The 144179-nt window shown below is 39.9% G+C and overlaps 1 long non-coding RNA gene across 2 annotated transcripts; it reads right to left on the reverse strand.

Moving 5' to 3' along the window:
• Window positions 1–37152: 37152 nt before the first annotated feature.
• On the reverse strand, window positions 37153–118045 carry LOC309622570. Of its 2 annotated transcripts, XR_014240986.1 has the most exons (3): window positions 108013–118045; window positions 47667–52695; window positions 37153–47310 (listed from the first exon to the last, which is right to left on the reverse strand). It is a non-coding gene; the product is annotated as an uncharacterized lncRNA (long non-coding RNA). The 2 variants fall into 2 exon arrangements; XR_014240987.1 differs by lacking the exon at window positions 108013–118045 and having other exon boundaries at window positions 47667–59388.
• Window positions 118046–144179: the final 26134 nt, after the last annotated feature.

Genomic DNA, 144179 nt, shown 5'->3' on the forward strand with positions numbered 1-144179 from the left:
TCTCCGTAGGTGAGGACAAGGTGATAACATCACTCTAGTATCATATTTGGCCCTCTAAAAGCTTATATTAGAGCAAGACTTCAGAAATTTGAGACATCTGACCTGATTTTAGGTAGCTGCATTTGGAAGAGCTATTTCCCCAAACATGTTTCAAGGTAGATAGACCAGCCATTGGAATTTTGCTGCACATTTTAGACAGACACTATTGATGGTAACCTCTGGAGAAGATTTAAATTTCTTTTCACTTTGCACAAATATTCTGACCCAACTCTAAATGTTCCTCTCTCAGTAAGCAGCGTGTCACATTTAGACTCCCTGTGAGCATGTTATTAAAGGGGAAGAACAGAGCTGCTGCAAGATTTCTCTAATCACCCAGCCTGATTACAAAGAGGAGTAAATCACTAAACACTGCACCTTAAACATAACAAAGAGAATAATTTAGCAAACCAACAGGAAGCTTCATCCTCAGCAGGATAATATATCAGTTTAGGTCCAGGAAACGCACCTCAGTGCTTACTATCATCATTATGATGACCATTATTTATTATTTATAGGTCACGTTAAGCACTTTTCGAGAGTTTCACAGGACACACACACTGTTGAGTTGCCCGTGCGGGTCCTACACACAGGTATTACTGGCCAAAGAATCACAGGACTTAAGAAAAATGTCGATCGTATTCAGTTGAGCCAGGTACATTTGTCACTCTCAAGATAGGATGTTGCTCAGAACCCAACAATCTTTTCAAACTGACTGACTTCTCCCTTCAGAAATTCAAGGGTAAAGTTCTTGTTACTTCAGATTCCATGTTACGTCCCAGTGAAGTCCTGCTATTTACACAACACTGATGGGTGACTCAGCCTGCCCCTGAGCCCAGCCCCCTTCCTGAGCCCTCCCCTCCCCAGTTATAACAGAGCTATGCACATTGTCTCTGCCTCTTCAGAGCTACAGCAGTTGTCACAACTACCCCTACCAAGTGGAGACTTTGGCTCAACTGCTGAAAGCCTGAGGTTAATGAGGCCAAGGCCAAAGTACTGTTTGAACCCATTACTTGTGCTATATGTCATGCTGACTGACTGCTTTCAGCTCTAGCCACCTGCCCAGCAAACCCATGAAAATGATCACGGGAGGGGTGGGGAGAAGGGGTGAGGTGCCCTGCGAGCCAATCAGATTTTCCTCTTCATCTAAGACAGTGTGAAAAGGGTAAAAGATGGTCATTCCAAAGAGGAAAACTTTCTCTGTTTTGTAACAGAGTTGTACCAAACTGAGCACCTGCCAACGATATTTAAGGGAGCCACGTTATCCCCCAAACTCAGCCTCTATCTTCTCTAAGTCCTTTAGCGGCATCTCTTGAAGTATCCATCCTTCAGATTCAGGCAGCCTCAGTCCCTGATCCAATCACCAGAGAGTTGGGACCAGCCAAGAGGGGTTTGAACTGTGACTAGAAGCCCCATCAAGAAAGCTGGGCTTTCGTTTGGCCCGCCAAGTAGACCCCCAGCCCAGGCAAACAGGGCCAAGCCCAGGCTTTCATGTGGCCCCTAAGCCAGCTCTGTTAGCCCTTGGATCCTGACAGGCCACAGGGACTGTTCCTCCTTTGTACAGCCTGCTGCCCTGTGTAATGCCCAAGCCCAACCCAGGACACAGTCCATTTGGCTGGGTCCGGACACCTGGCCTCTATACTGTCTTCCGGAACCTTCTCGTAAGATGAGCTGCCACCCTCCAAGCTGAAGGCAGGTTGCTCCTGTTGCCTGGGAACAGCAGCCACAGCCTGCCTGGTCCCTTGGTTTGCAACCATCCCTGCATCCCCTGCACCCCCCTCTGCTAGGCCCACTCCCCATTGTGTGTCTAGGGCTAAAGGCTTCCGGACTCTGTGACTGGGTCCACCCTCCCCTTCCTCCTCCTCCTCCACACACCCTCACACCCTGAGTTGCCAAGGACCCAGCAGGCCTCACACCTGAGCTACGACATAAGGGCTAATACTACCAACTTAACTTTGCCAAATTGCAGAATTGGAGAGCAGCTGAATAAGCACATGTCTTAAAATGGTAATGAGGGGATGTTCGAAAGAAAAGTATATGGGAACAGTTGGCAGAATATTCCTTTCCATGAGGGTAAACTGTTGTCATCCTGATGCCTGATTTTACTTTCTAATCCACCCCACTTTTCTGTACTGTGTGTTCTGGGCCTAATGATTTCTTTTCAAGTTGTCTTAAAGCAAATGGCGCTGTGAACCATTTAATTTAGAGATGATAAAACACAGACCCATGAGAAACCTTTCTCCAAGGATATGGGGTGAAAAGCAGTCCTGACAGCTCTTGTGTCTGTTCAGTGTAGGTCAGAATCAATGAAATGATATTCTCCCACCCTGTGCTCGGGTCATGCCATGGCCCCACGGCTGGCTGGACCTTACCTCTTGCCATAGATTCTCCATGACCTTCCTGACATTCCTCCAGCCTGGACCCCTCTCTCCTCAAGACCACCAGGCAGGGCAGCAAATGCTCCATCGCCCACTTCCCATTCTGGATGGAGGCAAGAACGACCACCAAACACCTCTCTGTTTCACAGCCCTCTTCAGTAAGCCCCGAATTTGCTTAATTCCTACCCCTTGGGAAAGCTTATGAAGGGCTCTTTTTATTTCCAAAGACCAGCTTTTGGTCTTGCGATGCTTTGTTTATAGCAGGCCCTAAGTTAGTCCAGACCACTTTAAGGGAAAGATTCAAGAGATGATCAATAGATAATTTTTCACAGGCAAAGGGGGAAAATGTCTTTATTCATTCTCAAATGATACCACTCCACTTTTACATAGCATTTTATCACCATAAGAGCATGGGGGCAGGTATTGTTGGGTCACTTTGTTTTCAGTGGCCTCAACCTCATAACAAGGTCAGTCAATATGGCGCCATCTACTCAAAAGATGAAACTGAGACCCAGGGGAGTCAAATGACTTGATCATGTTCACACAGCTGATGAATGAGAGTCAGGTCTACGAACAGGTCTCCACTCAAGGGGTAAGAGATGAAAGTCTCAGAAACAAACCATGTGACAGGCATCAAAGGGTGAAAGGTGACAGCCACACAAACATTTAAGGATGAACTTAGGCAGGCCTATTCGGAGATTTAGTGAGGCCTGGGCCACCACTTCTATATCTGTATTTTAATGATTCGGTTGATTATATACATATACATATATACATATACAAACCCATACTATACACATATACATACATATACATATATACACACATATACATATGTAATATATACATATATGCATACATATATGCATACATATACACACATATTTACATATATACATATGCAGACTTACAAATATGTATATAGATGCATACATATATACATACATATGCATGCATATACATATATATTATATACATACATATGTATAATTTTAATACACTCACATGAAATACAGCTGAACATTGAGGCTCATTTGGTTATATATTTGAGGTGTGCATGAAAGCTACACAAGAAAGTTGTTCCCCCTCCGCCCATCACCATGCCTCTCACCTCTTGAGCAGCCCTGACCCTGAGATTTTCCTACTGTCATTTTCATTAAGAACTAAACACTAGTTCTCTGTCCACCTCCACTTTTAAAACGTGGCCATCAGTGAAGGAGGGAAGGCATTGCTTCATTTTAACCGTTTGTTTTTCTGCTCAAGGAACACAAAACCAAGAGAGCAGACGTGTGGGGATTACAGAGCCTCGTGGAGCCTCTGAAGCTCCAGCAGGACCATCCATCACAGAGCTGCCTGGCCAGGATGCGCCCTCGCTAGGCCACGTGACTCGAGCGCAGCTGGACCCTCGCAGCCGGCCAGGCACTGCTGGGCCTGGGCCGGGAGATGCCCAGCCACCTGCGGGCTCCTGGCCGGGCCCTCGCAACTGTTTCATTTACCGTTTGGGACAATTCTCCACAGGGCTCAGGAAAGCACATGCTGCTGCCACACTCGGCTCCACTTCCCCTTCCAAGCCCTAATGAGGTGAGATAATGGATGCAGGAAAGTGTGCACATGCAAATCAATATGGAACATATGCTCCCACTCCCTCTCTTCCCTCCAAGCCAGGCTCGGGGAGCAGAGGAAATGCTTTAGAAATAGCTCTAGACCTGGACTCCTTACTCTCCCTTCAAGAGGACAAAAACTGTAAGGTTACAGCTCCCTGGTCCCGTGCAGCCCTGACCCAGGGAGCAAAGTGCCAATTTTGATTGTTTCTCAGGAATGCCTTTACTACCCAGTTGGCTTTGTCTCACACCACAAAATAAAACCGGCAAGATAGAACGAGGAGAAATGCGGCACCAGTTCCCCCATTTTGCAAATGTCCCATGCAACCCTCTGAGTCCGGGGAGGCAGACCCTGGGCTGAAGAGAAAGAACAGCAGCAGGCCCTGGACCTCCCCAGCCAGGCCTCCCGGCTCCTGCATTTTGGCTCAAGCAGCCCAGGCAAAGGGCCAGGCAGAGCTGGGCCTTCTGCCCGAGCCACTGCGTCAGCGGGCTCAGCAGGCCACACTGCTGGCCAGGGAGGTCTCCGCTTTCCGGAGTCCAGGGGACGAATACGCTGGCATGACACCCTCCCCACTAGCCAGATCCCCAGTATAGGGAGCTTTCTACAGGCCCTTTCAGAGCTCGTGTGAGGCTCTGAATGAAGAAAGGGGAAGGAAACCAGCACGCATATGGGCTGCCTGCTCTACGCCCTGCCCTCACCTCCACCCACACGGTCAGTACCACCATCCCTATTCTACTCAGGAGGAAACAATGAGACTCCAAGCGGATCAAGTAAACAATGAAGGTAGAACCCAAACTCAGGTCTGCCACCCTCCAAAACCTGGGCCCTTTCACTGTACAGTGAGGCATTCCACTCCATAGGTCCTGGTTCTCATCAAGCCATATGTCAACTGAGCACTCAGGCACCAGTCTCCGAAGTCATGAGGCAGCAAGGGCCATCATCTCCCTCCAATGCCCATCTTTCCTCCTCGCAGATCGCAAGTGCTTTGCAAAGCTATCACAGGGCCTCCTCCAGACCTTCTGTAGGCCTTTATCCTACAGTCATTAGGGAGAATGGAAATGACACAGTGACCAGATATCAACTATTGTCAGTCTTTCAATATGCAGCAGAGTCCTGTGGATCCAGAACTCTCAGAAAAGGGGTGGGGGAGCTCCACAGTCCAGCTGATTTAGCAGACAGGGCTCAAGCTCCAACACCTTTTACCAGCTATGCAACCTTAGCCAACTTACTTACCCAGGGAAGCTGGAGAAACTAGAGGGCTTAGCATCATGGTCTCTGTGAAATGGCTGATAATAATGTCTGCCCTAAGAGAGTTAAATACATTAGAACTGGACTCTGGAAGCAGGCTGCCCCAGGGCACGCCCCTAATCCACCACCTACTAGTTTACAACCTTGGGCACTTTACCTAACCGCTCTGTGCCTCAGTTTCCTCAACTATAAAATGAAGTTAACATTGTGCTTACCATATAAGGTTGTTATCAGGATTGTATGAATTGATATTTTAAAATGCTTAGGTCAGTGCGGGCTCAGAGTCAGGTTATGTGAATTTAAATTAAAATAAGTAAACAATGACGATGAAGCGCTTAGTGGCACAGAGGTAGCTCTCCACAATGGCAACTATATTTATGACTGACTTGCAAAGATTTCGAATGTCCTATCTTTACCTCCCCACAGTAGCCGCAGTTTGGATTGTGAATTGAGCCATCTGCCTTGAAGACGGTGAGTCAACAGGCATTTCTCCAATGTATGGTGTGCACCCAGGCGTTGTCATGATTGAGGAGCTCTGGTTCCATGCATCACTCCTCTGGGTCTGATAGTCTCTGAATTAACAGGCTTGGCTTCCCTACAAGCTGTAGATATGGCAGTGGCCCTGCCCTGGGGCTGCCATATCTCTGGACTAATGTATGGGAAGATTCCAGCAACAACGCAGACAAACACTCTGGATATTCCCAAAAGGATGACCACCCTGTGTCCACCAGCTCAAAACATGGGCACTGGCCCAGTTGAGTCACACTAAGGGAGGGGTTTAGTGACCCCATAATAACTTTAATGACTTGTAAAATTCTTCGATATAATGCCTAGACACAAACACGTTTATTTTGCTAAGAACTCACAATGTGAGTTAAGTTTCTAGATAAGAAATGACTAAAGACAGAGACCATGGCTCACCAGGAATATTCCAGTGTTAAAGGTCAGCCAGCATGTCTACAAAGAGTTTTGGACAAACCTGCCCCTAATATCCATGTGTCCTCAGACAAGAGAACAAATGGAGTCCCAGTATTTAAAAAATATATATGTTCTGTCTTCTAACCCTGACAACAATGAGGTGATGAACTAGAGAAGGTCAGGTTCGAACTTAGCATCCTTAGATTCCTCAGAGTCTGGTGTAGGGATAATGTCACATGAGGACAGCCACCCAGGGCTCCCGACTCTGTCGGCACCACAAGGAACCTCATGTCTTTGAGCATGGACACCACAGACCAGGTGTCCAAGCTCCATTCACACTGCCTTCAAATAGCCAACCCTTTAGCCACCCCTCAGACTTAGGGTCACACATTGGTGCCTGGTCTACCCTCAAGATAGGCTCAGCCTGGATACAGGCTGGGGTTGTTTGTGCAGAGAATTCCAGGAGGCTTGAACCCAGAATGTGGCCAACAAATGAATAGCATGGGCTGAGTGTGTGAAAGTCCCCTTGGCCCTGCAGATTCTGGCCCTGTATGCGGGGAGCTACATGGCTAGAGCAGGCTAGCTTGCGGACCTCTAAGACACAGGGCTCCTCTTACCCAGGTCTATGTTCTGAGACCTTGATCTCTGTTGTTTCAAATGCTAGTAGCTCTGGGTGAAGAGTCACCCTCTTCTCTGCCACCTCCCCGGAACACTTCTGCTTCTATTCCCCAGCAGCCCCCAACAATTCTGCATGACTTGAAGCTTACTACCACTGGTCCTTGAAAGTTTTTGATTGGCTGAGCCTTCTTGTGTCTCTGACAAGGACGTGGCCTGCAGGAAACATGTTTTAAAGCATCCTGTGCTCCTCAATCACATCTGTCTCAGAACATGGTTGCAGAAGGTCTCGTTTCTGTAGTCACCTGGGCTGACAACCAGGACCTCGGACTTCTGGCTGCAGGGTAACCACTCACCAGCTCTAATTACCATCATCTGCCCATTTTTCTATGGCTATTACTCCTTCTTTGTTGCTGTTGTTTTCTTTTGTACTTTTCTAAAAAGACAAGGGACTGAGATGCACACTGAAGGTTTTTAAATTTAGAATAATAACGTAAATCTCTTGTTTCTGGTAGGTTGCACCATGTCATACATTATTCAAGCTTAGAATCTCCACTGATGACAACTGCACAGCCAGGTCATAAAAAGACTCAACCGAAACACTTCTACCAAAGAATTGTTTGTGTGTTTGTTTTCTGTCTGAAAGCGCTTTCTTCTGCAAAAGAAGCACTATTGTCTATATTTTGGCAACTTACTCTAGTGATGTTTAATGCCCCATCTTTTAATGTAGTTCTTACTTCAGTTTCCCCATGAGAACAATGAGGCGATGGGCTGGAGCAGCGGTCCTCAGCCTTTTTTGGTCTTAGGATCCTTTTCACTCTTAAGAATTATTGAGGAGCCCCAAAATCTTTCATTTAGGTAGACTACATCCATCAATATTTAATATATTAGGAATTAAAACTGGAAAGTGTTTTAAATCAGTAGCAGTAAACCCATTACATGTTAACCTACAAAACATATTTTTGAAAAGTAACTATTTTTCAAAACAAAAAATGAGAAGAATAGGATTGTTTTGCAATTTTGCAAATCTATTCAATATCTGGCTTGAGAGGAGACAATTAGATTCTCACGTCTGCTTCTGTATTCAATCAGTTGTGAAATGTGGTTTAGGTTGAAGTATATGAAGTAGATCCAGCCTCACACAAAAATATAGTTGGAAAAAAGGAGGGGTATTTTAATAGCCTTTCCAGATAATTGTCATTCGTCGTCCATGATTCGATACTGAACTTCATAAGTTATAGTTTCTTAGATCATTTGCAAAGCAAAAGGCATATCAGTAAACTTTTTGTATTCTGTTACATCCATGGGCTCATCTTGCACTTTGAATGTATCTTTTACTGATACATGATTTTGTAAAAGCATGCATTGGTCACTTGGAAATATTGGTTCACTGCCTTATTTCAGATCTTTCAAATACTGACTCATTACTTTGTATGACATTTAAAAATCATATTCATTAACATTACCACAATCTCATAGGAAAATATTTCAGTATTAGGAAGGTATTAAATATTGTAGTAGATTGAGCAGTGTTGGACTGGATTGATACTTGCATCCCTACCAAGTCTAACATTTTATGATGTGCTTATTCATGCTTCTAATGATGTTGTGGATCTCAGTCTTCTCTCCTGTACCCTCTTCCACTTCAAACCTAACTTGCCAGAAGCCTTCTTGCTTTACGTGCTTTGAGTCAACTGGTTCCTCATTTCTCTTCACTCCTATTTCTCCTGTCTGGAAGAACTACTCTGTACAGGTGTTTCCATAATCTCCTTGTGATAAATTCATTCACTCATTCCTTCATCAATAATATTTAATAAAAGCCCACTATGTGACTGCCACTCTTCCAGTCAATGGGACACAATAATAGGACACAGAGCTTGTCTTCCCAAGAAGGTTCCTTTTTCTCCTTGCAGAAATGTACATGTAAGTAGAGGATTGCAGTGGAGAGATTTTAAGACTGTGTGTACAAGCGTGGCCCAGAAAGAAATCAGTCCCATTAAAATGGTGTTCTATAAAGGCAACTGGGAGGTGAGAGGTTGTATACCTGAATACCACACTACACACCAGAATCTTAACTAATAACCAGAGAATGTTTATCCTGCCTGGTATCTGTACATGACAAAGGAAGCAATATCTAGAGGGGTTTTTCAGCTCAGTACTTTAGGAATATGAGAAAAGATGTCCCTAAAAATTACTGAACCCACAACTAATAACAGTAGTTCTCAACCCCAGAAACATTAGAATTACATGTTGTGCTCTGTTTAAATACCCTGTTTAAATGCCCCAAACTCCTCTCAGTGGTTCAGATTTAATTGTCCTGGGCCAGGTTCAGTCTTTTTTGAAAGTTTCCATGGTGTTTGTAACATGCAGCCAGGGTTGAGAATCACTTTATAATGAGATTCATATAAAATTTCATTTGTCAAGGAGTTGCTAGCTGATGTTACAAACAAACCCAAAATCTCAGTAACAAAATAGAAGATGCTCCCAGGCAGCCAGGAACTATCCTCCAAGTGCTGATTCAGCAATGCAGGCTCTTTGCATCCCGTGGCTCCACCATCTTTAATGCATGGCTTCCTTTTCACTAGGGAAGAAGAAAGAGCATGGAGAGGGCACATGGCAAGTCTTTATGGGCCAAGAATTGGTGGCTCCCATCCCTTCCACTCACGTTTCATTGGCCAAAACTCAGTCATCTGGTCACATCTAACTGCAAAAAAAGGGTGGGAACATTGGTTTAGCTGTGTGCTTTGAAGGAAAAGGAAGTAGGATTGGTGAATACCTAGCCAGTCTCTGCAACACAGAGTTGTTTGTTACATCCAAACAACTTATATATAATAATATAGTTGTCTCCCACAAATTCATTGTAAGGAATAAACAAAAAAAGAGAGTGAAGGGGTCCTGTAGAATTTAAAAGACCAAAAGATACATAAGCCAATCACAATGAGTACACTTTATTTAGATCCTGGCTTAAACAAAAAATTATAACAATTATGAGATACTTAGAAGTTTGAATGCTGATTATGTATGTGTATTGAAATATTCACAGATAAATTAATCCACTGTCTGGGTTATGCTTCAAAAATAATATGGGAGCAAAAAGGATACAGTTGAAGCAAAATTGGCCATGAGCTGATCATTGTTGAAGTTGAATTATGGGTATGCTAGTCTATTTTTATAGATGATTGAAATTTTATATTATATATAAAATTATATATAAAAATTATATATAAAATTTTATAATATACATGTATGAAAGAATACACCTGTAATTCTAGTTACAGTGCTCAGCCCCTCCTCCCTGTGGAACGGCTGCCAGGCCTGCGCTCAACCTAAGCAAACAGTTCCTGTGCTGTTCTATCTCCATATTTTCTGAAAAGTTCAATTTCTCCAGGGTAATTCCTTACTGTTTCAAAGCCTTTGTAACTAAATCCTGGTCTTTGCTTATATTTGCCCAGCATATAGAAGAGTGACTGATTTCTGCTGGAGGCTTTGTTTACTCAACACTGTCGAGGTGCCAGCCATGCCGGGGATGCTGCAGCTCCCTGCCTCTCTCCTCTGAGTCCTCTGTGTGAGCATAGATAGGCAAGCATCCTTCAGGGAGGGATGTTTACCAGAAGTCCCTTTTGGTAAAAAGAATCATTTCCTGATAGAAAAATAGAAACAAGAAACTGAATTCATACCAGTATTTTCTTTGTGTTATGTGTAAACACGTCCCCAGAAGCACAGCTTGAAGATATAACTGTGTATCACTTTACAGGTAATGTTGGAGAGTAGAGGATAGGCTTTAAATCTGCAGTGATAAAATTTAAGAACTGTTTATCCTTATTCATACTTCTCTCCTTCTTACTAAAAATCACATCAGTAGTCAATACATTCTCCTGGACCAGGCCCCCTCAGTTCTCCTGATTCCAGGATGCACCATTAACAACTCTTCCTGGGGGATTTTTCCCAAAAAATCTCCCACTGCCAAGGGACATTTGTCTCTACTTATCTGCTATCTCCTCCTCTCTATTTACACAAAGACTCAAAACTAGAAGCCAAGCTTAGTTCTTCACATCCATTTACTCTGCATAGCCAGATTCTCACCAAATCCCAGCTTTCTTCTTCATCCCCAAGACTTTCCCTTCTTCCTCATCTTAACAGCCATATCCTTTGGGTCCCAGCCATTTCTTGCCTCTCTTGAAGGAAGCTTCCACTTAGCCTCCTATCTTCTTCTTGCCCTTTTTAACTTTCATGTTTAGGGCTTGAAATGAATTTGCTATACTGCTTTTTAGTTCCCCATGTGCCCCACACTTTGAACATGATCCCTCTGGATCCCTTCAACCTAAACCTATCTTCCCATATACTCCCCAGAGGGATACATTCTACCACCTCAATTTCTCTAATTTAGCAGCTCCCAGGTTCTGGAGCCCTCTGTCTAGCTGCCGTAACTGGAAAAGAACTAGGGTAGATTGGCTCTGTGGGCTGCAGACACTTTTAGTTATTCTTCTACCTTTGAAAATTTAAGTACAGTCTTCAGCCTTAACTCCACTGTGCTACGGGGTATTACAAGGAAAGTATGGTGCTTGCTCACAATAGTGTTAACGGGGAAACAGTGCCACCTAGAGGTAGTGGCAGAAATAATTAACTGAAGATCTTTAGCAGGATGACTAATCTCAGGACATAAATTAGGGTTTCTCCAAATCTCTCTGCAATCTTAATTGCTAACTCTGGAGGGTCTGTGATTACTTTTAAGTGAATGACTGTCTACAGTTATTACTTTTTCTCCAAACTTCTCACACAGAATTATCATAAAAGGAGCATCTTTGGAGGCAGATGGAGGTGACATAGCATATATAAGAGAGAAAGAGAAAAATACAGGTGGTCTAGGAATTGAGAAATTCAGTTCCAGTGCTGCTTCTGCTACCAACACGTTGTGTGGAGTCACCTAACCCTCGGAAGCTGTTTCCTGAAAAAAGATGATCTCTGAGCTCCCTTACGATACCCAGATTCCATAGTTTTAGATGCCCATGTGAGTGATCATGTGTGTTTGTGTTTGTCATATGGATATACACAGCCACCCAGACATACAAAAAACACACCACAAAAAAAATAGGATACCTTCCTAATTTGTTTCCCATATTTCTCCCTCTGGGGAATATGCATAACAGCATCCATCAATATCAGACCCTAGAGAAACAGATTAACTTGTGCTTAAAAGCCAAGAAATTCAGCATGCTTTTATTAAAGCTCAACATTCAACATGAGAAAACAATCCTAATTCTTATGGTATTTTCTTCTGTTCTGTGTAATCTAGTGATTGAAAGCATCTATTCTGAAAGCAGACTTTCAGGGTTCAAATCTTAACTTTTACTTTTACCATCTATGTGACATATAAAAATAGGACAGATATTTAGCCTCCTAGTACCTCGGTTTCCCTATTTGTAAAATAGAAAGAGTAAGAGAACCTACTTAACATGGTTACAGAGATGATTAAATGAGGAAATATTTGTAAAGTTCTTCAAACAGTGACTGGCACATCGTGATAGCTATGTCAACGTTCACTGTGATTCTTATCACTACAATTGAAGAGAAAATGTCAGGGATGAGAAAAGTTTATAACATACCTCCTTCTCTTTGTCATGACTTTCTGCCATGCCTGAATGGAATCACATCTTGCTAAAGGAGATGGAAATCTTTGAGAACCTAACCCAGGTATTCAATCAGGACAGCTTTGTGGAAGATGACACACATATAAGTAACCAACATATTTCTTCCTACTTGTTGGGAGAAACCTATAAATCAGATTTCTCAAATTGGTGGTCCAGGAATTTCCCCTTTCCCCGTAATACATATAGGCCCAAACCTTTCCGCACCCAGCAGACCCCATTCCTGTCCTTCCTGATCACAAATGATCCTAAATGGCAGCACCCATTTGCTTAAGGCAGGACCCAGAAGTCACGCTTGAGTCTTTCCTTGCCCTCATCCTCCACATCCAATCATCCAGCAACTGCAGTCATTACAATGTCTGGAATATATCTGGACTCTGTCCACCTCTCTCCACCTCCACAGTGTGATTTAAGCTGCCATCATCACTGGGAACACTCCAACAGCTTCTGCCTGCACTCTCAACCTCTCTTGCTCTCCAGCAATTCAATCAATCTGGTAGTCACAGACCCTCAGAAAACGCAATCAGATCACCAGGTGCTTTATACTTGTCATCCTCTATAATTCTCACAAGAGTGTAGAGCACCTGGTATTTGCCCAATATTAATTTCTTGCCCGTCCCTGCTCTGACCCTATTTCTGATGAGGCTACCATTTTCCACATGTGCAGATCTTGATGTCCTATATATTTCTCCAACTCTTTTCTTTGATCCAGGATTTTATCAGCCCTGTGTGCTGAAGCAGTGGGGTGAGGTAGCGTGTTGTATTAGCCAAAGTTAGCTTGTTAGAAAGAGTTTGCCACTTTTTGAAAGAGTATTTGACAGACATTAGAGAATTAGCAGCAGGCGACCCATGAAAGCATAGCTGCTTTTTCTTCCCTAAACAATCTTGAATCAATTCTTAGAAGGTACCTGGAATTGCAGTTTTTCAATAACCTTGGGTTGGATTCATGCATGAACTAATGAATGATTGAACAAACCTACCTGCTGGCTGCCCTACCTAAAGGCAGAGAACTAGACTGTCCAACTCTAAGTCTATGGGTCCTCACAGGCATTAGCCATAAAAAACACACTGGAGATACTGAATGTCCCCAAGCAGAGCAGAAGCCATGTAGCAGGTTCAAGTCTTCCAAGAATGTCACCAGTGACAAATATCTCCTCCAAACTATTCAGAGCCCAGAAAGCTATCATGAAAGCTCACCATGACTGTGTGTCCTGTCACTACACCTAAGTCTCAAAATAAGAAGCAGCCTGTTTAAAAACAAACAAGACAAAAACCCACTTCTCCTGGAGAACTGGAATCATCAGAGAAGAGAAGCACAGTAATAATAACTTATTTCATACAGAGTAATTAATAGTCGCAAAGCGTTATACACATGGCAAAATGCCCATCTCAAAGGGAGAGGAGCATATGGTATCACTAAACACATTCATAACAAAGAATCAAAGAAGAGTTAAACAGAAGGCTTCGGTTCCTAAAGCCTGTATATATGGACCGTTCGCCACGGTAGTCTAATTTTAAACCAGGACAGGTTTTTTAAGATGGGCCCATATTTGAGCAAGGTCAAGCACTGCCAATGACTATTGTTAGAACACGAGCTCTCCCTTCTTCCCAGGGCCCCTTCCTTTTCTTCCTCTCTTCCTTCCACTCTCCCTCCCTCCCATCCTGCCCATGGCTGGGATGTGTCCAGCAAACTCAGTATTCACTGAACTAATATTTACCAATATATAGTGACATTTTTTAAATGATAGATACAAATGGCAAATAAATATATTACAAAATGTATTATGATACTAGTTATGAAAGACATGAAAATGGAAAAATAATAGGCATCATTTTCTATCTACTAAGATCACAAAGCAAATTTAAATAATAGTAACACCAAATTCCAGCATCATCATGGTGAAACTGTTGTTACATGTTGGAATATATCTGACAAACTGTTTCAAGAGCTATAAAAATAATAATGTCCTTCAATCTAATAATCTCACTCTTGGGAATGTCTTCTGATTAAATAGAACAGAGAGTAGAAAAGCGTCAGGTACACAAGAAAAATTTTAAAATATTCATCACTGAGGAATGGTTAAAAGGAGTGTAATACATTAGCTCAATGGATTTTGTCATAGCCATTAAAATTTGAAAGTCTTTTTATATAACTGTCAGTAAGAAAGAAGACGAAATAGTGAATTGCCAAAAGAAAACCTAGTTGTTTAAGAACGATTTATGTTCAGGTATCATAAGGCTAGGACACTTAACTATAATTAGAGGGCTTAGGATCAAGGCAGTAAGGGAGGAATCCGTCAGAAGCAGAGAAAATATTCTTTCTCAACAGGACTAGCAGCTATAGTTCTCTAATATGAGAGAAGTGGATTAAGGACAATTGGGACATTTGGGTAACAAACCCACACAGTGACACTGACACCTATTTTTGGTTTTGTTCTGAGAAAGGGCATTGCAAAGAAATGACCAAAATTAGGTAGAGAGCAAACATTTGCACGGAAAAACAACTTAAATAAAATAAGTTTCAAAGACAGCCTCAAATACCTCCCAAAATAGCAGACTACAAAAGAAGCAGCATTCATTTCCCGATTTTTTCCTTCTTGGGGTGAGAAAAGCACAACTGGAAACTGAGTGACATAATTCAAGAAAACAGGAGGAAGGAGTTGAGGGTAGGCATAGGCACAGGAGGCTGAGCGGTGGACAGAGTCGCAAGCACAGCCCTACTCAACTTTCTGCAAGTTTCTCAACTTTCCCACGCAAAGCACCATGTCATTTTCTGCATGAAAATCAGATCTTTTCAGTTCTCAAAGAAGCCTGCTCTTTTACGGTAAATTTTGCAAGTAAATGTCCTAAGATTTCCCAAACTGTTTATCAAATTTAATCACGCAAGCTGTTAAGAGGTCTTTTTATGCGGCTTCATTTTATTCCAGTAATTAGAAAATATTTGTTTGGGATTCTCCTTTTCTGTTTCCCTGAATGCATTCCTCCTCTCTAAGTTTTCAATGAAAGCAATAAATCACAAATCAGCATGGACAATTATCTCTGGAGGTGTAGGGAAAACAACATACTGCTTCCTTCCCCTCAACGGTTTTTTTTACGCTGTAAATGTTTGGCGGGGCTCCTGCAAATTAAGTCAAGGAGAAGTTGCAGTTTAAAAGGTGATTTCCTCACTTCAGCCTTTGGTTCCTTTGATCAATTAGTCATTCTTTCACGGTATGTTTCTTAGTTATGCTGCCAGGATCTCACACCTTCTCATCAGCAAATGGCCACTGAAAAGGGGAATGAATCCATGTAAACAGAGTTCTGCCTGTGACTTTTAGTCTTCCTTGAACTAAGGGAATGGGAGATCCGAGAGGCTGGGGCCATTAGTAAGGAGCCAAGTTTACAAACGAACCTGGTATGAAGGACACGGAAGACTACAAGAAACAACAGAAGTGCTATAGACACTCGAGTTGGGATAAAAACCAGCACCATCCACTGTGTAGAATAATGACGCTATTGTTTAAGTATTACACTTTTGTGCAGTTGTCATATTTCAGAAGACTGGATTTCACCCATTATATAACCAAATTTATGCATCATAACAAATTGTAGAATCGACATTTGTTTACAGGGGAAAATAAATTGGCAACAGATGGACGAACTGGTAGACATCCTTAGTTCTTTCTTTATAAATTATGTTTTGCTGAAAACTAAATACCTTAAAAAAGCACGGCCACGTTCAAATATTCGGGTTTGTTGTGTCCTGAACCTGCTGGCACGTGGAGGCCCAGCTGGCTTTAGGTAAGTGCATGAACGCAGCAGCGCTCCTGGGGTGTGGCCGGCCTCAGGCCTTACTGCCTGAGCCTCACCCAGAGCCCAGTGAGAAATGAGAATTCTCGGGCCGCACCCAGACTGCCTGAATCAGAATCTCTGGGTTCAGGGCCCAGGCATTTGAGTATTTACAGGCCCTCTGGATTCACATGTGAGCTAGTTTGAGGATCACCGGCAAACAAAGCATTATTCACAAACAAAATTCCACTCACACAAGATTGGAATCATATCCAGTTTTGCAAAACGTCTCATAACCCTGCTTCTGCTGCCTGATATTCCTCCTCTTTAGAGTATACGCAGCCCCAGCTTTTAGAGTCCTCCCAGCTCTGCACCCTGTCTGGGGAATAGCCACGTTTTCCTAGATTGTGGAGGCAAATTCCTAAGCACCAGAAGAGTTCTTACAGAGAGAGACAACTCTCCATCACTTACTCCCCTGCCTTCCTTAGAGGGACGGGGAGCTCCAGGCACCAGTGTACCCAGCACAATTCAGCACACAGAGGTGAGTTCTGACTGGGGAGCTGTCCAGGGGAGCAGAGGGGAGACTGTTTGAACTGGAACACTGGAGCCACTGATGGGGCGGGAGAGGGAGGGGGAGAGAGGGTAGGGGGAAAGTGGGGAGAGAGAGAGGGAGGGAGGAGGGAGAGGGAGAAGGGGGAGAGAGAGGGGAGAATACTGGCTTCCCAGCCTCAGTCAGCGGGCCTTAAGCTCAACCCAGCTTCTCCAAACCTCGATTGCATCACTCAGAAAATGAGCAAGTTGAGCTTCATAACCTCCGATCCCCTTTCCAGATCTCACATCCTGTCACTGAGCCTTGGCCAAGTCACCTGTTGAATCTCGTGTTCTCCCCCCATGAGAAAAGAGCAGCTGCTTTCCAGGGTGGTGAGAGTGTGGCCATCCACACCAAGCCTATCTGGTTCACCTCATCCCTATGCCACCTATGATCTGTGATGACTTGGAAAAAGTCATTTCATTTCTCTGAGCATTGGGAACTTACCTACAAATAGGGGTGAAGTACCTCCCTCATAGGGTTGTTCGGCAGATGCAGTGAAATCATCTTTGTCGTCTTCCCAGATCAGGTCTGATAGCTGGTGGCTAAAGAATAGATATTAGTGTCAATCCTTTCTACCTTTCTGTGATGTAACAATCACAGGAGATGTACACAAAGCATTATATAAATGTGGCGTGAAGGCCCTGCAATAGGACAACGAGCTAATTGACCTCTGAGGTTTCCTCCATCCTCTAATTCTACCGCCACAGACACACAACAGCTTTTTGACATGATGCTCTAATTGCAAACTGTGTTAGCACTTGCGTTTACATCCGCATGCATTGTAATTAAATAGATTGCAATTAGCAGCCAGCTAAATTACCTTCACATGGTTTAAAAGAAAAAACTGAGAAACTGATTGATCTCTGTAAGCTGCTGGGTTGGTTCTAATTCCCAGGGGATATTACTTAAAATAATATTGTTAATTTTTGATATAATGACAAAAGAACCAAAAATCCCCTTTGGGGGTGGGAGCTTTTTCAAGGAAAGGGTGTGGAAATGGTGAAGAATCTTTCTACTCTGTTAGGAAGAAGAGAGTTCAGGTTTGCCTTAGAGAGGCCAAGGTCTGCATAGGGTCCTATTAGACACTTAGTAAATATTTGCTGAGGTTGCTGAGGTCTTAGCGCTTTGCCATGACTTCTGACTGATGCCCAGGTGAGAAGGACTGCCTCTTTTGCGTGGTGTGCCAAGTACAGTGGTTCTCCTTGGATATGGAAAAATGAAGAAATTCAGATTTATTTATTCTATGCTAAATTCAGTGTAAATAGAAAGGAGCAATCCTAATCTGAGTCTAAGCTACATACACTGATCAGGTTCAAAGATGGCTAAGTGCTCAGGCCTCTGAGGAACCCCTCAGAAAGGGATGCAGGCTAAGGGAGCTGTGAGGATGGTCCGCTGTCCCAGTTCACCGGGGACTGCCCCGGTCTTAGCAGTGTGGGTCCTCAGTCTAGGAAACGCCTCCATCCCAGGAGACCAGGAAAGCAGGTCATCTGTGGAGCACAGCATGCTTGACCCAAGAACAAAGCCTCAGCCTGGATCTGAGTATATGGAGGTGTTTCTCATTCGGCTTAGCCTCCCCACCTCTTTCCCAACATACAGAGTTGGATTCCTATTTGGGAACAAGAAGCAATAAGGAAAAATCCAGAGTACTGTCTCGCTGTCCAGAACCAACAGCCCCATATAGGAACCTCTGGAGGTATGCAGTACCACAAAGGATTCTGCCTCACTTTGTCTAAAAGCAAAGGCAGGGTGGCATTGGGACCAGGGGCTGGGGCACCTCCTGACACAGCAATACCATCTAAGTGATAGCAGTGACCGCTAGACAGTGAAGGTGGGCAGCTGCCCAGCTGCAGGGTGATGGAGCAGGAAAAGGGCAATCACCAAGACTCCTACAGGCAGCTGCCTGGGAGACCTCGGAGGCTGCTGGAAGCCTGCCTTTGTAGGTGCAAGCAAGAGCCAGGAAAATGTTTATTTTTTAAAAATTATTTTAACTGACTTCTAATTATAAATACCATGCAATGCTATAAAGAACCAGAAGGAGAGGGGGAGAAATCACCTTTTTAAGTACAAAGGTATATTATCATTTTTCAGCTCAGAATGATGAAAACACGGTTCCAACCAATTACTTTGTTCATCGTTGTGTTACAGAGTGCCTCAGGCTTTTTCGCAGTTTTGGCAATGTCTGTCCAAGTTTACTTTTCCGTTATAAAATCAAAACTTAGAACATGGAGCCCAGAGGGGCCTCAAAGATCCAGTCTCCCTGCCTTGAGGCAGATTCTACGTTATTATTATTGATATTGATATTGATAGTCAACAAACCATTATTTCATGAGTAACTCAGGCCCTAAGATGTTTGTGAAGTCATTTGCTGCACGCTACCCAGCTAGCATTTGGAGCAAAGCCTGGAATGTTGTTTGGGTGGTGGTCGCAATGGTTACTCTTTCCTACTGCCTTCACGAATTAAACTCCAGCTATTAAACACCTCGCCTCGCTGACATCCCTCTTTCTTACAGAAGCAAACATCCCCAGCACTTGCTTAGGTTCCCCAAGCCTGATTCTTCCCCATCTCCCAGAGCGAAGAGCCGCAGTACAGCTCTCATGGTCCATCCCTCTCTTGCCTCTTCCTTGTTGTGTTCTGAGATAAAAGTACAATCTGATTGTCTGTACTTATGTTTTGGAGGACTTCTTATTACTTCTTACAAGAAGAATCATGAGGACAAAGCAAGAGAGAAATTATGGAACACAGTAGAGAGGTCCAACCCTAAAGATGCATTCAGAGTTTTAGCCACTAACTGTGCAGCCTTGAGAAGATCACTTAACCCTTCTGATCCTCCATTTCCCTACTGTAAAATAATGGGCCCTAAGAAACAGAGAAATAAAATAAAGGTAAAGATGGATGCTTGAGGAAAATGAAGAAAAGGAGGAGAGAGGGATGAGGAGGAGAAGAGGAAAGGAGTGAGGAAGGGAGAAAGGAAAGCAGGGTGGGAGGGAGGGAGGAAGGAGGGAAGGAAGGAAAAAATAAGCTTGAAAATTTCGAAGTCCAGTTAAATCCATGTCAACCAACACAGAGAATGGTCGGCTCTGAGGAATGGGAGGGAGTACAGAGTTCCTTTAAATCTGAAGCTCTTGTGTCACAGGTAGGAAGGCCCAGGCCCAGGGTGGAGTGACTGTCCCAGGTTTGCACAGTGGTTCTCCCCACAAGGAGAGTAAGGTACAGGCCTGCCTCATGTCTCCCAGCCCAGGGTGCCCTCTACCACACGGCACCTCTTTTGTTCCACCGGAAACTTGGTCTTGGAACTGATTTCAAGCAATATCCAACACAAATAACATTTCCTCAAAATGTGGTCCTTCTGCTGGGCTAGAACATCATACCCAGGGAGATTGTTGCCATAACAAAATTTGACCTATAATATGTAAACTTTAAAAAAAGACAATTAGTGTTTCTTCCTACTTCAAAAAAAAAAAGGGAAGGAAGAAAGGGAGGGAGGGAAGGGTAGAAGGGAGGGAAGGAAGGAAGGGAGATGAAAGCCTTAATACCTAAATAATTTCATCCAGCACCTTTACATCTGCAGAGAATGAGCCAGAGGGCAAGACCTTGCAGGATCCAGATACATACTTACAGAATGTAGATGCTTACTGCTCTCTTTAGTGATTAAAGAAAGAGTCTCACTTCAGCTTAGAGCTTGAGAGGCAAGAGGAGAAACACATAGGACCAGAGCCAAATACCAGAGTCTGAAGATTCTTAGGCAAGGAGAAAACCCCATCCTTTAAGGTAAAAAGAGGATAGATGGAACTTTGTGCCTGGGATGAGTTTGAGGCAAAGACAATATTCCAGTAGTCCAATAATAGATGAAGATGGAATATACCCGTTAAAAATAAAATGCCAGTGAACAATAGGTAAAACCTACGTAGTGCAGCAAAGTTATTTATGTCTTGGATTTTTAGAATGATCCCTTAGTGTCCTGTGTTTCTCCCAGTACTTCTCATAGGACTATTTCCTGCAGTGTTTGCTAGTGAGAAATACATTCATTGAGCATTCACTGACCTTTGCACAGAACTGGTACCCTAATTTCCCAAGAGCCTACATAAATTTTTTCTCATTCCTATATAATTCTTTTCTCATAATTTTATCCTCATTCTTCCCTTGAAAGATATGGTTTTTTCCTGAAATAATCCCACCATAGTTAATAGAAGTCATTCTGTACACAAACATTTAATCCTCAAAGTTATAGGAAAATCAGCATTCTGTCATTTCAAGAAGCGCTTTCCCCCAGCCTAACAGTACATTTCTGTTGTCATGCAAAGCAGTTTCACCAGGCTACAGCAAATATATAAGAAAATAAATCCTAGATCTCCAGAATGAATTCTTCCGTTTTATCTGGAATTAGCATATGCAACAAATACAAGTGTGGATTTCAAGTTAATATTCGCCCTGAGCAGCAGAGGAAAGAAAAAGGTCTGGAACGGCATTCATATCGAGGAAGTATTTCCAAGTTTAGCAATGCTTTCTGTCATAGAAAGATCATACGAAATCATCATCTAAAACCGTTTCTTTTTGTTCTATAGAGAAGTGTGGATTCCACCTTAAAGTTGCTAATTGACCTGGTGGGAGTTTGCCTCTACTCGGGTTCCTACTCTGCCTTCCCTTTAATATTCTCTCCAGCCCTCTGAGAGGACACAAAGAGGGAAACCACGCCCTGTGGACCAATAGTATTCTACAAAAATAGTGGAAAGCGATACTTCAGATAGTCAGTTCAAAGGACAGAAGTAGAAGCTTTTCATTTCTCATTATACATGATGTACTCCTATCAGCCACAACCTTTGACATTATTTTCCCTAACTCAGCTAAAATAAGGTCTCTCGCCACTGTCTCTCTGGCCCTGCAGCCCTGTCAGATAAAGTCTCAAGTTGGGCTGCTGCCCAAGGAGTCCTTAGTTAATTGCGTGTAATTATGCTGCATCCTACTTTCCAATGCTAGAGCTGTTTACTGTATCTTTGTAACACAATATGACTGAGCGCTCTGACTGTGTCTGAGGCTCTGTGAGTGCCCCCCGCTCGGCCTGAGCATTTTATAATCCCATAGCACTTGGCTGAGTCGTGGTGATCTTTAAATATAATGCAAGATGCCAACTAAATTAGTAATAGCTGCTGCTGACAGCGCTCGCTGGGGCCCTGGTCAGCTCTGCCAAGGGGCTACATTGCTAAGCCAGGGACACTTCTCATTCAGACATTAAAGATAAATGATCAGGTCAGTCAACTGGCAACCGTCATGTTCATCCTACCTAGTAGGAAAGCTTTTATTGCAACAGAAACATCAAAAATAAAAAATCGGAAGTCAGCTGGGGCCAGAGACTATCTTTTGGAATTTCTTGAATGGTGGTGTAATGCTTTTAGAGTGTTCTCTTGTTTTAAGAGGTATAGTTCTTTCTAGCAGGTTGGAAAGGCTCTTCAGTTAATTCAAACCTTATTAATACTGGCAATAGAATCCTTGAGCACATCTTGGTACTTACTGGTATTCATCATACCAAGCAAAGCAATCTCTAGATATTTTGAAGGATTTTGATTTGTATCTGTATTTTGGGCTGGGAAGCAAAGGGAAATCTATTTCTCTTTGAGCACTTTGAATTTTTTTAACCTAAGCAAAAAATTAATAATCCTAAATCATTCTGGCAAATGGCTTATAGAATCCTGAGGTCAGAAGAGACACGTTACATCATACTCATCGCCACAACTCACTAGCGTGCTATTGAGACATTATTACCCCTTTGCAGGTCAGGACTGACAGCCCAGTCCTCGGCTAGACATTTAGTTTCTCCTGACAACTCCCTGTTGGCCCACAATTAGAGGACACCGCCGGTAGGTAGTGGTGTTATTAGGCCCAGATGTGAGCAGTCACACAGAGCAGTTCAAGAGCCAGACAGGGCCAGGATCCCAGGGTTGAATCCTGGCTTCACACGGATGACTTGTGTGACTCTGGGCAATGGTGTACCGTGTATGAGCCTTGACTTCCTCATCCACATTGTAGAGTTAAAAACAGGGCCTACTTGATAGGATTAAATGAGACATTATCTACAAAGTCCTTAGCACTCAATGATTATAGCTCGTCTTATCATCATGCATAGCCTTTTCAACTTTTAGTTCAAAAGTCCTTTTCTGCAAGGGTCAACAGCCTATGGTCAGTTGTTCTGCTGTCATAGCCAGAACCTTTAACTCCTTTACCAAAGAAAGCTTAAGTGCCTATTACAACCGAGTCCAAGAGCAGGGGACGGCCCACTCCTTTTGTGGCTCCTCTGCTATCATGTTGCTGCTGACTACTGGTTCATCTTTTCTACTGGATGCTGACTCATGTAGGGTTGATTAAAGGAGTCAGATAAAGTACATTTCCACGTTGGTCCTGTTAGCCTCTGGGAGCACTTCTCCAGAAGCTTATGTATGATCACAGTACCGAAAAGCAAGTTGAAACGCTTTCTCATCTCTCTGCATTAACTCTATCAGCACCTCCAAAGCCACTCCAAATAAATGCAATAAAAACAAGAAACTGAGTGCATTTTATGCCAAGAGAGTTTTTAGACCTGTCCTGAAGCCCTCCCTTCCAACCAGAATGTCTTCTCCAAATCCCTCCTATGTAGACACTCCAGAGCCTCCAATTCCTGTAAGGAACCTGTGTTTGCTATTGATCAATTAGCAGAGATGCTCCCTAGCATTGGATACATTGCCCCACGTCAGTATTCTGATGTGTGAAAAAGGACACATTCATTCAGGTGTTCATCAAATAATGGAGTGCCATGGTATGCTAGGCATGGATTCAAAGATGAGTAACATACAGTGCTAGCCCTTCTAGAAACATACATTTCAGTGATGCAGAGGTATCTTAGAAATTCAGTGGAGCAAACTTTGTGACACTCTTTACAGACAGCCCAAAGCAGGAGCTTAACAAACATTACTTTCTTTACTGTTCAAAAAACACACCTCTTTCAGAAGAATCTGTTTCACTGGTATTCATACCATAGACTCATCAGGGTTTGAACAGATCTGAAATGGTTTTAACCACACTATAACAGAAATTTCAAATCTCCAAAAACATGCCACCTATTTCTAAAACTTCTGCATGAGTATTTTAAGAACCCAAACACCCAAGAAAGAGGTCAGTGACCCCCTACTAAACCTGGAGAACAAAAATCTGAGTTAGAGAAACTGAGGAAAATCGACTCCAGAGGACTTTAGTTCTAAGTGGTGTCTTAGCATCCACATATATCAGTAGTGACCACTGGCTTTGAAAAGACTCCTGAGAAATGCTCTCTGTCATTCTCATATCCTTTTAAAACCAATCTCACAGCCCCACTGGAGAAACCAGATGCTAGGAGGTGACTCATTGGCTCCAAGTCATCCAGAATAATCAAAGGCCTGGCGTGAGGGCTGGAGAGCAGATGAAGATAGAAGAACAGGGTTACTTCTCCTCTTTGCACGACTGTGTGGGCTCAGCAGCTAGACAGCTCTGCCTAGTCTAGCTGTGTGACACTGAGTAAGTTATCTAAATTTCTAATTCTCAGTTTTCTCATTTCTAAAGTGGGGATAGTAACTGTATCTTCTTCAAGGTGTTACTGGAAGGAGAGAAAGGCTGAGTATCTGCCTGCCATACACCCGCTTATTCAGAGCTCTCATAAAATCCCTATAAGCTTGTCTATCATTCTGTGTTCCCTATAGTGGTACCCTTACATCATCATCATCATCATCATCATCATCACTGCCATCATCATCTACGTGCTCCAGACTCAAGATTCACTGAACGCCTTTTGGGGAGAAAGGAGAACCAAGCATAAAGAAAAAGGGAACTAAGTCTGAGCCTTTCTGAAGCAGATTAAAAAGCGTAATAGAATAGAACTAATAAAAGTGATCATTAATTGGGTATTTATTGTGTGACAGTCACAGAGCAAAACAATTCATCCACAGGGTCTCATTCGGACCTCTCACCAACGATGGCATGAGGAAGACGCTATTATGACTCCCATTCTAGAGATGTGGAGACTGAGGCATGAAAAATGGAGTCACCTATTTAATGTCACACAGCCAGAAGTGGCAGAGTTCTGAGTGCCAGCCACAACCTCTGCAAAGGGAAGGTAACAGCATACCTCCCTCCTTCACCCAAACCAGACCCTTCATATGCAGGACAGGCTAGGGAACTTGCCAAAAGTCTGCTAAGTCAAGGAAACCTCATTTTCTGAATGTTGTTTTTTTTTTCATGTAGACTTTATAGTTCTCCTCTCTCCTTTTTCGCACAAAACATCCTCACTATTTTCTCAGAAGAACTATTTAAAAAAAAAAAAAAGTTAGATAAGTAAATGTGGCATTATTTTAATTATTTTCCTTTGCGTTTATGGGCACAATCTTGACCTGGGAATAACCCTACATAACTAAAATACCCTTGCCCGTTTTTTTTTTTTTTCATTGTATCAAAGACTGTAGATGATGATCTTTTTCAACAAAAGAAAGACACTTAGAAGGAGCCAGCTGCCTGTCTGTCAGCAGCCTGACGGAATTGCAGAAGCCCAGTTACAGACAGTGAGTGTGGTAGACCATGAAGACAATATCTCGCCTCGTTGATGTGAGGCCACAGGCAGAGGAGTTCCACGGGGGGAAAAGGTGGGGGCCAGGTTTGCCTTAGATAGACAACAAAATCTGACGAATAGCCGAAGGTGCCTAACCCTGGCAGAGGATGTGCCACAAAGAGGCCTCCGTCACAGCGTAGCTGCGCACCACACAGAAGGTTGCCTCTTTCAGAAGAGACAAGCTCATGTTGCTGGCAACTGCCAAAGGGAGAAAGGATGCTTGTCCTGAAGCTGAAATTGAAACAAATGTCCATCCTCTGCTCTGAGGTTCACTCAGGAAAGACACTGGGATCTTCTTTCCACACATGTGGAGAAGAAAGGGGAGCACAGAGACGGTAGGATGTTTGTCCCGAGCTCACACAGCAGTCAGAGTCAGGGAGACAATACAAATACAGCTGTCTCTGACTCCCAGAATACTGGAATGTTTGCAAGATAACTAGGCAGAGTTTGCCACCTATTTCATTTCTATGAGTTTAAAATAGAAAACCCCTCACCTGAAACACTGTAAATCAACTATACTTCAATAAAAACATTAAAATTGTTTAAAAATGGCCTTCCCAAGGAGAAAAAAAATCCAAATTGTGACAGGGACTCCATCCCAATAGTATAAACACCAAATCTATTTTTCATATTTAAATTAAAATTTAAATAAGTTTTAATTTAAATATTTAAATCCCCTTTATGGATTACCATGTGAAAGATAGATTTAGAGGTACTAATGCATGATATAAGTAATTGTAATAATTATCTCAATATGATACTTTCTTATTTATATTATGATTTGATCCTTCTGGTGGCTGTCTAGTCTACTATGTATCTTCAGTGTAACAGTTTTAATAAGCCATTTATTATCATATAATCATTCATAATAAATATTCACTGAACACTTAGTATGCACCAGATTCTGCAATGGATACCAATCTACTCTCACTCCGGTCTGAAATTTCTTGAAATCAAAAGTCTTCAAGGTGACTTAAATTGTATGATAGAAAAATCTAAAAATTATATGCTTCCTACAGAGGCCCAAATGGGTAGTCACTGTCCTTCAAAAATGGTGTTGTGGCTTTGAGGTGAGAAGGAATCCCATAGTTATGGCCACTAGAGTGAGTGAGAAACCTGAAGCATCCCTCAAAGGGTCTTGTTCCAGGCCCTGAATTTTGAGTTCCAATGGCTAAGAGCCATCGAACTTTCAAATGGGAGATCAAGTGGCAATGCCTTCAAAGAACAAAACACAGAAGAGGAGAATTTCAACATTTTTAACAGTTCTCTAAGAGCTAATTCAATCATAAAATAAATATATCAAAAAGGCATGTTCCTTCTTAGGCATTGAGTCTACTCAGACAGCCTGAGGTTTTAAAAATTGACTGAAAGATTGTACAAATAGAAGGTAGAGTGGTTGGTGCCACAAGTTGGGGGGAGAGAGAAATGGGGAGTTGTTTAATGGGTGTAGACTTTCAGTTTTCCAAGATGGAAAGTTCAAAGATCGGTTTGAACTTGCACAACAATGTGAATATACTTAATGCTACTGAATTATACACTTAAAAATGGTTAAGATGTGTAAAGTTTATGTTATGTGTATTTTACCACAATTTTTTTTAATGTTAAGTAAAATTTTTCTTTAGTTTTTATTGGGGTAGAGTTGATTTACAACATCGTGTTAGTTTCAGGTGTACAGCAAAGTGAATCTGTTGTACATATACATATATCCACTCTTTTTTAGATTCTTTTCCCATAAAAGCCATTACAGAGTGTTGAGTAGAGTTCCCCTTGCTATACAGTAGGTTATTTTACCACAATTTAGTTTTTAAAAACTGGCTGACAGAGAAAGAGAGAAAGTATTAATTCTAGATGAAGGTCAGAAATTACATTCGAATGCCTGTTTTTATTTTTTTTCCAAAAGGTTTAGATATTCAATTGGGTTTTTAAAGTTTAGAGTATTTTCCAGAAACTAGTCCCTTCAAGCTTCCTAGCAAATGGGATATTTGTTATCATACCTTGAATAGTAACACTACTGAGTATATTACTATTGGAATAACACAGTTTCTATTTTTCACTTAGTTCTATGGGACCAGAGCCTTCCTAAACATTGTCCTGCTGACCAAGTTCCTCTCCCTTCTATAACTTTGATGTACTCTAGAGAACAGCACCAGGGTTAGAGAGTTACCTTCATAATCCTTTGTTCTGTTATATCACTTCATCCTTTACAATGCAACTTTACATACAATTTCTTTACATCATAACACATCTGTAACAGGAAGACAGAGGGAAGGGTCACTCTTTTTAAACCTGCTGCATGCTAGCTATTGTTGTAACCACTCTACACGTCCTCTTTCATCCTCACAAGAGAACTGTGAAGTAGATATTACTACAGATGATTAAAACTAAGGCACTGGGGTTAAGAAACTTGTTAAAGTCTTAGAATTAGAAAGGTGTGGTCCCAGAATTCAAACCCAGAAGTCTGACTCACATATACTCTAACTCCTCTACATGATACCACTGCTGATGAGAGTAAATGAAAAGCTAGGTAGAAAAGAATTTCATAGACCTGGCAATTATATTAGACCAAACTTCACAGAAAATAAAACAGAAAAAAACAAGAAATGACCTCAACTTCTGGTAGTGATTAAAAATGAGGCTGATGAAGATCTCATCCTAGGTGCAGGAGTGTAAACTCTGCCTTTCTCTTGCTGTTTCCATGTGCTTGCACAGGTAACGTTGTCTCAGTCCCTGGTTTTTCACAGGAATCTTTTTAAGCCATGAGTGGCAGTTAATTTAAACTAGACAATGTAAACATAAATCCATACAACCACATGCATGTAAACCTCCATACTCTGAAACAAACACTGAAAGCAACAAAATAGACGAGAACACCATTGTCAACCACACTCTCCCATGTAGTGGAACCCTCTCCCATCCCTTGCAGTACCTCATGATTATATGACATCTGGCCATCTGACATGTGGACCTGGTAATCATTCCAGCAACAGTCTGGATACTAAATAGGAAAAAAAACCTGATTTCTTTCTAGTTGATTTAATATATAAAGGTATGCTAGATAGCGTAAAAAAGTAAAATCCCTTCGAATACAAAACTCAAAAACCAAAGAAATGCTGAATAAAATATAATTGTCCCCCATTGAAATGCAGAACTTAGCTTGAAAGAAAATAAGAAAAAGGTCAGGAGCAAAAGGGAAGAAGATGCTGGAAACTAGGTGATAAGTGGCTGCTACAGCCAATGTGTGTATCTTTGCCAATCTTGGTAACAAAGAGCCTTGCTTTTGACCACCACACAGGAGCCAGGAGGAGAAAGTGGAAGTTGGAACTGAGACCCTGACATAAAGTCCAGGTTGTATCAGGGCTATGCATTCAGTGGAGGACTGGAATAGAAAAAAATAAAAATAAAATTTGCTTGCTGACAAATAGAGATGATAAGAAAATTTCTCTGTCTTAGTCTGGACTCGGGAAGGGGGGGAGAAAAATCTCTCTAAGCACATGTAACCCCATGCTTGCCCTCACAAGGGTTTAAGATTTGAACTTGTACCACCAAAGTGGTTTAGGAAAAAAATAGGCAAAACATTAACTTAAAGTACTCCAAGGTTGGTAGCCACCTAGGGCACCAGTGAGAAGCAAACCTGAATCAACTCTGGAGAGAAATGTCATCAATCCAAGCTCAAAAGATCCCCAAAGATAAAGCACCACAGAACATGGATGCAAAAGTACATAATTATTTAAACTGTCATGAATGAGAATCAGCAGAGACAACTGTCAGCAGAATTAGAGCCCTAGGAATTATCAGATATGTACGTAACACAAAATAATGTTTAAATAAACTCAAATGGAATAAAAATATTAACAAGGAAAAATAACCATTGAAAATTTTCAGAGGAAAAAAAACTAAAAAAGAATTAAAAAGAAATTCTCTGGGTGGGTTAAACCACAGATTACGCACAGCTGAAAAGAGAATTACTAAACTAGAAGTTACAACTGAAGAAATTACCTATAATGCATAATAGAGAGACAAAGGAAGGGCAAGTATGAGAGGTTAAGAGATACAGAGTTGAACTAGGCCATACATTTCAGGGGGTGGATAAGACTGATTGTTCAGTTTTGTTCAGTTTTGTTTCAAGATTGCTTTTACATCGGTTTGCTCCTCAAGCAGTAAATAAGGAAATATAGGTGATACAGTTAAAGGGAAATGAAGTGATTGTCATTGTTGCCTCCCTCGTAAGTTTCAGAAGCACACCCAGAATGTGGTGCTCTTAATAGAACTGTGGAATGAGATGCCCAACAGTTTGCAGAAGCCTAGAACTGATCCTAAAAGATCAAACTATTGCCAAGTAACAACTTATATCCAAGAACAAAGCTCAACTGCCCTTTCAGGGGTATTTACATTTCTCAAGAGACAGGACTCATTTTTTGACCTTCAGGAATGAATCTCTTGGTGGAAATATTTCATGTCTGGATGGAGCTAGAGAGATGTACGTGGCTCCCCTCAAATTACACCATATAATCCACACCTCACCTCACCTCCTCGTGATCCCAGCCCCTTTACCCAGACCCACAAATGGATCCTGGTCCAACTTCACGAAGAGTCGTGAAGAAAGAGGACAGCACGGGTGTGGTCAGAGCTGGGTTTGATGTATGGAGGGTATCTGTGTTGTTTATTCTCCAAAATCAAAGTCAAAAATCATATTAATTACTTTAAAAAAAAAGAACAAAGCTCAAGAACATTTATAGAGATATAACATACAGAACTCTACAATGTAAAATTGAAAACGCAGCATGCACAGTGGAAAGGAAGACATAAAATTGTCTTTGTTCACAGACAATATGATTATCTGTGTAGAAAATCCCATGATAGCTATAAAATTATCTAGTAGAACTTGTGAGTTTAGCATAGTGGAAAGATACAAATTTATTAATTTTTTTTAAAGTTGCATTTTAATGTACTAGCAATGAGTAACTGAAAAGTAAAATGTTTTAAAATACCATTTACAATTGTATCAAAAAACATAAAATTCTTAGGAAGTAATCTGACAAAGTACATGCAAGACCTATACATCGAAAACTATAAAACATTGCTAAGGGAAATTAAAGGAGACATAAATAAGTGGAGAAATAGACATTTATGAATCAAAAGACTCCATAATATTAAGATGTCAATTTTCCCCAAATTAATTTACAGATTCAACACAATCCCAACAAAATCCCTGAGGGTTTTTTTGTTGACGTTAACAAGATGATTCTAAAACTCATAAGGAAATGCAAAGGACTTACAAGAGGCAGAATAACTTTAAGAAACAACAAAAATGAAGGACTTTCACCACCTTACTTTTCAACTTATTATGAAACAACAGAGATCAAGAGAGTACAATATTGGTGCCAAGACAGACAAACAGATCAATGGAACATAACAGAGATTCCAGAAATAGGACCACACATATATGGTCAAGTGATTTTAGACAAAGATGCAAAGGTAAATTCAATGGAGAAAGGATAATCTTTTCAACAAATGGTGCTTGAATGATTTGATATCCATATCCAAAAGAAGCCTGAACTTTGACACATACCTTGTACTATATACAAAAATTAACTCCAAATGTATCATAGACTTAAATATAAACAAAATAATACAACTTCTAGAAGAAAACATAGGAGAAAATCTCTGTGACATTGGTTAGGCAAAAGTTCCTCAGAAACATCTAAAGAACATTCCATTAAAAAAAATAAAAAGGTAAACTGGACTGCATCAAGTTAAGAACTTCTGCTCTTTGAAAGACATAGAGAACAAAACGATAAGCCACAGACTGGGAGAAAATACTGGAAAATCACATATCTGATAAAATCCTTGCATCCAGAGTAGATCAAGAACTCACAAAACTGAATAACAAGAAAGTAAATAACCCACTTTTTTTTATAGGCAAAAAGGATTTAAACACACGTCACCAAGGAAGATGACAAATAGCCACCTGAAAAAATGCTCACCATCATCAGCAATTAGGAAAAATGCAAATTAAAACCATAATTTGGTGGCACTGTTCACATATTAGGATTTTTAAAATTAAAAAGATTGACCATCCCAAGTGCTGAGGAAGATGTAGAGAAAGTGGAACCCTCATACACAACTAGTGGGGATGTTAAATGACAAAACCACTTTCAAAAAGGGTTTAGCAGTTTCTTAAAACTGTTTTCTTTTTAAATTTAAACATACAGCTATCCTTCAATTCCAGTCCTAGGTATGTAACTAAGAGAAATAAAAGTTTATGTCCATACAAAGACTTGTACATAAATGTTCACAGCGGTTTTTGTTTGTAATAACCAAAACGCAGAAACAACCCACAACTCCACTAACAGGTAAATGGACAAACTGTGATATAACCATACAAGGGAATGACATTCAGCTATAAGAAGGAATAACTATTATTGGTACACACAACAACATGGCTGAATCTCAAAATAATTTTGCTGATGAAAGCAGACAGACAAAAAGAGTTCAAACTGTTAGATTCCATTTACATAAAATTCTACAAAATACAAACTAAGGTATGTGACAGAAAGTAGACCAGCGATGGCCTTGTTGTGGGGAGAAGTCGGAGGGAGGAGGTACAATGGAGCGTGAGGAAACATTGAGGGTGACAGATATTATCTTTGTAAAAGGATTTTTTAAATCATGACAGCAAGACCCCAGATTCCCTTGGCTTTGACCCTTAACGCCTTTCCTTTCCCTCCCCCTCACTTTTATTTGCTACTCCTCCCTACCCCCAAACATTGACTAACAAAAGCATAAGGATTACAAAAAATAGCTCTGAGGAGAACTGTTCTGACAGTTATCTGGATGAGATTGCACTGTCCTGAGCAAGAAGCACCAAGAAGGGAATAATCTCTAATGATTCCAGCTGTGAGATTCACAACAGTTAAAAACTAAGACTTCTATCTGAGCCACAGCACAAGGACATGTATCCCTCTCTTCTGATCACTCCATAAATCCCAGCCCTGCTTTGAGCAGGACTTACTTGGCCTTCAGAGGCTCCCTGAAGCATATCAGCTGAGCCTTTAATATTTATTTCAGTCACTTAAACATCTAACATCTTGATTGTGGTGAGGCTGTATACATATGTGAAACATATTAAATGATGTAGTTTAAATATGTGTGATTTACTATATGTAATTATACCTCAATAAAGCTGGGGGTTTTTTAAGCCTTACTTTGAAAAGGGAAATCAGGCAAAAGCATCCAAATCTGAGAATGGCAAACAGACAAGCACTGGAGGCTACCAGAATATTTCACAAACACTTTCTTGTGTCCTATTCTGTAAGTGATCTTTCCTCCATTCCCTCTTGGGCAGTGTTACCCAGTGAAAACCCATATACACATGTAACATGCAAATGCAGTTTTCTCCCTTTTTGGCTTCATTAGCCTTTATTCTGTCAGCTTTGTTTGTTTAGTCCCCTCAAGGTCTATAGGAATTGGTATCTCATCACTACACTGAAAAAACAAGACTATACTATGGTTTCCCTTTAGATCAAATAAATCTTTCACCTTCTACTTTAAAAAAAAAACAAAAAACTATTTTCAGAATTTCTACATGAAATCACGTTTACTGTTTTTCAAAGAACAAATGTATCACAGACCTAGAAAAATGCAGTATGCAAAGTCATGGGCATATACTCCCAACCCTCACCTTCTCTTGATGGTTTGAGCTATGGTTCCCAATTTCACAAATACACACACCAAAGTGCACTGCTTTGCCTTTGGATAAAAGCAAAACAAACAAATCTTCAGCCTTCTGCAATCCATGAGTTCGTTATGACACTGCGACAAGAGAAAAAAGAAAAAGACAGGGGCAAGTTCTGCCTGCCATGCCTTGATTCAATGCTTTTTTGTACTTTCCCCACCATAAGCAGAGTAATTAACTTGCAGCCAGCCAAGTAACGAATAGTACATGCTAACACTGTTTCCTGTGGAATGGAGGAAGGCTCCAACGATGACGTTACAGGATACCTTGTTGAATTAATAAGAAAAAATGAACAGGAGGAGAGAGAGGTTCTGGTTTTTGTTTTAGGGTTTTTTTTTTTTTTTTTTTTTTAGATTGGCCATTTGAGGTTTTCCCAGCCTCAAGATTGGGGGTGCCTCAGTGGTCCAGTAATACCTCTGCTTACATAGAGAAATAAGTGAGTAGAAGCTAGAGGAAGAAATTACCATTTAAACGGGGCTGGTGACCACACCGAATGTGCTGGTACAATGACTCAGGTCTTGATACCTACCTAAGCAATCCAATCCACCTGTTCCTAGGATGTGCTTGCCAATTCCTGGTCGTATGAAGATGATGCAGTCATAGTATTACCCTATGGAAACTGCATTTACAGTAAGACTGAATGAAGTGCAGAGGCTTCCACGTTGCAAAAGCCAGCCTGTCATTTTATCCTCTACAAGGTCCTCTGGTTACTTCCATCCTTGAACTATGAGCCCTAAGTCTTCCCAGAAAAAAAAGGTGAAATAGAACATAACCACAAATTGATTTCACTGGTTCTTAAATAAGCTACTGCTTCCATATAATGTGAGGGGCAAATGCTAATCGCAATACAAGCTATCTGACAACTCTTGGAAGCAACATCAGGCTAATTTTAAATATGACTGGTCCCTGTGTCCTTTCACCCACAGTGGTGATTTAGACATTGACTGTGACCAGAGGAAGTTCTGGTCTGGAGGCCTAGCACACATGAGCACGCTGAAGTTTGTTTCCTTGTGGGAAATAAAATCTCTCAGACACACTATTTCCTGTTCACACCTCTTAATTTGGATATGTGATGTTAAAGTCTTAATTTGCATTTGAGATGTTAATGAAATATTCTTTACAATTGCTGAAAAAAAATTTTCATGCTCTAAGCCCCTTCTGATTTCAGAGGAATCAGAATACTAAAGTCCTATATCTGCCATTCCTGTTATTCTTTAAAAATCTCTTTACCCTCCTTTAGCAGTTAGTCTCCATTACTAGGTAAAAATTCTTCTTATTAAATTTTCCACATTTAAATTATTTGTATGGTTTGTGTCTCCTGATAGAGCACTATGTATTTCTAAGGGATATATGAATGACACTTCCAGGAGTTGTGCAGTGTGCAACCCGCCCAACTATACATGATGGACCAGCACAGCAACCCACACATTCTATTGCAGTACTCCTCACTTAACCTGTCAGTCACCTCCACTGAACTGCAGGCTACACTATTGCAGGGAGTAAGGAAGCTAGTAGAGCAGGCTGTTAAAGGCAGGGCTGCATAACCAAATTGCTGGGTTCATACTGTGGTCCCAACACTTAAAGGCAATGGTCTGAAAATGTGGGAAATTGAACTTTCCTCATAGAGCTGGCTGCGAGGATTAGTAGAGAAAAAAAAAAAAGACACCGTTAAGCACTGTGCCTGGAATAGAGTACATGGTCAGTAAAAAGTAGCTGCTTTTACTACCTTATTCAAATGTATATTCCCAGCATTTTGAACTGTGCTAGAACCTACTAGCTGCTGTGACTATTTAATAAGTGAACTCATGTCTTTTAATAAACAAACAAGCTTTGCCTCTAAGATAAAAGACAAAAATTCTTGTAGAAAGATGCTTTATTTCTCAATTGTTGGAAAGCTAGTGGCTCAGGAAATCATGGGAGAATAGAAAAAGACTAGGAAATGAAAATAAAGTATATAGGAAAGGACATGAGACAGTGGGCTATTCAGAGACAGGACACGAACCAAATATGGGAAATGAAAACCAAACCAAAAAATATTATTTTAAAAAATAAATGTAAGGAGAAGCTGAAGATGGAAAAATGAAAATTAGGGGGGAAAAGGGAATTTAACTCTATATAAACCATCTCGAGACTTTGTCATAATCCATGAGAAGAACACTCAATTGCCCACTCTTCGCATCATCTGAGCCTGCAGCTGGTTTGGCTTCATTTGCTTCTTTCTCCTATTTTTCTTCCCTCTTTATCCTGCTCGCTCGGTAGGGGCACTGGGAATTCAACTCTGCGAGAACCACTCTAGCAGGGTACCATCATCCCAAGACCTCTGTCCTCTTCCCTCGGCCACTGGCCCCTGCAGCACACTGGGAACTTCATTTCTGCTCACCTATTTTCATGGGCTTCATGTCCAATGGCCAATTCTAAGGTTTGCCTGCTTTGTTTTGTTTGTTAGAAAAATAGGGAGAAAAAAAAAATCTCTGCATTGTGAGAAGCCTGCACTAAAAGGGATTACCTCCACTGGGGAATTTCCCGGTCTCAAAATGAAACTGGGTTAATTGGGAAGGGTATGGAGAAATACTGGAGCCCAATTAACAAAATCTAAAGTCTCCCAATTAACAAGATAATTGTTAAATGGCTTTGGGGCAGCACTTAGAGCTTTAAAAAAGAAACCACTTGTTCCTGGCTTAGTCAGAGAGTGGTTTAAAATCCTTCCCATACCATAAAAGGAGCCTAAAAGTACAGAAAGAGATTTCAAGAAGTTTGCATGGATTACATGTGGGAAGCCCTGAGTGGACGCCATGCGTTCTGAAGAGCCCAGGCAGAAACATTTCTCGCTGGTTGGACTTTATGCCGAGGACATCACCAGTGTCAAAACCTCCGCCTAAGAGCAGGCCTTAAAATACAGAGAACACACCTGGCCACCCATCCTGGCTTTCTGTCTGCTGCCTTTGATCCTTATCTGTACTCCAATTATTATCCCTTTATTAATAGGCTGTTCCCTTTTGGCTCTCTGCAGTTTTGATAGCATGTGTTACCCCTCTGATGAGTTTTAAATCAAGATAACAATCTGCATGAAAGGCCAAAAAGGCGAGAGTGGGAGACAGAAGGCTTCCCGGGGCTGATCCCCTGTAGGAGGGAGGCCCGTGGCTCATCCTCTGCGTAGGAATGGAGCTGCTCTAGGAGATCAAGAAGCCCTGCGGGGGGGAAAAACCCACAACAGCTGAGAAGGCGCCGTCCCCTGGGAGCATAACCACCTCCGTCACGAAGAAGACACTTTGCTCCAACGGGGAGCTCAGTCCTTGCCATGACAGAGCCAGGCGCCATCTGCCTCCTCCCGGCGCCCGAACAGCCTGTACCCTCCCTGCGAGCGGGCAGGGCGTGGAGCCAGCTGTTCCGGCTCTGCGAAAACGGCAGACGGAACGCCTTCGGTGCGAATGCAGAGTGCCCGCGGCCACGCGGGTCCTCGGCCGCCCTGCTTTACCGCCGTGCTGTGTGCGCCCCCCGCACCAGCACCCGGACTGGGCCCCCAGCGCGCTTCTCCTTACAGGGCCTCCCGGTCCGCTACGGGGATTTTCCTTCTTGCGCGATGCTGTGTCCTTCCTGAAACAAGTCTCTGGTTTTTTCTGTTTTATTTTTTGTTCTGTGTGTTTTTTTTTTTTTTTATAAGATTTTGGTTTTTTTTTTTAATTGAAATATGCTAATTTACCAGAAGGGGAGCGAAAAACTAAGGCGTGGGTGCTGAGGCCTTCCACCAAGCAGCGCTGGGAGCTACCCCTAGCAGGGAGCATCTTCGGAGGTCTGAATTCAAAACACCACTGTGGTGTCCGAAGTCAGCCATCCAGGTACATGCTGAGTTTCTTCAACAAAGGGCTGAGAGGTGATCAGGCATGAAACCCAGCTTGTTGTTAAACTCATCTCTTTGAATTACTGGCAAAGTTTTTGGAATGCAAAGGATAATTTCTGCTATTTGGGCTGAAAAGCCTTTAACCAAATGTAAACTCTCTACTGTTAATTGTACTTCTTCTTTTTTTTTTTTTTAACTCTGCCATGTGGTCCCTGACACCCTGCAAGAAAAAGACTGAGATTTCTTCTCTCAAATGAATGGGATAATTGGTGATTAGACAAGATCATGAACCTGTCCTAACCCCAAAATGGCCTAACGCTTCCACTTGGGCCTGTTTGATGTTTGTTTTTTTATATCCTCTTCCCCAGTGTTTTACCCCTACAGGACTGGGAATTACGAACACTTGTTGAGTATTCACATATTTGCTTTCAAATCTAAAGAGTAGTACTCTAAAGTTCCCACACACTGTAGAAAAAGCTCAGAAGCTGAAACTCATCAAAATACCGGTGGCTAATTTGCTTTAAAAATCACGCCTCCCCAGAAGATGACAGCCTGGTATTTTCTATTGAAACCTATCTGAACACTTCAGTCTGTCTTTTAGGGAGGGAATTTTCTACAGATGAATCTAGCAGAGCCTAAAGTCTCATGATGATCCTTGACGGAATTTGAATTGGTGGCTTTTTCCCATGGAGTACAAAAGAAACCTGACCCAGGCTTTGGTCCTCATGTCTCCCCTATATCAATGACAGCAGCAGCAAACCGCGGCTCAGTTGCTCAAGTGCGGTGACTGGCATGGCTGTCGGAAAGTAATAGGAGAAGTGTCAGGGAAGACCGGGGGTAGCAGAGGCGAGAATGAGACGGAGTGTGATCCCCAGGCCCCACCAAGATTAAATGTGCAAGTGTCTTTCTTCTCTAATTAGACATTTATATCTTTCACTTTCCAACCTTAAGAAACAGCCAAGGAGAGTCTGAGTGTGCCAGTTTTACTACTGACCTTTCACAGCTTTGCCAAGAAAAGACCCTTCTTGGGGTAGGGGTGGAAGGGAGGGAGTATGGATTCAGCCCCCCTTCCCAAGGCAAACACAGCCAGTCAGTCCTTCCCAAGGGCCCAGTGTCACAGGCAGAGACTCTGGGAGGGAAGGATGGTCTGTTGAATGTCTGCATCTTAATTCCAAAGAATTTATCCCATATGCTACAGGCAGCCTCACATCATGGAAGCATTTCTCTCTGTGGTTTCTGAATGGAACAGCTTGTCTCTTCTTGCTGCTTTACAAGCATAAAGAAGAGGAAATAAATACTCAAGTTTGGGGATAAGTTACAGACACATGCTTAGTGCTTCACATCCTGTGACTGTAAACATTCATGCTGCCTTCTCTCCCCCTCTCTCCGACTTTTGGGAGATTCTGAGCATTTCTGAGGACACAGTGATCTTTAACAATGTGTCTGTTTTACTCAATCTATGTCTAATCCTTGCTCTCAAAAAATGCCAGTTGCTGTAATGCGATGAAACAGTAAGTAGAGAATTAGTGTGATATTGTGGAAGGAGCAGAGGTCAGACAGAGCAGAGACCTTTGTTCCAAGGCTGGTTCCACTACTCACTAGTTATTTGGCCTCAAGTAGAGCACCTCACTTCTCTGGGCTTTGATTTTCTACTATCCAAAATGAGATGGGAAGCAGGGTGTAGGCAGGCCATCCCAGCTAGCAACATAGCAAATGTAGGCTTCTATCAATTATTGATATGATTTATTCATGCCCTCCAGCCATTTATATATACCCCAAAACACACACATACACACACATGCAAATATATTTTTACAAAATTTTATATATACCCCAAAACACACCCATACACACACATGTAAATATATTTTTAAGAAATTTTAAAACTAAGAATAGTTCTTAAATAAAGGCAGGTCTAGAATCAATCATGTTAATAACAACACCACCTTAAGATGATATACAGTGGAGCCTTGAACAATATGGGGGTTTGGGGTGCCAACCTTCCTTCCAGTCAAAAATCCTCATTAACTTAGAGTCAGCCCTCCATCTCCACAGTTCCTCCATATTCACAGATTCAACCAACCTGGATACTGTATTACTGAAGTATTTATTATACTATTGAAAAAACCAGCATATAAGTGGACCTGTGCAGTTCAAACCTGTGTTGTTCAAGGATCAACCGTGATTCTTTCCCAAAAAATGCTGTCTATTCTACTCTGTTCTTTTTTTTTATATATAAATTTACTTATTTATTTGTTTTTATTTTTGGCTGTGTTGGGTCTTCGTTGCTGCACACGGGCTTTCTCTAATTGCGGCGAGCAGGGGCTACTCTTCGTTGCCGTGTGCGGGCTTCTCATTGAGGTGGCTTTTCTTATTGTGGAGCACGGGCTCCAGGCACGCGGGCTTCAGTAGTTGTGGCACTTGGGTTTGTTAGTTGTGGCTCATGGGCTCTAGAGCGCAGGCTCAGTAGTTGTGGCGCACGGGCTTAGTTGCTCCATGGCATGTGGGATCTTCCCGGACCTGGGCTCGAACCCGTGTCCCCTGCATTGACAGGCGAATTCTTAACCACTGTGCCACAAGGGAAGCCCTACTCTGTTCTTTTGATTGCTCATGCCAAAACCTGGGAACAGACTTTGACTCTTTTCTCTCCCATTCCATATTCCCTCAATCACCAAATCCTGCCTGCTTCACTGTGAAATAGACCTTGACTCAGAATGCCCCTCTTTTGGTCTCCTCAGTATTTCCCTATCTTCACCCTCCAGCGGCTCCATCCTCAGCATGATGGCCAGTGTCTCTTCTAGAACGTAAGACAGATCATATGTCACTTCTGATCCTGTGCCTCCAAAGGTTTCCTTCTCACTCAGAGTTAAGCCCACACTCCTGCATGTTTCATGACCTAACAGCCTAGGAGCTCTGACTTGGTCCCCCACCTCTCTGACTCTTCCTGCTTTCCCCTGCTATCCCTGCTGCAACTACACCAGCCTCACGCTATTCCTCCAACCCACCAGGCACACACCCACCTCAAGGCCTTTGCCCAGAATATTCTTTCGCCACCACCCCCAACCTTCACCGTTTGCCTTCCCACTCTCCTCAAGTCTCTCATCAAATGAGAGACTTCCCCTGACCCCCATCCTGCCCCAACACTCCAAAACCCCTTACTCTGTCTTATCTTTACTCTACACCTCTTGACATTTATTTAGTTGTTAATTTATTTATACTTTCTGATTTCTCCTCCAAACCAGCTCCCGTTGAATACAAGCGCCAGGAGGTCAGAGGCATTGTCTGTTTTGTTCCCTGATAATCCTCATGACTAGGGCAGTAGCTACCATGAAGTAAGAGCTCAATAAGCATCATGAAATGAACAAAAGCATTCAACACATCTCTAATGAACATCAGCCCTGGGGTGTCTAGTGGCTGAAATAGATACAATAGTGAAGCAGGCCAGCATGGGCCCTGGCTGATGCAGCTTGCATTTTAGTGGAAGAAAACTTACTAACTGTAGTATTTATTTATTTGTTAAGTTTAAATCATCTCAGACAGGGATAAGTAATCATGGAATAAAAAGAAGGGCTAAGGGCAGGTATGAAGGAACTACTTTAAGTAGGGCAGTCAGGAAAGACCTCGCAGGGGAAATAATTTGAGCTGAGACCTGACTGACAACAAAGAGGCAGCCAGGTGTAGAAAAGCATTCCGGGCAGAGGAGACAGCAATGCAAAGGCCCTGAGGCAGGAAGAAAGCTTGGTGCTTTGCAAGAACAAACCGAACATCCATGGGGCTAGAGCACGGTACGCCAGCAAGAGCAGGGAGGAGGTGAGGACTGAGAGGTAAACGGAGGCTAGACCACAGAAGGCCATAACAAAACACACACATTTCAAGTCCAAGAGGAAGCGATTGGAGGCACTGAAGCAGGAGAGTGATAGTCTGACGTTTTTAAAAGATGACTCTGACTTCTCTGTGATGAACAGACTTTCTATAAAGGAAGAGAAGAAGCAGTTGGGAGCCTATCTTGCAGATGTCCAAGGAGAGATGACTATGGCTTGAACCAAGATACAGCGGCGGAGAGAGTGATTAACTGTCAGGAAGCTAAAATGGTTGTTATTATCCCCATTTATAAAATAAGAAACAGAACCCTGCAGAAGTTGAGATGTTCTCAAGATGGCATTGCAAATGAGGGGCAGAGTAAGGACCAGAACCTGGTTCTCTGGATTCCCAGCTCAATTTTAGGAGGTTAATAAGAATCCATCTGTTGAATGAATTAGTCCCAATAACTAAAGAAAGGAACTCAGCTCTAGCCAAATGTCTCCCATAAAGTCATACCACAGACTCCCCTCCCCCTGAACCTCAGTGCTTGTCTTCTCAGGGAAATCCAAATGCAGACAGACCTGAAAGTGACAGGCAGGGGCCACTTACATGTGTCCCCCCTCTCCTGGTCATACATGCAGTTTGGAGCTGAGCAGTGTGGTATGGCTAGTTCGCCAACAACTGCTTCTGGAAAAGGGAATAAATAACAACTGGAGTTTAACTAACAAGACCCCATAGCATGTTGTCCCCTGGGTGAGCCTCCCAGAGGAGGGACGGCAGCTGAGGACGGAGCAGAGAAATCTCCACAGAGCAGAGAGGCTGAGGGAACCACAGGCACAGACATTTGGGCAGTGACAGTGTCTGCTAACTAATAGTCCACTGTCAGGACCTTGACCGTGACTGATGAGGTTGGGAGCCTCTTGAGGAGGAATGTTGCCGGGAACTTGGGAAGAGCCTCCCAGTTCAAGTCAGGAGTCCCAGATATCTAGTCTGATATCTGCTGGGCCTCTGTTGGGTGGGGCAGTGGAGGGTAGGTATGGGGGGCAGATCTGATTAGTGGTTCCATCCCTGGGGCTCCTGGGAGGATTGTGTAAAGGTGGCTTTATCACTCTCTTCTCTCTTTTGGAGAGTTAAATAGAAGCCATATATTTATCCACAATATAAAAGGCGGAAGTGTTATAAGTTTTTAGTTAAAGAAGTAGAAAAGTAATTATGTCTTAATAAAGCAAGTCAGAAGAAATCTTTTTTAAACGAATTATGGGGTAGAGATGAAGGGAAGTAACAGAAGGGATCCTTGATGGTGATTAGGTTGGAAACACAGGCCTCGCTGATCCCCCTGATTCCTACCAGCTTTAACAGTCTAGAGACTAGACTATTGACAGTCTCTGGGAGGCATTCACATGAGGTGCCTCAAAAAGATCAAATGCACATGTATCCAAGATGGGTCCCAGATACTCCTATAATCCCATCACAGGGCCATTTTCTGGGGTAAAGTCACTTTCCAAGCGGGTTAATGTAGATAAGGTATGACCGGGTTGGAAGAGCATGGGAGCAGGAATCAGGAAGCCCAGGTTCTGGGTCTGCAATGCATTTAAATAGCTGAATTCTGAGCCTCTGTTTTTTGACCTGTAAAATGGGCAGTATTAGACTAGGTGATCTTTAAGGCCCCTGCTAACTTAAGTTCTATAATTCCGGGAATTTCAATAAGGTCCTTCAGCTTTAACCTGGGTTCCCTAGAAAACAGAGGCTAAGGCAAAAGATATTGTGCTGACATTTCAGTGCAAGGGTACACCCTCAGGGGTAAAAAGAAGGATAAGGAAATGAGGTAGAGAAGTGGGGGAGAACACATACAAGGAAGGACGTCATCAAGCCAGGCACACCTTTGCAACAAATGCAGCACACTGCTCAGTCTCAGGAACCGCGTCTCAGAACAGTCCACAGGGGGAAAGAAAGGAGAGGATTTATTTAAAAGATGGTGCCTTTCCATCTCCCATCATCCATCAAAACCCTCTCGACAGAGTATTAACTCCCTTATGTCACCCAGACCCACCAGGCATCCACGGGGACAGCCAGAACCGATGGAGGGTGTGGGGCACTGCCCAGCTCCTTGTCAGTATCCCCTGGTCAGGACCCGCTGGCCAGCTGCTGGGATTGCGGCCATCTGACAGCTCTCAGCTGAGGCCCTCGGTGGGAACTGTGGTCAGAGAGACAACACCACCTCAGCCAGGGTCACACCCCCTGCCGAGGGTAGCCTGCATCCAGTGACCAGTTGATAAGGGAACACAAAGGCTCAGCCCCATTGCTTCAGTTTGGGACAACTCTGATGGACCATCCTAACAGCAGACCTTCCCATGCCTCTGCAGAGGCCTTTGTTGCAAAAGCACCACACTCCATCCCCTCCCTCTGTCCAACCTCACTCTGCTGGACAGAAGCAGCCTGAACCTAAATCTCAGGAACACATGACAGTAATTTTAAGCAAGTTAGAGGAAAAAATCCAAAGACTTATTGTTCCTCTATTCTCTACCATTGTTATGGCAAGGGACCAAATGCTTTGTGTCATTCTGCTTTAAATTCAGAATCACTGTTGAGGACAAAGAGGACCATTTGTTATTGCCTGAGAAGTTCCCGCCCAAGAAATGACTAGTTATGAATATGCATATCAAGTCAAAAAGTTAAACTTCTGAGTATTTACATGGAATAGCAATAATAGCAATACTTTGGGTTTTTTGTTTTTAATTCCTAATGCTCCTGAGTATCCCTGATTTCTCCGCAGACTTCTCTGACTCTCCCAGAATGAGGAAGGCCAAACAGCCCATAAATAATTGTCTTGTCTGCATTTAAGAAGAATCCCAGGAGAGCCTTTTGCTTCTACTATTTTTCAGACTGCCAACACAGTCCCCAAGCACACGATAATGGTTCTGAGTCTCGTCCTTTATACAAGACCAGCCCTGAGCACATGCTGTACAAAGAAACCCTTGCTTTCTGTGCCATCGAAGGCCCATTTCCCTGCTTGCCTATCAGCAGAAGCGAGAGACATCTGGTATTCTGTCTGGGCAACATGGCACTAAGGGTAGGGGAGGAATCACACCCAAACTTAAAACATTCAGTACAGAAGATCCACTTTGGAACCTGGATGATCTCTATTCACTGTTGACACTGATCAATAAACTACTATGTAATTGTCCTTTTTTTCTTTCTTTTTCTGCTTTAAGTGGCACTAATCAGAGTATAGTGCCCACAGCAGGGGTGATAAAAATCTCCTTCCTCTCTGCAGTCTGGATCATGCTATATTGAACTGGCAAAGGATTGGAGACAACTAGTAGATGGACCAAAAGAAAACATCATAATGTGGAGACGTAAAACACATGTTCTACGAAGAATCAATGAAAGCACAGGGAATCTGGACCTGGAGAAGCAAGTCGGCATTGTCTTTATGTGGAAGTGTGGACTAGGGTCAAGACAGCAGGTGTATTCTTTGTAATTTTTATCTGTTCAGATTGTTGGTGGCAAGAAGTAGAAACTAAACAGTTAATGTAAAAAAAGGAGAGGAAGAGGAGGAAGAAAAGGAGGAGAAAGAAGAGGAGAAAAAACTGAAGTGGAACTAGAAGAAAAACCATCACTTATTGAAGAGATATGAGGTAGTTCAAAGAATAGAAGAAAAACCTGAGTTCTAGACTCAGAAGCAGTGGGGAACAGGACAGGCCCAGGGACACAGGTAGGAGTTGTGGTCAACAGGATGATGGAGCTCCTACCTCTCTTGCCCTCATTTCACATTCTCAAGAATCAGCATCCCTTTGGCCCACCTTGTGTCACATGCCCACCACTTGGCTGGTAAATGGCTTGGCTGCCAGTACCAACCAGTCTGCCTGTAGTAGGAGACAAGTTAGTCCCCAAAGGAAAACCAGGTGCAGTTCCCAAAAGAAAGGAGAAGGAATCTTGAATAGTCTAAATCAGCTGTTCAAAGGTAATCCACAGACCAGCAGCAGCAGTACCTGGGAGCTTGTTAGAAATGCAGATGCTCTGGCAGAACCTCAAACCTACTGAATCAATGTCTGGGGATTGGCCCCAGGAATCTGTATTGTGACAATTTCTTAAGCAAGCCCAAACTGAGAAGTGCTGGTCTAAACAGTGAGCTCTAATCCAGGCTCCAGAGTGTATAAGTAGGACAAATAGAATGACAGTTAAAAGAATAGATTTTAGACAGAAATAAGGAAAAAATGTCCATGTGTCATAACAAATACAGACACAGGTAGCCCAAGGAACCAGGAAGCTCCCTACGGGAGGAACTGATTAGAATGTTAGAGAGGAGATTCAACATCAGATGACCTTTAAAGTCCCTTCTAGCCCTGAAGATTTTGACCATGACTCACTTTAAATATCTACTGATCTCTGATTATGACATATAATGCTTCTAGAGAGACTAATTCTCTTTGAATTGTCTATGAATAAAGTAACTCTTTCCATCCCAAAGAGAACACAGAAGAGCTTGTAGACCCATATCCCAGGGGCAGAGAGAACTTTTCTGTCCTGATGTTTGCAGCTGCCTTGGCCATAGTTAGACTTCCCCAGGGAGAGGGTGAACATTGGTTGGGCAGGCTTAGAAGAAGCCTGGACTCGGACTTTTCCAAGGAGTCACAGGGCATATCAGCTGCTAGTCCTAATAAAAGTTCTCTTTCATGGTCCAGCATCTAGTGATTCACCTCGTCCAGAGGTTGTCCAAATTGTGAGCTGGATCATAGAACCCAAAACCAAACCAAAACAAAACAGTAAATATTTATTGGACAGATAAACAAAGAAAAATCAAAAAAGAAAACAAAAATGGTCACACATGAACATCAGTATGAGTTCTTTTTTGGACTGGATTAGCATTTCTCCAAATCAAAAATTATTCTGAAGAATGTAGAAAGGAAATAAACATTTCTCTTTGATCTCTATGCTTGGCTATAAGGATGAATTGTAGAATATTTTCCAACTGCTCAGTTGGGAAATCCTTTTTCACAGAAATAACACATTTCTTCAAAATAGACTCTAAATCATTCGATGAGAGTGACCCCTTTTATAAAAAGCAAAATCAATCCTGATGTTTCTCATTCTCTCAAAATGATTGGCATTGCTTCCAAGCACTGAAATGATTTGTTTCCCCTTGCATCTACTTAAAGCCAATGATACAGAAAAGTGATAAAATGCCACTGACAAAACAGCTGTACAGCTCTCAGTTCTTATGGAAGGGGAATTTTCACTCATAAAGTAGTTTTATATTCATTTAGACCCATAAATGTACACACTGACTGTTAGGGGATGGCTGTGAATCTCCCAAGTTTGTTCATAAATGTTCTGAATGAAGAAGTGTGAAGAGTAAGTGACAGAATATAAAAGGCCTTCGCAGAAGCTTGCCTGCTGCAGCTTTTTTCCTCTTGACAGACACGTTATGTTGTAAACACCTAAGTGCTGGCTTTATCTCTCCTCTGCCAAAACCAGTTCCTGAGTCTTGACAAGTTTAAAATCTGTTTGGTAAGCATATAATCATTCAGTTTTATAAGGCACAGGTCTTATTAAAGACTATGGTGGAATGTTTAAATGAAAAAAGAACCTAACTATATAGAGAAAAATAATTTGATGGAGATTAAAAAAACACATCAACTGAAATTATTTTTTTCAGAGAGGAGCTAACACTTATTATTTTTTTGCTTTGACTGTTTTATTATCATTTACCTTTTTTTTCCATAAAAAGGGGTGGCTATATTATTTTTTAGGTGGCAACAAAAGATTTTATACATTCACCATCTGGGAACACAAACAAGGTACTTAATTGAGTCCATGTTGTATTAACTGATGCAGGCCATTCTCCTCACTGATTCCAGAATTATATCTCTAAACAATAATTGGATTAGGTCATTCCCACTGTCACTGTCCATCAAGTCCATGAGAAAATTCAAACACAGTTGTGTAGTATTCAAGGGTTTACTTTACCATCTGGCCCCATCTGGCTTTCTCGCTTCCTCCTTTGCCGTTCTCCTTCTCCCCACACACAATTTACACTCCAGTCACATTAAACGATTCTCAGTTCCCACACATGTGCATCATTTCTATAGCCTCCTGCCCTGGTTCACACCACTCACTCTGCCAGCACCGCACTTCTCCCTTCAGAACTTGTTCATATTCTGTCTCTAGAGTGAAGCCTGATTAACATTCTTTCTTGGTTCTCATATTGGATACCACAGTATAGAGGTTTCTGCAAAAATCTGTCTCCCTCAGCAAACTGTGGGCTCTAAGGACAGAGCCATTCGTTATTCTTCATTTTTCTTTGTAATTTCAATATCACCTGCCATGTAAAGGTCTCAAGAAATGTGTGTTGAATGGATGAGTGATTAAGTAAATGAATGAATCAGGTATGAGTGCATTACTAGAGGCCCAAAGAATACAGAAACACAGTAGACCAGTCTAGAAACTAGACTACTTACCAGTAAATCTCTCTTAATGCAACAGGAATACTTAGAAATCAACCTACCAATAAGTATTTCTTGGGCTTCCCTGGTGGCGCAGTGGTTGAGGGTCTGCCTGCTAATGCGGGGGACACGGGTTCGAGCCCTGGTCTGGGAGGATCCCGCATGCCGCGGAGCGACTGGGCCCGTGAGCCACAACTACTGAGCCTGCGCGTCTGGAGCCTGTGCTCCGCGGCAGGAGGGGCCGCGGCAGTGGGAGGCCCGCGCACCGCGATGAAGAGTGGCCCCCGCTCGCCGCAACTAGAGAAAGCCCTCCCACAGGAACGAAGACCCAACACAGCCATAGATAAATAAATAAAAATTAATTAAAAAAATAAAAAAACACAGTTCAAGTACTTTCTTTAAAAAAAAAAAAAAAAAAAAATAAGTATTTCTTGTAACAACCATAGTATTAATGACAAATGTCAACAAACTTTTCAAATAATGAACCATTGCTATGATAAACACAAAAGAATTAAATAACATGATCCCTGTTCTTCAAATCTCTTCAAAACATTATCTTACAAACTTTACTCTCTGAAAATAAATCTTTCAAAATTGTAATAAATGTCCACTTTCTGCCCTTAAGTTTTCCCTGGCAAATTATTAAAACTCATGTCTTCCTGAGACTCTGCAGAAAGCAATAGAAAGTAGATGAGAGCCTGAGCCAGAGAGCCTGTACCTGTCATGTCCTACTTTGTTCCTTCTTACAGAAGTAAATGTTTCACCTCAGACCTGAAGGATGAAATGAAGTTAGAGGAAGAGTTAGGACAGAAGTATATCAAGGAGAAGGAATAGCAGAATGGAGATATTAAGGTTAGAAAGGAGCTTGGTGCACTTGAGGCCCAGAGGGAAGGCATTATGACTGGAATAGAGTAAGAAAGGATCCAATGGCCTGAGATAACTAACGTCAGACACCAAACCACAGATCCAGGAAGCTCAGGGAACACCAAGCAGGTTAAATGCCAAGAAAAATACACCTAGACCTATCATATCCAAATTTCAGAAAATCAAAGATTAAGAAAAAATATTGAAATAAACCAAAGAATGAAAGCACTTTTACCTAGACAGGAGAAAAGGTAAGAATTACATCTAACTTCTCTTCGGAAATCAGGTAAGCAAGAAGAGAGTGGAGTGACATATTTAAGATAGCGAGATTTTAAAAATCCCACCAATCTAGACTTCTGTAAACAGAGAAATTATCCTTCAAAAGTTAAGGAGAAATAAAGATTTTCTCTGACCAAAAAAAAAAATTGTTATAGCAGCACCAACTGCCTAAGGACAAGAGGTTAATATCCAGATATCTAAAAACTCCTACAACTCCAACAACAACAACAAAAACCAAGTAAAAATGGGCAAAGGACCTGAATAAACATTTCTCCAAAGAAGATTTATAAATGGTCAAGAAGCATATGAAAACATACTCAACATCACTAATCATTAGGGAAATGCAAATCAAAACCACAATGAGATACCACCTCATACACATTAAGATGGCTATTATCAAGAAAAACAAAGAAGAAGAAGAAAAAGAAAAAAGAAAGAACAAGTGTTGGTTAGGATGTGGAGAAGTTAGAACCCTTGTGCACTGTTGTTGGTGCACAAAAAATTGTGCTGCCACTACGGAAAACCGTATGGCAATTTCTCAGAAAAATCAAATATATAATTCCACTTTTGTGTATATGCCCAAAAGATCCTGTGGTTCCACTTTTTTGCATATGCCCCAAAGCAGTAAAATCAGGGATTAGAGAGATATTTTTACACCCATATTCACAATTACCAAAAAGTGGAAGCAACCCAAGTGTCCATCAACAGGTAAATAGATCAGAAATGAGGTATGTACATACAATGGAATATTATTCAGCCTTAACAAGGGGAAAAATTGTGATACATACTACAACATGGGATGAACCTTAAAGACATATGCTAAGTGAATAAAATGAAAAATACTGTATGATTCCACATGTATGAAGTACCTAGAATAGTCAAACTCATAAAGATAGTAAGTAGGATGGTGGCTGACGGGAGCTGAGGGGAGAGGGGAATGGGAGTTTTTGTTTAATAGGTATAGAATTTCAGTTTCAGAAGATGAAAAGGGTTCTGTGGATGGATGATGGCAATAGTTGCACAACAATGTAAACGTATGTAATACCACTGAAGAGTACGCTTAAAAATGGTCAGTTTTATATTATGTATATTTTACAACAATACAAAATATAAAAAGTAAATGTGTAAAGATAAAAATGCATAAAGATAAAAAATTTATATATAGAATGATTTAAATTATGTAGAATGAAAAAATTAAAATCCTAGGGGACAATGCACAAAATATTAACAGCTAATCTTTTTGAGGAGTAGAGTGATGGTTACTTTTTAAAAATCCCATGTATGTACTTTCTAAATGGTTTCTAATAAATTATTATGGAACTTCCCTGGGGGCGCAATGGTTAAGAATCCACCTACCAATGCAGGGGACACGGGTTCAAGCCCTGGTCTGGGAAGATCCCACATGCCGCGGAGCAACTAAGCCCGTGTGCCACAACTACTGAGCCTGTGCTCTGGAGCCCGCAAGCCACAACTACTGAGCCCGCATGCTGAAACTACTGAAGCCCACACGCCTAGGTCCCAGGCTCTGCAACAAGACACGCCACTGCAATGAGAAGCCCATGCACTGCAACAAAGAGTAGCCCCCACCCGCCGCAACCAGAGAAAGCCCACGCGTAACAACGAAGACCCAACGCAGCCAAAAATGAATAAATAAATAAATTTAAAAATAAATAAAGTATGTTCTGTTATAAAAAAAATGTTTATTACTTTTATAGTAAAACAAACTAAAAGAAAAATTATGCAACTAAGGGAATATACAATTAGCAGAAACATATATTCGATACAAGGCAGAAACTGAGAAATCAGTAATGCTCACAGAGAGCCTAAAGGTCAGTGAGGAAAATGGTGTGGACATTAACCTGAAATTGATGAGGTAAGTAAAAATCAGTCTATGTGTTTTAGCTACTTATATATGAACATAAACATCATTCTGGTTTTAATAAGAATCTCAGGCCTATTAAAATCAGGGGCAGAGGGAATAAACCAAGGTCACTGACATCACTTGGATTGTTGTAGCTAAGAAAACTCAAGATAGCATGAAAATAGGAACATATTTTTTCTTCCTTTTACTTTAAAGGAGATCTGTACCTTTACCATCATGATGTTTCTAAGATGTCATTAAAGTTGATAGGAGTGAAACTATATAGAGCAGCCTAGGACCTCCAATGAGTCAGCAAACTCACTACTTATGAAATACAAAATAATCAACAAGAGGAAAATGATTCAATGAAGAAAAAAAGAGCCAAACCTGACCAATAGGAAGGAGAGTTGTGAGACTCAGAGACAATCTTCTCAAGGTACGTAAGGGCTACACCATTTGAAATTGGGCTCAAAAACAAAACAAATTACTTTTTTAATATCTGGGAAGAAATTTTATAACAGCTTGAGTAATAACAACTTCAGTATTCCCCTCTCTACTTATAAATTCAAGCTCTTATACCAGGCTGGAGAACTGGCCGGTTGACTCTCCTTTATACAAGTTTATCCTCAGATATCCTAGCTTAGAGCAGAGCTCTGGCAAACTGTGATGGATACATTCCTTTCTGGAGGGGAGAGAAGAGGGAAAGAAGCACCTCCAAATCTCTGATGTTCTGTCCTTAGTATCTTTGAAAATTTTAAATATGCTCAACGTTTGCCCAGGCAATTCTACTTCTAGGAATACACCCTAAAGAAATTCTTGTACAAGTATCCCAAAGTAAGTGGGCAAGTGATGTCCATGGCAAGATTTTTTAGTAAAGGCAAAAATCTGAAGTCAACCTAAATGCCCATCAGTTTGAGAATGGTTAAATAAAACATTAACTGTTCAAACTAGGAATACTATGCAGTCATTAAACAAAATCAATTATATTTGTATATTCTGACATGAAAGGATGTCCAAATTTTTAATAACATATACAATGTAATAAAATAAATAGAAAGGAAACCAAATTTTCAACAGCATATACAATGTAACGTTATATGTTTAAAAAAGTATATATGTGTGTGTACTTGAACATGTATGTGTGTATATATGTATGTGTATATATATGACTGTACAGAAAAAGGTAATAAAAATAATAGCAAACACTTATAGTCTCAGCAATGACATATTTTTAGCAATAATACTCAAGGGAGTCAGTGTGGATAATAAAGGATGGGGAGAGGCTAGCCATTTTTAATTTACAACGTTATATATTGATAAAAACTTTTTCTAATTCTAGATATTAACTAAGTTAAAAGCATTTAAACTTATTTTAAATTTGGCTCTTTTAAAATTTTCTAACAATGTTCAGAAGTAGAGCTTAGAAACCAAGCTTATTACAAAATTAAGAAGTCATTAAAAACCATATTATTCTAATATATGTAATGTATGAGAACATTTCAGGCTCTTTACTCATCATGAAAAAAAGTCTTCTGGATAACTATGGTTACTGCTTTTGTCAAGCCTCCCAAGACCTTTAAAAAGAGGCAGAATCTTTACCCAAATGGTGAGCATAAATTAAATAGCATTTCCATGTTTCTGTAGCAGAGCCATCCTATAACACAGCTCCTGGTCTGAGCTAGCTCACTATTGGTCTGAAGGAAGGGAAAAACATTACCGACATTTTCCTGGTACTGATAATAGCCACCATAAGCCACATACGATCTGTGAAGAATGCCAGGGACTTCCCTGGTGGCTCGGTGGTTAAGAATCCGCCTGCCAATGCAGGGGACACGGGTTCAAGCCCTGGTCTGGGAAGATCCCACATGCCGTGGAGCAACTAAGCCCATGCACCACAACTACTGACCCTGTGCTCTAGAGCCCACAAGCCACAACTGCTGACCCCGTGTGCCCAAACTACTGAAGCCTGTGTGCCTAGAGCCCGTGTTCCACAACAAAAGAAGCCACCGCAATGAGAAGCCTGTGCACCACAACAAAGAGTAGCCCCTGCTCACCAGAACTAGAGAAAGCCCGCGCACAGCAATGAAGACCCAACGCAGCCAAAAATAAATTAATTAATTAAAAAATAATAATAATGAGAATGGACTATGTTTAAAAAAAAAAGAATGCCACAGTTACAGGCGCTGTGCCTATAACACGATCAGCCCTAAAATATTTATCAAATGGAGAAGAGAATGAATTAATGAATGAATGAACAGATAAAGCCATCATCACAGAGGCTGCTGGCCTTCCGCATATTCAACCCTGTCATGGTTAGGTTTGACTTGTTTGTCGAACGTGACCCAATCATCAATAGCAAGGTTGGTTTCATTTATATAGTACAGTATAGAGGTCATTACAGCTTATGCAAGAAAGAAAACAAGGTTTGCAAAGCAAAGGAAACTACAAACAAGACAAAAAACAACCCTCAGAATGGGAGAAAATATTTGCAAATGAATCAACGGACAAAGGATTAATCTCCAAAATATATAAACAGCTCATGCAGCTCAATATGAAAAAAAACAAACAACCCAATCCAAAAATGGGCAGAAGACCTAAATAGACATTTCTCCAAAGAAGACATACAGATGGCCAAGAAGCACATGAAAAGCTTCTCAACATCACTAATTATTAGAGAAATGCAAATCAAAACTACAATGAGGTATCACCTCACACCTCTTAGAATGGGCATCATCAGAAAATCTACAAACAACAAATGCTGGAGAGGGTGTGGAGAAAAGGGAACCCTCTTGCACTGTTGGTGGGAATGTAAGTTGATACAGCCACTATGGAGAACAGTATGAAAGTTCCTTAAACTAATAATAGAACTACCATATGACCCAGAAATTCCACTACTGGGCATATATCCTGAGAAAACCATAATTCAAAAAGACATATGCACCCCAATGTTCATTGCAGCACTATTTATAATAGCCAGGTCATGGAAGCAACCTAAATGCCCATCAACAGACAAATGGATAAAGAAGATGTGGTACATATATACAATGGAATATTAGTCAACCATAAAAGGGAACGAAATTGGGTCATTTGTAGAGATGTAGATGGATCTAGAGACTGTCATACAGAGTGAAGTAAGTCAGAAAGAGAAAAACAAATATCATATATTAACGCATATATGTGGAACCTAGAAAAATGGTACAGATGAACCGGTTTGCAGGGCAGAAATTGAGACACAGATGTAGAGAACAAACGTATGGACACCAAGGGGGGAAAGCGGGGGGAGGGGGGTGTGATGAATTGGGAGATTGGGATTGACATATATACACTAATATGTATAAAATAGATAACTAATAAGAACCTGCTGTACAAAAAAATAAAAATAAAATTCAAAAATTTTTTTAAAAAGAAAGAAGACAAGGTTTCACAGGGTCCTACATGAACTTTTTTAGTTCATAAGACATTCAAAGACAAGAATCTGAAATTAAGAGCAAAATCAGGAAACTTAACTGTAGGAGAAAAAAACAGGTGGTACATAAGACCATTTGGTCAAAGCAGGAAAGGCCAGTGATGGTGACTGTCTAGTAGTAACCATGGCAGTCCAGCCCCAGGAAGACTGGTTTGGCTGTGTTTCAGCACCAGGAAATCTAATCATTTGGAGGCCTAGACATGAGCACAATATAATGGGGTGGAATATGTTCCTACAAAGAGATTTCCCTTATTAGTCATGGTCCCTAACATTGCCAGGAAAGCAGAAAAATGACAAAGACCACCTTGACTTGCAATAACATTGGAGATTTTATTGCCCCTATGAAGCCAATAGGCAATTCAATGGCTCAAACACATTAAATAAGAAAACTTTGACAAATTATGTATCATTTTTAAAAACATTTTCTGTTATCAACATATTACATTCCATTCCAATTTCAACCCCCTGAAGCACCATAAAAACCTCATCTCATGGAAAGCAGAGAGCTATTATTAGCAAAAAGAGGAGCAACTCCAATTCAGATATGTCTGCCTTCTTTTTGAAAGTGCTCAGCCTTATGGAACATTTTAAATTTCTCCTGCACTTATACTAATCATGGAAAGCTTTAGAACTGGAAAAATAACAACTCCAAAGGAAATGCTCTGGAGGTATACAAGTAAAATTAGAATGTATTTTAAAATAATAAATATATCAGTTAATTCATGTACTAGGTAAAATAAATCAATAACACAAGGAAAAAGTACTTCTAAATACAAAAAATGCTCTTTTTAAATGAAATCAATATTTACTGAACACCTGTAAGTGTGCTAGGTAGTACCCTTGACCATGAAATAGAGAGCAAAATATATTTGCAACAAAGATGGTAAATTGATCAGAAAAACAACAAGACCTCTATAGGTACATGAGCAAAGGATATAGACAATTCCCAAAAGAGGGCATAGCCTGAAAAAATAAATATATGAAAAACCTGATCAAGTAGTGATCAGAGATGTAAATTAAGATCATAATGAGATTGTTTTGATTATCAAATTAATAAGGATAATGAATGAAAAATATCTTCTTAATTTTACTATAATAATAGCTTTGGGCATCTGTATTTCATCTATTTAATTTGCTAAAATCCACATATTTTGAATTTAGTTAGATAAGTTAATTTTTATTGCTAATTATTTCTGATTAATTCCTATTTAATATTCTAACAAAGTTCTGAATTTACATAATCTGAAAGTAACATAATTTACTTTCCAAACCAAACAGTCTTTTTCCTGTGTTGTTTTTAATATACAGAAGATGCTTTTTTCCAAAATGCTCAAACACATCCCACTCTTTGACCCCCTAGATAAATATCTCTCAAAGGACTTTAAACAGTGCTTTCCTCGAGCTATAGCTAACTAAACTCCCTTAGATAAATAACTCAGAACTCTTCTCACCTTGAATTATCCCCATTATGGATAAAATTAAACCATTTAATCTAACTATAAATTAAAGCATATCCATATTCAAATAAGCACAGCCCATGAGAATATTCTTGGGTACTGTTTATAGATCTAGAAATAAAGTTGCAGGGGCTACATTTTCATTAATGCAATGGAATTACACTCAAAGGAATGGGAGTGCCAGATGCTGGGTGGGAGGCTGGAGAGAAGGAGATCAGATCGGAACGCATCTGTCTTTCAGGCCTTGAGCAGCTTGATATGGAGGAGCACGAGCTCACTCCAGATAAATCCATTTTGTTTTAAGTTTCGGAAGTTCCTGATTTGGCAAAATAGATCAAGTCATAGTTCTTCTAAATTCTTTCTCTTAATCTAGAGCAGTAATTCTCCAGGTGCACGTGGGTGGGATACTCCTAAGGGTGGTGGTATATGCTACAATGATGGGGTGGGGAGAAAGTGTAGCTTGAAAAAGCATAGGATATACTTTCCTGAGTAGAAAAGACAGGGGCAGAACCTTAGGGAATGACTCATAACTTGAGGTGCACTCTGTCTAAGGAGCAGCCTGGGTGCAGAGGAGCAAAAAATGTACAGGACTGCTGCTCCTGATGGTTAAGATTGTCTAATCAAGATGTTTACATAGGTAGAGATTGGAAATATGCCATCCCCCAGCAAGGCGTTCTCCTTTTTCTGAGTTATCAGCCCCACGCGATCAACCAGGCCACAGCTGACTCTGGGCACAGTTGTAAAGTATGGCTTTTGTACAATCCCATCTCTTCTAATAGGGGTCATTTCAGTCCACTGGGGGCCTTGTCTCTTCCTACTCTGAGTTGTGATTCAGCTTAAGATAGAAGATATTCTAAGATAAAACTGATTTGAAATACGATAGTTACCAAAGATGAGTACCTAGGTAAGTGAATTCTTGGGCAGATGTGTGTTGGCATGGATTATAAAATTGTAAGATGCAGTCATAATGATAATATTTAGGGGAACAAAAAGCATAAAGAATACAGGAAAAAGATATAAAGAAATTTCTTGAGCAAGAGCAGCAGAGATGATCATCTACTGCAGTTAAACCACATATTCTGTAACCCAAATGAGACCAATATTGATTTCCAGAATATTTATAACAACAATCATCCCAAGTAGCCATTTATGGCAGCATCTATTAACCTAATAGTTCACCAAGCAGTGTAGTATAATGGATATCATATCAAACTTTCTGTCTCGTCTCTTACTAGTTGTATGTCCTTCAGCAATTTTTCATCATCATTCTGTCACAGTTTCCTCATCTGTAAAATTTGACTTGACCATAACATCTGCCTCAAATATTTTTCATGATGACTAAGTACATTAGTAAAGGCAAAGAACTAAGTACTATATCTAGCATGAAGTAAGCACTCAATAATCACTAGCCATTACTATTGCCAACACTGGAAATTATCTTTAATTTTTATATCTTTACAACTCTTTGAGCTTTGTCAATTCAGTTTTATTGTTGTCTTAATTTGCATTTGCCTTATAAATATAATTGAATTGTTTCATATGTATTAACCATTTATTATTTTTATATTGGAAATTAGTCATTTCCCTTGTCCATTTTCCTCACTTGCCTTTTTTTTTTTAAACTGATTTGCAGATATTTTCCTAAGTCTGGCTTTTTAGATTTTTTAAATTATATTTTAAAGTATCATCTCATAAAAAAAAAATTTAAACAATACATTTTTCAGTCATGAAACCTATTTGAAATTTTTTCAAGACACCAAGATCTTAAGGCATTTTAAATATAAAGAAACTGAAGGCTAAGCTTATGGCTATAAAATAAAATCTGAAATATATATATACTTTATGGAAATTTTGTTAGAAAATGCTTCCAAGCCCTTTTTATAGAACTCCTATCAACAAGGGCTTGGAAGTATGTATTTCACAATTATGGGCTGTTGTAGAATGTATAACATCACACTGCCCTTGCATAACCCTGATCAGTGCAACTGGATCTTCTTCAACAAGACTCCTCTCCACATGAAATGCAACAAGGCTGTCTATTTCAGAGCAAATATACATCCTCCAAAGTGCCTGGAACACAGACAGCATCAGAACAGGCCATTACAGATTCCTTCTGGTAGTTCACAGAGCAAGAGCATCCAGAAATTTGCACGCTCTATAAATAACAGAGCAGAGGCAACGCTATTTCATAGGAGCTCTTTCTTTCTTTTTTTCTTAATTAAAAAGGAAAGGTAGAACCTCAATTTAAACAGTGCTGGATAGGAATTTATCTTAATGAATATCAATCAAGCTAATGTACCCATCAAGCTAAGTCTCAAATAAGGTTTTGACGCTTCTAGTTAATTGTCCATAAAAGCCCTGTCATTACTTTTATTGTTTCTCAATAAAATGTAAAATGTTTTGATATCACACACAAAAAAAGCAAGGGCCAGACCAAATCACTTATCTCCAACCTCTAGTATCCATCTGTCAGCATAAAGATACTTAGATGTCCTCAATACTTCCTTATAACTTCATTCAATAATAGTCATTGCTGTTGAGTCAAATAGTTAATGATTGCCTACTATGTGCTGAGACTGGAAATACATAATAGATATGTTAGTTCTCATCTATACCAGTCATGGAATTTAGGGACCAGCAGGTAAGACTGGCAATGACAACATAGTAAGAGAAGTTAGGAGGAGTTTCCAACCAGCTCCCTGGAGAAGTAACCTCCAAGCTGAGATCTTAGGAATATGAAGAAAAGTAAGCAGAGGGAGAAATAAATTCCAAGTATAGGGAAATGCAATTTCAAAGGTAAGGAAAAGAAAAAACTAAAACTTTGCCAATTATATCTCAATAAAACTGGATGAAAAAAGACAACAAAGCACTCTCCTTACTCTGAGGAGTTTACAGTCCCACTGGAAAAACAAGAGGAGCAATCAGGTTGTACCAATCAGTAAATCACACACAAGTCATGATCTATGTAAAGCTCTCCAAGAAAAGGAAGGGTTTTTATGAATGGCATATATTCCAATGCTTTTTAAATTCGCTTAACAATAATTGATTTTTGGTGAGGTGAAACTTCAAACTTTGGAATTGGACCACCTGAGTTAAAATTCCTGTTCCATGCACTCAAGGTCCAGCACCCTTAGCTCCTTTCACCGGTATATGAGGGTCTCAACAGGCCTCACTGGGGGTGGTCCTGGAATAATACACTGAACAAGATGTGCTTCCCAGGGTTCAAAGATCTTATAGTTTTGTAGTAAAGATTGATAATAAAGTCAGACATTTTCAATTTGTTTAGCTAGTCACTAATCATGAGGCAAACTGGATGCTGCTAAAGAAAAAATAACATAAAGCAAAAAAATAAAAATAATGTAAAACATAGGGACAAAAAAGCTGGTAGCATTGGTGGGAGGCAAGAGATAAGTAAGAAATTATATCAAAGGACTCAGGAAAGAGAGCTGAGCTTTAGATGCTCATTGAAGCTTCAAAACAGATTGAGATTTACAGAAGAAAATGTATTTAGTAAAAAGAGACAAGGGTCTAGGACAGTATCCAAAAAGTTCAGATTTTAAGTAATGGACAAAGGAAGAGACACCCACAAAGAAGCCTGAGAAGGATGAAAGGGAGGGGGAGAGAAAGAAGGAGTGGGGAGGGAGAGAGAGAGAGAACTAGAAGAGTATGGTGTCACAAAATCCAAGAAAAGATGGGGAGTTATTGTTTAATGGATACAGAGCTTCTGTTAGTAGTGATGAAAAATTTTGGAAATAAATAGTGGTGATGATTGAACAACATTGTGAATGTAGTTAATGTCATGGAATTGTACACTTTAAAATAGTTTAAATGGCAAATTTTATGTTATATACATTTTACTACAATAAAAAATAGCAACAAGAAATCTGAGGAAAAGAGTGTTTCAAGAAGGAGACTGGTCAAGTGATGTTGTTGCTCTTACAAGTTTTAGTAAGATAAGGGATAAAAAGTACACCTTTGAATACGCTAATGTGAGTGTCCACATTAGTAGTGTTGGTCTGTGCTTCAGAGAAGAAGTCAGGATGCAGTGGGTAGAGGAATAAATGGAGAAGTGAGGTGGACAAACACAGACAAGTCTTTAAGGAGCTTTGCCTGAAAAGAGAAGATAGACAGGATGGCAGCTCAAAAGGACCCTGCGATTGAAAGATTTTTATTTCCTTTGTAAGGTGGAAATAGCTGAGCATTTCCTTTACTGTAATGTATTCCTAGATAAAACTCTTGCCTCTATGAGTAGATTTGAGCAGAAAAGGTGAGAAAAAATTCCTTAGTGAGACAACCATCAATTCCAAAAGCACAAAGGAATTGAGTGAGACTAGTTTATCACCTGCCTTTACTCCAGATAAACTGTTGTCTTTTCCATTCCTAAAGGATCTCCAAGATTCATCAGCCCTCCCTATTAGTCTGTTCCACGGTGTAGTCATCCATAAAGACAAGAAGACCCTCCTTTATCAAACAGAACTCTCTGTGTGCAATTTCATTCCACTTTCTCTGGCTCTGGTCTGCACAGTGGTATGTTAAGGGCATTTGCTAAATGACACCTCAGTCATTGATTCCTCAGATCAAGCCCAGTGTTTCAGCTCTTACTCCCAGACTCTACCTCTAACCTATTTTTCAACTCTCCTTCCAGGTTTCCTCCAATTTCTCAACATTGTGCTTGTTGATCAATATCTGTCTTTTTATTTCTGCTTTCCTTCCTCTTTTCTCTGAAACATCTGTCAAACTCAATGTTTGATTATGTTTCAATCAATCTTTAAAGAGTTGCTGAGAGAAGCTTCCCAAACAGTTCCTTGCCTATGTAACCAATCTGTTCTTGGGGAAAATTTAAAACTGGGTTCTCACTGAATTTCTTCCCTTGGCAAATCCTGCAGCCTAATGTGTCTTTCTCATGTTCCATCTCCAGAACCCATTATGAATCCATCCATTTATTCAGAAAATATTTAGGGAGGCAATTCTATGTGCCAGAAACCATGACAGGCACTGGTTTTACAAGAAAGAGCAAAATAGACACAGATCATGCCCTTCAGTCTAATGAAGGAGCCAAACGTTAACCAAATTATCACATAAATGCATGTGAAATTGTAAGTTTGGTGAGTGGAATGAAGTAGAGTTGAAACAGTAGGAGAACTGAAAATAAGTGAATTTGACCTAGTTATTGAAGTCAAAAGGGTTTCCCTAAGGAGGTAGCAATTGAGCTGAAACCTGAAAGAGGAATAGGAAGTAACTGGGCTAAGGAATGCATAAAAGAGAGAAAGGTTTTGAAGGGAGAGGACTATGTGAAAATATACCATAACCAGACAGAGTGTAAGGCACAAAAGAGGTTGAGAGAGGCCCGTAGCTGTGAAAGAGGCTGGGAAAGAATACCATGTGAAATTAGGCTGGAGGTGCAGAAGGGTCTTGTTAAGGATTTTGTTCTTTGAAATGAGCAATCTGGTTGCAGTATTTAGGGCTGAATGGAGGGTGACTGAAACATCATTCAACACCGGTCAGGAGGGTGGGACTGAGATAATGTTATTTCAGACTAGGATGGATCCAAGAGGTAAAATTTTAGGAGGTAAAATTGACAAGACTTGATGATGGATTACATATAGTGGATATGGTGCAGGGCGGGGGTGGGGGGAGTGGGTAAGGAGGATACAGGGGTGGGTAAGGTAGAGGTAGAATGATTCCTAGGTTTCCAGCTTGAGCAGCTGGATGGAGGATGGTCCTGTTCACTGAGATAAGAGACACTGGGAGAGTTTGATGAGGATGATTGGGATTGGTGCAGCCTGAGTTTGGAGCTGAGTTTGAGGTGACTTTGCAGCACCTAGGAGATAATGGGGAGCAAATAGAGAAGTCTGGTGTGCATTCCACACAAGGTCATTTTAGGTCATACACAAATTTTATTTTTATTTTTATATGTTTAATTGTGTTGCAACAAATTATTTCAGACATGTTAAGTAGAATTTTGTGACTCCATTTAAAATCAATTTTTTAATTAAATAAAATAATGATAGTAGAGGTAATATTGGATTGGAAAATCTTGTATGGTACATAAATATTACACAAAGTTTGGAAAACTATGGCTAGGTGAAAATCAGCCCTCAATTTAATTAGCAACTTTAAAAAAACAATAATAATTCATCTAATTCATCTAAAGTTTAGACATGTTTCCAAACCATGTATACAGACACAGATAATGAGAGAAAGAATTTCAGGACATTAGAAGGGAAAGAAAGGCTTATATATCCTTCACACATTTCTAAAACTTTTCTAGTCTGAAGCATTCTCACCAAAACTGCTCTACCATCTGTAATTTCAAATTTTAAGGTAATTGCTTTTATCTTCTAAAAACAGCTGAGTAGTTCAATGGCATTTCAGTCAAAGGAAGGTGAAGAAGATTGCCCTGCCTGGACCTTACAAAATGACTGCCTTTCAGAAGATGGAGCACAGACGTTAATTCTGTGTGCTTAATGGTACATGTTCCAGTCCTATTACTGTAGCTAAATGGGGAGCTGTGTACTTTGGCTTCAAAAAAGGCTAAAGGGACACAGGCAACAAAAGCAAAAACAGACAAATGACACTACATCAAATTTTAAAACTTCTACATATCAAAGAAAACAACCAACAGAGTGAAAAGACAAACTATAAAATGTGCGAAAGTATTTATAAATCATATATCTAATACAGGGTTAATAACCAGCATACATAAAGACTCCTACAACTCAACAATAACCAAAAAAAAAGAGAAAAAAGAAAAACACAAATAACCTAATTAAAACAATAGGCAAATGATATGAATGGACATTTCTCAAAAAAAAAAAAAAAGATATACAAATTGCCAACAAGCATTTGAAAAGATCCTCCTCAATGCTAATCATCAGAGAAATGCAAATTAAAATTACAATAAGACATCACCTCCCACCCATTAAATGGCCACTATTTAAAAAAAGAAGACAGAGAAGTAAGGTCCGCATTATGGTGGCATAGGCTGTCCCTCTTTTTTTGTCTGCCCCCACAATGACAAAAATTTGAGATTCATCCACTAACAAAAGTGCTTCTGTGGGAGTTGTGGCACCATACACCAGGGGACTCTGAAGGAGTCTCACCCACCTGTGTATCAAGTAATGGGCAGAGAGAGCTCCATGGCTGTGGCCCCTGCAGTGGCCTGTGAACTAGTTCCAGCCCCTCTTGGCCACTGTACAGGAAGCAGAGAACATTGACTTGGGCAGTCACCCACAGACAAGAGAGCCTTTGTAGAAATCTAGGTTTCCAGAGTAGAAGTTCCAGCACTCCACTGAAGGAAAAAAAGGATGAGTTTGGAGTAGGTAAGAGAAACAGCTTGATCTTGCATGTATCACCCCTCCCCCAAGGCATCACAGCTTAGAGCTAAGCAAAACCTTCTTGCCCTGTGATTTCTCCAGCAAGGGAGAAAAGGAGAGCAGGTGAGTGAGCACTTGGTTTCCCCAGCTGTGCAGATTTCTGACAAAGAGACTCATTTTTCTCCTGCAGCTCAGATTCTCTATAAGTGTAGGGAGGGACAATATTGGGAAAGTGGTAGTTAAAATTCTTGGAAGGCATTAAAGGGACATGTTTCCTGCTGACTGCACTGTAGACTCCATCAGGAAGCCAGTCCACAAGCCACGGGGAAACCATCACCTACAGATTCCAACTGGTAGGTGTGCACCCCCAATGCTCCTCATGCCTTACCCACATATACCCCTCACTCTGTACCAACTCCCTGTGTACACTCCTGAGCATGACAGCAAGAGTGAGTTTTGATAAATAGCTAGGAAGCACATGCAAAAAGCAGGCCAGGGTTTGTAGGCCAGGGAGAACCCACAAACTTAAGCTACAGTGTCACCATTAAGAAAACAAAAGAGAAGATATCAGCAGCTAGACAGGTGTGTTGTAGGATCAAGATATACACATTTAAGAATTCTGCCAAAACAGGGAGCAAGAAGCATGGAGCAGATGTATCCATACAATGGCTGAGAAACCTCAAAATCTTAAGCAGGACTGATGGAAAGTATTACTCCCACAATGGCAGTTAGTAAAGATTGGAGGAGGTGACTACGATTTCAAATGTGAAGACAGCAATGCAAAACTCCAAGGAACATGAAAAATCAAAGAAACATGAGATCATCAAAGGATCACAATAATCATCCAGTAACTGAAACCAAAGATGGAGAGCTATAATTTACCTGATAAACAATTCAAACTAGTTGTTTTTTTTTAAATAAACTCAGTGAGTTACAAGAAAACACAGAAAGACAATTCAACAAAATCAAGTAAACAATACACCCACAAAAAATAAGAAATTTAATAAAGAGATAGAAATCATTAAAAAAGAAACAAACAGAAATTCTGGAGCTAAATAAGTCAACAAATAAAATGAAAGCTGCAATAGAGAGCATCAAAATCAGAGTAGACCAAAGAGAAGAATCTGTGAGTTGAAAGATAGGAAATTTGAAACTACTCAGAGGAGAACAACAACAATAAAGAATAAAAAAGAGTGAAGAAAGTATATGGAACACCATGAAAAGAACCAACATGTGTATAATTTGAGTTTCAGAAGGAGAAGAGATGGAGAAGATGGCAAAAAGCTTATTTAAAGGAATAATGATTGAAAACCTCCCAAACATGGAGAAAGATTTGGGCATCCAAGTTCATGAAGCAAATAAGTCACTCCCTAATTTCATACCAAAATGATCCTCCCCAGACACACTATAATAAAATTGTTAATAATCAAAGACAAAGAGAGAATCCTAAAAGCATCAAGAGAAAAGAAGATTGCAACCTACAAAGGAATCCCCTTAAGGCTATGAGTGAATTTCTCAGCAGAAGCCTTACAGGCCATGACAGAATGGGAATGATATATTCAAAGTGCTGAAAGAAAAAATTTGCCAGCCAAGAATACTCTATCTGGAAAAGTTATCCTTCAGAAATAAAGACTTCCCCAGACAAGCAAAAGCTGAGGGAATCCATCACCACTAGACCTGTCTTACAAAAAATGCTGAAATTAACGGACATTAATTAGTAACATGAAAACATATGAAAATATAAAACACACTGGTAAGGGTAAATATACAGTCAAATTCAGAATATTCTAATACTATAATATGGTGGTATGTTGGCCACTTAAACTATAGTGTAAGGTTAAAAGACAAGAGTAATTACAATATCTACTATATTTTATATTTTTATATTTACTATAAGTTATAGCTACTATAATTTGTTAATGAATACACAATTTAAAAAGAGGTAAATTGTGACATTAAAAACATAAAAGGGTGAATAAAAGAACAGAGTTTTTATATACAAAGTTAAGTTGTTATCAGTATAAAATAGATTGTTATATTATAAATAATTTATGTGAGCTTCATGGTAACCACAAAGCAAAAACCTTTCTCTCTTTCCAAAAAAAGAAAGAGAAGGGAATCAGAACATACCACTACAAAAGCAGTGAGAGAAGAAGAAAGGAACAAAGGAACTACCAAACAATAAGATGGCATCAGGAAGTCCTTAACCATCAATAATTACTCTAAATGTAAATGGATTTAATTCTCCAATCCAAACGCATAAAGGGGTTAGATGGATAAAGAAAAACAAGACCCAACTATATGCTGCCTAAAAAAGACTCACTTCAGCTTTAAGGACACACATAGGCTCAATGTGAAGGGATCAAAAAAATATTCTATGCAAGTGGAAGCCAAAAAAGAGTAGGGGTAGCTATACTTCTATCAGACAAAATAGACTTTAAATCAAAAATTGTAATGAGACCAAAAAAAATTATTACCTAATCATAAAGGGGTCAATTTATCAAGATATAACAATAGTAAATATACAATTAACACACCAAACAATGAAGCACCTAATTATAAGTAAATCCTAACAGATCTGAAGGGAGAAACAGAAAATAATACAATAATGATAGGAGACTTCAATATCCCACTTTCAACAATAGGACAGATCATTCAGACAGTAAATCAAAAAGGAAACAGACATAATCCATATTTTAGATGAAATGGACCTAACAGACTTATATAGCACATTCTATCCAACAGGATCAGAATACACATTATTCTCAAGGGTGCATGGAACATTCTCCAGGATCGATCATATGATAGGTCACAAAACAAGCTAAGCAAATTTAAGAAGATTGAAATCATACCAAGTATCTTCTCCCACAGTGGTATGAACCTAGAAATCAATTACAAGAGGAAAGCTGGACATTTTACAAATATATGAAAGTTAAATCACACACTCCTGAATAACCAATGGGTCAAAGAAGAAATCAAAAGGGAAATCAAAAAATATCCTGAAATAAATGAAAATGGAAACATAACATACGAAAACCTGTGTGATACAGCAAAAGCAATTTTAAGAGAGAGGTTTATAGTGATAAATGCCGATATTAAGTAAAAAGAAAGACTTCACATGGACAATCTAACTTTACACCTCAAGGAACTAGAAAAAGAAGAACAACCTAAGCCCAAAGTTAATGGAAGGAAATAAAGATCAGAGCAGAAATAAGTGAAATAAAGACCAGAAAGACAATAGAAAGATCAACAAAAATAAGAGCTGGTTTTTTGAAAAGATAAACAAAATTAACAAACCTTTAGCTAGACTAAGAAAAAAGAGAGCAGACTCAAGTAAATAAAATCTGAAATGAAAGAAAAGACATTACAACTTATATCACAGAAAAACAAAGAATCATTAAGAGACAACTATGAAAAAGTATATGCCAACAAATTGGATAACCTAGATAACTGACTTCTTAGCAGAAATTATGGAGGCCAGAAGAAAATGCAATGTCAATCTAGAATTCTGTACCCAGAGAAAATCGACATAAGAACTTCTCTGAGAAACAAAACACGAAAGAAATCATCAACATCAGACCAACTCCAAAAAGTAATACTAAAGGGAATTCTTTAAGTATAAGGCAAAAATCTCAGACAAAAACATTAAAATGCAAGAATGAGTAAACAGCAAAGAAAAGGTAACTGTAAGAGAAAATAAAAACAAATAATAATTTTACAAAACAATAAGCATGGGGTATTAAATATACATAGACTAAAATGCATAACAACAAAGCACAAAAGGCAGTCTAAAGGGAACCCCCATCCCAACCCCACATGAAGTCATACTCTATCATGTTACTTCTTGTATTATCTTAATTGCTTTTACCAATATCAGGAAACATCTTATATGTTTACTTCCCTGAGACTAAATATAAACTCTGTGAAAGCAGATACAATAACTTATCTGGTCTGCAGGAAAATAATTTGCATAATATGTTAATGAGTCCTCTTTTGTTCTTCTTTCTTATGTCAAACTCCCCTCTATCAATTCTGAGGCAAAAAATATTTGAGGAATCATTAGAATCAATATAGCAGAAATGCAATGAAAGGAAAAAATGTTCAGATTTTTTCCTCTAAAATAAGCTTCTGAGGCCAACATGACACAATAATTTTAAAAGTCAGGCTTTAGTCCTTGTAAAGAAAAGTTTTATAATTTTCAGAAGCATCCTTTTACATACCAAGAACAAAACTTAGGGATTTAACAGAATTTTACCACAAGCCGTAAACAGAGAGAATTCAGGATATGACACAAAGGAGGCTCTCAGTTGTCCATGGAAGTAATACATAGCTCTTCCTGTTGAAGGAAAGAGCCAGTATAGACCTAGGGTAAAGATGATGCTTGGGCCCCCTAACCATGGGGAGTGGGTCAAGAAGATAGAAATCTTAGATAGGTTGAGAGGGAAGCCAAAATCAGTAGGAGTCTGAACCCCAATTTCCATTGAGAATCGTGGGAAGGCAGAACAGCAGAGTAAAAAGGAAAATGGTGTCCCCAAGTCTCCCCTGTCTTCCATGTTATGTAGAAGGAACTTAAAGTTCTATTAATACTCCAAACAGAAGAGGTGGAAGAGGGCAAGGAAGATGGCTGAGGGTAGAAACTAAGAGCCTGTTAAGGTGAAGGTTGAAATGTCCACATAGCAAAGAGTGCAGGAGTCATAATCTAGAGGAGTCAAGATTTGGAGGTGTCATAATTCGACCTTACAGGTCGCACATCCCTAGTAAGAATGCAGGTGATGCCTATTCAGTAGAATGAGATATGCAAGCTCCTAAGCCACTATCATCACACATCCCCTGTGCCAAGATCATATACTACCCACTGTATACCCAGTAGATGAAGTGATGACAGAGTCAGTTCCCAGGAACTGAGTGAGACAAGCTGAGGTCAGTAGGAACCAACAGAGAAGGACACTCCCAGGATCAAACTCACTTCGCCACCTCCAGCCCCACAATTCCAGTAGGTTAAATAAACTCCACCTGTTTCCAGATGCTTCATAGCAAGAAAGAAAAGGAAGGGAGGAAAGCTCTGAAAGGCCAACCAGGTACCCAAAGGAAACTGAGTGTACCTACAAGAGACTGTTTTGAGCCAAAAGAGATAGCAACCTTTAAACTTTAGCAAGTTTACTCCTATCTTCCACCCCTGCTGGTAGAGAATAGGGTGTTTAGAGCAAGATTCATTTTAGAATCTAAAGCACTTTCTTTTAGTTTGTGTGTTTGATTGCTTGCTCGCATGTCTGGATTGGCCCTGCTATATCTGTTCTTGTTTACTGACTTTTCCCCAGCAACCAGTCAAATGCCAGATTTTTAGTAGGTGCTAAAGAGATACTTGATGAATGAATGAACAGAATGCCATTTTCTCACTTCTCAAGAGACCTCACTCCATGCATCGCCTCCTTGTGAAGGCCGCCCTAACCCTTTTATATGCTCTCCTGGCTGGAGTAAGCCCCTCCCCTCTGCATATTCATGCATGCTGTGCATACATTTAACATAGTCTGTGTCTCCCTGAACCGTAGTTGTGCTCTTGCTCTTCCAGACTGTGAACTTCTTGTCTCATTTTTCTTTGTCTCTTCTTGATGTCAGAAAAATACATCTTTGTTGAGTTAATTCATTAAATCATGAGTGAATTTCCTACACTTGAAGCAACAGGCTCAGGAGATGAACAAGCATGGCCAAAATACAAGGAGAAGGAAGGAAGAACTGATCAGTGGCCATGATTGGAGATGGGGCTTTTCATTGCATAGTCCCACCACGCCAGGCTAACCATAACCTTATCTTACTCCACCTTCAGAGCATGCTGGAGGCCTTTGGCAAGTTCTGGGGCAAGGGGAGCTTGGCAGGATCCCACCTTGGATACTCTCATTGTCCTAGACAATATGGAAAAGGGTCCAAGGGCAGTCACAGAACTCAGGAAACTAAAACACCTAAAACAACTAGAAGATTCCTACACATGTGCACATATACAAAGGGGCAAGGTGAACTCACAAAATAATTATCATTCTCTAGCTATCCCTCTCCTGGCAGCCTTCCTACCTCCTTGGCGAGGGTGGAGCAAACAGACACTGCTCTGAAAGGAAAGAGGTAGTGTCAAAAGTCTGCCTTCTCGTCTACATTTCTTGCATTTCACTCATTATTTAAAATTCTGACATTTATTATTAATCAGTTTCATCCACTTTGAGATCCACATGACTAAGCTCTTATTCAAGTCAACTTGAATTAATTTGGCAAGTATAAATTCACCAAGCATGTGCTGAACAAAATCTAAATATATCAGCCAAGAAGATAAGCAGCCATGGCTCTTTAGCTGTTAAGACATGTGACTGTGATTTAATTTGGGGGATGGGGAGACTCTCAATAAAGCCATATCCAGGTTTCTACTGCTATTTGAAGATGGATGTATTTTGGATTGCCTTTTTTTTTTCCTAAAGACTGACACTGTCATATTTTTCAAGATGAGCAGTTCTCAAAAGGTGCTTCTTACTTCCTCATAAATGTAATACGGATTTTGCTTTACCCCAGCCTGCTGCCTTCCTGAGTTTCCTTCTGCTACATACACTCTGTGATTTCTTGAAAACAGCAAGTATGATTTATGTAATTAATTACCATGCAGTATTCTGGACAAAGTGGGTGGTCATGAGTTTTCCTTACGACTTCCTTAACTCTCCCTTAATTGTTCTTGGTTTGCACCAGATTTTACAAGTCTCATGGCATTTGCACCGTGGGGATGGTGAGACTGTACATATTTGCTATGGAAAGCTCCTCCCACAGATGTCCCCTGAGAATCCACTAAATAGGAGCTTGTGTTCTCTCAGAAAACCATCTCAGATGCCAGGGAGTTACTGTGAAATATTTGTCACTGCCTCCCGAGTTCTTCCTGTTCAACTAAGAAATTCATGCACGCACAATACTTTGCATTTGCCAGGGTGTCACAAAAGCTGGAGAACAGAAGGGAAGCTCTGAAACCACATATTCCCTTGGATCATTTGCTGGGAAGGGAAACACTTGAGACAAAAACAACGGCCCTTCGTGTTTCTCACACTCCTCTGTGCAGACTGATCTTATGAATCTTTGGATTCTCCCTGCTGTCGCTTTGGATCTTATCAAACCCAACATCCTCCCTTGTGGAGGCATCTTTAATGACTCTTCAGCACTACAAGCATCCTCTCAATTTCCTTATACTCCAGTCCATTTGGAACTCACAAGAAGTTTCTCAACCCCGTAGTTTTATCCTGCCACAGGTTTTGAAAGATGGAAGGTCAAATCTTTCCTGCGGAACTTTAGATACCAGCAATTAATTCTACTCTAAAAATAGCCCCCAACCCTATAATCAATCAGCAGAACTACCAGGCACTGTGAGAAATACAAAAGGAACATAAAATATAGTTCCATCTTCTAAGAATTTATAGTTTATCTGAAGAGTTAAATGAGAAATAATAGACAAAGTATGTCATCCAGTACTTAATGATGTGAGCTAGGATTACAATGGGTGATGAAAAAGTACAGAAACCTGGGCCTGTGAGGATGCTGGATCAAGGCTGCCTTCATCATGACGAGTCTTCTTTAGCCCTTGAAGAAATATTGGGATTGGTCTAAGCAGAGAAGATAGGGGAGAACATCTGAGATTGTAAGAACTATGAGAACAGAGGCCCAGAAGCAGAGGTGAGCTTCACCCTGGGAGGACTAAGGGATCAGCTGGTCTAAACACTGTAACATTTGTGTGTATCCATCCGGTCTTCATTAGCGGGCATTCTCCTTCATTTATGAACTCATGCCTTTCTGTTCATTTTTGCCTTTTAGAGAGATTCTAACTTCTGGGTTTCAAAGTCAGAAAAACCCTGGACTCAGATCCCAGCTCCATCACTCACTAGCTGCGTGACGTTGGCCAGGTTAATTTAATCAATGACTCAATTTTCCTAACAGTTAAATGGAGATAATCATGGCATGTTTTTCAAAAGGTTATTGTGAAAATTAAATTCTTTACTTATAAATAACTTAACACAGAGCCTACCACACAGTGAGGACTCAAAAATGTTAGGTATTTTACTAATAAATTAACTTTCTCCAGTGTTTGCTGCTGGTTTTCAGATTAAGAGCCACTGTGTTAGCTCATCCAGTCTTACTGGATAAAAAGCACTATCTCCTCTATGACACTTTCACTGGTCGTCTGAGCTGAAAATAACTTCTCTTTTCTGAATTTTCACAGCATATTTACTATACCTCTGTTATTATGATGATCAGATTTTGAGCTATTCATGTCAAGATTTTATCTTTGCCACCTTCTAGCCTCCAAGTGCATTGACTGCATGACTAAAGAACAAAATCCTCTTGGCTTTTCCGGCAGCACTTAGCCCAACACCCTCCTGCTCATAGTGGGCACTCAGTATGGGACTTAAGAAACTTTGAGACCTGAATTCAATAGTGAATATGGTTGTGTCAGAAAATTGTCTTCATAGGAATTACAAAGGGCAGAAAATGACTGTGTATTTTCTCCTTCTTTCACTTTTCCTTTCAAATGAAGAGCTTTGCTGGCTTTGATGTTGCCAGGCAGCTAGAGAAGGGTGAGGTTAAAGAGTTCCTGGGGAAACTTGACACGTGTTCCCTGGATTTGAGAAGGGGGGCACAATGGAGACTGGTGCCTGGCTATGCTCATGAGAGTCTGCTGGAAAGCCTGGCTGTGTTGCCAGTGTCATTACCATAAACTAAGTGGATCCCATGGAAGGTAACTGGCTTTGAGTCATCTTGAGAGGAGATCACCCAGGAGGACCACATGCTGGAAAGTGTCCCCAGAAGAAGAAAGACTGGAAGTAGGGACAATATTTTAAATACCTGTAAGACACCAGCACCAAACAATGAGGATGGACTCCAGCAAATGGTAACCCAGTACAGATCCATATTGGCTGAATACCAGTTTGGCCAGAAGTGTACTCCAGGGAACAAGAGCTGAGCAGGTAGGGATGGGTTATAAGAGGTCAGCTACTAGGGAGAGGCTCAGTGTAGGAGTCCGCAGTGGGAAGGTGTCAAAATAGCCAACCAAGGGCCCGTAAGAGAGAGCCAACACTCGGGCAATACAAGGAAGACTGTATTTTCCCCCTACTCTGCTCTCCCTTTACACCCACCAACCACAAGTAAAAGAAAAAGTAGAGGGAGGCAAGTAAATGAACAAACTACATATGTTCTTTCCCTTGTGCTGGTTGGGAAAAGCCTGGGTGAGGGCCTGTGGTCGACAGAGGCAAGGAGCTTTTGCTTATACCAGGTGACGTTCTGATGTTCGTTTCCTATGAGACAATTCAAAGGTGGCTATATTACAGTATAGGCATCAGAGAGTGGGAGGTACAAACCACTGGGTGTAAAATAAACTCAAGGATGTATTGTACAACCTGGGGAATATAGCCAATATTTTATAATAACTGTAAATGGAAAGTAACCTTTAAAAACTGTATAAAAATAAATTTTTTTAAGTGGCTAAAAAACTCTGGCAGCCACCCAAGATATTATCTAGGAACAGAAGGGAAATGGGCTTAAAGGCAGGAATGAGAGGGGAAAAGTAAGTGATTTCTTGAGTGCATTCTTTTGTGTCCAATCTTTCCAAAAAACTGATTACAGAGCATCAAGGCTTTCAGGAGTCATCATGTAAGAATTCTGGCATTAAAAATATCAACTATTTTTCACCTCTTTTTTGATACACTGGCCAAACAGCAGTCTAAGAATATATCTCTGACATGGGCCATTTCCTACAGGACAGATGAGAGGAGTACATTTTCTAACATTGTAGAGACGAGGTTATAATGTGCACAAAGTGGGAAGAATAATTATGCTTTTTACAGTGGCTGAACCAGAGATGAATACTGACATGAGTTCTTGGGCACGATTAATTACCCTCTCTGATACCTAATTTCCACTATGTGGAAATACTCTTGGTGAGTGCCGAGGTGGAGGTAGGCGGGCAAAAACCAAACAGCATCCCAGAGTTTTAATACAAAGAATTGGCTTCCCCAAGGCAGCCATTCCTGTTCTCTGAGGGTGGAAGGAATGGATGTGATGTAGAAGAAAATGGGGAAACAGAAAGATGACAAGGTAATTTCCATTTACTTCATTGCCTTTGGCATGACCAGGGTCAAAAGACTTAAAAATTTCAAGTAAATTTTGAACCAGAGACAATGTTAACAGAATCACTAATATTGACATTTTTATTTTGAAAGATTAATGTTCAAGTGACGACAGTAAGCTCTTCAAGACATTTTCATTTCCTACAGGAATGTGACACTGTACAATCAGGACTCCAGAGTCAGAAACTTAGATTAAACCTATTTCCTCATAATGAATTTTCCCTCTTCCTGTCACTATCTATACACATAAAAGCTAATTCCAAATATCATTAGATGACAAATACTATGGAACACTTAATAAAATAAAATATAAATCACATATACTATGGCTCAAGTAGACCAAAATTTTTAGGACAACCTTTAAAATACATGTATGGAATTTGGCTGGGAGAAGTGAGTTCTCCAAAAAGTAAAAAAATGAACCACTTCTAGGGCCACAATGTCCTTATTCAACATTCCTCATAGATGAATTCTGTTGGCACACTAGGATAAATTCTGATAGACCTACAAGGGGAATTATCTAATTATTATAAAACAAAAGAAATTGTGGTAGGCATATCAATAGCCTACCCATAATAATAACTCCAAAAGATGTCCACATCTTAATTCCTGGAACCTTTGAATGTGTTATGTTACATGGCAGGGGAATTAAGTTTACAGAAGCAATTAAGTGGCTAATCAGCTGACCTTGAGAGGGGAAGATTATCCTGGATTATCCAGGTGGGCCCAATCTAACCACACAGCACTTAAAAGTAGAACACCATTCCCAGCTGTGATGAGAGTGAGATGTGAGAATGAAAGAAGGGTCAGAAAAATGCAATGTTGCGGCTTTGAAGACAGAAGAAGGGGCCACAAACCAAGGAATGTGGGTGGCCCCTAGAAGCTGGAATAGGCAAGGGAAGAGATTTTTCCTTACAGACTCCAGAAAGAAATGCAGACCTGCTAACACCTTGACTTTAGCCCAGGTGCCAAGATTTTAGCCTAAAACCTATGTTAGACTTCTGACCTTCAGAGCTATAAGATAATCAGTTTGTGTTAAGCTGTTATGGTAGCAATAGAAAATAGAGGTATAAGATGCAGGTTTTAGCCCATTTCCAGAAAACCCCCAGGTAATACTAGAGATCAAAATATAAATTGAAAGTCACATACATCTAAATCAAATAAATATATATAATAAAGAATTAAAGTACATTTGTTTTACATGTTGCATTTATCAGATTTGCCCTGTGTTTCCTATTCTGAATTATTCAAGTGGCTGATTGAACTTGCACTTCTTCCCATGCATGGAGCCCTTGATTTGTTTTCCCTGCAAGCTGATACTCCTCACACTCACGTGCTGCTTCCTAAGTGAGATCAAGACAAAGGGCAAGTGGTGTCCACCAGAGTGACCACAGGCTGCTTCTGCACAAAGCTATTTCAGTGTTACCCTGTCTGTATTTTCCAGAGAACGGAAGGTGACAAATTTATTAGGTAATTGACTTGCCTGGATACCTTTCAACTAAATGCTCTCAAAGGCAAGATAGATTGTGAGTGAAATAGGAGACCCGGAAACCCTTCCCTTCCCACCGCCAACCCCCACAAGCAGAAAGTCATGAAAGCTCAGTCAGTTGCCCATAAACTGTGTTCCCGGGTCTCAGCTACATTGCCATCATTTCAGATCAGCCCGATCAATACCAGATGGACCACCCGGATACATGCTCATTAGTCATATGTTTTAAAATGAGCCCAGCTCTCACACCCACCCGATGGTGGCAACGGAAACGATTACTCTGGGCACCATGACTGTGTGACTGTGAAAGCAACTGTTTGGTGTTAACTGATTTGCATAATGGTGGAGAACTCCCGGAGTCCTGTTTGGGGGAAGTCTTTCCTGTTTCTGCAGCTCCACATGTAGTGCTAGTTTCTAAGGGACGGGGAACCAGAGAGTGAAGCCATGGTCACCCTGCCTGTTTGAGGGAGCGGTGCCTCTCGTCACTCTAAAGTATAGTCACAGGAGACCTTAAACGCAGAAGGACTAGCTGCCCTGGAAATTTCCATGCCATGGGTAATGTATTCAGACCCCTGGACAAGATCTGAGTACCCACTCAACTCTAAGAGGAAGATGAGAATAGTGCGATTTTAAAAATGTCCCTGTGCTCTGGGTGAGACACCCTAGCTGCAGTGGACAGGGATTGCAGAGGGGCCAGATGAACAAAGAGAGACCGGTCAGGTGGCTGATGGACTCTTCCAGAAGAGGCACAATGAGGGCCTGAAGAGGGCCGTGGGCTTGAGAAGAGAAGAACAGATACAGCCGACCACATAGTGGCAGGATGGTAGGCAGAGTAATGGCACAAAGCTGTCCTTGTCCTAATCCCCAAAACCTGTGAATGTCACCTTACATGGCAAAAGGGACTTTGCAAATGAGATTCAGTTAAAGCTGCTGAGATGGGGACAGTATCCTGGCTCATCCGGGTGAGCCCAATCTAAGCACAAAGGTCCTTATGTGAGGAGGCAGGAGGGTCAGAGTCAGAGAAGATGGTCACAAAAGCAGAGGCTGGAGTGGTGAGGGGCCATGAGCCAAGGAATGAGGGCAGCCTGGAGAAGCCAGAAAAGGCAAGGAACAGATTCTCCCCTGGAACCTGCAGAAGGAATGCAGCTCTGCCCACACTGATTTTGACCCATTTCAGACTTCTGACCAGAACTATAAGACAATAGACTTGTGCTGTGTAAAACAAAAGAAAAGAAAAATGTCCCTATAGCCTCAAAATGAAAAAAAATGCAGCCTCAAAATGAAAAAAAATGCAGTCTTTTCCCCTTCCTTCTACCCTGTGGTCAAGCAGTGTTTTCTATCTTCCAGACCTAACTCTTGGAAAGAATAGAGCTATTTGTTTCAAAAGACTTCGCACATGGGAACAAACTGTTAAAATGGGGTTTTCCCCAACTTCAGGGTACAAAGGATTTTGTGAAGATATGGAGGATTGAAAGGAAAGTGGGTTCTTCCAGTGGCAGAGTTCAGTGCCCCAACCCCACTGAATGCTCCACCGAATGAGACACCAGGGCCTTCTCATAAAGCTAGGATGTGGATTCCCAGGGGCTAGACCAGGAGACACAAGCCTAGAAGTCCATGGTCAAATTTCACAGGGCAAACTGGGGCTGAAACAAATAGACCCTCATAAGCAGAATAACTGCCTGACTTCAAATTAAATACCATTTGGACCATAAGCAGTTTATCAGCAACAATTAGGACATGGAGCCCCGAAGGGCATCCCCAACTCCCTGCACAGTGTAAGAACCCTCCCATTTTTACATAACCCCAGGGAATAGAAGGGGTCCACCAAATATTCCTAAAACTTCATTTTTTATCAGATAGGCAGACAAAGACTCAGAGCCGAATACGATTTAATAGGGAAAAATAAAATAAATATTATATTTCTTGTACCCAAATACAGTGAAGCAAATTCCTGCCCCTTTAGAAAATGAACAGGATGAATCCTATCATGATTCAAATCATAGTACAACCCTCCCTGGTTACTTTTACTGAAACCTTTACACCCACACTGCTCTATCTATCCCATCTGAGCCAATCTGCCTTTGATCCCCTTTCTCCTAGAGACTTTCACTCATGTTGGTGATCAGTAAACAATCCTACACACTCATCTTCTTCTTGGAATAGCTCCTCCACTTTCTCATTTAATTGAAATCTGGTTACCTCTTGAGATCAAAGCATCCCTGGGTAGGCTCTGATACAAGCTGTTCTCATCCTAAGTTTCATGTTGTGGTGGGCGGGTTGTCCTCCCTGTTTCTCATTGCCATGTCCACCCCATTGCACCTTCACCCTCTTACAAACCCCCTATTCTGTGAGGCTATGCCATCTGGTTATACCACCTTTGCTCCTGGCTTACAACCTTCCTTTGCACCCCAATGCCTTTTGTCATTTTAATAATACCAACACACGTATAGAAGACCTCGCTGACACCCTGGGACACTCAAATTCTTGACCTCCTTATTTTGTGACACGACTGCACTTTTAGTCCCCTATTCTCATAGTCAAACCACGTTTGGACCTTGTCATCACCAAAAATTGTACAACTTTGACATCTTGAACGCAAACATTTCACTCTCTAGACAATCTCGTCTCCTGTTACCTCACTTGCTTAAATACCACCATTTTTAAATGCTTCAACCCCATCATGACTTCCAATCCACTGGCCCAGTAATTTTTTTCTCTACCCAGAGCTCATCTTCCATTCACTTCCCTCCTTGCTCAGGTTAGATGATATGCTCCATCATTACAATCATACCATAATTTGTGTTGGCAAACACCATGCACTTCCCCTCTCTCCCTGCATCATACCCACCTGGAAAAACCCCACTCTGGATACAAAGCAACCATTCACCTTTCTGTGCCTGCACTCAGAACAGCTTAATATGGCTAGAGAAATTCAAATAAACCACCAGGAAGAATGGTTTCACTTTTAGTTCATATTCTTAAGTGGCAAATAGAATCTCAACTGCCCAGCAATTCTACTCCTTTCTATAGTAAACTTGATTTCCAGTCCTCTAAGATTACTCTTTCACATGTTCACCTGTCTTCCCAAATGTCCCACCCCCTCTCAGCCTCAGATGTTGACTTTGCCTCATACTTGACAATGCTTCCTCATCATTACACCAACAGATCTACAACTTTGCCATGTGCACACATCTGCCACAAATTCCTCTTTCAATTAAGGAAGTGTCCTATTCTTCCCTAAGGTTATCCCAATGCTCTCACAGGGCTCTTGGTTACTATTGCTGTCCAGCAATATCAGTCTTTCTCCCTCTACTGATAATTTCTAGTAGAGATCCCAAAATGCTCTAATATTTCTCCTCAAGAACAAGGAAGGGGAGGAAGAAGAAGAATGAAAACTACCCTTTTGCACATACCCTGCCAGCCATTGCTTCTCTTCATATGCAAAATTCTCAAAAGAATTGCCTGCACACACAGTCTCTATAACCTTCTTCCATTCACCCCTCAATTCCCTTCAACCTGGCATCTTACACCATCTGCCTCATATGTTCTGACTGTTTATTGATCATGCATAGGAAAGCTGTGGATTTTTATACCTTCATTTTGATTTACTCTCTTAGAAACACAATTCATATGTCATGAGATTCTGTTTCAATTTTCAAGTAGACAAACACAACATCTGCATAGATATGTGACTTTTCTTCTAACATTAATGCATATTATGCATTTTGTTCTCCTTACTGCATACATTAAGATTTTTAGTACAAAGTAGAATGGCAGCAATGAAAGCAATTAGGGCAGGCAACACTGACTTATTTCTGACTGTGAAAAGAGTGGTTTTTGTGTGAATTTTTAAGTGTTTCTTTTGAAATAATTTCAGATTTTTTTAAAGTTGTAAAAAATGCATATATATTTTATACATATATATTCAATACATATATATTGAAAAACATTAACATGATTCTAAAAGTCAGAAATATAGCAAGAGGCATACTCAGAGAAGTGTCACTCTCTCCATCCCTTCTACCCCATTCCCATCACTCATACCATTCTGTTTCACTAGCCCTTCCTATGTTTTTTGTTTTTTGTTTTTTTTGGCGGGGGAGGGGGCGTTGCACAAATGAGCATAGATATTGTCTTATTTCTTCTTCTTTCTTTCATGAAAGATAGCATACTACAGATACTCTTCTGCATTTTATATTTTTCACTTAACAATATACCCCCAGAAATCATACATACTTTTATTTATAGAGATTTTCACCATTAACCCTCCATTGTGTGGCATTTATTTGGTTTACTCAATCACTCTCCTGTATATGGGTATTTGTTTCCTTAAGTTGTATTTTGAAATTTTTTAAATGCTGCCATAAATAGCCATGTGCATATACGTATTTTGAGATCTGGGGAGGTATATCTTCAAGTAAATTTCTAGAAGTGGGATTGCTGAGTCAAAAGGTAAGTGCATATATAATTTTGTTAGATTTTGCTAGATTCCATTCCAAATGGGATGTACCAGTTTGCATTTTCACCAATATTATAAGAAAGTGACTGTTTTCCCAGCCTCATCAACAGCATTTTTAGTCATACTATTTTTAATTTTCACCAATAGGATCAGTGAGAAATGGTATCACAATGTAGTTTTAACTTGCATCTCTGTAATTATGAGTGAAGTTAAAGAGCTTTTCATTAATTTAAAGGCGGTTTTTATCTTTTTTAAAAAATCAGTTTATATCATTAGTTCACTTTCCTGTCAAGTTTTTGGATTTTATTTTCTCAATTTTTAAGAGTACTATATTCAATAGAGATATTATCCTTTGACTGTAATATTTGCTGAAATATTTTCTGCCAGTTTGTCACTTGTCTTTTGACTTTGTGTATGGTGCCTTTTGACATACAAATTTTTATTTTTCTGTAATGAAATTTATCAATTTTTTCTTTTATAGCCTCTCGATTTTGAATCATAGTTAGAAAACCTTCCCTTATACCCAGAATATAGAGAAATTCACTCCTTTTTCTTCTACTACTCTGTTTTATGTTTAAAATCTGCATGCATTTGGAGTTTATTCTTGTGTGTGGTGTGAGTGAATGACCTAATTTTATCTTTTCCAAAGGGGTAAACAGTTTTTTAAGCACTATTTATTAAAAAGTGGATCTTTGACTTGGTAATTTGAGTATCACCTTTACCATATGCTTAATTTCCTTATATACTTGAGTCTTTCTCTGAACTTTTTATGTTCTTTCTCTACTCTGTTTACTCATGTACCAGAATCATGCTGCCTGAATTATAGAGGCTTTGTATTATGTTTTAATGTCTGAAAAGATTAGTCTCCTTCATGGTTTTACTTTTTTTTGCTGTTTTCCTGGATATTCATGCATATTTGTGTTTCCAAATGATATTTAGAAACAACCTGTCTAGCTCCAAAAAAAAAAAAAAAACTTATTGGTATTTTTATAAGGATTGTATTAAACTCACACATGAATTCAGCAAGTCATCCTATCCAAGAATAGGGTGTGTCTTTCCATATGTTCAAGTATAGTTTTGAGTTTTCCAAAAGTTTTAAAGTTACCTCAAAATAAGGTTTGCACATTTCTTGTTAAGTTTATTTCTAGATATTTAGTCTTCTTTGTTCCTATTGTATGTTGGGTTTTCTCTACCTATATAACCTCATTTTTTATATGTGTGTATATAAAGACTATTTCTGTATATTAATTTTATAACTATAACCTGGTACTTTACTACTTTTTTATTGTTTGAGTTAATTTTATCATTGATTCTCTATGGTTTTCCAGGTATATGATGATATCATTTGCAAACTGAAATAGTTTTACTTCTTTTTCAATTCTTATTCCCTAGCTGATTTTGCTTCTCTAATTGCATTGGTCAATACCTCCAATATAATGATGAATAGTGGTGGAAATCATGGGAATTCCCTAAGTTGCTCTATGTTTAAAATTGTTTACTGATACCTTTGCTACTTGAAGGATATCTTGGCTAGATATGAATTTTTAGTTCACACTTTCACTTTGTTGACAATTCTGCTCCATAGTTGCCTTGTTTCTTATGTTGTTTTTGAGAAATCATGCCAATCTGACACCTTGACTTTTGTTATTTGATCCTTATGCCTGGTGGCCTTGAGGATTTTTTATCTCTTAAGTCTAATTATTTTTCTCAGATATTATCTTAAAGTTAATTTTTCTGGGTTAATTTCTACATGTACCCAGTGAGCTTTTTTAATATGTAGAACTAGATCTTTTTTATTTCTAAAAAGTTTTCTTGAATTAAGGTTTTAAATGTCAGTTTTGTTTTCATATTTTGTTTCTTCTTCAAGGGCTTTAATCAAACATTTGTTATTTCTTCTTTTTCTTCCATTTCAACCACTTCCTCTCTGACCCTTTTTACTTCTATCTTTATCCCACTTTTATTCTTTTGGTTATTTTCTGTCTTTCTTGAATGCTCCTATTAAATTTCCTTTTGAGTCTATTCTCCCTTTGGCAGCTTGTAATTTAGTCTTCATTTGTGAGATGATTTGGTCTCCTTTCTTCTATTTCTTTCATGAGTTTAATCAACTCTCTTTTCATTTCTTTCTTTGATTTTGTCTATTTCTGTTTTTGGTTTTTGTATTTCTGACTCAAGATAGGCTATCATATCCCCAAATGCTCGCTGAAGTACATTTCATCAGTTTGGACAGATGCCTGACAGTTCTCTAATGCTTCTAGGTTGCTTTGCTTGTTTGTTTGGACAGGGGAACCGTCATCAGCTGAGGTAGACTAATTCTCATTTTTGGATACAGTAATTTTATATAGATGTATCCCATTTTTTTCTATTCATTTTGCAAATTTGAGGTGCTTTTCTAGATTCCTAATTCAAAGGTGCCGTCTTCTATCAGTGAGCAAAGTCCAGTTTCTTTAGTAGATGGGTTCAATGCTTTTGTCTGTATGTTCGTTTCTATATTCTTTTTATTTTGGAATAATTTTAGGTTTATAGAAAAGTTGCAAAGAGTACAGAGAACTCCTGTATACCCATCAGCCAATTTCAGTTTCCCCTAGTGTTAATTATAAAAACTAGGAAAAAACAACCTTGGTATATTACTATTAACTGTACTCTGGACCTAATTTGGATTTCACCAGTTTTTCCACTAATATGTTTTTCTGTTCCAAGATCCAATCCAAGTTAACACATGGCATATAGTTGCCATCTTTCCTCCGCTCTATGAAATCTTTTCAATCGTCCCTAATTTTTCATGACCTTGACAGTTCTTAGAAATACTAATCAGATATCTTGCAGACTGCCCCTCAATTTCGGTTTGGCTGGATTTTTTCTCAAATTAGACTAGGTTTAGAGTTGGAAAGAACCAAGACAGTGTTTGGAAAGAATACCAGAGGTGAGGTGACTTTCTCATCATACCACATCACAGGGTACAGGATATCCTCATGTTTTCATTAGTGATGTTAAATTTGATCGCTTGATAAAGGTAGCATTTGCCAGTTTTCTCCACTGTGAAGTTTCTATTTTTCCTTTTCCTCATTCTATTCTTTGGCAGCAAGTTATAGAGTCCAGCCCACAGTCAAAAGGGGAGGATCTAAGCTTTACCTCCTGGAGAGGGGAATATCAACATATATTATTGGGAATTTTTATAAAGAAAAAGTAGTCTGTTCTTCCCCATTTATGAGTTTATTTCATCATTTATTTATAGCAGTATGGACTCGTCTATATTATTTTATACTTTGGCTTATAATCCAATATTTTGTTGCTCAAAATATTCCACGTTTGCTCATTGGCAATTATTTCAGGTTGGGTCCTGTGTCCCTTTGACATGTCTCCATCCTTTTACTTTTTGAGAAACCTCTCACTTCCTAGTACTATGTTTGTGTGCTTCTGGGGGGAGGTTATTTTTTTTGGAGAAGGAATTGTGGTCCTCTGGGTTTTTTCCTTCTTTTTTGTCTCAAAGGACTCTAAAATTTACCCTTAACTTTCCCTTTACCACCCTTGTTGCCTTCTTCACCCAGAAGATACGCTTTTTAAAGACTACCACCTCATATCATGCATAATTTTAAGACCCTCTCTATGATCAGTGCTCTAATCTAACAAGACACTTTTTTTTATTATTTTTATGTTTCAAATGAACTTTCTCTTTCAGGTGGTTGCTTTCAAGCAATTCCAAGCACACCCCAGCTCTCTACTTCTCTCTTCCACCCAGTTTTTCTGCCCTTACTGCGGCTGCCCTTACTTGCCCCAAACACTTACACCAGAAGCATAGGCATTCACTCGCTGGGATTTGGTGCTTTTTCATTTTTTATTAACAGTTAATTTGAAATTCAGTATATTTTACCCTGTACTTATGCTGAAGGCATGATATGATGTGTTCTGGTTATTCTATACTGGTTTGGGGAGGATATCAAGATACAAGTATAAGCACTTGCCATAGTCCTAGTCTACCCTCAGAAATGAGGCTTGATGTTGATGCCTGTATCAACGTAAAGAAGTTTCATTTATTCCTAGTTTCTCTGGATTTTTCTTTAAAGTTGGTATTTATTCTTACCAAATGCTTTCCTACATTTAGTGAGATGATAATGAATTGATATTTCTTCATATGTTCTTTAAAATAGTGATTACATCAATCATTTTTTTAAAGTAGGCCCTTCTTCCATTATTGTAATGACCTCTATGTTGATCATAATATATTCACTGCTAAATTACATTTGTAAAGAATTCATTTCAGATTTTTGGACCCATGTAAAACAAAGTGTTAGGTTCCTCAAATAAGTTGAGTATTGTGCCATGTTTTTCTCTGTTCTAGAACATGAGGACTATCTTCTCCTTAAAGTTTTGGAGGACTTTACTCATAAAACTGCCTGAGACTTAAGAAGATATTACACATTTTAGATGTTTTCTATGGCTTTAGATTTTAGGTTTTCTAACTACTTCTTTATTCAATTTTAATCTTTCATATTTGCAAAAAAATTTTCAAATTTATTTAATGTTCAAATATATTGGTAATATTTATACATATTTATAATTTTTTAAAATTTGTTATATCTATAATTATGTCCCCTTCACATTTCTTATTATTGTTATATTAGTGTCTTCTATTTTCTAGATTTAAAGAAAAGTAATGAAAGAAAATGTTGTTATTGATCTACTCTCATGATTTTGTTTTTGCATTTGTTTTCTATTTTGTCTTTATCTACTATTTTTGTCCTTATCTTTGTTAGTCTTTCTTTATAGATTTCTCTAATTCATTTTGTTCTTTTTCTAACTTCTTACATTGAGCACTCAGTTCAGTTAATTTCTATTTTTCTCATTTGCTAATATATGGTTCTAAAGCTACACATTTTCTTCTGCCTACCACTTTGACCATATCCCATAGCACAAAATTTTATATATACTGCTTTTAGTGTTGTTCATTTTTAAATACTTTGTTGTTTTATTCTTATAATCTCAGTAAGCCAAAACTTATTTTAAAGGGTTTTGTAAAGACTTTTTGGGATAGTAACTAACTTTTGTTGAGAATGTCTACTTGGATTGTGTTGTAGACAGTAAATACAGATTGTGTGATTTTCCCTTCTTTTATGTTGGTTTGGGTTTCTTTCATGGCCTAACACACGATCTGTTTGATAATGTTTCACACGAGGATATATACACATACGCTGGTCACCAAAACTGTTTCCTCTTCTTTCTATACACACAGCTATATTACATTTCCCAGCCTCCCATCCAGGCAGATATGGCCAAAGAATGAGGGAAGAAATAAGGTGCCCAGTTCCAAGTCTTTCCCACTTTTGATCCACAGGGTTCTTTTCTCTTAAGACTTGAGCTGATGAACACAGCAACCTTAGAAGTCAGATGGTGAAAGGGACAAAGCCACAAGAAAGGAGTCAGATCCCTACATCACCTCTTGGAGGAGAGCCACCAGTTCATCATAAATACCCATTTTAAATTTTACATGAAAAAGAAATAAAATTCTGTTATGTGAAACCATTGAGAGTTTGGGGTTTATCTGTTACAGCAGCTAGTATTATCTATACAGTACACTGACTAAAAAGACCTCTTTATTATTTCTAAGGATTGAGGCTGGTATTGGCTAGAGCATATCAGTTTGATCAAATCTCCCATTTTCTTTCCCCTGTGAGTCTTTATATTTACAGCCCGTTAGTTTCCTTCTTGACATTTGGCATAATGTGTGCTATTGCATGTCAGTTTCTCCTGACGAATTATGCTTAACATTTGCTCCTCAGGAGTTCATCCCCTAAAGGTGAAGGATATTCTATATTTTATACTAATCTACATCCAATATCCAGTTCACTGCTTCATACCAAGTAGATGTTCAACAAACATTCCCTGAATGGATGAATAAAGGGAGAATGACTGCTAGACAAAGTTCTTTGTGAAATAAATCTGTGTTACTTCTCTAGTGGCTCCTAGGAAGCCCAATTTATACATTTGTGTTTAAGCGTATACAAGAAGGATCAACAGTTAGAGGCTTAGGGGATGTCTATAGTGGGAAAAGAAAGAATTCTGCCTTTGCCACATTTCTCTCCCACAGAAAAGACTGGAGACATAGACAAGAGAGCCATCTTTTCCAAACCTTAATTTTCAAAAATAGAACAGAGACTAAGCACTAGAGACCACATGCAAATATATCACCTACTCCCCAAAATTAAGTGAAGCAGGACTAGCCTTCAATTACTTAATCAACCAATCCACAGATACCAAGGGCCTCTGAAAGACAGTCTTTCCACCGTCTCTCTTCTACTCTAATGACAACTACACTGCAGGCAAAACTACACTTCATGCTTCTATCTTTCTGTCTTCATGCCTTGCTCCTGATTTTTCCTCAGTCTGGAATGTTCTCCCATTCCCACCCCATTCTACTTCTGCCTTCTGATTTCCTATCTGTCCTTCAAGGTCAAGGATGCTACCTCCTCTAGAGTTCCTTCTCCAATTCTCCTAGCTGGAAATGAGACTTTCTCCTTTACTTTCTGAGATCAGTTACTTTATTATTTGGTTCAGATATGGGGTAGTCTATGCAAAGAGGTCAGGATTTAATATGCAACAGTGTGGATGATATTAAAATGGGAGTCCTGAACTATATAGTTCAAGAACTCAAAAAATTATATTGAAGTTTTGCACCTGAATATGTACATTTAAAATATATATAGTGGTCAAAAACATGTTACACAGAAACAAAAATTGAAACCTCATCAAATTTAGAAAAGAAATTCTAACCACATGCTTGGAGAAAATTTTTGAAAAGTTGGTCGAGGATAGGGAAAGATAACAAATGGCTAATGATCAAATAAGAGGCATGTGAAAAGGGGGTTGGTGGTGGCCTTTAAGGGAGATTTCCAAGCCTAGGGTGGAGAAATAAGCAGATGGTAATACAGTTGAAAGAAGGTCTAAATTAAGAGCAGAGAACCCTGTAAGGGAAGAGTGAGAGATGGGAGCTGTCGTCAGTACTACAGAGGAGTATGAATTCTTGGGAAATAAGCCCAGGTGTAGGGAGCTGAGAGGAGTTGACTCTTGACTTCTTCCAGAATTGGAGTTTCATGTGGAGCTGCTATACAGCTGGATCCTTTAGATACACTTGGAATCAAAATTGACATATATACACCACTATATATAAAATAGATAACTAATAAGTTATCTGTATAGCACAGAGAACTCTACTCAATATGGGAAAAGAATCTAAAAAAGAGTGGGGACTTCCCTGATGGTGCAGTGGTTAAGAATTTGCCTGCCAATGCAGGGGACATGGGTTTGATCCCTGGTCCAGGAAGATCCCACATGCCACAGAGCAACTAAGCCTGTGTGCCACAACTACTGAGCCTGCGTGCCACAACTACTGAAGCCCGCATGCCTAGAGCCCATGCTCTGCAACAAGAGAAGCCACCGTAATGAGAAGCCCACACACTGCAATGAAGAGTAGCCCCCACTCGCCGCAACTAGAGAAAGCCCAGGCAGCAATGGACCCAACACAGCCAAAAATAAATCAATAAATTTATAAAAATAATAAAAACAGGGCTTCCCTGGTGGCGCAGTGGTTGAGAATCTGCCTGCCAATGCAGGGGACACGGGTTTGAGCCATGGTCTGGGAAGATCCCACATGCCACGGAGCAGCTGGGCCCGTGAGCCACAACTACTGAACCTGCGCGTCTGGAGCCTGTGCTCCCAACAAGAGAGGCCGCGATAGTGAGAGGCCCGTGCACCGCGATGAAGAGTGGCCCCCGCTCGCCACAACTAGAGAAAGCCCTTGCACAGAAACGAAGACCCAACAAAGCCAAAGATAAATTAATTAATTAATTAATAAAATTGTGCAATCTTTAAAAAAAATGCTTTAAAAAATAATAAAAACAAAAAATAAAATAAAATAAAATAGAGTGAATATATGTATATATATATATAACTGATTCACGTTGCTGTACAGCAGAAACTAACACAACATTGTAAATCAACTGTACTCCAATAAAAATTGGAATAAATGAAAAGATAGACAATAAATAGATCAGTTAAATAAAAAAAAATTTTTAAGTGAACAAAGTACTCCTGAGACACATCACTACCTCTTTTCTTACATTGTCCTCAAGGCCACAGCTGAGGCCTTGTGTTCTGGTTGTTCTATACTGCTTTTGGGAGGATAGGAAGATACAAGTATAAGATGGTCTCACCTAACCATCTGGGCAAAATCAGTCTAATTTGAATCAGGGTGATAGAACTATCTTAATTAGAGTTATTTGTGTCTCTCCTTTTCTTTCTTTGAGAAACTTTTCTTTTTCATCACTCTATCCATCACAATACATATATAGCTTTGTCACACTCAATGCATAATCAATTAATGTTGCTCTTTAAGTCTTCAGATATTTCCAACATGACTTCTGCAACCACTTCAGCAACTCTTTAAAAACTTATAAAGATATTAAATTTTAATGCTGGAAGTAACAGTATACATGTTCAAGGTCTGGGAAGGCAAAAAAGTGATTTTGTCATTGTTGCCAACTGTGATTGACTGCTCCTGACTGCTTGGAGTTCCGCTTTGAGAAGAACTCTAAAGTCATTTCCTGTGGAAAGACTGCTATAATTCATTAGGGATGCCTGCTAGGGAAAATGGTAGCTTGCATGCTGTGTACTTGCCATCACTTGTATCTAGAATCATGCCTCATTTTACAGATACAAGAACTGAGTTTTAGAGAATAAGTAATTTGCTCAAAGTCCAGGAGCTACTTAGTGTCAAAGCCAAGACAACCTAGGTCTCCTATATCAGTGCTTATTTCATTATACAATACTGGGACTAAGTTTTTTGTTTGGGGGTTCTTTTTCCCCATGGACAGTTCTATTTTCCTGTAGTACTAACTCCATTTGTTTGAACTTTCAAAAAGGTAGCTGAAGAGACAGTAACAGTAAATCCTTCAGAACCTGACTTAAATAAAGATTTGAGCATATTACTATGTCCAAATCCCTAAAAACAAAGCAACTTATTTTAAAAGACAATTATAAAAGATGTTAACCTAGAAAGTGGTGTCATTCCTCTTCCCAAAAAACCAGTATATATTAGTTATCTGTGGCTGTGTAACTAATCAACCCAAAACATAGTGGCTTAAAACAATAATCATTTATTAACTCTCATGTTTCCTTGGGTCAAAAATTTGGGAGTGGCTTGGCTGGGCAGTTCAGCTCACTCTTAAGTGAGGTTGCAGTCAAATAGTGGTTGAAACTGGGGTCATCTCAAAGCTGGGGTTATCTAAACAGAGATGTGATAGCTGGAGGCTGGAACACCAAGGCTCCTCAGGCATCTTCTCTGTCTCTATGTGGACTCTCCACATGCTCTCTCCAGCCTGGTGGCTTTAGAGTAGCCAGAACTCTTACATGCCAGCTCAGAGCTCCCACAGTACATGTACTGAGAGAAAGAGAGCTTACTGGAAGTTATCCTACCATTAATAATCCAGGCTTAGGAATCAAATAGTGTTACTTCCACCACACTCTATTGGTCAAGGCAGTTACAAAGTCCACCCAGACCCCACTTCTCAAAAGAAGAGTGTAAATGTCACATTGCCAGAAGACAATGTGGGATGGGATATATAATATAATCTGCCATGAAGGATTAGTAAGAGTCTGTTGTTGGCATTTCAGGGAAGAATTCAAAAGCAACCATTATATTATCTTGATTCCCAGAATGTAATGTTATCAATTATCCCAGATTAGAGTTACCACAGGGCATCCAGTTAAATTTGAATTTCAGATAAACAGTGAGTAATTTTTAGTGTCAACCATGCCCCATGCAATATTTAGGACATACTTAACCCCCAATTAATTAAAATTTAAGTAGACATCCTGTATTTTTATTTGCTAAATATGGCAACCCTACCCCAAATTAACTCAGATAGTCAAGGAATTGATATTTTTATCTGGTATTCAGGTTGGGAGCAGTTTGCCTGGATACAGTGACCAAAGTGCCTTATCCGAAGTTGTTTTCATCTCTAGAGTGGAACATTGACTTCCATGTTCCAAGACTAGTATGAATTTGGGATCATTGTCTTTTTAGCTCTCTGATTTCCCAGAGTTTTCTTTTTCAATATTTCAGTTATGCATAAGCTGATCTCCTGGCACTGGTTTTGTTTCCTGACAGGCAACATTAATTCATTTTCACATTCACACTAAAATCACTTCTCTCTATAACAACAACAATAATGGTGAAAGCCCATTTGGAAAACAGCTTGATGGAACAGCTGCTTCATACTCATTATGAATCTAACACTTTCTCTAATCTGGGGGACGGGATGCCCACAACTACAAGTACATTGTGGTTCAGGTACCAGTAAACACTGCACTTCTTCTTCTGATTTATTTTTCTACTCATGCAATTAATATACAAACTGTTCAATTTTTATACTATCTTAAGTGACTTACTAAAATTTTCCCCACAGATCTCCAGGCCTATCCAACCAGGATGTCTTGCAATGTTTCCCCCACTCTTCCATAAGTTCCAAAGCTGCCTCACATCTCCAATGTCATTCAAAGACTGGCTTAAATGTTCCCCTTTATACAGTATCATTAGCTCTTGTGCAATCTATTCTGGGTCCCCAAATTAAGATCTGAGACTTAAGATATTCACTAACAAACTAACAAATTTGGCATTATGTTCTTCCTCTGCTATATACAAGTTGTGAGGACTCACCTGAATTTCATGTTGCCATGGGAACTATCAGAGTGATGTACTACCACTCATAGGAAAAAGACCTTGGTAATAAGGTAATATTAAGCCCCTCCTTTGAATTCATAGGTAAATCCAGCTCTTCTCTTTCATTGCTACAACACGGTATGTATTGATAGTAGACAGTGCTGATGTCAGTCCAACATTCATTGTCTGCTTTTTCCTTAATAGCAGAACCTCAATTTTATACATCTATCCACTCCTTCCCACTATGTGCCTTAAGGGAGAGCTGGGGGACTCAGAGACCCAACACTGAGACCAGTCATGATGTATTCTCAGGCGCAAGAAACTCGGCTTCTGATTAATCTAAATCAAAAAGAGAATGGTATTTCCCTGACCACTGTTAGTGGTCTGGGGTAGGCAAGTGGACATGAAAAGGCAAGTAGGTAACTACTGAAGCACTGTAACACTGAAGGCTACCTTGAGGTAATGTCAGAACTAGTCTTGGGATCAAGCCAACACTAAAACCAGCAAAACGGAGAGACAGAAGAACCTAGGTCCTTGGTGACATTACTGAGCCACTGCTTTGTACTACACCTGAAGCAAATATAGGAGATAATAAATTTTCTTATTGATTAATCATTTTGAGTCAGGATTTTCTGATTCAGTCAAAGGCTTCCTCACTCATAGTAGATATAGAATGGGGGATCCAGCCAAAAAAAAAAACAACAAAAAACAAAGTTTTTAATCTTTCTCCCAAGCCCAATTCCCTAATTCTCTTTTTCAACAGGTACCTAATCCACTGCAGCGTAGAATGCTATGGTCGAGTTCAGTTATGGTTTACTGTTGTAGAGGAAATCCTGAGGCATCAACAGCAGACAGTAAGTTAATAACATCATGTCATGCGACTCAACAAAGTATCAACCAGTAAATTATCTGATTCTCTGGGCTTACATTTACCTATATTACCAGTCTCTATTTGGCACCACTGTATTTTCAGGATTCTGCCATTGCAAGTGTCAGAGATTCTAAGTAAAAACATTAAACATACTGACTAACATAACTGAGAAATACAGAGATTAAATCTAACTTCAGTTACAACTAAATTCAAAGTTTCTAATGATGTTGTCAGGATTTTATCCATCTTTCCATTTCTTTCCATTCAATTTTTCACTCAATTGACTTCTTTCAATCAGGCCTTACCCATGTGGTGGCAACAGTGACCCCCAGCAGATCCAATTTTATGTATCCCTATGTCTGGTGCAGAGACCACTCTTCCTCCATCAATATCTGTATAAATCCTTAAAAAGGGATCTGACTGGCTTTTTGGTCATGTTCCTGCTCCAAGCAACAGAGGTACTATGGACTATATTGTGGACCCCAAAATTCAGATGGTGAAGCCCAAACCTGCAATGTGATTGTATTTGGAGACAGGTTCTATAAGGAGATGATCAAAGTTAAATGAGACCATTTAACGGTGGAACACTTAAAAGATGAGGAAGAGAAACCAGAATGTTTCTCTCTCTAATCACACACTAAAGAAAGGCCATGTGAACACACAGTGAGATGGTGATCACCTATAAGCCAAGAGAAGAGGCTTCAGAATGAAACCTTATCAGCACCCTGATTTTGGATGTCCCAGCCTCCAGAACTATTAGAAATAAATTTTTGTTTAAGCCACCCAGCCTATTATCTTTTTTATGGCAGCTCAAGATGCTAATAGAAGTAGTGAGAAAATGAAGCAATTTTAAGAAAAAGAGTTAAAGTAAGAGTTGATATGCTATACAGACTTTTTTTCTAAAAATATAGAGACTGCATTTCTTAGCGACCATCTTAAATAGCCTGGAGTCTATTTAATTGATTTAGAGCCAATGAAATGGAAAGTGGGAGGATTCTAATGTGCTAGGCCTTAAAATCATCCCCCCAAATCCTCTAGCTCTTTTTTTCCTTCACCAGAACTTCAGAAGTCAAATATTTGAATGCCATAGCTACAAAGTGGAAGCAAACTGATTTCCTGATGTCCTGCTTGGAGTAGAGTTTCCCAATCCATATGAGACTGGGCTGTAAGCAAGAAAACACCTTTATTTTAAACAACTGAGATTTCAGGATTTATTTATCACAGTATAGCTGAGCATAGCCTAACTAATACACCAAGATGGAACTAAACCATTAGACAAGAGTAATGTCTTGAGTAAGAGTAATAAGGGGGAAAATTAATTCTAAAGCCTGTGCTTTTTTTGGGAGAACAGACTAACTATGCATGTTCAAAACAAATAGAATATGAATATAATTTTAAAGAATTAGAGCAAAAAGGGAAAATAAAGAGAACTCAACCAGTCACACTTAAATATTTAGGGTGAAATACTATGATATCTGTGAAATCTACAACAAAAAGAGAGAAAAGGATTAAACAACATATATGTGGCAAAACATTGATAATTGTCACACTTACATGAGAAGAATATGGGAGTTTATCATACTGTTTTTCTACTTTTATATATACTTGACTTTTTTTAAATAAAAAGCTTTTTCTTCAAGGCCAGAAAAAGGGTGGCATACAAAAAAGGGGGAAAAAGCACAATAAATAAAAAGTAGAAAAAGTGGGGCTTCCCCGGTGGCACAGTGGTTAAGAATTCGCCTACCAATGCAAGGGACATGGGTTTGATCCCTGGTCCGGGGAGATCTCACATGCCAAGGATCAACTAAGCCCGTGTGCCACAGCTACTGAGCCTGCACTCTGGAGCCCACAAGCCACAACTACTGAGTCCTCGTGCCACAACTACTGAAGCCCGCACACCTAGAGCCTGTGCTCCACAACAAGAGCAGCCACCACAATGTGAAGCATGTGCACCACCACAAAGAGTAGCCCCTGCTCGCTGCAACCAGAGAAAACCCGCACGCAGTAACGAAGACCTAACACAGCCTAAATAAATAAATAAATAAATAAGCAAATACATTTTTTTTAATTTAAAAAAAGAAAGTAGAAAAATCAAATGGCAGAAATAAATTCAATTATATCAATAATTCTAATAAGTGTAACTGTACTAATCATACTAACGAAAAGTAAAAGACTTTCAGACTGGGGGGAAAATGAAACAAAACCAAAATATAGTCATAGGATGTCTACACAGAGACAACTAAAATAAAATGATACAGCAATGTTAAGAGTAAAGAAATAGAAAAAGATATACCAGCAAAAACTAACCAAAAGAAAGGTGACATTGATATCTGATGAAATAGATTCTAAAGATAAAAGTGTTATTAAATATAGCAGACAGCTGTTAGCCTCCCCAATATCCATTTTTCCTTTCTTCTTTCATAATAGAACCCCGCTTTTGTTCAGTTACCCTCTCTCTACCATACAACTTAGAGAGATGTGACCTCATCCCCAACTCAGGGGTTAACATTAATTTGTGTCTGTCAATCATTGAGATCTTTTTCACTTGCCAGTGATTGAGAAGCAAACACATCACCCCCTCTCTGGCCAATGAGAAGAAGAAAAAAAAAAAAAACCTGCTGGAGGGCTTCTAGGAAAGATTTTCTCAGGATTAAAGAGATCACTGGAAAATGTGATCCCTTCCTCTTTCTGGATATTGTTGTGTCTGAATATGCTGCCTGCAGTGACCACAGTGACCATAAAGGGAGCTGGCCTGAGAGCAGAACAACACACTGAGGATGATAGAGTGAGAAATGAAGGGAATCAGGTACCTTGATGAAATCATCAAGCTTCTAATTCAATAAATAAGCAGCCCTACTGTGTTGAAACAGGTCCTCTGAAAAGGAGATACCAAGACAGGATTAAACATGCAAGGATTTTATTAAGGAAATGGGAGGAAATGGGAGGGAGGTGGGAAAGGCTGGAAGAGCCATCCAGTTGCAATGCAAGTCTGACTCCTGAGTGAAGAAAGTTTGGATGGAAGTGTCCAAGACTGTCTGGGGGTCCACAAGCCAAAGCCAGCTGTCAGAGGAGTCCTGTGTCTCCCAGGAATGGGCCTGCCTAAGCCTCAATGCCACACTCAGTCACTGGTGGGGAGCAGCCTGTGCGAACCACGGCTCCCATGAAATCACAGCAATGATTTTCAGAGAACGGCAACCAAGGTTCTTGGTTGATCATCCTCTCTGTAGTTAGAAGTCTGCAAGGCACATTCTCGTGGCTACCACTCCTTCATCCCTCTACCTCTCTTTTTTGGGGACTTCTTTCTATAAAAGGTAATAAGATTCCTAACTGCTTAAGCCAAAGGCATGCTGACTAACTATGAATAAAGAGAGTCACCATACAATGATAAAACAAGAAGGTCACAAGGAGAATATCACAATTCTATACTTGTGTTCGCCTAATAGCATAACATCTAAATATACGAAGGAATTACTGCCAGACTTATGAGGTCACATTAACAAATCCACATTGATAGTTCAATGTTTTAACACCTCTCTCAGTGATTTATAGTTTAATCAAACATAATATTAGTAAAGATACAGGAGAGTTAAACATCATAATTAACAAACTCCAAGCATTCAAAAATACTCATTTACTTCATGTGCACAGAAAAGACTTATAAAATGTAAGCATGTAGTAGCAAGAATCAATGAATAGCAAATAACTAATGTGCATTTTTGGTGCGAGTATGTAGGGGAAAAACTATTCTACTCTGTTGGTGAAGTGTAAATTGTTCAGTCTTTTCAAAGGCTATGTTGGCAAATACCAATCAAAATATAAAATACATATACTTTTTGTCAAAGCAATACATGTATATGGAAATCTACAAAATAATATGGCAGTGTTAGTGCTGAAAAGCCAAAACCCCCACCAGCCCACTCCCAATCACAGCTTTCTCTGCCTCCCATCCTGACGCAGGCAAGCTCTTAATTGTTCCTGTTTTTAGTTCCATTGCCCATATAGTTTTTACTTCCATAACTCTAGGCAATATGCTATCCCACTCTTCTTGATTTATCAACATTATTAAACTATCTATTAACTACACAATTTAGAAAATGAAATTTTTCTTATTTACTATTTTTCCTACTTTTTAAAGTAGGCTGCAAGGATATACAGATATAGATGTAGGTAGAAACAGAGATAGAAATAGAGATAGATGGACAGATAGAGATATAGACACAGAGACAGACAGATTAGGTAGGTAGGTAGGTAGGTAGGTAGATAGATAGATAGATAGATAGATAGATAGATAGATAGATAGATAGGGATTCTTTTAATAGTTATTAAGAGTTCGTTACCTTGCACATTTAAATCTTATTATTCCTTTAACTTTAGACATTAGCCCTTGAGCCTCACTTTGAACATGAAGATACTAACCTCTTTACCCATTCTCTACCTTTCCTCACCTTCAACATACCCCAGCCTCCATTAGCTGCACTTGTACCTTCATACAGTCAAAATGTTTAACTGTTACACTTTTTGAACTACAATAAAAAGCCAAGGCTTTAATGCTTTTACCATAGACATGCTCTAAAAATTAACTTCTAAAAGATAGGAAGCTGCCTCCCGAATTAGAGGGACAAGTGAGATAAGGACATAGGAAAAGCACTGGCATCACAGGACCCAGGTTCTAAAACTGCCTCTATCTGTAACTAACCATTACTTGTGGTCTTAGAGAAGTCAATTCTGCAGCCCCACTTCTTCATCTGCAAAGTGAAGGACCTGGCCTAGACTGCTTGTCTAGAATCTTTCAGCAACGTAAGGAAAAATGAAAATAGAATGGAATTACTTGATTCATGTGCCGAAAAGGAAAAGTACACCCATAGCTTAGCAAATAATTTGGGGCTAAAGTAAGGAATATGTCAACACTGACCTTTATTCATACCACTGGAGTTTGATGTGTTTCTGCTCCAGTGGTATGCAGAGATGGCATATTTATTCAATTCTTTCAGTTAGAAAAATTAAAATGCAAATATATGGAAATTATGGACATTATAAATGAGAACAAGAAAGAAAAATAAAATCCTGATTACGGGTTGGCTGAAGGGACATTATCAGAATCCTGAAATGAAACCCAAAACTCCATGCTTGGAGAACCACAGCCAAGATAAATCCCCGTTCTCGCCCCTGCATTTCTAAGTCACCACCTGGAGTCTCTACCATCAGTTAGTGCTTGGTGCTCCTGGCTGCATTAGCAACTCATGTATGTAGGAGGCACAGAATCTCAATCCACAAAACTCAACTATGCCAAAATGTAACTTTATTTTCTACATATGACCTGACTTTCTATCTCAAACTTTCCATTCCATCTTTCGGCAGAAACTTTAATCAGGCAATGCTGGGTAAAATCAATCAAGTCAGGGTTTTCTTAACCCTTATCCCTGGGGTTGCAGTTAAGTTCCAAGGACAAAGAAAGAGCAGGGACTGTGTGATACTCAGCATCAGAACATGGGAAGTGGCCTTTGGTCATGGTCTCATCTGTCTGCCCTGACATCTACTATAGCGCCCTGGATTCCTCTAGACACTGATTGGCACGCGTCCCCCACTGACTTGTGCAGAGCCATGCACAGCCTTGATGGTCCCCGGTCCGCCACACTCTCCACATCAGCCATGCTGCTGCACTTCATCCCAGCGAGAGGCTTCCCCACATCCTGGGGCCTCCTTCAGCTCTTTCTCTGGCTCTGTCAGCAGGTATGTGGGAAATGTTTAGATGTTCTCCTCTGCCATTCTCAGATTATAACAAACCTGATAGCTTTGTCAGGCCCTCTCTGTTTGTACACAGCTGTCCGCATTTCAATTCTTCTTCTCTCGCCACACAATGAGGGGTGCCAGGTACTCGATGACTTGTCTTTCCTGCTCACTCAGTGTGAAGGACAGGTCCTCCCAGCCTTTGGAGCACACATTCACTCACACCTCTACCCTTTACCAGGGAAAAGGTCCCTTCTCAGAGGTACCCAATGCCACATCCAACCCTCTTTACTCCATTCTGCTTTGCTAACATCCTTAATTTACAGGTGAAATAAGTGAGGCCCAGAGGGGTTAACACACAGCCCATGACCATGCAGCTTATTACCTCCTTTGACTGGTTTCCTCACTTACTTACCTATCTGTTCATTCATTAAATAAACACTTGTTGAATTCCAACAACTGCCATTCACTGAGAATAAGACAATAGCGCTGCTTTTGAGCAACTCACACTCTAGTGAGGGAGGCACAGTTGTAAACAGATAAGGACAATACAGCTAAATAGTTGACCAAATAAATATATGAACAAGTGACATGATGGCTATTGTGGGAGCTCTCCAGATATTTCCCTACCAGAACTGGAACTCCCACCCATCCTGACACTTTTTCTTCTGATAGGAAACAGAGAGGATTGGCAGACTGATCATTAGCTGTTATTCTCTAAGCAGTCTCTAAAATCACAACAACTTTTCCCAGAAAATGGACCACATACATTCGACAAGGGGAGGAAATAGTATTGTCTAAATATCCCTTACTTGAAGTTTTTCTCTGTTTATGAATTCCTGCATACTTTTTATGTTTCTGTAAAAGAATAAATAAGGGATTTCCCTGGTGAAGTAGTGGTTAAGAAACCGCCTGCCAACGCAGGGGACACGGGTTCGATCCCTGGTCTGGGAAGATCCCACATGCCGCAGCCCAATTAAGCCTGTGCACTACAGCAGCTGATCCTATGCTCTAGAGCCCTCAAGCCACAACTAATGAGCCTGCGTGCTACAACTACTGAAGGCCACGCACATAGAGCCCGTGTTTGGCAATAAGAGAAGCCACCACAATTAGAAGCCCGCGCACCACAACGAAGAGTAGCCCCCCGTTCACCGCAACTAGAGAAAGCCCACACACAGCAATGAAGACCCAGCACAGCCATAAATAAATAAATGTATTTCTAAAAAATAAAATACTATTAAAAAAAAAGAATAAATGGAAAACTGTCCCACAGTATCCAAAACCATGTAAGTGCAGAGTGACTGAAGATAGTCCTGGATCCACATTTCTGCCGTGAGGAAAATAATAAAAAGGTCAGGACCCCACTCCATCTTCACTGTGAAAGAATAGCCCAGTTAGGTCTGCAGACATTTCACCATTCAGCATCGCAAACTCTCTCTCCAAGGCAGTTAGCTACATCAGTTCTGGGGCCCAGAATAGTTCAGGCAGTGGGCAGAGGCAGAGTGGTGAATGCTTTGACATTACTTGGTACAGGTCCCAGTTGCTTGGAATTTCTGACTCACTGAAATCTGAAGATTTAAAGTACAGTCTATCCCACAGAAGGAAGACAGCCCCAGGGCTCTGAAGACCAGAAAACAGTGGTCCAGAAGAAGGAGAATGCTGCTCTCATCAGATAAAGGGTGAGCGAGCGAGCGGACCAGTAGGCTGGAAGTGAAATGGTAGGGGACCAGTAGGCTGGAAGTGAAATGGTAGGGGAGCACTGTCAAAGGAGAAGCTATCAGCTAAGTCACCAGCTCTGAAAAGCAGCTCTAGACGTGGAAGGCAGTGGGCGGCTGTTGTGAAGAGAAGTCATGGGGCACTCAGAGGAGAAAAATAAGGCTGCTAGCAGGAAAGCTGAGAAACTATGCCATGCACAGAGTCCCAGATCAAGCCCAGATTACGGTTAAGAGGCAGGTACACCCTGGACCACCTTTGAGAAGCAAGTAAGAATGAATAAATCAAATAACTACATCTGGTTATGAACACCTAAAAGATATAGGGACACTTCCTAGATAGTAAAAGAAAGAGTGGCAGTTAAAGGTGCTTCAGAAGGGAGATGTGGGTAGAAATAAAGACTGTATTTGGAAAGTAGAGGAGAAGGCCAAGAAAAACAGAGAAAATGATTGTGGTAAACAAGAGGCACAGAACAAAAGAGAGAAGCTATCTCCTATAGAGAGAAGGACTCGTATAGGACCTGCTTCAGAGAAATGGCCACATTCGAAAGACACCAGGGTGGAAAGGATGGGAAGTGAGAACAGTGGGGAAACCAAGAAAAGGAAAAAGCACAGAAAATAAACTTCATATGTTCAGACGACTTCAGAAAGGACCCATAGGAAATAGTCTAGAACTAAGGAAAAAAATGAAAGGAAGGAAAAGAAAGGAATCCTGGGTAAAATGAACAGAGGCACCTACAGGAAGCCCCAAAGATCATAACTGGAGAAATAGTAAAATTGGAACGTGCAGATAGATTTGAAACCTGAGAAGACAGGGAAAGTTGTAAACATCTAGTATCTTAGTACTTATTTATCATAAGTCTTTGAGGATCAAATCAAATCACAGATGTAAACAAGTCACCAAAAATATACACATAGGTATACAATTGTAAGTTACTGTTTTATGATATCATTAACAATATAAATAAAATGGATCCATTATCCAGAAGCTACCAAAATATAACTTAAACACATAAACTTAAGAGCAGCCTTGTTTTGCTTCCAGCACTTAGCATTAACACGAAGAAGCCATTAGTTTGGGGCCAGACATGAGCTCATTCAGGAAGTCAGAAATTAAATGGCCCAGGGGATGGAGGGCCCACCCTTGGGTTAGTAGCTTAAATCAGCTCTCATTCCCAAAGGATATCTCATGCCCTCCATGCTTCTTTTTCAATACCTCATCCAATTCCCCAAGGCACCCATAGCACTGAGCACCAAACGTGGTTGGTTGTCTCCCAAAATATGTTCTCTCTTTTGTCCTTTAGTTAATATTTCCCCCAAAATTTTAGCTTGATGAATGGCTGACCAGCTCAAGTGTACATTTCTCAGCCTCGCTTGCAGCTATCTGTGCCATGTGACTATGTTCTTGTCAATGGGGTAAGAGAAAAAGGGATACTTGCAACTTACAGGCTGTGCCTTCCACATTATTCCCCTTCCCACTGGCCAGAAGGTGGTTATGATGACGAGAACCACAGCATTCATCTTAGACTATAATTTGGAAAAAGTGCACTGAGGATGACGGAACAGTAAGACGGGGGGAACCTGGATCCCCGATATTGTGAAGTCACCCCATCGGGCCTGTACTGCTTATGTTCAGACTGCTTCATGAGAGAAAAGTGAATTTATATCTTCTTTAAGCTACTGTTATTTGGGCCTTTGTTAGCAGCCATACCAATATCGTAAACATTATCACAAACATTATCTTTTATGTAATAAGCATAAATTTTTCAATCCATATACTCAAATGTGCAAGAAATGCAAGTTAGTTTTTCGTTATGACAGCTTAACCTCTATTTCAAGCTCCAATTTGATGATGAAAAAAAATCATCTCAATCAAATTAGAGTTGTCTCAGCCAATCAAGGTTTTCTACACTAATTTAGGGTTTTCTTCATTCCCTGGTTCTCTGAGAGTCTTTAGTGTCCAGATATGAAGGGGGACTTCTGACCTTGGCCATGATAAAGACATGCTGGCATTTTTCAAGTTGTAACTTGGCCAGGTACCTAGATTCCTGTAGTCCTGACGTCTACGGGACATCTATTGACAGGTCCACACACCCTAAAGGCCCTTCCAAGTACACTGGCCTTTTCTCAGCTATGTCCATACTACTGGTAGCCTTATGGGAAAATGACATTTTACTGTTCCCACAAATCATCCAGGGTCCGTCATCCAGACTTGTGCCTCATGCCCCTCGGCCTGGGCACCCCATGTGGATGTCTGATCCCTGCTCTTTCATGTTCTAATAACATGGGACAGCTTGCACCTTCCCAGGGCAATGAAAAAGGAAGCAGGGCATAGCCCCCTCTATTCTTGAATCTATACACTTTCTTTATTATTTTCTTATCACCTTCTCCACCAACTCTTAACATTTCAAATTAAAAAAAAAATTTTTTGATAACAGCTGCGACAATCCACCTTAGAGTAGCTGAGGCCTAACATCATTGCTCCATATTTGGCAAAACAATATACTATTCAGATTTTCAACATTTACAATTCAACAACCACAGTTCAGTGGGCTTAACAATGTATTTATGCTTAGTTAAGCCTTTCGTCTGACATCTTATATTCTACATGATTCGACTATGTGTGACTGTTGACCAAATCCCTGCATAGTATGTTCTGGCTCCCCAAATGACCATATTAATATCCTTATATTCATGAACTTCAGGCTTGGTTATATGTATTTGTTAGGGATTAAAAGCATAGGAAATTCATATTTATGTTTTCATGAATTCATCTTAAGTTTCACCTGCTTTTCCACATGGGCCAGGATCGTAAGCAGGATGTATTAAATGACACTAAAGAGAAAATAAATAGGGACAGTCAGCTCTTTGACCACCTCAACGTTGGTGACCATTTTTCTGCTTTACCTGGACCCCTGTCATGGTTATGCACTGAACTATGCCATTGCCGGTACCTGCCCTTCTTCCCAAAACCCAGTTTCAAACCTACCACTCGCTAATTATGACCCTTACTCTTCTAGAAGATTTTCTCAAGAACTCCTTCTGACCTCTTAATGACCTCAAAACCACTTTCTCACTATCCATTAGCTAATTATCCATTAGCATTCCTTTTGTTCTCATCCATCTTTGATTCTATGACCCTTATCATAACCACTCCCTTGCTAATGTTCTCAACTCCCTGGCTGCTGTCTGTCTGTCATCTTGGCCTGGGAAAACCCTAGTCCTCTGAGTTTTACCTTCTCTCTTTTCAGTGCCTTACCTGAGCAGCTGTATATTGCTAGGGTAAGTTAATAACAGAGTTCATTCACTCATTCATTCATTTAATAAATACTTCTTTAGCATCTACTATTTACTAGGCCATTCAGGCACCGTAGACACCATGTAAAGAAGATAGACAAGGCACTTGCTTTCTGGAACCTGTATTCTAATGGGCAGGCTTCACTTGAAGTTTATGAGCTCAAATGTGCTCTTACGAAAGGCTAGCGATCCTTTGTTGTTTTTCTTATAGGCCTGCTTCCCACCATCTGATTTGATCATTTTATACCTTCTGCTTTCTTTCAAATTGTCCATGCTCCCTGCTCTATCCATATCCTCACCTGAAAGTCTTGACTCATTCTTCATTGACAAAAAATAGACAAATTGACAGCCACAGGCCTTACCATATACCAAAGTCCATCTTCCTTCCTGTTAACAAAAGAAGTTTTCCTGCTTCTCTCAAAAACAATCCTTCCCCTAGGCTCTGGATCAAGGGCTTTGTTTTTCCCTTATTACCCATCTGGAGGAACATTTCCATCACATGAAACATGCTCACTTGAAATCCCTCTTTTGAAAGCCCCCCTCCTTTTCCCATGACCTCATCAGAACTAAATTTCTCAAAAGAGATATCTATACATACAATATCAACTTATTCATTGCCATGTACTCTTCAACCCATTCTAATATCATCCCAACACAACATCACCCAATCCAACCCCACCACTCCACTGGAATGGCTCTTATCATGGTCACCAACTATTTCTCCATGTTGCCCAACAAACACCCTCTCTGTCTTCATCTTACTGGACCTCTTGCCAGCATTCAGCTCAGTTGATAATTCTCTCCTTCTTTAAACACTCTTTCATCTCTTGGTTGCTATACCCTCCAAGATTTCCTTTGCCATGTTAATTACTCCTTCTTAATCTCCTTTGCTGCTCTTTACCTGAGCTCTAAAGCATTGCATTTCTCTAGGCTCTTCTCTCCGCACACATTTCCTAGGTGATCTTCTTCTTAATGTGGCTTTAAATGCTGTAATATATAAAAGTCAGCAACTCCCAAATTTATATCTCAGCTCAGACCTCTCCTTTGAGCTCCAGACTCACATATCCAACTGCCCACTAGACATTTAAGCCCTCCGCAAATTCTAACAATCCTAATACATAGATGGAGACATAGATTGTTTGAGTCAGTTCCCTTTCCTCCATCTCCCCTGCCCCACACCAAGGCTAAGACTAAACTATGACCATAGTCTCCTATCTCCATGCTGCTATTCTTGACCCTTCCTCTCCCCAACATTCTTCACATACAGGCCAGAGCAATCCTAAGATATAAATGATATCATGTATTTTTTCTGCTCAAACAAATCCTTTAATGGCTTCCCTTTTGTGGGATAAAATGTAAACTCCTTATTATTGCCTGTAGGGGCCTGCATGACCTGGCTTGACCCATCTCCTACCTTATCACTTGTCTTTGCACATGCTGTTCCTTCCTTCTGGAATGCCCTTCCCTTCTATTCTTTATTGGCTAGTTCCTTCCATTCTTTCTCAGGTATAAAACAGTTGTCCCCCACTTTATTGGTATTACTTCCAGTTGGTTTCTTTCACAATACTTATTATAATTTACAATTATTTTTTAATAATTCAGTTGTTTTCTTAACAGTGTTTGCCTGTATTTCCCATTCAAATACTAAATTCCATATAAGCAGGCACACGTTTGCCTTGTTCATCATGGTATTTCCAGCATCTGAACCAATATTTGACAACAACTCGAAATCAAATTAGACATTTGCAGAATGAATTAATAAAAGTGAGTGAGCGAGGGTGGGAGGAGTCAAGATGGAGGTGTGGGAAGACGCAGAGTTAGTGTCTCCCCACAACTAGTGTGCCTGCCGGCCGCTGGTGGGGAACTCTGACCCTCAAGGAGACGGGAGGAACCCCAGACTGAACCAGTAGGTTGTAGGAGGACTGAGGGGGGAGGAGAAGTAGAGGCCAGACAAGATCGGTGCCACTGAGGCCAGGGAGATCAGGAGAGGCAGGTGGGAGGGACTCTCTGGGAACATTGAGAGAGGAGTGGAGGGCGATCGCCTGGCCCACTCAGGCCGGGGAGCCTGCTGAACTCCCAAGCCGGTCCCCCCCCCATCCAAAGCCCCCTCCAGGCCATGTGGGCCCTGGGGGCATAGGAAAGAGGCCCGGAGATCAGGAGTGGCAGGCGGGAGGGGCCCTCTGGGAGGAGCGGGAGAGGAGGGCATTTGCCCCACCCACTTGGGCACTGGGAGCCTGCTGAGCTTCCAGATCGATCCCCTGCCCTCCAAACCCCTCTCCAGGCCACGTGGGTCCTTGAAGGCATAGGAGGGAGGCCGGGGAGATCAGGAGAGGCAGGCAGGAGGGACCCTCCTGGGAGGGGCCCTCCCAGACCCCAGAATGGAGGAGCAGGAGAGCAGAGGAGGGTGCTTACACCACCCACTCAAGCCCAGGAAGCCTTCTGGGCTCCACGATAAGGTCCCCTGCCCTCTGAGACCAGGGGTAGGGGGCACACCTGGGCCCCTTCTGTTCCTTGAGCCTAAGCCCCAACTTCCACAGGGCCTTTTCCAGCCCTGTGGATCCTGAGCATTGGCCCCACTCACTGCCCAATCCGCACCCTTGCTTAGGCCCCACTCTCCACAACCAAGGCCTTTCCCCCCACTTTTTTTTTTCTTTTCCCTCCTCTTCTTTTTTACTATTGTGGTACTGATGTACCTTCCAGCTGTTGATTCATCTATATTTTTATTTTTACATTCTTTCTAATATATCTGTTAGTTTCCTAGTCTAATTTTATTTCTTACTTTGCTACTTTGCTATTCTTTTTTTTTTTTTTTTTTGCCACCCCACATGGCTCACAGGATCTTGATTTGTGAGCCCGGGGTCAGGTGGAATCTCCTGCGGTGGGAGCTCCGAGTCTGAACCACTGGACTAACAGAGAACCTCAGACCCCAGGGAATATTCATTGGAGTGAGGTCTCACAGAGTTCCTCATCTCAGCACCAAGACCCAGCTCTACCCAATAGCCTACAAACTCCAGTGTTGGAAGCCTCAGGCCAAACAACCAGTAAAACAGGAACACAATCCCACTCATAAAAAAAAAAAAAAAAGTGAGACAGCAAAAAATTATGTCACAGATGAAGGAGCAAGGTAAAAACCTAGAAGACCAAATAAATGAAGAGGAAACAGACAATCTACCTGAAAAAGAATTCAGAGTAATGATAGTACAGATGATCCAGAATCTCGGAAGTAGAATGGAAGCACGGACTGAGAATATACCAGAAATGTTTAACAAAGATCTAGAAGAACTAAAGAACAAACAAACAGAGATGAACAACACAATAACTGAAATGAAAAATACACTAGAAGGAATCAATAACAGAATAATGGAGGCAGAAGAACGAATAAGTGAGCTGGAAGAAAAAATGGTGGAAATAACTGTCAAGAAACAAAATAAAGAAAAAAGAATGAAAAGAATTGAAGACAATCTCAGAGACCTCTGGGACAACACTAAACGCACCAACATTCGAATTATAGGGGTCCCAGAAGAAGAAGAGAAAAAGAAAGGGTCTGAGAAAATATTTGAAGAGATTATAGTGGAAAACTTCCCTAACATGGGAAAGGAAATAGCCACCCAAGTCCAGGAAGCACAGAGAGTCCCATACAGGATAAACCCTAGGAAAAACACACCAAGACACATATTAATCAAACTAACAAAAATTAAATTTGAAGAAAATATATTAAAAGCAGCAAGGGAAAAACAAAAAATAACATACAAAGGAATCCCCATAAGGTTATCAGCTGATTTTTCAGTGGAAACTCTACAGGCCAGAAGGGAATGGCAGGATATACTTAAAGTGATGAAAGAGAAAAACCTACAACCAAGATTATTCTACACAGCAAGGATCACGTTCAGATTCAACGGAGAAATCAAAAGCTTTACAGTCAAACAAAAGCTAAGAGAAGTCAGCACCACCAAACCAGCTCTACAACAAATGCTAAAGAAACTTTTCTAAGAGGGAAACACAAGAGAAGAAAAAGACCTACAGAAACAAACCCAAAACAATTAAGAACATGGTAATAGGAACATACATATCAATAATAACCTTGAATGTATATGGATTAAATGCCCCAACCAAAAGACACACACTGGTTAAATGGATACAAAAACAAGACCCATATATATGCTGTCTACAAGAGACCCACTTCAGACCTAGGGACACATAAAGACTGAAAGTGAAGGGATGGAAAAAGATATTCCATGCAAATGGAAATAAAAAGAAAGGTGGAGTAGCAATACTCATATCAGATAAAATAAACTTTAAAATAAAGACTGTTACAAGAGATGAGGAGGGATACTACATAATGATCAAAGGATCAGTCCAAGAAGAAGATATAACAATTATAAATGTTTATGCACCCAATATAGGAGCACCTCAATACATAAGGCAAATGCTAACAACCATGAAAGGAGAAATTGACAGTAACACAATAATAATAGGGGACTTTAATACACCACTTACACCAATCGACAGATCACCCAAACAGAAAATAAATAAGGAAACACAAGCTTTAAATGACACAATAGACCAGATAAATCTAATTGATATTTATAGAACATTACACCCAAAAGTGACAGAATACACTTTCTTCTCAAGTGCACATGGAACATTCTCCAGGATAGATCACATCTTGGGTCACAAATCAAGCCTCAGAAAATTTAAGAAAATTGAAATCATATCAAGCATCTTTCCTGACCACAATGCTATGAGATTGCAAATCAACTGCAGGAAAAAAACTGTAAAAAGCACAAATACATGGAGGCTAAACAGTGCACTACTAAATAACCACGAGATCACTGAAAATATCAAAGAAGAAATAAAAATATACATAGAAACAATGACAACGAAAACATGACGACCCAAAACCTAAGGGATGCAGCAAAAGCAGTTCTAAGAGGGACGTTTACAGCAATTCAATCTCACCTCAAGAAACAAGAAAAATCTCAAATAAAAAATCTAACCCTCACTTAAAACAACTAGAGAAAGAAGAACAAACAAAACTCAAAGTCATTAGAAGGAAAGAAATCATAAAGATCAGAGCAGAAATAAATGAAATAAAAACGAAGAAAACAATAGCAAAGATCAATAAAACTAAAAGCCAGTTCTTTGAGAAGATAAACAAAATTGATTAACCCTTAACCAGACTCATCCAGAAAAAAAGGGAGAGGACACAAATCAATAAAATTAGAAATGAAAAAGGAGAAATCCCAACTGACACTGCAGAAATACAAATGATTATAAGAGACTACTACAAACAACTATATGCCAGTAAAATGGACAACCATGAAGAAACGGACAAATTCTTGGAAAGGTACAGTTTTCCAAGACTGAACCAGGAAGAATTAGAAAATATAATCAGACCTATCACAAGTAATGAGATTGAAACCATAATTAAAAATCTTCCAACAAACAAAAGTCCAGGACCAGATGGCTTCACAGGAGAATTCTATCAAACATTTAGAGAAGAGCTAACACCAATCCTTCTCAAACTCTTCCAAAAATTGTAGAGGGAGAAACACTCCCAAATTCATTCTACAAAGCCACCATCACCCTGATACCAAAACCAGACAGAGATACTACAAAAAAAGAAAATTACAGAACAACTATACTGATGAACATAGATGCAAAAATCCTGAACAAAATATTAGCAAACAGAATCCAACAGCACATTAAAAGGATCATACACCATGATCAAGTGGGATTTATCCCAGGGATGCAAGGATTCTTCAATATACGCAAATCAATCAATGTGATACACCACATTAACAAATTAAGGAATAAAAACCATATGATCATCTCAATAGATGCAGAAAAAGCTTTTGACAAAATTCAACACCCATTTATGATAAAAACTCTCCAGAAAGTGGGCATAGAGGGAACCTACCTCAACATAATAAAGGCCATATATGAGAAACCCACAGCAAGCATCATACTCAATGGTGAAAAACTGAAAGTATTTCCACTAGGATCGGGAACAAGACAAGGATGTCCACTCTTGCCACTCTTATTCAACATAGTTCTGGAAGTCCTAGCCACAGCAATCAGAGAAGAAAAAGAAATAAAAGGAATACAGATTGGAAAAGAAGAAATAAAACTGTGACTATTTGCCAATGACATGATACTATCCATAGAAAATCCTAAAGATGCCACCAGAAAACTACTAGAACTAATCAATGAATTTGGTAAGGTTGCAGGATACAAAATTAATGCACAGAAATCTCTTGCATTCCTATACACCAACAACGAAAAATCAGAAAGAGAAATTAAGGAAACACTTCCATTTACCACTGCAACAAAAAGAATAAAATACCTAGGAATAAACCTGCCTAAGGAGGCGAAAGACTTGTACTCAGAAAACTATAAAACACTGATGAGAGAAATCAAAGCTGACATAAACAGATGGAGAAATATACCATGTTCTTGGATTGGAAGAATCAATATTATGAAAATGCCTATCCTACCCAAAGCAATCTACAGATTCAGTGCAATCCCTATCAAACTCCCAATGGCATTCTTCACAGAAATAGAACAAAAAATCTTACAATTCATATGGAAACACAAAAGACACCGAATAGCCAAAGCAATCTTGAAAAAGAAAAACAGAGTTGGAGAAATCAGGCTCCCTGATTTCAAACTATACCACAAAGCTACAGTAATCAAGACAGTATGGTACTGGCACAAAAACAGAAATATAGATCAATGGTACAGGATAGACTGCCCAGAGATTAACCCATGCACATATGGACAACTAATTTACAACAAAGGAGGCAAGAATATACAATGGAGAAAAGACAGCCTCTTCAATAAGTGGTGCTGGGAATACTGGACAGCTACATGTAAAAGAATGAAATTAGAACACTCCCTAACAACATACACAAAAATCAACTCCAAATGGATTAAAGACCTAAATGTAAGACCAGACACTCTAAAACTTTTAGAGGAAAATATAGGAAAAACACCCTTTTACATAAACCACAGCAATATCTTTTTTGACCCACCTCCTAGAGTAATGGAAATAAAAACAAAAATAAACAAATGGGACTTAATTAAACTTAAAAGCTTTTGCACAGCAAAGGAAACCAGAAACAAGACAAAAAGACAACCCTCAGAATGGGAGAAAATATTTGCAAATGAAACAAGAGACAAAGGATTAATCTCCAAAATACACAAACAGCTCATGGAGCTCAATATCAAAAAAATAAACAAACCAGTTAAAAAATGGGCAGAAGACTTAAATAGACATTTCACCAAGGAAGACATACAGATGGCCAAGAAGCACATGAGAAGATGATCAACATCACTAATTATTAGAGAAATGCAAATCAAAACTACGAGGTATCACCTCACACCCGTCAGAATGCCATTATCAAAAAAGCTAGAAACAATAAATGCTGGAAAGGGTGTGGTGAAAAGGTAACCCTCCTACACTGTTGGTGGGAATGTAAATTGATAAAACCACTATGGAAAACAGTATGGAGGTCCTTAAAGAACTAAAAATAGAACTACCATGTGACCCAGCAATCCCACTACTGGGCATATACCCTGAGAAAACCATAATTCAAAAAGAGACATGTACCACAATGTTCATTGCAGCACTATTTACAATAGCCAGGATATGGAAGCGACCTAAGTGTCCATCAACAGATGAATGGATAAAGAAGATGTGGCACATATATACAATGGAATATTACTCAGCCATAAAAAGAAACGAAATTGAGTTATTTGTAGTCAGGTGGATGGACCTAGAGTCGGTCATACAGAGTGAAGTAAGTCAGAAAGAGAAAAACAAATACCATATGCTAACACATATATATGGAATCTAAAAAAAACAAAAACAAAAAAACACAAACAAACAAACAAAAATTGTACTGATGAACCTAATTGCAGGGCAGGAATAAGGAGGTAGGCATGGAGAATGGACTTGATGACATGGGGTGGGAAGGCGAAGCTGAGGCGAAGTGAGAGTAGCATCGACATATATACACTACCGAATGTAAAATAGAGAGCTAGTGGGAAGCAGCAGCATAGCACAGGGAGATCGGCTCAGTGCTTTGCAATGACCTAGAGGGGTGGGATAGGGAGGATGGGAGGGAGGCTCAAGAGGGAGGGGATATGGGGGCATGTGTATGCATATGGCTGATTCACTTTGTTGTGCAACAGAAACTAACACAGTATTGTGAAGCAATTATACTCCAATAAAGATCTATTTTTAAAAAAAGCGAGTAAATGAAGTATGGAAGCTGTGAGTGTGGATGTACCATTTCCACAACTATTAAAGTCATCATGTGGCAATAGCCTAATAACTTATGAATCCTAGCTGTTGCTTCATGTTCTTTTGTAATAAGAATTTTTGACCCAGCCTTTGAGATGTGTGGATCTCTAGGTTTTCATTTATTTTTGCTGTACATAGAGCATAATATATGAAAACCCCAATTAGTATTTTGTCATATGTAAGCAAGTGGATTAGAAGATTCACAAACCACTCTCAAGCCTCCAAGGTGAAACTGCCTGGGCATGTGAGACTAACACACTGAAGGAAATCAGGAGATAGCACACAGATTCAGAAAGCACACCCTCCTAACACGTACAACAAGAGCAACCATTTCCCAAACTCTTACTCTGTGTCAGGCACCAGACTAAGCCCTTCACAAGCAGAGCACAGTTAGTCAGCACCACAACCCAATGAGAGGGACCAATAATTCTCCATTCATAGATGAGGAAACCAAGACTTCAAGACTTGGCTAACATGTCCAAGTTCATATAGGGGATGAGTAGTAAAACCACACTCTTCATCTTTCTGCTAGTCTTCCTCCCTGGGCCTGCAGAGATGCAGGTGACACAAAGGTAGGGAGAGACCTTAGGGCTCTCTTCAGTTCAGATGTTAGGAGACGATGCACAAAGAATACAAAGGGCCCCCAGACTCCAGCTTTACATCTTGCAATGATCTTGTCTGTTCACAAAAGTGGGTCTTCTACAGTGACATGTCTGTACTTTTTTCCAATTTGCCTCAGTCACTGTTATGCAAACTTCGGTATCCCACATTGCACAAAAGTCTTGAGAAACTCTCTAGTGTATGTATCTTTTGGTCTTTATTTAGAGTTACTCTTTCCATTCCCAGAAGGCTTGAAAATGATAGCCTAATGACAGCTGCATTCCTGTAGCCCGGAAATGTGTTCACTGGGCCATTTTTCAGAACGCCCCCCACGGAGAACACATGGGGCCAAGAGCCAGGGAGGCAGATGTGTTCCCTACAAACTGCATCTCTCAGCCCCAAACTGCATCAGGACGAAGCCTGACAATTGATAGGCGCTAATGAAGCTAGAATCATAATCACTTTTAAGCAGATTTCCTTTGGCCCATATTTTACTCTCTAGAAACCCATTTGTTATCTGCCAGTGCTCCAGCATCGTTTCATTCTATTCACTTCAGAGCAGGCAGGCTATGAGTTAAGTCAAACAATCAGAAATGACACAGACTCACAGACTTTGCTCTGGACAGAAAAGGGACGTGCAGGGAGAGATCACTGATTATTACATATGGTAAGCTGAATATAAGTATATAGAGCAGTGGTCAGATTTAATACTTGATGTCCTGCTTTGGTGGCCTGTTTTATTACAAGTATTAACAGCGATAGCTAACATTTATTGAGGGTATTTTCTCAAGTCTTTTGCACATATTAATTCTTTTAATCCTCACAACAGCCCTATAAGGTACTATTATTATCTCCATTTTACTGATGTGGAAATTGAGACTTGAAAAGTTAAAACAATATGCCCAATGTCACACAGCCAGAAACTGGTACTGCAGGAATTAAAGCCCCAGAGCCTAGGCTCTCAACCCCTATACTCACCTGCCTCTCACAGATATATAATCAAATATCTGTAAATATCAACCTGGATGCTCTTAATTCTAATCACAGAGTCATTTTGAAAGGGCATTCTGAGCTCAGTTATGAAATCATAGATATTTAAAGTTAGAAAGGGCCCTAAAGAGACATGTGGAAGATGGGGTAGGCTTATCCTATTTACTTTGTAAGAGAAATAAATGAAGATTGGCAGATAACAATGATAGGGATGTAGATTTTTACTTAGTTGGAAGAAGACTATTCTAGAAAATGTCACAGGTGGTTTCATAGGCCAGGCCTGGAAGTGGTACACATCACTTCTGCTCTCATTCCCCTGGAGAGGGCTTAATCATGTGACCAGCAAGGATGGTCATGCAGCATGGACCACCTACTATGGAAAAAGGGGAAGAGAGGTTTTGGTACACAGGCATTTTCCATTCAGCTTCACAAAGTTTTCCCCTTACTTGTGGTTATTTTCAAAGGTCATTGAGAATCAATAAGCTTTTCTTTTTTTTGCTGGCTTTCTTCAGATTTACTGTAGTACTGCAAGTTACTGATGACCATATTGACTAAGAAAGAGACAAGAATTCTCAAAGAGAATCTGAAAATAATGCAGGCTTTTCTAAATGCTGCGAGGAGGGGCATGGTAACTGCTGGGACACCAGACAAATGTTTCAGAGAATCTAAAAGAGAGAAGCAGCATGTTATTATAGATATAATCCCTTAAAGAGAAGAGAATCAACTCCCATATTCAATACTTGAAGCCTCAAAGCCCCTAATCCTTCCTATACATCCCAAGTTGTGCTGACATTTGTGCTTTTTCTGAGTTCTTCACCAAAAATAGAGAAGACAGTAGGTTTAAAACCCATTTCAGCTGCTTGTCAGTGAAAAATGGCATCACGCAGCCGATGGTTATTTTTGGAAAATCCACTCTCCTCTAGAGATGAAAACCAAATCAGATGGTTTTTCCACTTGATCAATTTTAAAGCATAGAAGTCGGGGGAGGTGTGCCTCAGTAATATTCTCTAAGTAGGACTCCATTAAAAATTTACAATTTAGTAAGAAATCAGGTTTGTCTCATTGCAATGCGTACATTCTTTATCCAAATAATCTACCCACTTTGCTTCTCCCTGAAGACCAAAACCCTGACATGCAAGGGCTTTTTCTCTACTCCTTTCTATTTCTCAGTGTTCTCTTGTCTTCTCAAGAATTATTTGAAATAGTCGTTTTTTTACCATCAGCACAATGAACAGGATCACCCCCCTCCAATTTCCAGGATGCTCTGCATGACAAAGGACCAAGGACAAGGACCTGTCTTTTCCTTCCCTGTACAGTGGTTCCTTGTCCTAATGGCTTAGTAACTTCTGACTGACAATAATGTCTTGTTTGGGGAGAGAGCCTTGAGTTGGGGGAAAGAGCCTAAGTTGGGGCGTTGGCCCACTATAGAAAAAACTGTGCTTCCTCTATAAAATGGAAAATTATTTAGCCATTTAAAAAATCATATTTTCAAAGAATTATTAATAAGACCTAAAAATAATAACTACTCATTGAAACATTTTTTAAATTTCTGGTCATAAAAATATTGAACTTTTTATCTTATGATTTAAGGTTGAAAACAATAGGTTTGGCATTCCTTAATGATTCATGCAGAAAACTTATAAAGATTCTTCAGTTTAAACATATCATGCTTTCTTTCCTATCCTTGAAAGGAAAGGAAGGTTGCATTCATGATGAATAGCTTCCTAGCACTCAATGATTATTTGCTTTGTGAAGACAGTTATCTACTACACCCCTGCTCGTTATTTTGTGAATAAATTTGTAAGCATAATGGGGAAAAAATGCAACTACTATATAGTGCTGTCCCAGTATATTGCAAATTTTCTGTGGGAAGATTCTACCTAATTTTATCAATAGAGTTTCTACTCTATCCTTCCATTTGCCTATCTTGTGACATGACCAAGATTCTAGCTATAATTTTTGCTCATGTGAAAATCTGGGCAAAATTGAAGCAAGAATTCAAACAGTATTGGCAGTAATAAGAATAATAGCATTCGTATTACTTTAATATGTCCATGAACTATGCCTACAGCTTCATGTATCTTACCACACTTAATTCACATACCAGCCCCTATTTTAGGAAGAGAAAACTGAGCCACAGGTTTAGATATATTCCTCAAGGTCCTACACTTAGTAAACAATGACTCTGGGGTTTAAACTGAGGAACTCTGACCCCAGCATCCATACTGTTAATTCTACAGTACACTACCTCATAATTTTAGTAAGAAAGAGAAGAGAGAGGATGTTGGGAAAAATAAATATCTAATCTTACAGATCTATCCACCCAAGAACATAAGAGAAATTAGCCAGGAAGTAAATCTGATCTTCACTCTGTAATTCTAGGCCACCATACTCAGTGGCCGTTTGAAATCTATTCATTAATGGAGAAACACTGGTTTACCTTTAGAAACAATGCCTCCAAAAAAACAAACAACAAAACAAAACAACAAACAAAAAAAAACCCCTGAGAGCTAATCAATCAAAGCTTCTTACAGCTTAGCACACAAAATAAATTCAAAAGAATAATGTAATTTCAGAAGTTACCACAGCACTGAAATGACAACCTCTCTTGTCTTATCTTTCTTGCAAAGCAGGAAATGAGAAGACTAAATAGAAAATGATGGCCATAATTTCTAGCTGATTTGAATTAAAATAGCTCTTGAAAAAATAAGTGGTAAAATAGGCCACAAGCTCAAATTAGAGATAGCAAGTCTTGGAAAGCATTCACATGTTCGATGAAGAGAAAAATTAACCATAAAATAAATATTAGCCCAGTGGTTCGAACTCAAGAAGAAATAAAAATGGGCCAAAGACCAATCAGCTCAAAGCACATGTAATCGAGACTTTTCACAAATGTTAACAAGTGGTAGAATGAGGCTGAAGAGGTCCAGGGCCTCAGCCTGTCGTGATCCACCACACAGAGGGAGATAATGCGCAGAACGATGAAAGTAGACAGGGCCAGAATCAATAAGGACAATAATCAGATAACACTGGCCTATTGCTGCAATTTCACTGGGTATGTTCAGAAAACAGTTTTCCAAGAAGCAACACTGAACCCAATCTGAAGGCCCATAGAGGTGAGTATACTCTGAAGAGGTGAAGTCCACACATACCCATGGGATAGGAAGAGTCAGGACAGAGGAATACTGCTAGCCAGAGGGGTGGGTAAGGGAGTCAGGGTGGAAGAAGGTTTGTGTTGGATTCCAACCATTGTCGTGCATCTCAAGCCTGGAGGGAAGAAAACCATCCAGCACAGTACATGCAGCCACTAGGCGTCATGTCGTCCTTACCCAGGCCAGGAGTCCTTTTAGAAAAAGAAGACATTAACCAGGCAACAAAAATAAGGGTTTTGGTTGAAAAAGAAAAGAGAGAGCTTTTTCAGCATCAGGTGAAAGACAGGCTGGCCTCAGCTGTTTGCTTGCTTTAGCCCTTTGGAAATAAAAGGAAGGGGGTTGTTCCTTTTCCACTGAATCTGAAAAGATGGAAACAGCAGCAATGCTAGAACCTCACAGCATTGTCTTGGAGGCTGAGGCACCCACTTCCTTAGTCACATTCATTCAAGCACGAATTCCTTCAACAGACCTCTTCTGAATGCCTACTCTGGAACAGGTCCCATGCCAGAGACATATAGACATCAAATAGCCACTAATCGTCCTGAAGGAACTTACAATTGTTAGAAGTGTTGAGTCATCATCCAAATAAATGCCCTATAGCTCCAGGTAAAATGTGCCAAATGCTGATGAAAAGTAGAAGGAAAGAAGCATGGCTTGCCAAGGAAGAGAGTCAGTGGGGAAAGAGAAGAACCTGAGCCAGTTACTGAAAGGGAGAGTCATCTGAGCCACATCTTCAAGAAGGAATACAATTTCTGCAAACAAAGACAGCATAAAAGAACATCCTGAAAAGACACAGAGCTTGAGCAAAGACTCAAGATGAGAAAAATTAAGAAGTTATTAGAAGGGGGAGAAATTTGCCTTGGCTATAGGGTGACCCAGACAACAGGTAAAATGGAGCTAAAAGGTAGAGCTCCTAGGAAATCAACCCAAGAGAATTTGATGGGTAGGCACTAAATATTTTTAATTGTGGAAGTGATATGACCAGGGCTCAGCCGTAAGGGAGAAGGGCTTGGTGACTTCGAGGGCTGGATAATGCAAGTGAGGAGAATCGTCATACATCTATTTAAAGCAGTAAGACGTGGACCTAAGAAGAAGCAACAGGAATCGAGAGAGATGGCATGGAGAAGCAGAAAGGAGATAGAATCTACTGGACTTGGGGCTAACAGCCCCAGTTCTTCACTCCTCCCTGTAACCACACTCTTAGCCATGCAAAATCGGAGTCACTCCCACTAAAAAGGTGGGATCATCTTACCTTTTGAATCTGGACTCATCCACTGGCAGGAGGCAGAAGGGAGAGAGTTTGTCTGAGCCCAGACTTCTACAAGTCTCGCCTGTTTCTACTCATGCTCTGTACCTTTGCCTTTGTCGTGAAAACAGCCAGCTAGAGCCGAGCCACCCATCACCTCAGCCAGCACAGCCCCAGGCCGGTGAGTGAGTCCAGCCATGATCAGTAGAGCCACCTAGGCAGCCCCAACCTGACCCCAGACTTAGGAGCAAGGAACTTAGGACTGGGTGCTACTAAGTTTTTGTGGTTGTGTGCTGTGGATAACTGACACGGTGACTGCTAAGAGAAAAGGGAGAAGGACAGCATGTCTTGGGGAGGTTGACAGATAAAGAGGATGACACCAGAATGTATGTGTGAAGTCAGAAGGGTTTGTGCCTAGGACAGTAATGGTAACTGATAGGGATACCGGACCCCAAATTCCACCACTGGAACAACATCCTTTTAGATTGTTGACGAATAGGCTAAAGAAGTAGGTTCAAATACGCAAACTAAGGGGTGGCAAACTATACCCTGTGAGCCAAATTTAACCAGCTGCCTATTCCTATAAATAAAGTTTTACTGGAACACAGCCATGCTCATTTGTCCGTATTGTCTATGCCCACTTCAGCACTACAACAGGGTTGAGTAGTTATGACAGATACGGTGTGACCCACAAGGCCTTAAAATATTTACTGTCTTGCCCTATACTTTGATGTAAGGGACCAAATAAGGGATTGTTTTTTAACACAATATTTCCTAAATGCACATCAGAAAATGTTTCCTATCAGAAGAGAGAGCACACCTTCAACATGGGCTTGCTTTAAACTGCGCACCTTTCTCTCTTTACTGTTTACAGTGTCCTGATACCCTCATAGTATTAACACCTTGCTGTGTTTCAAGGGGGGAAGTAATGAATACCCAAAATGATGAAAAGTGGTTGAAGAATACTCCCAACAGAGTTAGTCTTCTGAGCGCCTCCCCCTCTGCTCCTTATCACTAGTTTGGGGGCAGTGTGGATTAGACTAGCATTGAAAAGGTCCAGCCGCATATCAAGTATAGATAAGTTCAGAGAGAGTTTTGCTCTATTTAAAAAAAAGAAAAAAAGCAACATAAAAATTTTGACTCACTGATTATGTAGTGAGGGATAAAATATATAATAATAAATATGTATTATTTGAATTAAAAGTAAATATAATGAGTATACATCACATTTTATTCTATTATTAAATGACTACTGATTTCTTTAAAGGTTCCAGAATCTATTTGGATTCTTTAATTATGAAAGAGTATGTTCTAGATGAGGGGCTGGAGTGGGGAGCCCTCCCAATATAACATGAGTCTGCATCCAGCTGGTTCAGGGGGCATTCACAAGAATGGCTGGAAAGCAAAGCCACATGGGGGTTTAACACAGGCTGAGGATCCTCCACTAGTAAAAAAGCACCATGGCATAATGGAAAGTGTGGGAGATTCGGAGTCAGACTCCAGCTCTGCACCCAGCAGCTGGGTGAGCCATCTCTCAGCACCTCAGTGTCCCCATCTGAAAAAATACTAGGGTGATAACATCTTTGCCCAAATTATCTCACAGAGTATTCATAAGAATCAAGGTAGATAGCATATCAAACACATATTATAAGAAATAAAGTGCTGTTCAAATGTTAAGGTATCTTTAGAGATATTTATCAATGCATGAGAAAATAATATCAGGAATTAAGTATTCAGAGGATAAACCTAAATACTAGAAGACTCTTAAGACACGACCTTTTAATAAACAGAAGTCTTCTTTCAGCACATTCCAACAAAAGAGAAAATGTATGAAATAATCTCAACCCTTAATAAGCCGGATTTCTAAAGCTGGTGACTAATTTACATGCAAATCATTGAAAACATCTGCCAGTGGTTTCAACCAAGTTTATGTTGATCACATTTCTAATTGTGGTTTCTTGGTGAGCCAGTTGACTCATCAAGTACATCAATAAACTGACCTATATAGGAAGTAATTTGGAAATTATTTGGGAACTGTTCTGCGATTGATGTCCCCAAAAGTTTCTAATTAGCCTTTAGAAATCTCCTAAGGTATTGATTGCTTTGTAATGTCACCTAAATGATTGTTTGTTCATTCAAGAGCACCTAGTTGTGACTATGAGTAGAAATGATATCCATGGGCAGTTTTTTTAGTTCTTTGCTGAAAAGAATTGTGAAGTAATTCCTGGGATGAGTTTATGTAAATACATATATGGAACAACCCAGACTCCTAAGGACAACCTTACGAAAAGTGCTGGGAATCAGGACATGCCTGTGCAGCCACTAACGGCCATGTGACTTTGGCCTCTGTTTTCTCATTCATGAACTGGGGCATCTGGATCCAGTTCCATCCTTAGACATGAGCAAGAGGGGCCTTGCTCTGGGCCTGACTCTGGATCTCCCTGGCCACACCCTCCCTTCTCCCACCTCCAGGGGGATGGGGAGATCATGGGATCAAAGAAATCTGCCTACATGAAGCCTACATTCTGCATTAGCTAGTCATGCACTGGACCCCTGGGATCCTTGAATTCCCTGCTCAGTGACCGTAACCCTGCCTCCAGGGCCAGTGTACACTTCTTCTCTGGGTCTACTCTCCCAACAAAGGAACACACCCCATTGTGTACATCTTAGGTCTGAAATGGGGCCAAGGGACAGCTGTGGGCAGGCAGCATGGACGGAATTTGTACACGTGGGATGGTGAACCCACATACGTCCATGCAAGGCCCCTAAGGAAGGGGAAAAAGGAGGGTAGCAGGGGTGCTGTGGTAGTTTCTCCTGTGCTGCCATATTCTGGCATTAGACTCTGAGCATTTGAATTCCAGATTCAAAACTGGCCTTTTAGGTTGTTGCGAAGGTGGTCGTGTCCAGGTAGGAGGACAGAACATCTTACTTACAGTTTTTTAGCTTGATTTATTGCTTTTAAACATTTAGACAATCGGTATGCAGGGGTCTCCCTTTGTATTCTTGCCCCATACATGTTAGAGGTGTGCCTGCTCAGGTCATACCTCTCTAAGGCCCCTCCAGCTCTAACTTATTTCAGAGAAAATAATAGAACACTGGGACTAGAGGTTGCTCTGTTTCAATCTTCAATTTGTTGACATGACTCCTTGAGCAAACTGCTCAAATTTTCTAAGTATCAGTTTTTTCATGTATTTAAAAAAAAAACAAAAACCAAAAACTCTTTGCAAAGTAGTAATGAGGCTGAAATGACATTACCTATTAAAAATTCTGACACTTAGTGGGTCGCCAACAGATGCCAGCTCTCTATGATGGGAGAAGATAAGACGCATAAAGTGATAAATCGAACTGGCAGTCACACTCCTTGGTATTTACTCAAACCAGCTGAAAATGTACGTCCACATAAAACCTGCACACAGATGTTTATAGCAGCTTTATTCATAATCGCCAGAACTTGGAAGCAACCAAGATGTCCTTCAGTAAGTGAATGGATAAACATGAGCTATCAAGACATGAAAGAAACTTAAATGTATCTAAGTGAAAGAAGCCAATCTGAAAAGGCTACACACTGTACGAGTCTAAGTACATGATATCCTGGAAAAAGCAAAACCAGGGAGACAGTAAGAAGACCAGGAGTTAAGGGGAAAGGAGGGATGGAGAGGTGGAACACAGAGGATCTTTAGGACAGGGAAAATATTTTGTATGGCACTATAGTGGTAGATACATGTCACTGTATGTTTGTCAAAATCCGTAGAACATACAACACCAAGATTGAACCATAAACTATGGACTTTGGGTGATAATGATGTATTCATGTAGGTTCATCAATTATAACAAATAACCACTCTGGCGGGGGATGTTCATAGTTGGGGGGAGGTCGTGCATGTGTGGGGCAAGGGGTATATAGGAACTCTCCATACTTTCCCCTCAATTTTTCTGTGAACTTAAAACTGCTCTAAAAAATAAAGTCTACCTTTGTTAAAAAGGGATGAAGAAATTAAATCCTATCATAATGCGTGCGCACTGTCCCTCATTTCTCCTTCAACAACAATGAGATTCTGCTAAGAGAGGAATTATTCCAAAGATTAATAACGCTTTTTATCTAAAATGAGGAGCTTTAGCTCATCCAAAAAAGCCATTCAAATTATGAAGCAGATGTTCCGTACCAGCTGTTTGCAGATAATCTCACCAGCAGTGTCAGACATGGAGTTCCAGAAATACAAAGATGCTAAAACAGCAGTAACTCAGAGCAGAGTTTAAATCAAGGAACTTAACCCTTAGCGGATACAGAGGACTGGGCCACCGCTGGATACAGGGGTGTAAAATCAGTTTTTTTTGTTTTTGTTTTTGTTTTTTTTTTTTTAATGTCTGTATTATTTTAAATTTTTTATTTATTTATGGCTGTGTTGGGTCTTCGTTTCTGTGCGAGGGCTTTCTCTAGTTGCGGCAAGCGGGGGCCACTCCTCATCGCGGTGCGCGGGCCTCTCACTACCACAGCCTCTCTTGTTGCGGAGCACAGGCTCCAGACGCGCAGGCTCAGTAATTGTGGCTCACGGGCCTAGTTGCTCCGCGGCATGTGGGATCCTCCCAGACCAGGGCTCGAACCCGTGTCCCCTGCATTGGCAGGCAGATTCTCAACCACTGCGCCACCAGGGAAGCCCGTAAAATCAGTTTTAAACTTCAGCTAACAGGGTCAATATTTTTTTTCCAATAAATCTAGTGACCAGTGTTTACATACTGTTTTGATTAACATGTGGTTTTATTTTTATTAAGTCATCAATATAGAAAATACATTTGTTAGTCAGGGCTAATGAAATTATATCCATGTCCAATTCTCAGCACCCTGGAGGAGCTGAAGTGACTAATGCTCCATGGAGAACACGCAGAGTATACCGGGAACAGCATTAACCCAGCTATGTCAAAGCTCTCTTCTGAGGAAACGGTGTTACAGAGTGCTCCACCGTCCTGGTTGTCCAGGACGCCACTATTCAAGGAAAACCCTAAGTTTCCCCAGATCCATTTATCAGGATAGCCAACGATGAAATAATATAATACTCTGCAACACAGCACTGTAAATCAACTATACTTCAATAACAATTTAAAAATAAACATATATATAGAAAATGCTCTGCAAAGTGCCCAGTGGCCTGTGTGTTACTGAGATCAGGGGGATGTCCTATGAGTCCTGGACAAACAAAACGCATAGAAAGGAGACCATAACCTCCCCTCTTTTTTTGATTTGAGACAAAACAAAAACAGGATAGATAGGAGCTAAAATAAGTAAACAAAGACACACCTAAGCATCTCAGATGTACATAAAAATTCAGTTAAAGCAATGTAATGCTGTGAAGATGACTTAGGAAAGAACCTAAAATTAGATGTTCACTTGCATTGGAAAGAAACCTCTCAGCCTTCCTGTAAGAAATAGTCATTGTTTCAATGCTGAATTGTTGAGGTGATCCAGTAGGGGTGTTTTTAAGGCTCTGAAGAAATAATGAAAAATTTTGGATGCTTGGATTATTCCTCACCGGGACTAGGCCCTGCCTGATAGCACAGGATCTATAATTAGTCATGTAAGGAAGAACCACAGGTCAGCCTCCCTTCCCACTCAGCACTGGTCAAGCTTTTAATAAGTGCCCGTTTTTGGCTCAGCAACTAAAGTGTGATACTGAAAATCTGGAGGGGGTCCAGGAAAGAACAATGAAAATGATTAGGAAACATTCCCCCATGAGGAAAATGTAAAGAAATGGGGCTTATTTAACCTAGAAAGGAAAAGGCTCAAGGGAAACTTAGTAATTTCCTTTAAATAGATAAAGGCTAATGTGAGTGACATGAACATGATTATTTTTACTGAAAACAGTTTAAGAGATGATATTGCAGCAGAAAAAAAATTAAGTTAGATATTAGGGGAACGTGGTAAGGTCTGTGATCTATTGAAAACTACGGAAGACTGAGAGTAATATATATATATATATATATATATATATATATATATATATTTTTTTTTTTTTTTTTTTTTTTTTTTTTTTAACAGACATTTAAGAAAGGAATCCTCTAGTGATGCCTTGCACCTTAGGGAAAAAAATGGATGAAATGAGTTTCTCAAAGTCCAGCCTCTGAAATCCAAAGTATTTTTAGGACAAATAACAATACCACCTCATGTGTATCCTCAATATCAAAATCTATTCATAAGGATCTCAAAGATTACAAAAGGTACATACCTTGCGTTAATAATGCAAATTAGAATCAAGTAAATAAACAACAGAAGTTTAGGCAAAGCAAATAAAAGAAAGCATACTCTGTGTTGGCTTCTTAGTAATGTGCTATAAATGACACTCAAACATGATATAAGAAAATGTATTACTAGTCCACAATCAAGTTAAATCTCTATTTCAATCACCTCCAATAGTTCATTTCATCAACTCAGAAAAATTAAGCCCATTTAAGGTCAAAGGTTTCTGCACGATTCATCCTGGAATAAATTTCTCTTCAACCTTGCTATTCTTTCTTAGCTGAGCCAACACGGACCAGTTGGCTCACCCCTTTCTTTCCATCCTTATCCCTTGATGTCACAGTGGAAGTGCAGGAAAACAAAGGCAAAGATCCTAAAAGCAGTCAGAGAGAAAAGACAGAATACCTAAAAGAAATGACAATTAAACTGATGAGTGACTTCTGGACAGAAACAATAGAAGGTCGAGGCCCATGGAATAATATTCCAAAGCTGTCAATCTATAATTGACTTAACCAACTAAAAAGACATTTTTTATATAAACTAAAATTGAGTAAGTCTCACAATAAAATCTCACTAAAAATCACCAATGATGCTTTTTTAAAATGTAATTGAACCTAAAAAGACCAGAATGCAATAAAAGCAAGTTGTTTTTCACAGCTGGGGATCAGACGTGGAGCTTCTGGGGGCCACCCACACACGGAAAGAGCCTGTGCAAGAATCAGATCAACAGGAGAAAAGCAGAGGTGGATATAAGGAGGAGATTCATCCTAGAGCCCTGAAGCCAAACATTTCCCTGGAGTTTCTAACCATGCGAGACAATAAATTATAGTTTTTGTTCAAAACAAAAAAGAAAATGTGGAGCATAAAATGTAAAAATGTAAAATGTAAACTATGAAAAAACAATTTATAAGTGAAGCATACAAGATCAAAAACGAATAAGCAATGTAAAAAATAACTTTGGGTTATGAGATATTTTTTAATTTTCTTTGTTACTTGAGTAAGAGAAGGAAGGGGGAGGGGCAAAAGGAGAAATAATCCAATAAAAATGTTCAGAACAGAAGGCTTTAGATGTGCGTTGGTGATCAGGAAAAAGGAGGAATAAAAATGGCGCTCAGATTTCTGACTTCAGCAGCAATGGACTGAGGTGCTATATTTATAGAGATGTGGAAAAGTAAAGGAGAAGCAGGTTTTGAAGCCCAAGAGTGAAGATTTAGAAATATACAGTCTTTCCAACTACAAAGGTGAAGAAAATAAATATGTAAGTCTTCGTATCTAAAGAGAATCCAGAACTGAAGATGGGAACTTGGGAGTACTGTCCAACAGAGAGTATTTGAAGTTTCTAGGAGAAAAAGAAAACGTAACGGGGGGAACGGGAAGAAAGAAAAGAGGAGAAGACAAGAGCCCAGGATTGATTCTTGATAGACTCTTAACATTACAAGGACGGGGCAGAGATGGAAGGGTGGGGTAGCATACAGAAGAACAGCAGCCGGGAAAGTCAGTGGGGGTGATGGCAGGGGAGGGGGGACCAGAAGAGAGTGGTGTTAGCAAAATCTACAGACAAGGGTTGAGTGCTTTTAAAGATATGCCTATAAATTCTTTGATACTCTTTTCTTCAGGTGGAGCTTAATTTTCTTACCCTGAAGCATGCGCTAGACTTAGTGACTCACTTTTAATGAGTAAAATAAAGAAGTGATGCTCGTGACTTCAGAGAGTAGGTCATAGAAAGACACTGCACCTTCTGTCTTGGTCACTTTCTCTCTCTCTCGGGTCACTCACTGCAAGGGAAGCTGGCAGCCACGCACAGCCAGGCCGCCCTGTTGGGAGACCCACACGGCAAACATCTGTGGCCTCCAGTCAATAGCCCCGTGAGTGAGTCACCCTGGAAGTTAACCCTCTCGCCCCAGTCAAGCCTTAAGATGACTGCAGTCCCGGCCTTGTGAGAGACCCTGAGCCAGAATTACCCAGCAAAGCTGCTCCTTGACTCCCGACCCTCAGAAACAGTGTGAGATAATAAATGTCTGTCATTTTAAACCACTAAACTGGGGTAATTGGTTATTCAGTAGAAGATAAACACACACACACACACACACACACACACACACACACAAGGATACTAGAGGAAGACAGGAGTGGTAAACTGTGTCAAACGCTGCAAAGAGTTCCATATGGAACGGTGGGGTGGAAGCCAGAGTAGAAATGGGTCAACGTGTGAAGGAAAGATGAAAACATAGAGAAAGCAGACAATTCTCTTGAGAAGTCTGGCTCAGGACGGAAGCAGAGAAATGGGGCAGTAAGCTGGCAGAGGGCCAAGAGGACAACTAAAGCAGCAAAAGTCGATCTAGGGATTTAGAACAAAAGTCGACGGCTGACTCGTGACAGAAGCAAGAAACCTCCTCCACGGAGACAGGAGGAAGGCCAAGAAGACAGGTGCAAAGGCAGGTAACACTTCAGATCTTGTTAACACTATTTTCTTAATAATAATCAGGTGGGGTAAATCCTTGTCCACAGTCCCTCACAGGTGGGCATCTGGCCTCTACTTGGGGACATCTACCCACCTCCTCACTGTCTCCAGGGGTGCGGTGTGCTGCCCCTCCCCTAGGAGGGGAGTGCCTTCCCAGGAAGCAACTCCTGAAACAAAACAGCATAAATCTTCACTCTGATGTTAGAGGAATACCTGACTCCTTATGTTATTCAGGGAATTACATCTTCTTTTAAAAGATACCAAACAAAAGATACCCTCCTTCCCTAGATATGGTATTTGGTATGAGGCGGGGCTGAGACTTTCATTTTTATTTTGCACATATTAGAATATACATTTCACTTTTCTAACTAAAAAGATTATTCAGGACCCTTTAAAACATCTCCAATTATATTTAAAATATCATTTCTTTGCTTTAGATGATATTCCAATATAAATAGCTAGTGATCAATTTACTAGACCTACAATTTTGTAGATTCTGTTTTGTTTTAAGTCAATTCTCTTTCCAATCCCACTTAAGCTGCCACAATTTCTCAGCTGCAGGTCCTTGGTCATCACAAAACTTGACCCCAGTAGCTATTTCTCGTTAATAGTTTTGGTCATTCAATCGCTACAAAGTGTCACGTGTAGGCTTAGAGCAGCCCCATCCTGTCATCTGCCATTACCAAGTTAGCTTGATCAAACGTCAGATTCACACACAATACTCCATCAGCGGGTTGCGGCTGGGGGACCTAACGCCAGAAGCAGCCCGTTCCTGCAAGTCAAGTCCACATGCTTTGCACAGTGTTTTTTCTCAATTTTCAGAGATCTTGTTCACTTATTTCTAGGTTTTGAGCATTCTTTGGAAGGGCTTAGCTTCCATATTTGACTTATGAGTCTTTTATCTCCATTTAAATACAGACTCCAGTTTCTTGCTCAAGACTAGCAGGGAACATAATCTTGCGTTGGTGCCTCTTTCTGGGAGACTCTCAGACATACTGCCAAGAATTCCTGCAGTTGTTCAAGATCTTGCAGCTGGGTCACTGGCATGATCTTTATCCATGAGAGCCCACGTGGAAAAACATAAAATTTTAGGATCTTTCAAACTTGAAGGCAACATCAGAATTCATTTCTGGAATGGGTCAAGTCTTAAATTTCATGAAACAACATAAGCCACTCTGAACTCGTCTCTCTGACAAACAGAGATCTGAATATCAGATCACTGAGTACCAAAGTCTGAGGCCCAGAGCAGCAGCAGCATCTGGAAACTAGTTCGAAATGCAGATTCTTTGGTCCCACCTCAGACCTACTGAATTAGACACTCAAGAGGTAGGGCCAGCCATCTGTGTTTTAACACACCCCGTTTCCAGGGGATTCTGATGTTTGTTAAACTTTGAGAGCAACTGACAGATTTTGCTAAGTGGTTCATCCTATCACAGAACCAAATGCTGTGAATTTGACTTGGGATGTTTCGGAACCTCCTCTCAGAGAACAATTCTCTAACCAAGGACAGAATGCCTATTGTTAACTTGTGCGTGGAGAGAGCTGGGTGAATTCTCAGTGGAGGTTTTAGACGTAAGAAAAGATAATGTAGGATTCTGGTAAGGAGGTGAACAGTCACTGTGATGGTAGGCATCTCACATACCTCCCATTCCTGGGGAAGAATGAGTAATGGTTCTTCTTTTGGAAAGGGGAGGCTTTAAAAACAATGATGGTTGATGTTGCTGGTGTGAAATATAAAGGGTAAAAAGAAAAGCCTCCGAAAACATCTGCAGAGACTGCTGATTTTGTTTTGTTTTTTTTGTTTGTCCCCTTCTGAAGGGACACCGAGAAACATTTGTGTTTTATGACTCTTAAGTTGACAGCAGCTGTGTCAAGGGGGAATATAGGGCCATAAAGGGCAGAAATAAACCATTTCTTGGGGTCTTCTGCGTCACACCTGCAACACATAGGCTGAAACCCGCAACAATGACTCACAGCTCAAAGAGAGCACCCCCTGCCATTCCAACACTGATTGGCACAAGAACAGGCCCTGACCCACTAAATCTGATCCACCCTCTTACTTTTAAAACCCACTCTACTAAGTGAGCTATTTCCAGAAAGTTTTTTTTTTAAGGTATAATTGGGATGATAAATAATAAGCACATACAGCATAAAATATGGAATTCCTTCTGTCAAACAGCAAAATTGTCACCTGTATTAATACACTTAGGCCCCTAACAAAGAATCACCGACTAGACAGAGAAAGAGAGTTACCTGGGAACATATTAACTGTCTAATACATTGTGTTGGAACATTCTGGTCAGTTTTCATTTTACAAATGCTCAAATCTCTCATCTTCTATTTTAGAAAGTTAAAAAAGAAAAAGTTCATCAAATTGTATTACATTTTCCCTACTTTTCCTTTAGCCTTTTAAAGACTGCTTGGCCTACTTATATCTATGGTTAAGGTTACGGTAACACAAAGCACTTCTCCTTACTTCTAACCTCAGATACCTTTTTGTCACCAACCTCCATTCCTTACTCTAATTTTATCCCCGCTTCTTCACCCATCTTCAATGTTTTCCCTTAAATGCAGTCTGAAATGATCTTACCCCTGAACTTGGAGTAAGTGGTGTCTGCATAATTCACTTGACACTTGACTGTGTACTCGTCTTATCACATCTCCTTTCTCAATGATTTCCCTATATTCTGGAGCAACATTTAGACACAACTTTCAAGAACTCCAAATTATTTATTATATAATTTGTGTCTCTCCATGTTTGGACTTAAAGAATTTTTATGTTTCACCTATGTGCACAAATCCCAAATACTGTGACTGGAAGAATTACTCATTTCATTCTAACTTATCACTTTAATTTTTGTTGTTCGTCATACTATCTGGATTAACTTTTTGCTTCAGTTCCATTTAACACTGGGCTAGGCACTGAGTATAAAACAGTGTCTGCGGGTAAAACAAAGAAGAAAAAAACAGTGCCTGCATATAAGCAGCTTACTGTCCACTAAATGAATCTGCCTAAAACTAACTCTGCTGCAAAAATCAGAAGCACTTTACATAGCCAGGGAAGATAAATAAATATTACTGCCTGGAAGTTCTCTATATAAAGTATTGGGCTGAGAGGAGAGAAAAAAGGAAAGAGCAAGAAGAAACCAAATAAAGTGATGGGTCCCTGAAGGAGGTAGAAGAGGACCAGTGATTACAGGTTGATGCCAATTCCTCCCAGCACGTGGCATAGTCAGAAGATGAGCACCAGGAGACTGGTTCAAGATGGCAGAGTAGAAGGATGTTTGCACACTCCCTCTTGTGAGAGCACTGGAATCACAACTAACTGCTAAACAATCATAGAAGGGAAGACACTGGGACTCACCAAAAAAGATACCCCACATCCAAAGACAAAGGAGATGCTGCAATGAGACAGCAGGAGGGGTGCAATCACAAGAAAATCAAATCCCATAACCACTGGGTGGGTGACTCACAAACCAGAGAACAATTATACCACAGAAGTCCACCCACTAGAGTGAAGGTTCTGAGCCCCACATCAGGCTTCCCAAACTAGGTGTCCGGCAACGGGACGAGGAATTCCCAGAGAATCAGACTTCGAAAGCTAGCAGTATTTGACTGCAGAACTTCAACAGGACTGGGAGAAACAGAGACTCCACTCTTGCGTGTGCCGAAGTAACGCAAACATTACTTCAGCACACATAAAGTAATGTGCACATCAGGACCCAGGGGGAAGGAGCAGTGACCCCATAGGAGACTGAACCAGACCTACCTGCTAGTGTTGGAGGGTCTCCTGCAGAGGTGGGAGGAGGCTGTGGCTCACCACGGGGACAAGGACACTGGGAGTAGAAGTTCTGGGACGTATTCCTTGGCATGAGCAGGCCCAGAGTCCACCATTAGCCCCACCAAAGGCCCTGTAGCCTCCAGTGCTGGGTAGCCACAGGCCAAACAACGAACAAGAAGGGAACTCAGCCCCAGCCATCAGCAGACAAGCAGATTAAAGTTTTACTGAGCTCTGCGCACCAGAGCAACACCCAGCTCTACCCACCACAAGTCCCTCCCATCAGGAAGCCTACACAAGCCTCTTAGATAGCCTCATCCACCAGAGGGCAGACAGCAGAAACAAGAAGAACTACAATCTTGCAGCCTGTGGGAAAAAACCCACATTCATAGAAAGATAGACAAAATGAAAAGGCAGATGTCTATGTACCAGGTGAAGGAACAATATAAAACCCCAGAAAAACAATTAAATGAAGTGGAGATAGGCAACCTTCCAGAAAAAGAATTCAGAAAAATGAGAGTAAAGATGATCCAGAACCTCAGAAAAAGAATGGTGGCAAAGATTGAGAAGATGCAAGAAATGTTTAACAAAGACCCAGAAGAATTAAAGAACAAACAAACAGAGATGAACAATACAATAACTGAAATGAAAAATATACTAGAAGGAATCAATAGCAGAATACCTGAGGCAGAAGAAAGGATAAGTGACCTGGAAGACAGAATGGTGTAATTCACTGCCACAGAACAGAATAAAGAAAAAAGAATGAAAAGAAATGAAGACAGCCAAAGAGACCTCTGGGACAACATTAAACACACCAACATTCACATTATTGGGGTCCCAGAAGAAGAAGAGAGAGAGAGAAAGGACCCGAGAAAATATTTGAAGAGATTATAGTCAAAAATTTCCTTAACATGGGAAAGGAAATAGCCACCCAAGTTCAGGAAGTGCAGAGAGTCCCAGGCAGGATAAACCCAAGGAGAAACATGCTAAAACACAGAGTAATCAAATTGCCCAAAATTAAAGACAAAGAAAAATTATTAAAAGCAACAAGGGAAAAAAGACAAATAACATACAAGGGAATTCCCATACGGTTAACAGCTGATTTCTCAGCAGTAACTCTTCAAGCCAGAAGGGAGTGGAATGATATATTTAAAGTGATGAAAGGGAAGAACCTACAGCCAAGATTACTCTACCTGGCAAGGATTTCATTCAGATTCAATGGAGAAATCAAAACTTTACAGACAAACAAAAGCAAAGAGAAGTCAGCACCACCAAACCAGCTCTACAACAAATGCTAAAGGAACTTCTCTAAGTGGGAAACACAAGAAAAGAAAAGGACCTACAAAAATAAACCCCAAACAATTAAGAAAATGGTGATAAGAAGACACATATTGATAATTACCTTAAATGTGAATGGATTAAATGCTCTAACCAAAACACACAGGCTCCTGAATGGATACAATACAAGACCCATATATATGCTGTCTACAAGAGACCCACTTCAGACCTAAGGAAACATTCAGACTGAAAGTGAGAGGATAGAAAAAATATTCCATGCAGATGGAAATCAAAAGAAAGCTGGAATAGCAATACTCATATCAGATAAAATAGACTTTAAAATAAATAATGTTAAAAGAGACAAGAAAGGACACTACATAATGATCAAGGGATCAATCCAAGAAGAAGATATAACAACTATAAATATATACACACCCAACATAGGAGCACCTCAACACATAAGGCAAATGTTAACAGCTATAAAAGAAGAAATTGACAGTAACACAATAATAGTGGGGGGCTTTAACGCCTTACTTACACCAATGGACAGATCATCCAGACAGAAAATTAATAAGGAAACACAAGCTTTAAATGACACAATAGACTAGATAGATTTAATTAACATTTATAGGATATTCCATCCGAAAACAGCAGGTTATACTTTCTTCTCAAGCACACATAGAACATTCTCCAGGATGGGTCACATCTTGGTGCACAAATCAAGCCTCGGTAAATTTGAGAAAATTGAAATCAAATCAAGCAACTTTTCTGACCACATGCTAATGAGATTAAAAATCAATTACAGGGAAAAAAACGTAAAAAACACAAACACATGGAGGCTAAACAATATGTTACTAAATAACCAAGAGTTCACTGAAGAAATCAAAGAGGAAATCAAAGAAAAAAAATACCTAGAGACAAATGAGAATGTCTAAGAGAGAAGTTTATAGCAATACATTCCTACCTCAAGAAACAACAAACATCTCAAATAAACAATCTAACCTTACACCTAAAGGACCTAGAGAAAGAAGAACAAACAAAACCCAAAGTTAGTAGAAGGAAAGAAATCATAAAGATCACAGCAGAAATAAATGAAATAGAAACAAAGAAAACAATAGCAAAGATCAATAAAACTGAAAGCTGATTCTTTGAGAAGATAAACAAAATTGATAAACCATTAGCCAGACTCATCAAGAAAAAGAAGGAGAGGACTCAAATCAATAAAATTAGAAATGAAAAAGGAGAAGTTACAATGGACACCGCAGAAATACAAAGCATACTAAGAGACTACTACAACCAACTCTATGCCAATGAAATGGACAACCTGGAAGAAATGGGCAAATTCTTAGAAAGGTATAACCTTCCAAGACTGAACCAAGAAGAAATAGAAAATATGAACAGACCAATCACAAGTAATGAAATTGAAACTGTGATTAAAAATCTTCCAACAAACAAACTTCCAGGACCAGATGGCTTCATAGGTGAATTCTATCAAACATTTAGAGAAGAGCTAACACTCATCCTTCTCAAACTCTTCCAAAAATTGCAGAGGAAGGAACACTCTCAAACTCATTCTACGAGGCCACCATCACCCTGATACCAAAACCAGACAGAGATACTACAAAAAAAGAAAATTACAGAACAATATCACGGATGAACATAGATGCAAAAATCCTCAACAAAATACTACCAAACAGACTCCAACAGCACATTAAAAGGATCATACACCATGATCAAGTGAGATTTATCCCAGGGATGCAAGGATTCTTCAATATATGCAAATCAGTCAGTGTGATATTAACAAATCGAAGAATAAAAACCATATGATCATCTCAATAGATGCAGAAAAAGCTTTTGACAAAATTCAACACCCATTTACGATAAAAACTCTCCAGAAAATGGGTGTAGAGGGAACCTACCTCAACATAATAAAGGCCATATACAACAAACCCACAGCAAACATCATTCTCAGTGATGAAAAACTGAAAGCATTTCCTCTAAGATCAGGAACAAGACAAGGATGTCCACTCTCGCCACTCTTATTCAACATAGTTTTGGAAGTCTTAGCCATGGCAATCAGAGAAGAAAAAGAAATAAATGGAATCCAAGTTGGAAAAGAAGAAGTAAAACTGTCACTGTTTGCAGATGACATGATACTATACATAGATAATCCTAAATATGCCACCAGAAAACTCCTAGAGCTAATCAATGAATTTGGTAAAGTTGCAGGATACAAAATTAATGCACAGAAATCTCTTGCACTCCTATACACTAAAATGAAAGATCAGAAAGAGAAATTAAGGAAATGATCCCATTCACCATTGCAACAAAAAGAATAAAATACCTAGGAATAAACCTATTTAAGGAGGTAAAAGACCTGTACTCAGAAAACTATAAGACACTGATGAAAGAAATCAAAGATGACACAAACAGATGGAGAGATATACCACATTCTTGGATTGGAAGAATCAATATTGTGAAAAGGACTATACTACCCAAAGCAACCTATAGGTGCAATGCAATCCCTATCAAACTACCAATGGCATTTTTCACAGAACTAGAACAAAAAATCTTAAAATTTGTATGGAGACACAAAAGACCCAGAAAAGCCAAAGCAATCTTGAGGGAAAAAACTGGAACTGGAGGGATCAGAGTCCCTGACTTCAGACTATACCACAAAGCTATAGTAATCAAGACAATATGGTACTGACACAAAAGCAAAAATATAGATCAATGGAACAGGATAGAAAGCCCAGAGATTAACCCATGCACCTATGGTCAACTAATCTATGACAAAGGAGGCAAGGATATACAATGGAGAAAAGACAACCTCTTCAATAAGTGGTGCTGGGGAAACTGGACAGGTACATGTAAAAAAATGAAATTAGAACACTTCCTAACACCATACACAAAAATAAACTCAAAATCGATTAAAGACCTAAATGTAAGACTGGACACTATAAAACTCTTAAAGGAAAACAGAGGAAGAACACTCTTTGACATAAAGCACAGCAAGATCTTTTTGACCCATCTCTAGAGTAATGGAAATAAAAACAAAAATAAACAATAGGACCTAATGAAACTTAAACGCTTTTGCAAAGCAAAGGAAACTATAAACAACATGAAAAGACATCCCTCAGCATGGGAGAAAATATTTATAAAAAAGCAACAGACAAAGGATTAATCTCCAAAATAAACAAACAGCTCATGCAGCTCAATATTAAAAAAACAAACAACCCAATCCAATAATGGGCAGAAGACCTAAATAGACATTTCTCCAAAGAAGACATACAGACAGCCAAGAGGCACATGAAAAGCTGCTCAACATCACTAATTATTAGAGAAATGCAAATCAAAACTACAATGAGGCATCACCTCACACCAGTTAGAAAGGGCATAATCAGAAAATCTACAAACAACAAATGCTGGAGAGGGTGTGGAGAAAAGGGAACCCTCCTGCACTGTTGGTGGGAATGTAAATTGATACAGCCACTGTGGAGGTTCCTTAAAAACTAAAAATAGAATTACCATATGACACAGCAATCCCACTACTGGGCATATACCCAGAAAAAAACATAATTCAAAAAGACACATGCACCCCAATGTTCATTGCAGCACTATTTACAATAGCCAGGACATGGAAGCACCCTAAATGCCCATCGACAGACGAATGGATAAAGAAGTTGTGGTACATATATACAATGGAATATTACTCAGCCATAAAAAGGAACGAAATTGGGTCATTTGTAGAGATGTGGATGGATCTAGAGACTGTCACACAGAGTGAAGTCAGAAAGAGAAAAACAAATATCATATATTAAGGCATATATGTGGAACCTAGAAAAATGGTACAGATGAACCAGTTTGAAGGGCAGAAATAGAGACAAAGAAGTAGAGAATAAACATATGGACACCTAGGGGGAAAGCGGCGGGGGGTGGGGGTGTTGGTGTGATGAATTGGGAGGTTGGGATTGACATATATACACTAATATGTATAAAATGGATAACTAATAAGAACCTGCTATATAAAAAAATAAATAAAATAAAATTCAAAAATTCGAAAAAACAAAGAACGAACGTATGGACACCAAGGGGGGAAAGTGGGGGTGAGAGCTGGTGGTGGGATGAATTGGGAGAGCGGGATCGACATATATACACTAATATGTATAAAATAGATAACTAATAAGAACCTGTTATATAAAAAATTAAAATTAAATTAAATTAAATTTTTTAAAAAATAGAGAGAGAAGCTGAGCACCATCCACTGTACTGATATCAGAAACACCTACCCTTCCCTCTGCAAAACTGGTCCCGTGCTCTAGGGAACTCATGCTTGGATTATTGTGATAGTCCCTTAGCAGCTCCTCCTCTGCTTTCTATTTCTAGTTTATGGTTGACTCAGGATGCAGCTGCAATGCTAATTCCTAGCCCATCTCCAGAGCTGCTCACATGACTTTCATTTTCTAATAAATATTATTCCCTTTTACTTGATGGAATGGGCTTCGGGTATTAATTTTTATATTCCAAGTCCTCCAATAATTGCCCTGAAAGTACTTAAATGGCTCTATACCCATTCTACTGGCAAGCCCAGAGCTGAAGTCCAGATGCGGCTCCTGTGACAGATATGCATCTGGGCTTAAGGCTACGTCCGTTTCTTCTACACCGGCTTTACCAAGTGGGATGCAACATCATCTAAAATTGGGTCAAGAGTATCTTGCTGCCTTCTCTAAATGTAACAATGCATAGTGAGGTCATTTCTATCCCACCCCATCCACCCCCTGCTGTTACTCTGTCCTAAGCAAGACTGTAAAGTAGAATATTCTAAGTAAACCAAGTAGGGAGTTGAAAGAATATGGACTTCAGAGGCAGAATGATCTGGCTTTAACCTGAGCTATTGGAATCACTCACTTCCTCATTAATACATTGATTCAGTAATTATTGGGCACCTACTATGTGCCAGGAAATCAACTGGGTGCTGAGGTTGCAATGGGGAGTAAGATCAACTCCTTCCCTGCCTTAGTGGAGCTCAGAACAAAGCAGGACAGATGATCATTTCAAAAGAGAATGGTGGGGGGCTTCCCTGGTGGCGCAGTGGTTGAGAATCTGCCTGCCAACGCCGGGGACACGGGTTCAGGCCCTAGTCTGGGAAGATCCCACATGCCGCGGAGCAACTAAGCCCGTGCGCCACAACTACTGATCCTGCGCGTCTGGAGCCTGTGCTCCGCAACAAGAGAGGCCGCGATAGTGAGAGGCCCGCGCACCGCGATGAAGAGTGGCCCCCACTCGCAGCAACTGGAGAAAGCCCTCGCACAGAAACGAAGACCCAACACGGCCAAAAATAAATAAATAAATAAAATTTAAAAAAAAAAGCATGGTGGGTACTCTGACGATGGGAAGCAAATGGAGTTATGAGGGCACAGAGGGGGCAGCTCATGTAACCTAAAGAGGGGGGCTTCCAGCAGACATACCACCTGGGCTGAGCGCAAAAGGAGGAGTGGGAGCTAGGCAGCCATCAGGGACAGAAGAACGTTCCAGGCACGGAGGGCAGAATGTATGGAGGCTCCAAGAATGAGAGAGCACAGCAGGATGAGGAAATATAAGATGTTTGATGTGGTTGAAAAGTGGTAGGTAGGAAAGAGCCTGGCAGAAAATGAGGTATAAATAAGGACTGACTTGTTATCATAAGGTGTCTGGAGTGAACTGTGAGAATCATGGGTAACTACTGAGCAGAAGAGGAAGAGACAAAATCAGAGGTTTGTTTTTCGAAGGCTCGTCTCACAGATTTGTAGAGAAAGAATTGGAGGAGACAGGAGACTTAGAAAAAGAGGTCGGTGGGAAGCTGTTGCCATAATCGAGGTGATAAATATTAAGGAGCCAAACTAAGGCCCTGGCAGAGGAGTAATAGAGGAGTGGGGGTGTGTGAGTGAGGAACCAGAATCAACAAAACCTGGAGACAGGTTGATGTGAGGAGAAAGAAAAGGAGGGAAAAACAACTTCCAGATTTCTGGCACATGCAGCAATGTCATTCCTAAAAGAGGGACTTCTGGAGCCCATGCATATTTTAGAAAGACAATGAGTTCCATTTTGGACGTGTTAAATATCAGGTGCCAATGGCATGGCCAACTGCAGGGGACCAACGAGCATTAGACTAACTTGTCTGGAGCTCAGAAGAGAGATCTGCACAGAACACAGTAAGGGATGTGCAGAGGAAGACCAGCCCACAAAAGATCTTGTGAAAGAGCTTCTAGAAAGGTATAACAGGAAAAATTTCCTCCCTAAAATGCAAATAACAATATATACCCCACAGGGCTGTTGTGTGAATTAGGTAATGTATGTATGTAAATGAAACGTAATGTCCCTGATAGACCAGGTACATAATAGGTACACAACAAATGGTAAATTTCATCATCATTAATGTTATTATTTATAATAAAAATAATGCAGGAGTTTTCCTTAGGTGTTTAGGTAGTTGTCTATTTTTTATAATACCTCTTAACAAAGTTAAATCAACTCTGAAAGTTTGGAGTATAGTTTACAATAGTCTGGGATGAAAGACTTTAAGTGAAAAATGCACGTCTATTTTATTTATTTATTTATTTATTTATTTTAACATCTTTATTGGAGTATAATTGCTTTACAATGGTGTGTTAGTTTCTACTTTATAACAAAGTGAATCAGCTATACATATACATATATCCCCATATCTCCTCCCTCTTGCATCTCCCTCCCATCTTCCCTATCCCACCCCTCTAAGTGGTCACAAAGCACCGAGCTGATCTCCCTGTTCTATGCAGCTGCTTCCCACTAGCTGTCTACTTTACCACATATGTCTATTTTAGATGATATACCTGAAACAAACAAATGAAAATTTAAAATTCTGATTAAAAAATATGTAACTCAGTAACTATGTTTACTCTTCTGTCTCTTCTGTAACTGTATGTGGTCAGTTTATGGAAACATCAAAGTGATCATACCAGGATGAGAATAAAATTTAGAAAAATGAAAAACATGAAGGATATTAGCCACCTAAGGAATGGCTAGAAGTAGCAAAGGCATTGTCTGTAAATAAATATGTGGCTGAGGAGTTTTGGAAGCACCTTCTTTCATCTAAGGTGCAAGGCACAGAGCACACACGTAATAAATATTCACCAAATGAATGAGTGAATGTTAGAGTCGGGCACACGCAGCCGACTACTGGATCTCTTCACCTGGGCTTCCCACCAGCACCTCACATTCAATCTAAAAAGTGGACCTTACTATCTTTTTCCCCAAATCTGCTCCCTTGGTCACTTCTCTAAGGAGGTTAACACCATTATCACCCACCCAGATGAAGACTCTGGACTCCGCTCCCTCCCTGTCCCCCAAATCACCACATCCCCTCCAGGTGGCATCCTGAGAGCACCCCATTCTCCAGCCAAAGTCAGAGCAGTCCCTCTAACACCCCAAAATCCCCCACACTGCTCCCCTGTTTTATGCCTCCAACGGCTTCGCACTGCTGCAGGAAAAATCCCAAACTCTTTAATGGCATAAAAAACCCAACCCCAGCTTGTCCCCAGTGAACCTACCCATTCCTCAGTCGTATTGAAGCTTCTGGGGCTCCCTAGAACCTCCGTGCCATTTCACACAGCCCTGCCTTTGTGAAGGGGTTTCCTTCCCACCTCATCTTCCAGGACGCCCCTTCGGACATACCTCTTCTCCAAAGCCTTCCTGATAACCACCCTTTCATACCACCATAGGTAGAAAGAACTCCTCCTTGTGCCGTACCCTCGCTCTGCCCTGCACATATAACACCTACAGCATTTTATTGCAGTTGCATGTATAACTTGTGTGTCTGCTCTTTGAGAGTATTAGCTCTCGGAAAATAGAGCCACTTCTTGGTCACCTTTGTATCTTCTGAATTTAGCACAGTGGCCTGGCATACAGTAGGTGCCCAATAAATGTTTGCTTGCATTTACATCTTACTTATTATTTATGTATTAGCACTTGTTATTATAGTGGGGTTTTTTATTTAATGCTCTAGTTTATTCAATAGTCTTTTCTCAATGGGGTTTGAGTAAAGCAGTTCTGGGAACCTGACAGCTTTTTTGTACATTGATAAAATCATGATTCTGGACTTCAAAAAATGCAGAAATTCCTAGATCCCTCTCTCGAAATATGATAACCACATCAAGATAAATTCATCCAGTGAGAACCATCTGGTCTCTATAGATGCCATCTCTAGGTCTGCCTGAATTACAATAATCTACATTGTGTTTAGGGACAGGTAAAGGAGTTCTTTGGAACTAAGTATGAAAATATAATGGAGTTTTAAGAAGAAAACTATAAAACTCTACTGAGGGATATAGAAGAAAACTTGAACTACCTAAAAGCAAAATGGGCAAAGGATGTAAACTAGTAATTCACAAAAGAAATAGCACTGCTCACATAAGCACTTCGAGGGTTATAATCTGACAAAGATTAAAAAGACTGATCCTGTCTGGCTTTGGTTAAGTAGAGAAGCAGGCGCTGTCAGCAGGAATGTAAATTCATACAGCATCTTTGGAGGGAAGTTGACAATACCCAAGAAAAAAAATTAAATGTTTATATCCTTTAACCTATCACATTTCTAGGGATTAATCCTGTAGATATACCTGTGTGAATACAAAAAACACATGTACACAGCATATGTTCACAGCAGCACTAAGACAGCAAAAATATTGGGAATAATCACATGACTATATGTTGCCAGTTAAGTGACTTTTGGTGCATCTAAGAACAGAATTCTAAACACCCACTAAAACAACCAACATGAAAATGTTCTGAGACAGAAACATGTCCAATATAGTTATATAAAAGAAAATTATAGAATATTATTAAATGATTATTAAAGAATAATATGATTAAAGGATTTCATTTAAAATGATAATTATTTGTAAAAATTTTTCAACTTCAGGGTAGTATTAGGGTACTACCTTCAAAATTGCTGCCATATTCTATACCACTCGTGCTATTATTTACTTGTTTGTTGAAAATCAACCAATTTTTTTATATAAATGAATGTATTGGAAGAGAAAAGTGATAACATCCATGAAATCTTGAGTTCAATATGTATGTTTTTCTGATATACCTGGAAAATAAAGGCAGAATATTAAAATAAAATATGTTCTTCCCTGCACCACCTGAGGTCATCTCTTGTGTGTCCCACTAGGGTGTCACATTCCTCACTTTGTGAGTCAGTGTGAGGACTGGCAGAGAAGACCAGCCAGATGTGGCGATTCCGTCACCAAACTGCTAACAACTGGGATCTGTGGGGCTGGGGTGCGGAGGTGGTATTATAAAGAACTGTCATTTTCTCCATTACAGATGTCTGGGATATTGGGGGTATCCCCAGGATAATGAGCACACAGCACCTTTGTACTCAGAAATTAATAAATATTTATTTCAAGGTTTCTCTGTCTTGGATTATCTGTCAGAGAAACAAATATCACACTAACTAGACCTAAGACGACGTGAATGAACAGCAAATGAATCGCCTTTTAAATGAGGCCAGCGCAGTGCTCTAGCTGCAAGGTGGTGGCCACAGTCTCAATGTCACAGGTGGGACTAATGTGTGACTGATGAAGTGACTGTCACGCCGCCGTTCACAGCACCAGCACCTCTTCCAGTCCCAGGCCCGGGAGTCACTGAGAAAATAAACTCCTGTCACGAATGGGGAAGATGCGCCGCCCAGCACCGGGCTGCTGTTTGTGGGGAATGAAGACATTTACTGCTGCCCTGGAAGATCATCATCTCCGGCGCTCAGGATGGGAAAATCAGCGTCTGTGCCGGGGTAGAGACAGGAGAGAGGCTCAAAGGAGCAAGAGTGGCCTGCGGTTACACTGAGTCTGTGCAGCACCTTGCTCGCCCTTCACAGCGACCCCTGCGCAGAGTAATGAGAAACATTCTCGACTAAAGCAAGCCCTCTCCCCTCTCCACACAGACGGCTCCGCTCCATTCTCTGCATCTCTAACCTGAAATACTGTGTTAAACAACAGGGATGATGGCGAGGAGGGGGAATGTGCCAGTTCCGCTTACGCTACCTGCAGCCATCTAAGATTCTTAGTCTATGGGTCACGTCCCAAACCATTGTTCTTATGTAAAGGCAAGCAACCTGATAAAATTGCACGCGAGTGCTGCTGAAAAACAAATAACATGAGTTTCTTCCCGCCTCGATTAAACTTTTCTTTATGTTATGCAGCTAGATACCCACAGGAGTTGATGTGTAAGATATTAGCAAGTGACCAAAGAGGAATGTATGATAACGCCAAACACCTAGAAAAGATTGACAAGTCCGTGGTCAAAACAGAGATGCTAATATAAATTTTAATAATTGTTAGCTAAATAACATACTGTGTAGCTATTCTATGAAACTACACCTGTGTAATAATTTTAAAGTACATAAGTCTTGAAATATGTAATAAGGATCTGGTGGTTTAAGTACAATTTCCACGAAAATAAATAAATAAGAAAACAAAGAGTAGAATAAGAGAAAAAAAGGTTTTTTAATATATATTATTGTCACCACATGAAATTACTATATTAACTCAATCAACCTGAAACTGTCATCCTTAAGAGCAGAGTCAAGACAAATCCAATTATTTCTCAAACATAAAATAAAATCTTAACCACTCTCATTTACTAGAGCACAAGAAGGCAGCCTCCAACTTCCAGCCCCCTCTGGTTCTCAGCTTAATTGCTCTGAACAGGAAGGCAAATCCTAAGAGGTGACCACATTTGTGCTCTGAGTTGCAAAAAATATTATCTGGCTTTAAAAATCTTTAAATGAGATTATCCACAAAAGACAAAAAAAAGAAGTGCTTTTATTCTCTGAAAATGTTCTCCTATCTATAGAAGATTAAATGAGACACTGCCATCTTATTAGGGAGGCAAACTATGGGGGTGGGAGGGGTTAGTGACCTTAAATAAAAGTTAAAACACTCTTTTAACAAAATATAACAATATATATGTAGTCAATTACCTTCAAATATTTTTGCTCTTGCTTTATTTTAAAAACCAGTTTTAGAAAATGAGCTAGATCTTGACCACCACTCATCTGTTCAAACATTTATGAAACACCCTACTATGTGTAGGGCTAAGAGTTGGGGATTCTGAACTGAATGATATCAAAATGTGTTGAGTCTAATGTAGGAGACAGGTGAGCACATAAATAATTATTATGCATCTAAATAAGTGACATAAAAATATATGTGGTGAATTTATAGTCATTGGGCACTTAGGATATACTAAGCACCATGCTGACATCTTTATTATATACATTGTCTTAATTCTCTCATTTCTTTTTGACTAAATGCCATTACTGAACCTATATTATAAGTGAGGTAACTGACGTAAATTGAGGTTAACATACTGGACCAGGATAACTCAGTTATCAACGGGCTGAGCCAGAACTGGATCTCAAGTGTCTTTGGTCCCAGTGCTGGAATCGCTGGCTGGACTGGGAGGAAATGGGATGGGGTGAGGTCAGGGAGGTCCTTGGATGCCATGTTTAGGATTCTCTTTATGCTTTAATCAGGTAGGAGCTACCAAAGAATCGTAATCATGGGAGGAAGACTTGTTTTTGAGAACATCTCTGCATAAATTTTAATAATTGTTAGCTAAATAGCATACTGTGTTGTTATTCTATGAAGTTACATCTGTGTAATAATTTTAAAGTATTTAAGTCTTGAAATATGTCATAAGGATAAAGTGTTTTTTTAAGTACATTTCCATGAAAATAAATAAATAAGGAAACAAGTCAGTATAGCTAATTGTAGAGAAAGAAATTTGGATACGGTTGACTTCTAGGCTATCACTATAAACTTAAGAAGGATTGGAAAACAGACTAAGCAGAATTTAGTGACTGGATGAGTGAAGTGACGTATAGTGACTCCAAATGTCATGACTTGAGTACCTGGATGGATCATAAGTAATCAATTCATACAGGGGAACAGCAGGAAGAGCTTTGGAGCCAGGAGCAGGGGTGCAGTGGAAAAGAATGAGTTCATTTGGGGGCATGTTGAATTCAACCTATGTGGAATAGAGTAGACACATCCAGTGGGCAAATAGAAATATTACTCCAGAGCTCAGCAGTTAGACCTCTTTAAAGATGAGTTTAGAAATCATCAGCTGAAAGGGTGATTAACCCACAGAAAGACACAGAGGAGGTTTCTTTCATTTCTCATCCCCTAACTTCCTTTCCCTCTAACTTTCCTCCCCTCCCTCTGTCTTTAACTGTTGTAACTTATCAAAGAAATACAGTAGACCAAATAATGCCCCCCTTCAAAGATGCCCATATCCTAATCTCCAGAACCTATGAAAAGGTACCTTATATGACAAAAAGGAGTTTGCAGAAATGATTAAATTGAGGATCTTGAGCTGGAATATTATTCTAGATTATCTGGGTAAGCTCAATCTAACCACAAGGGTCCTTATAAGAAAGAGACAGGAGGATCAGAGTCAGAGAAAGAGAGATTGGAAGATGCTACACTGCCGATCTGGAAGATGAGGAAGAAACTGCAAGCCAAGGAATGCAAGTGGCCTCTGGAAGCTGGAAAAGGCAAAGAAATGGATTCTCCCATAAAGCCTCCGGAAGAAACACAGCACTGCTGATATACTGACTTTTACCCAGTGAGACTGATTTTGGACTTCTGACCACAAAAACTGTAAAATTTTAAAAATTGTGTTGTTTTAAGCCACTACATTTTTGGAAATTATTATAAGAACTATATAAACTATATAATTAATACAAGTTTATATACAAACTATGTAAACTAATACAAGCACTAACCTATTTTTGTTTTATTCTTTAGAGAGCATTTTGCATGACCTGTCATTAATTTTTTTTAATTCTATATTATTTATTTTTTTATACAGCAGGTCCTTATTGGTTATCCATTTTATACATATTAGTGTATATATGTCACTCCCAATATCCCAATGCATCACACCACCACCCCCCATCCACCACTTTCCCTCTTGGTGTCCATACGTTTATTCTCTACTCCTGTGTCTCTATTTCTGCCCTGCAAACTGGTTCATCTGTACCATTTTTCTAGGTTCCACATATATGCATTAATATACGATATTTGTTTTTCCCTTTCTGACTTAACTCTGTATGACAGTCTCTAGATCCATCCACGTCTCTAAAAATGACCCAATTTCGTTCCTCTTTATGGCTGAGTAATATTCCATTGTATATATGTACCACCTCTTCTTTATCCATTTGTCTGTTGATGGGCACTTAGGTTGCTTCCATGACCTGGCTATTGTAAATAGTGCTGCAATGAACATTGGGATGCATGTGTCTTTTTGAATTATGGTTTCCTCTGGGTATATGCCCAGTAGTGGGATTGCTGGGTCATATGGTAATTCTATTCTTAGTTTTTTAAGGAACCTCCATACCATTCTCCATAGTGGCTGTATCAATTTACATTCCCACCAACAGTGCAAGAGGGTTCCCTTTTCTCCACACCCTCTCCAGCATTTGTTGTTTGTAGATTTTCTGATGATGCCCATTCTAACTGGTGTGAGGTGATACCTCATTGTAGTTTTGATTTGCATTTCTCTAATAATTAATGATGTTGAGCAGCGTTTCATGTGCTTCTTGGCTACCTGTATTCTTCTTTAGAGAAATGTCTATTCAGATCTTCTGACCATTTTTGGATTGGGTTGTTTGTTTTTTTAATATTGAGTTGCATGTGCTGTTTATATATTTTGGAGATTAATCCTTTGTCAGTTGATTCGTTTGCAAATATTTTCTCCCACTCTGAGGGCTGTCTTTTCATCTTGTTTGTAGTTTCCTTTGCTGTGCAAAATCTTTTAAGTTTCAGTAGGTCCCATTTGTTTATTTTTGTTTTTATTTCCATTACTTTAGGGGGTGGATCAAAAAAGATCTTGCTGTGATTTATGTCAAAGAGTGTTCTTCCTATGTTTTCCTCTAAGAGTTTTACAGTGTCTTGTCTTACATTTAGGTCTTTAATCGATTTTGAGTTTATTTTTGTGTATGGTGTTAGGGAGTGTTCTAATTTCATTCTTTTACATGTAGCTGTCCAGTTTTCTGAGCACCACTTACTGAAGAGACTGTCTTTTCTCCATTGTATATCCTTACCTCCTTTGTCATAGATTAGTTGACATTAGGTGTTTGGGTTTATCTCTGGGCTTTCTATCCTGTTCCATTCATCTATATTTCTGTTTTTGTGCCTGTACCATATTGTCTTGATTGCTGTAGCTTTGTAGTATAGACTGAAGTCAGGGAGTCTGATTCCTCCAGCTCTGTTATTTTCCCTCAAGACCACTTTGGCTATTTGGGATCTTTTGTGTCTCCATACAAATTTTAAGATTTTTTGTTCTAGTTCTGTAAAAAATGCCATTGGTAATTTGATAGGGATTGCCTTGAATCTGTAGATTGCTTTGGGTAGTATAGTCCTTTTCACAATATTGATTCTTCCAATCCAAGAACATGGTATATCTCTCCATCTGTTGGTATCATCTTTAATTTCTTTCATCAGTGTCTTATAGTTTTCTGCATACAGGTTTTTTGTCTCCCTAAGTAGGTTTACTCCTAGATATTTTATTCTTTTGGTTGCAGTGGTAAATGGGAGTGTTTCCTTAATTTCTCTTTCAGGTTTTTCATCATTAGTGTATAGGAATGCAAGAGATTTCTCTGAATTAATTTTGTATCCTGCAACTTTACCAAATTCATTGATTAGCTCTAGTAGTTTTCTGGTGGCATCTTTAGGATTCCCTATGTATAATATCATGTCATCTGCAAACAGTGACAGTTTTACTTCTTCTTTTCCAATTTGGATTCCATCTATTTCTTTTTCTTCTCTGATTGTCATGGCTAGGACTTACAAAACTATGTTGAATAATAGTGGTGAGAGTGGACATCCTTATCTTGTTCCTGATCTTAGAGGAAATGGTTTCAGTTTTTCACCATTGAGAATGATGTTTGCTGTGGGTTTGTTGTATATGGCCTTTATTATGTGGAGGTAGGTTCCCTCTACACCCATTTTCTGGAGAGTTTTTATCGTAAATGGGTGTTGAATTTTGTCAAAAGCTTTTTCTGCATCTATTGAGATGATCATATGGTTTTTCTTCTTCAATTTGTTAATATGGTGTATCACATTGATTGATTTGCATATATTGAAGAATCCTTGCATCCCTGGGATAAAGCCCACTGGATCATGGTGTATGATCCTTTTAATGTGTTGTTGGATTCTGTTTGTTAGTATTTTGTTGAGGATT

The sequence above is a fragment of the Balaenoptera borealis genome, assembly GCF_965194805.1.
Source record: "Balaenoptera borealis genome assembly, chromosome: 2".
NCBI lineage: Eukaryota > Metazoa > Chordata > Mammalia > Artiodactyla > Balaenopteridae > Balaenoptera > Balaenoptera borealis.